The 124,229-nt window shown below is 41.7% G+C and overlaps 3 protein-coding genes, 1 long non-coding RNA gene and 1 other non-coding gene across 13 annotated transcripts; 3 read left to right on the top strand and 2 right to left on the bottom strand.

Annotated features, from left to right (window-relative positions):
• Window positions 1–3,281: 3,281 nt before the first annotated feature.
• Window positions 3,282–20,888, top strand: NDUFAF6 (NADH:ubiquinone oxidoreductase complex assembly factor 6). 6 transcript variants are annotated; one of them, XM_036406947.1, is made up of 9 exons: window positions 3,282–3,421; window positions 6,828–6,927; window positions 7,844–7,966; window positions 9,985–10,041; window positions 11,643–11,745; window positions 14,295–14,428; window positions 16,123–16,224; window positions 20,176–20,232; window positions 20,738–20,888. In XM_036406947.1, the coding sequence occupies exons 1-9, from the start codon at window positions 3,282–3,284 to the stop codon at window positions 20,864–20,866; spliced, it is 945 nt and encodes a 314-aa protein (XP_036262840.1). In that variant the 3' UTR covers window positions 20,867–20,888. The 6 variants fall into 6 exon arrangements, with proteins under 6 accessions (XP_036262840.1, XP_036262841.1, XP_036262843.1 ...); XM_036406948.1 differs by having other exon boundaries at window positions 3,319–3,421; window positions 6,828–6,931; XM_036406950.2 differs by lacking the exon at window positions 3,282–3,421 and adding an exon at window positions 3,786–3,801 and having other exon boundaries at window positions 6,828–6,931.
• Window positions 20,889–21,647: 759 nt separating this feature from the next.
• LOC129046921 (uncharacterized) lies at window positions 21,648–32,925 on the top strand. Its single transcript, XR_008508774.1, has 3 exons — window positions 21,648–21,728; window positions 29,510–29,722; window positions 32,801–32,925. It is a non-coding gene; the product is annotated as an uncharacterized LOC129046921 (long non-coding RNA).
• Window positions 32,926–36,218: 3,293 nt separating this feature from the next.
• On the top strand, window positions 36,219–56,725 carry PLEKHF2 (pleckstrin homology and FYVE domain containing 2). 4 transcript variants are annotated; one of them, XM_036378911.1, is made up of 3 exons: window positions 36,268–36,303; window positions 37,106–37,157; window positions 53,500–56,725. In XM_036378911.1, exon 3 carries the CDS (start codon window positions 53,514–53,516, stop codon window positions 54,261–54,263), a length of 750 nt encoding a protein of 249 aa, XP_036234804.1. In that variant the 5' UTR covers window positions 36,268–36,303; window positions 37,106–37,157; window positions 53,500–53,513; the 3' UTR covers window positions 54,264–56,725. The 4 variants fall into 4 exon arrangements, with proteins under 4 accessions (XP_036234803.1, XP_036234804.1, XP_036234806.1 ...); XM_036378912.1 differs by lacking the exon at window positions 36,268–36,303 and adding an exon at window positions 36,628–36,706; XM_036378910.1 differs by lacking the exon at window positions 37,106–37,157 and having other exon boundaries at window positions 36,219–36,303.
• Window positions 56,726–83,544: 26,819 nt separating this feature from the next.
• CFAP418 (cilia and flagella associated protein 418) lies at window positions 83,545–94,962 on the bottom strand. The gene is made up of 6 exons (XM_036378847.2): window positions 94,859–94,962; window positions 92,835–92,934; window positions 90,390–90,460; window positions 89,824–89,889; window positions 88,933–89,028; window positions 83,545–87,136 (listed from the first exon to the last, which is right to left on the bottom strand). The coding sequence occupies exons 1-6, from the start codon at window positions 94,960–94,962 to the stop codon at window positions 86,977–86,979; spliced, it is 597 nt and encodes a 198-aa protein (XP_036234740.1). The 3' UTR covers window positions 83,545–86,976.
• A 208-nt stretch (window positions 94,963–95,170) lies between these two features.
• Window positions 95,171–95,252, bottom strand: TRNAS-AGA (transfer RNA serine (anticodon AGA)). The gene has a single exon. It is a non-coding gene; the product is annotated as a tRNA-Ser (tRNA).
• Between the last annotated feature and the right edge of the window lie 28,977 nt (window positions 95,253–124,229).

Below are 124,229 nucleotides of genomic sequence, written 5' to 3'. Positions count from 1 at the left end.
ATTATTCAGAAAATGAGAGAGAGGGAGAATATATCCTTGGCCATGTGAGTATGGAGAACTGTCAGATCACTTTCTGCTCTTGTTGCTAGAGATGAGGGATCCCAGTGACTGCCCCCCACATCCCAGTTAACTCCCAAGCCTCCAGTCCCTGGATATGCTGGGGGAGATCTCTCTCCTCCCTGCTCTGTTCTCCTCAGCATGGAGCCTTTTGTGTCTACATGAGTAGATGTAGACTCTCTAAACTTCAGCCTCTGTCTGGCCAATGGGACAGCTGAGGGCTCTTTTCCATTTCTCTGTTGACAAATTGAATCTGGATCTTCTTATAACAAGGATGGGCTATAACTGATCAGTATTTCCTTGACTCAGAACTTGGTTTTTTTTTCCCAGAAATGCCAGTTTAGAGTAATAACTGAACTATCTCCGCCCAAACCAGCCATTGCCATCACTAGCACTGCTGCCCAAGGATTTCAGAGTTTTGTCTGAGGAGTCAGTGGGACAAAATATTCACCAAGAAGTACACATCAGAGAGGTGGTCATCTTTCAGCTTCTGAGAAATATTGAAAAAGGTGATGGAATGTGCTTTTTAACACAGTTAGATAATGAAAAGTAAGTTTGGAGATGACTCTTACAAAGCTTCAATCCTTTGCCAAATCCTTACTCCCACTGAGCTGGTGGCACAAAAAGCTAACTTACTAGAGTCTATACAGTCTTGAGGAAGATTTTCAATAATTACACATGACACTTAAAATATTTGTTTAAAGAAAAAAGAAGTACTTTAATAAGAACAGTAAAGGTACAGAACAGTAAGAAACAAATGACCAAGAACAAGGTCAGGATTAATATTTTATATAAACATCTGGTTTATTCCTTTCTTACTATGAGTTTAAATCAGTTTAGCACCCTTTTTGTTCAGAGACTAAAAAAAGTTAGTATTTTATAAGATTTATTTATAATACCCTTGAGGTTTAGAGTATGTTTATGTAACCCTTCAGCCAGGAATTGGCAGCAGCTGAAAGAGCTGGATTCGTTTATCTAGGGGTTCTCCCTGAAAACTTAAACAACAGCAGTTTCAGCCTCCACCCAAAGCTAAATGACCTTCTTTGGGTGCCCTGACAAACAATAAATCCTGCTCAAGGCATAGCAAGGGTTTAAAACAAGGTTCAGAGTTTCAAGACAGAGAGAATTTTAGACATGAGAAAAAGGGAAGAAGAAAGGCTCAGAGTAAGCCCACAAGGGCCATTAATCAATAAAATAAATAATGTTAAAGAGTGATCCCTAACCTCCTTCTCTTCCTCGTCTCTGTGACACAGAATAAAGGCTTGCTCTGATTTCCAAATAGATCCCTTGTCCCTTGAACATCTCTGCCCACTCAAAACTCTCCCTGTATTTGCTGCATGGCTTCACTTTGCAGCTGAGCTAATGAACATATGTATTACTGCCCACAGCCCAGGAGAGCCCACCCTCTCCCCAGCCCACAGCCCCTTGCCCAGCTGACCATGCAGTGAGCTAACTGAAGGCACCAAACAGGCAGAAAAAGAACTCATGAAAAATGAAAGTGAGCAGTGGAGGCGTCTCAGCTGGTTTAATTCCCTGTGCCATAAAATGAAGATCAAAGTTGGCACCAAGGAAGAGGATGGCACGGCTGGGGATAGAAAGAAGAGCCAGACTGCTTTTGTGCCTCTTCTTGCAAGAGCTAGATTGAGCTCGTTACTGATAGGTTGGGCTGGTGTAGTTTGAAGATGAAACTGCTGTTAAGCATAGTATGACTCTGCAGTCTTATCCTAATATAGGCCAAACTTTGAGGAAGCTGTTCTGTCCATGACCACATGGCTAACAGAGCCATTCTGTCTCTAGTTAAAGTCCAGCCAGCCTGTATGGTGAGGAACCCCTCTGCCAGCTAAGAGGAGGAAATAGGGCTTGTGCTGCAAAGCTTAAGCATATTTTACCAAGGATGTGGCCCTGGGGCTAGTTTTGTTACCTGGGCAGAACTGCCTTTCTGCCTCACACAGCACACCTGTGGCTTTTCCCAGTCCCACAGCCACTCCTATGCCACACTGACCAAAACAGGGAGGTTTTACAATTCAGCTTCCTTAACTTTTTTGGGCACCAGGTTTAAAAACTTAATCACAGAATAAATTAGGTGTGAAAAACCCCTGAGATCATCGAGCCCAATCTGACCAAACACCACATCAACTAGATCAAGGCACTAAGTGCCATGTCCAGTCTTTCCTTAAATATCTCCATGGACAGTGACTCAACCACTTCTCTGGGCATCCCATTTCAATGTCTAATCATTCTTTCTGTGAAGAAATTATTCCTAATGTGCAACCTAAACGTCCTCTCTCACAGCTTATGCCAATTTCCTCTTGTTGTGTCACTTGTCGCCTGGGAGGCCAGCCCCACCTGGCTACAACCTCCTCTCAGGCACTTGCATAGAGCATTAAGGTCCCCCCGAGTTTTTTCTTCAGGCTAAACACCTTCAGTTCGCTCAGCTGCTCCTCACAGGACTTGTGCTCCAGACCCTTCACCAGCCCTGCTGCCCTTCTCTGGACATGCTCCAGCACCTCAATGTCCTTCTTGTAGTGAGGGGCCCAGAACTGGACACAGCTCTTGAGGTGCGGCCTCACCAGTGCCGAATACTCTCACTGCCCTGGTCCTGCTGGCCACACCAAGGCTGAGGGATGCCAGGATGCCATTGGCCTTCTTGGCCACCTGGACACACGCTGGCTCATGTTCAGCCAGCTGCCGATTAACACCCCGATGTCCTTTTCTGCTGGGCCTTTTGCAGCCACGGTGCTGGAGGAGCGGAGGGATTCGGCTTGGGAGGCGCTGGACGCTGAGGCGCTGCCGGCCTGTGCCGGGCGCCATTCGCAGCGCAAACAGCGCCGCGGGCCCCCTCAGCGTCCCGGCCCCCGTGCGCCCCCCGCCGGCCCCCGTGCGCCCCCCGCCGGCCCCCGTGCGCCCCCTGCCGGCCCCCGTGCGCCCCCTGCCGGCCCCCGTGCGCCCCCCGTGCGCCCCCCGCTGGCCCCCATGCGCCCCCTGTCACCGGCCCCCATGCGCCCCCCGCTGGCCCCCGTGCGCCCCCCGCCGGCCCCCGTGTGCCCCCTGCGGGCCCCTGTGCGCCCTCTGCCGGCGGCCCCCATGCGCCCCCTGCCGGCCCCCGTGCGCCCTCTGCCGGCGGCCCCCGTGCGCCCCCTGCCGGCCCCCGTGCGCCCTCTGCCGGCGGCCCGTGCGCGGCGCGGGGCGGGGCCGGGGCCATGGCGGGCAGCATGGCGGGCAGCATGGCGCGGGTAGCGCTGCGGCGTGGTGGGATCGGCCGCCGCTTTGCGCGGCCGCCGGCGCTCGGCGGGAGGGCGGCGGCGGCGGGCTGGAGCGGCCCGGCGGCCGGAGGAGCGGTGCAGTACTGCGCCGAGCTGGTGCGGTGAGTGCCCGCCGCGGGGGGCTGCAGGCGCGGGGGTGCGCGCTCCGCAGAGCGGGGCGGTGAGTCCGGCCTGGGAAGGCTCGGCAGCGCTTCCCAGCCGACGGGAACCCTGACGACTTCCCGGAAAGGATGGCTGGGATTGCCCAGGCCGCCCTCGGGCTCTCCGGGCCCCGAAAATAGCCCGTGTGGCCGGTGGCGGTGGGCAGCGGGACCGGGAGTCGGGAGCATTGAAACCCAGCGCATTTTTAGGCCGCGTGGATGATTCAGCCTGCACACAGAATCACTGATTGGTCTGTGTTGGAAGGGAGCTTCGGACATACCCAGTCCAACCCCCGCGCAGGCAGGGTCACCTAGAGCAGGTTACCCAGGAACGTGTCCAGGTGGGTGTGGAATGTGTCCAGAGAGGGACGCTCCTGGGCAGCCTCCCACGGCAATACCCTCCCCCGCTGTGGCTGCGTTTCTTCAGAAGAACGGAACGTTCTTGTTCCCTTGTATCGGTGTTTTGGAGAGCGAAATCACCGAAGTGGGTGTTTAAAAGCATTGGCAGTTTTCAAATCTTGGCTACTGAGAAATAGCCATGCTTGCTGAGCGCTCCCTGGAAAAACGGGATAAAGCAGAGGACATCTGACCGCTGGAACAGCTCAGTACCTTCTCTGTCGTAAACGCAAGAGGAGGCCTATGTTTCCAAAACATCCTTTTTTTTTTTGTCAAACCCAAAATGCTCCAAGAGGAGCAGAGTGCAGTCAGATACTTCCAGGTCAGGTCACTTTTCCTTCTTGGATTCTGGGCCGTAAACAATGTGTAGGGCCCCTTGGCTGCTTTGGAGTTGCCAGGAATTCAGTTCTTTGTAAAGTAAGATGTTAACCAAGTTTCTCAGTAAAGACCTAGGTAACTTCTCTTTGGATACTGTTTTTCCAGATGATTGACAAAAGCTGGGAGAAGGTTTCCATGTGTGTGCATAGAAAGAGTGGAACAGGATTATCTTCTCCAAACTGGTACTTGTAAAAAGACAGAAAGATGTGTGTGGTCTGCAGTAATGTTTGAGGTAGGAAAACTAAGGGAAAGAAATGGGACAATCTTAAATGTTCAGTGCAGCAGCCAGAAGCTGACCTGTACAGATGTACCAGAATGCACAGCCACATTGCATTTTTCATGATTTTCAGAACACAGCTTTCTTTTCCTAGTTATTGTACCCAGGATTCATTTCCCTGATACTCAGGAGACCAGAGGCTGTGTGTACAGCCAATATACAGGTAAAGTTAACATCTGCAGGTGAAATGTTTCCAGTAACAAGCAATTATGAACAGAATAGTTAGGTTCCAATGAGATGGTTGAATTAAAACTTTTTAATATGTATTTTTGTTAAATGATAAAAGGACTAATTAGAAAAATACACAAGCATTCAAAATAGTAAAATAAAAAGTGGTTATGCTTTTGGCATTATTTAATTGAAGCTGCTGTTCCCAGTAGTTCAACTATTGCATGGAAATAATAACTATAAAAAATAAGTGGAAGGGATTATTCAAACAGTAATAAAACACCTGGGGCTATGCAAGTGTCAGCAACTCCCTAGTTCTGAATTTGAGTCTTCAACACATGAGGAAGTACAACTGAGTTGTGCTTTAATAATGTATATTTGTTTTTGGAATATGGAAGGTGCCCTTTCTCTTTGGTCCTCCTTTTTATTTAAACAACTAAATTCACTTCAAGCTATTTGACTAAAAAAATGTTTTCCTTATAGATATGTTTTATGTCTCTTACTGTCAGGGATCTCTGGTCTCAAAGACAAGCTTGTGGATCAATAGCTTTATTAGACATTCATTATATAGCAAGTCCAGTTATGACCAATACTAATTTTTCTTGTGGCTGTGGGTTCATATATAAGCTTATACTTATTTGAAAAACCTCAACTTATTTATCAAAAAATTCAATACCTGACATAGGGTCGTTCCTTCCTTTCTACACTCCTTACGCTCATACATGAAGAAGGTTGGGGTGGAACATGATCTACAGCATTATCAATTTTATTTTACTGAGGCTTAATGGATTTGATGCACTGAATTTTTGAACTTGGAATAATTGAAAAAAAAGCAACCAAAACCCCACCATATCAACAGCATTACCAGAAGAAGACAATTTTCTCTAATGTGTTGCTCTGTACTTTGTGTAACATATTTCTTTGTTTCCTTTTTGAAAGTAGAGGCGGTTCTGTGTTGTGTGAACAACACAGACAGACTGGAACTGGGAAAATATGGCTATAAACCATGCAGCTCCATCTAGGGTGGACAATACTGTTACTTCTACAATAAGTCTTGAAAAAAATACTAGGCTTTGAGCTGATAATATTTTTCAAAAAGTGTCCTAACTGAGGGAGATTTAACGTATCTGTTCTGTAATATGGTGTCCTTTAAAGCCTACTACAGCTCAAAAATGTAAATATTTTTGGTTGATATTTCTGTATTTGCATCGAGGTCTAAAAGAGTCTGACAACAGTTGTGGAAACAAAGCATTTGCTAGTTTTCAGCTGCTGTGTATTGTAGGGTTAAGCATCTCTGTTAAACTTCACTTCCTTTTTGTTTGATGCTAAAAGTAGCAACCCTAATAATCTTGGGTTTAGTTTGGCTTTCTATTTTAAGATCATATTCAAAAGAAATATGAGTACATGCAAGAACAGCAAACTTAATGAAAATGAGCGCATGTGTTTTCCTTGACAACCTGCTTCTCCACCCTTCAGGCCAAACTTGGGAGTTCATCTTGTTCTAAGGAAGAATCAGGTTTCAGGCTTATCAGAAAGTACACAAAAATGTTGTTCAAAACAAGCAGTTTAGCTTCTCAGAGGTGGTCAGGTGTTTTTGTTAGCTGGAGTGATTTTGCAGTTCATGGTTCTGAGCACTGTGTTTTTAATTTTGTGGCACACCCACGTGGCCAAACGAAGGCACATCACTCTGGGTTGGCAAGGAGTTACCTGCAGCAAAACTGCCAACTCCCTGAGGTTTTATGCTTTGAATATAGTTGCCAGTAAACAAAAACTTAATGGTTAAGCAAGCACTCTTCTGCCAAGCTCCAAAGAACAGTCTTTTAAAGAAATGTGGTTTCGTGTTTGGAACAGAAATCTGCAAGTCGGACAATCTGGATTCTATTTGCAGTTCTGCCACAGCCTTGCTCCATGCCTTTAGCCAGATATCTTGAGATGTGGAATTCAGAGGTGCACTGTGAGTTCAAGCAGCCTGCACTCTCTCTTGGAGTTGGTCTTACTTTAAAACAAGCCTAAAAGCTGCTACTTTTGCAAAGTCAGAGTTTTGAGCTATAACTTACTGCGACTCTTTCAGGAGTTCAGTGCTAAGGAATAGCACATCAGTTGACTTAGAGCTATAAATAACAAATGTGCATTTTGATTCTTTTATAGGAAGCGTGACTATGAAGGGTTTCTGTGTTCTCTGCTGCTGCCTGTGGAATCTCGAACCTCTGCTTTTGCCTTGAGAGCCTTCAATGTGGAACTGGCTCAGGCAGGTATTAAAATACATTTGTGAAATCTGGAAATTCAAAATAAGGATTTTGATACTCTAAGTTACACTTGTAAGTACTCTTTCTGTAGTCAGTGGTGTTTTGCCAAGGTTAACTTTTATACAGTCAAGGGTCATGAATAAATAGTGCAGTACAAACCTCCAGTTTTGAATGGCCCATGGAAATTACCCAGCCTGCCCTATTACTTTGTTTATGTGTATAATTTTAGTGACCTTTTCTTTATGCATTTTAGAATCAAGTTATAGCAAACAGGCAAGGGTTCTTGATACTGTTATGTGATTGCATCTAAATCCTGGCTTCATGTGCAGTTAATGGGTAAAGTGCAGCTAAATCCTAGCTGTAAAAGGTTGCTCAAAAAATGGGATGCTAAAATCAGGACCAAGCCTTTGTTGGCAGAAGCAAGGTGATGAAAAGGCTGCAGGAGGGAAGTTTGTAGTTAGAGAGTTGTGGGAGAGGAGTGGCTGCAGTCTCTCCGATTTGCAAGGTGCCCAGAAACTGCCAGTGCAACCAGGAAGGCTGGCAGTGCTTGCCAGAAGGGAGTGATCCAGGAAATGAGCTGACCAGGCAAAATCCCTGACCAGCTTCTGTAGGCTGTGCTTCTGGCAACCCATGGTGTGCCCTCCCTTGCTGCTGTCACCACTGCATTTATTCCTTCAGGGAGGAAAGCTAAAGTGAGGGTTACCCAGCACTTAATCTCTGTGGGTTTTAAATCAGGTTGTGGTGAAGATTTCACATTTACTCTGTGCAGTGTTCCTAAGCTTTATGAGGAATAAATGTCAATTCAGAACTGAGCTCTTTCTCTGCTGAGTTTGACTGTGTCCTGTGTCTGTCTTTTCAGCATAGATAGACCAAGTGTGTTAGAGACACTGAATTTCACTCCAGATGTATCCTTTCCAGATTAAAGACTCCATAACTCAGAAGACGACAGGTTTGATGCGGATGCAGTTCTGGAGGGACGCTGTGGAGGACATATACAGCAATAACCCACCACATCAGCCCGTTGCTACAGAGCTGTGGAGGGTAAAATACACCTTTCTTATCCTAAAATCTGCTTTAATATTACTGTAGGAAGTAATGTCAGTGTTTTGTGTGTGCTGTGCAGCATCTGTTCTAACCGACAACACTGTTTCCAGCACAGATCCAGAACACAGCGCCATAAAAGTGCTGTGAAGAAAATTAACTCTATCCCAGCCAAAACCAGTACAGTATTCAGATAGAAGTTACTCTGATTCTGTGGCACCAATTGCAACCCTCTCCAGTTGCTAAGACTGCCAGACATACTCTCTTCTCACAAAACAGAAAGTTGGTTTAGAAGTGGAAGAACAATGGTCTTTGGTGAGATTTCACCTGAGGTATGATTCCTATAAAGGAAGACCAATATAATACATTCCAAACAAAACTGCTTGGAATAAGATGATGAAAATAAGAGGATGAAAAATTATTCAGAAAGTATTTTTAGGAGCTCTCATAGCTCTAAGCACTGCAGAGCCCTGGAGTGAACTAACAATTCAATGTGACTTGGTAACTTTTGCAGTCAAGACGGGATTTTATTTCCTTATTTCAGCAAATACCCCAAGAGTGACCTGTTTGAAGCCCATGACTTCACAAATATGCAAGAATGTCATTGCAATTCTTAGAAAAAAGGATTTGGAAAGACACCTGAACTCAGAAGTATTGCAGAGCTGTTAATAGAATTAACATGTCTTTGCACAGCATATTCTATGTATATTCCTTTGTTGCTGTTGAGTTTATATGAGGACAATGTGATTTTCCAGAATAAATTTAAGTTATGATGCTTAAACATGTTCCTGAAGTTTTGTATATCCCAGAATACTTGCATGTAGGTTCCAAATTTTTATACACTAGTAAAGTAGACAAGTAGCCTTTAATAGTATTTCTAGAATTATTAATAGCTCACCTCTTGCTGACTTTAATATAAACTTACACAGCAACTGTATGATGCGTGATCTTTTCTGTCTATTTTGAACATATGAAAAGTGATACTTAATTCTCTGTTCATTTCTGTGGAAGAAGCCAATTTTTCAAACTCCTGAGAAATGAGGGCCCATGTGTTTGAATGAAGTAATGGATGTAATGTACAAATTGGGTAATTGGTCCTCTAAGTCTTGATCTGTTAGTATTCCAAGGATTTCATTTACAAAATGATATGTGAGGTGAACAAGTGAGACTAAAAAACAATATTTGTAGTTATAACTTAAAATTTTCCTTTTGATATACCAAGTACTGTCTCAAGCAGAATATATAGAATCTAAAAGATCTGGTCTTGTAAAACATTGAAAAATATTTACTAATATGATGGATGTAAAGAAGTTGAAAGTGAGCAATGAGGACTAAACCATGAGAAATCTGCTCCCTAAATTTTGTTTATAGATGTTTTCACATGTGATTGTAGCCTTTCTGAAAATGTGTTCTGAAAAATTCAAAGTGTGGAATTAAGAGGATTGAAGGTAAGTTGATAGAATGAAATGGCACAGGAAGGAAGTCAAATATAAGACAAGAACAAAAAGAAGAATGTGTGAATATAGATGCTGTGCAATATTTCTTTAAACAATCCCATATTAATTGTATTGCTTTGTTAGCATTCTGTCTTTACAGTACATGTTGGTATGTTGTGCTGACACTTTCTTGAGAATTTACAGGGGAAATATTTTTATTGCTAGACTCTGGAGGAAACTCTGTTCTTTTTGGAAAGTGAACATAGTTATCTGCAAATATTTTGTGGGAACATATGACTCCAAGAATAAATTAATTTCATAAACATTTTTAAAGAAATGCCTCTAGTTTGCTGGCATGATGTCTGGTATTTCATTTTCTGTGTGCAGCAACTTGTTGTAAATGCCAGTTGAAAATTTTTGTATTTGAAGAAGATTCTCATTTTCCACTGACTTGCCACTTTGATTTAACCCAGTGAATATAATTCTTGTATTAAATGCCTAAAATGTATTTCAGCCTTCAGAATGCACTACTACCATCACTTTGTATACGTTGACTAGGAGGTTTTATTTTATAATTTTCAGGCTGTCAAGAGGCATAACTTGACTAAAATGTGGTTCATGAAGATCATAGATGAAAGAGTAAGTATTTACCCTTCAGAGACTGATTCTGGCTTTAGTCATATTTGGGTTTTCTTTTCCTTATTTTTATAGGTTTGTGTGTAAAAAAAAACTTATGTAATTTTCCAGACAGTAGTATTTCTCTTTAAAAATTATACTGCTACATTTTTTAAAATTCTCTCTTGATGCTACTCTTCATAGTTTCTGTTCTTTCTGCAAAAATGGCTAATGGAATAATTTGTTTATTTTTTGTCTTAAATTGATGTCGTTTGTGAATTTATGTGGATATAAAATCTCAAAATTTAAATGACCTATCTGAACCCTTCTGCCACACTTTCATGCTACTCCTTATGGCTGTGGAGTTTTTTCTAAGCAGTGGTGTAAACTGGAGCATTCAAATCACATGAAGTTTAAAAGAGCCACCTTTTTTCTTGGGAAAAACAAGGTTAAGAACATCACTGGTACAGTGATGTTGCTACAAACTCTGACACAAGGACAAGAATGAAAAGCCGAGTGCAGGAATCTCCTAAGCTAATTTTGCTGCTAAAGTAAGTGTCTCATGAAGCTATAAATTGAGCAAGTTGATGGTCAGTTACTTGCAGAGGGTCATTGCTATGAAGGACTTCAGACTTTCTTAATGTTAAGACTTTTTTAGTCTTTAGAGTGGTATATTTTAAGCATAGAAACCGCTAGGACAGGAGGAATGCTGGAGGATGTTACAGTTTTGGGTGTATTTTATTATTTTGGATGTATTATTTGTTAGCACCACTAAGTTGTTCAGAGGGCTGGAACACTTCTCCTGTGTCTAGGCTGAGAGATTGGGGGCTGTTGATTCTGGGGAAGAGAAGGTTCTAGGGAGACCTTAAAGTGCCTTCCAGTACCTGGAAGGGGCTTACAAGAGCTGGAGAGGGACTTTTGATAAGGGAGTGTAGTGATAGGACAAGAGAGAATGGCCTTGAGATGAAGAAGGGTAGGTTTAGATTAGATCTGAGAAAGAGGTTGTTTACTGTGGGGATGGTGAGACACTGGAACAGGTTGCCCAAAGAGGTTGTGGGCTCTTTATGAGGTGTTCAGGGGTTGGGTGGACCTCTGAGCAACCTGGTCTGGTAGAAGGTTTCCATGTCCATGGCAGAGAACTTTGAGCTACATGATATTTGAAGTCCCTTCCAACCCAAACCACTCTATGATTCTATGAATCTATGGGTTTTTACATGACTTTAACACTTCTATGCATTTCATAGATTTATTTTATGTTTTTAAAAAATACAGTCCTGTTATCTAAATTTCTCTCTGCTTCAGATGCAAATTAAATATTGACAACCCTATAATGTAAGAATACCATATGATGTTTTGGTTTTGCTGTTTCCTATTTTATGGAGAATTCTGATTTCATATTGCAGAAAGTTGTATTTGCTCCTTGACTGCAGTTGAGCATAGTTATTTGTTAGGCTTGCTATAAGCTTTAATGAATGCTCCTATCTGACTTTATACTCTCTCTCAGTCTCTCAATTTTGTCCTTTTTTGTTTTTGGTGGTGCATTGGATTGACATGGCTGTAGTAATAAGCCTGTACAAACAGCAGTTATGTTTGCATTCTACTGAAGCTCCGTGTTTATGTTCCAGGAAAAGAATTTGGATGATCGGCCATACCGTAACATCCAGGAGCTGGAAACATACGCTGAGAACACTCAGAGTGCTCTCTTGTACCTCACCTTGGAAACACTGGGTAGGTGTTTTCCCCTTTCTAGGTTTTGCTGACAACTCATTAGTTCAAGTACAATATTTACTGATATTTCAAAAAGCCTTTTCTTTTCCTACTGGAGTTTAATTTCAGTAAAAGCTGTCCTAGGTAGAATTTCAGATATCTTTTGAATGCTGAACTATAAATGTGGAATTGTACTGCAGCTGTCCTAGAACTCTACTTTCCTTGGAAGCTGCTCGGTGCAGAGCTCATTGAAGTGCAGTTTCCTACTGTTCTTTGTTGCTTGGTTTTCTCTGTTCTTGCTCCTCCTACAGCATGTGGAAAATTCAGCTCTTCACTGTGTTTTAACTATCCTACTTGTCAGAATACAAAGTGCTGTAGGTACCCTGCAGCTGTTCTATATTGCAGTGATGGACACTGATTGTCTTGAAACAGCCAACTTCCCAACCTATAAACTTCCTTTGGTGATGTTGTAAATTTGGGTCTGAATCCTCCCCTCTTCCTAGAAGTAGGTTAACTATCAATAATTGAAGAGCTAGAAAAAAATGCAACAAAATGATCCCTGTGATCAAGAGCTACTGTCTGTGTCATGTCTAATGTAAGAACCACAGATTGGGAAAGAACTATTCATTTTTAGTGAAGAAAAGGGTAATTTTCATTTAGGTATCTCTTGCATTATGGAAGTATCTGCAATATGAGCTTGGATGTAAAAAAAAAGGTGAAAAAACCCCAAATTATTATTAATATTATTAATATTGTTATTATTATTATTTAGTGTTTAGTATTGTAGTAGCAATATTTTCCTCTTGCTTGTCAGACTAATCTGATGAAAGGCAAATACTGATGATAAAAGTTAAAAAAAAACAAGTAGAAAAAGGAGAAGTAAAAAGAGAGAGATGGTGAGTACATTCTTCTTTGAAAGAATTGAGGAACTTATTTCTTAACATCTGATGTTTGCTTCCTCAGTAGGAAGTCAGTGAAATGTTGTGAATATCTTTCTGAATCTTTTATTGAAGAAATGTAGGACCATGAGAAATGCCAGTGTCTTCCATTCTGAGAAATCCTGAATAAGTTCAGTTATGCTTGGATCACTCACTCCTTGTACAAATCAGATATAACTGTTTTTGAAAATCTGTATGGAGAGTCTGGATATTTTAAGTCTTCTATTGTCATATTTAACTTCTCTTAGATATACAAATGTAACAAAATACCTCAGCAAAAGTCTCCTCCATTGCATATTAAACAGTTAACTTTTGTTAATTTTCCCCACAAACTGAGAAACTAATCAAATATAACCCCTTTCTTGGTTGCCCATCAGCAGTGTTTTCTAGACTAGGTGGACCTGGTTTCATTCAGGTCATGTTTGCTAAATTTCTTGTGCTTTTTAGACTCCTTATTCCTGACCAGTCTCCTGTTGTATCTCTCCCAGTGTGTACTCTCCCAGTACTAGTGCTGTTATATTCTTGCTGATTTCAGGTTATTTCTTTTGTCAAGCTCATTTTGGCTGGTAATCCTGTCATCAGAAGTCCTGGTACTTCCTCTCAACTCCTGTAATTTAAAAATACTAATATTTGTGCTTTCTAACTAATTACTTAAGTAGTTAGTAAATAATATCCATTGATTTCTCCAAGCCACACTTTGCTTTCTGCTGCCATTGCTAAAATCAGTCCCTGTAGTGTGGGTATAGTCACTCTTTCACAGAGGATTCTGAGACCCACTGAAGACCCAGACAGGCTTCTGCAGTGAATCTGGTACCCCCAGTGTTATTTCCAGATGTCAGTTAGGCTCATTGATCTGTAATTGCTGTATCCTCATTGCTTTCTTTGTAGAATGCTGCTTCTGTTAAGAGTTTTTATAAATTTTAATTCAAATTTTCATTTTATCCCAGCTCAGTTTTATAATCAGTCTAAGCCAAGCTTGTATGATCTTGCCATGAAGAGCAATGGTGCTGCTCTGCCCCACTCACCTTCCTGTTTCAGTTCTCACAGTTTATGTGACTGTGCAGTAACTAACATTAGTTTTCTGTTTTGTTGATCTGATTCAGTTTGCCTCATTGCTCCTGACAGCACAAGGGAAGGGGCAGAGATACGGGTTTGGGGGGTGAAGCATAGGATCATTGCTCTTTGACTTCACTACACTGATGAATCAGCTGCAGCTAATCATGAAACCACACTGAAAGCATTAATGCTTGTCAGAAATCTCACACTTGAATAACTTTTTCTGGCAGGAAAAGCAGTTCTTGGAATACTGTTATCCTGGGAGAGGATATGCCAATGAAAGTGAGTTTGTGTACCAGTGTGTTATATCTGAATAGGTGCTGCTCTGCTAAGTACACCCTTTGCAGAAACTGCAACAAGAGGCATCTTGCTCCTGAATGTGGAAATGAATGAATTTTCCTGCTGTTTTGCACCTCTGAGTTGAGATCTCAAGGCAGTTTATGCACATGAACAGTTCTATCATGGACCAATGAATGTAGCTTTCCTAAAGTGTGACTGTGATACACATCAGAGAAGACCATACCCCTCAACAGGCCTGACTGCATGTTTCTAAACATATTGTTTCTGCAATTTTAGGTGTGAGGGACATCCATGCTGACCATGCAGCCAGTCACATTGGGAAAGCACAAGGCATAGTTACCTGTTTAAGAGCAACTCCTTATCACTGTACAAGACAAAAGGTCTTTCTTCCCATGGACATTTGTATGTTGGTAAGAGAAGCAAATAGTCTGGAATTGAACAGTGTAGTTTTTCTATCTCTGTTTCTCAAGGCTAGGTATGAGATCATAATTTATTATGCCAGAAAGAAATGGTATGTTTTTTCTTTATTTTTACTCATTCTGCTGTGTCCTGCTAATTGTCACAGCTTTATATCTTTTGGGAAGTGAGAGGAGTGATCTTCAAGAAACTTCAAGAAATTCTAGATTTCCCTTAGGGGTTTGTTTGTTATTATTAAATGTATTAATATTTTAGGTTAAAGGATTTTTTTTCCAATAATGTATAAAAATGCATGTACAGAATGGGTCCTGGGAGTTTGTGTTTTGGAGTTGGGTATGGGTTTTTTCCTGTTCCACATTTTACAGTTATGGGCCTATATTCCATACATTTCTAGGAGATGGTATAGCCCTCCAATTTAAACTGTACATCAGATTTGCACTGAAATTTAGCAGATCTTTCAGTTTAGGTAAAATGAGATTAAAGCTCAGAATTTTTCATTAATGTTCCATGGTTTAATCTGTAGGCATCTCAGCTATTAGTCCTTCATTTGCAGTCTTTATTTTTAAATGCTAATGCTGTTCTTTTTCAACTTAACCAAAATTTACGCAATTCTGGTGATGCCTAAGGTGGTTGTGTTAGTATTTTCTGAAATATAATTTTAATACAGTTAAAAATTTGGATTGGAAGTCTAGTAATGTAGGTAGCTGCAAAAAATGATGAAATGATTTTAAGGTACTAATATAGGTCAGATACTAAAGATACTAATATAGGTCAGGGTTATAAGACCACAGAAAGGAATTGCCCTCTCCTTTCAGCCCTTTTGGGACTGCATGTTATGGGCGGTCTTCCAAGTTTTCAGCTTTTCAAACATAGCCTGAAAATTCAGTCATTCCTTGCCATGGAAGGTATTCTGCAGTAAAAAACTGTAAAAACAGCTTGTATCCCTTCTATGCAGACAATCTTGTAAGCATTTCAGCTGCTGGCAATAACTGTGGAGTTCTCCTGAGTCTGTACCTCCTGGGAATCCTTTCTGCCCACTTTCATGCAGCTCTCACATGCCTCAGTGTGGTTGAGAGGAGTGGGCAACTGGTGCAATTCTGCATATGCCATATCCTGTCTTAACATTGGTCACTATAGTCGGATAATATGTTTGGAGTTGGCTTTTTGGCTCTTTTCTGGTGGTTCTGGGGTTGGTTGGTTTTTGGAGATGCTTTGTTTGATGTTTTGTTGGTTGGTTTCTTGGTTGTTGGTTTTTGTGAGCCTGGGATGTTCACACCAATCCCAAGACTGAAAAGCTGGCATGGCTTCTGTGGTAGCTGTTACTGGCTTTCTTCTGCTGAATACTGATTCTTGGATTATGGTTATAAAAATTTGGTATCTAAACTGATCTAAATCCTCCAAACTTTGAAATCTGACTTTGTTATCTTACTGACCACAAAATTTTAGGAAACAAACTTGTGCAGAGTCTGTACCAACTGTTCTCTTTGTTTTCTTGATTTTTTTTCAAGTGACTGACCAAAAGAAAGGGAATTAAAAAATGAGAGAGCAGTGATAGAACACTTAGGCTGTTTTGGTCTTTAGTCTTTAGCTTCATTGCTGGGACAGGTTTTTGAGAAGCAAAAATGGAAACTTGATATTTTTAGAGGGTTTTTTCTTTTTTGATTTTGGTTTTCCTTCCTATGTCTAGCATGGAGTTTCACAAGAGGATTTCATAAGAGGCAAGCAAGAGAAAAATGTGAGAGATGTAATTTATGACATCGCCAGCCAGGCCCATATTCATCTAGAACATGTGAGATTCCTTTCCTTTTATTTATCTAAATAAACATAACTGATGCTAGTCTTCACAAAGCATTTGTTGTTAGAAGACTTATAGCTGCATACTTAATTTCAAATATTTTGCCCTTTTTTATTTTGAGAGTTTACATTAAAAAAATCCTACCACATTAAAGATTCAAACATTACAACTACTTCTGTATGAATATTATCTTTATGTACAGGAGACAGTTTACTCACAGCCAGGTCCAATTTCATATATATAAATGCTGCCTAAAAGAATTATTACTGGAAGAGAAACTAAGCTGACTTTTATAAATGCAGCTATATGCCAGCATGGGATGAGCACCATAGAAAGAACATCTGCATATGGATTTCACTGTGGAATGGCTGCCAGGAAAACAGAGCATGTTGTTTTTAACTGCTGGTTCGTGTGTGTGTGTGGGAGGGGGGATTCATTCCCTGACACGACCAGCCATGCCCAAAGCTATGTTGAGAAAGGTGCTTTCTGTTTATTTCTTTTCTGGCATGCAGCCAAGGCAATTATGAAGTCTGTTTGGTTGGAACAGTGGATGATGGGCCCTGAAGAACTGCAGAGTCGTACTCTATTTCTTCTTTCATGCTTTTATTCTAGCTGTATTATGAGATGCTTGCCTAATGCACAGTACAAAAGCAGAATAATGTTTTATTGGCAATGCTTTGTCTTCCTCTAGCTGGAAACCAAAGCCCTACAAAGACTTTCTTATGTCTACAAGTACATGTACACTTTGAGTATTGCACCCAGTGGTTCCAGTCAAGGTAGTCTGGAAAGATAGCACTTCAGAGTAAAGAAATGCCAGATTTATCTCTGCATTTGCACCATTAATATAATCCTCAATTACAGCATTACCTGTGATCACAGTATCTTATGTAATTGAAATAGGAGAGCCCTTCATCTTTTTTCTGAAAGTCAAATTTGGCATCCCTGGTTTGTTCAGTCAGTGCCTACTGAGCTGATAAATGTTTTTGTTTTATGTTAATAATGTGTATATGTTATAACAGCCCTCCAGTACCTAAAGGGAGCCTACAAGAAAGCCAGAGAGGGACTTTTTACAAGGGCATTAAGGACAAGGGGAGATAGCTTTAAACTGAATGACAGCAGATTTAGATTAGATGCTAGAAGAAATTCTTTACTGTGGGGTTGATGGGACACTGGCACAGATTGCCCAGAGAAACTGTGGATGCTCCATCCCTGGAAGTGTCCAAGCGCAGTTTGGATGGAGATTTGAGCAGCCTGGTCTAGTGGGAAGTGTCCCTCCCCATGGCAGGAGGGTTGGAACCAGATAGATGATCCCTTCCAACCCAAAGCATTCTATGATTCTTTGTACCCTTTGGCTTTATTTTTCATTGACTAATTATAATTCACATTTCAGGCATTCCTGTTCATGTTGTTTAACCTGATGTCTCTGTTTTTGTGGTCACATGTCCAAGAAAACTCTTTATTTCATTTAGAAGCAGGGAACAGAGACAAGGTGCTACATCAAAACTGTCAATTATCTTTGTTCAAGCTGAAATATTTTGATTTTTTTTTTTGTTCTCCACCCTTCAACTCATAATGTATAATGCATAAAACCTGTTGCCTTTTGGCTAAGAAAAATGCCAAATGCATGGCCTGAAATGCCTTATATCAAGGATGGAAGGCATGGAAAATAAGTAACGTGTATTTATGGTCCACATATTTAAATTTGGTTGCTGGTATTGTATGAAAACTTTGGGATAGAAGCAGAAAAAGAATTTGGTTCTTCAGAACCTTTCAGGTAATTTGATAATTCATAGTGCATTGGCTCCCTAGTTCCCAACACGAGCCTACCAACTTCTGAAGAGAACAGGCCTCCTTTCTTCCCACTTCATTCCTAGAGCCCTGCCCATGTTATGCACTGGGAGGGTCCTGTGGAAAGTATGCAGTGTGATCATGTAATAGGAGACTAAAGAGAAAAGTACAAATACAAAGAAACTAGATTAGGGCAGCATTAGCATTTTATTCAACTGAATGTTGATCCTGGCACTCCTCCCATTTTCTTTCCCCTTTGTATGTTTTTTAATGGGTGAATTATATCACCTTAATTAAATTTTTTAAAAAATTCCTCTCTGAATATTTTTTTCTAGTCTTCCATCCTCATTGAATTGTTGACAGTGCAGGAACTGTAGAGTGTTCAAACCACTTGAACTGGCCATAGCTGGCAGCAGTTACAGAATATTGGCCTCCTTCATAATCACATGGTCTCTGTTAATGCAAGGACAAGGATACTTTCTGCCTAATGGATGAAATGGGCTTTTGCTAGCAGCATTTGCTGGATATTTCAGGACCTTAGGTAAATGTAATGGGTTCGTGCCTTTAAATGCATCTGTTCTGCTGTATAAAATCACCATTTTGTTTTGCCTGAGGGTCTTCACAGCCACTTATCCTTAGTTTTAGTTGGGATTACAGGGTATGGTAATGTTCAAACCTGCAGAGAGGTTTCAGCTATCTCAGCATTTGTTACACAAACCATGTATTTTAGAGGATGAGAGTAGCAATTACCACCCCTGTTTCACAGCCAGAAGACACCTAAATCTGAAATGCTGAATGGAGTCTCAGCCATGTTACATGAAGCATATTGTAGTAGTGTGGCCCTTAATCTTGAGAAAAAAGTTTCTGGAGTATGTTCAGGTCTTCCTGACACTGCAGCTGCAGACCAGCAGGTGGCAAAATATGATAATGAAGATTGCAGTTTTCCTTAGGAATTGTGTGTTTTATCAGCATAAAAGCATATAAGGAAATGCTCTGTCAGTCCCCCAAAGTGTTCCCCTTGAAAGCCTACAAATACATTTACACATTCTTCTCCCTCTTTCTCTTCAGCACCCCTTCCCCAATTCCTCTGGTGAAAAAGGGTCTCCTTTTTGGCTTTCTGCATTTGTCTCTGTTGTCCTACATCATTATGGGACTCAGTTTATCACGGGAGATAAGATGCTTTCTGAATTACATGTGACCCATTCTGGTGAGAAGGTCAAACAAGACTACTTTATTTTTTCATCTTGCAATTAATAATAGAAGGGCAGAGCATTAGATCAGGGAAAAACATTTTTCTATTTTAGAAATACATATACACACACACAGGTGTTATTATAGCTCAAAATTTTAAAATAATTTGTCTTCTGAAAAGATTGATAATTTTTTCCTCCTAAAGTTTCAGGCTCATTTTCTCAGTTGTCTGGAAAGGTCCATGAAAAACTAAACTTTACAAACTCACACGTTCTTATCAGTATTTATAGAGAGTAGTTTGTTTTAACCTGTAAGAAAAGGCAAAACAAGAAGGGATTTTGTTTTTATAGACAGGCATTACAGCAAGACTTGTTCAGCTCTGTTAGATGTACTTGAATATGAGTTTAAACTGCAGATTTGATACAGCCATGCTTCAGATTTTTATATGTGGATACTGAGGAACTGAGATCATTTCAATGTCTCAGAAACATAACCAAAGCATTTACAGATGGACTCCTGGGACTGATGGCAACATTGAACCAAAAAGATGCACTCAGAAAAACGCATTTCTGTTCTTCCATCATATCTGTCTATTGGGGAAAAAAAAAGTTAAACTGTATTTACTAAACTAGATGCATCTTGGGACTTTGTTGGAACAAGGCATGCTAATTTACCTTGGTTTATAGTATGCAGTCTTGAGGTCTGTCAAATCATGTAAGGATTTTTGCAAGCCTCTGCCAGTATTACATACTTTCGTTTAACTACTTTTGTACACAGCTTTCATGGAATGAAATGTTACAGTTTCAGGATGTCAAAATAAAAAAGGGGTAACGCTGGTTATACAGTGTGTTGCCTCTAAGCATTATATATAGTACTTGATGTTTAATCAGAAATGTTAAATTCTTCTGATAAGTACTTTTTTTTGTGTTTTGTTTTTCCCTTCCACCTTACCCCATTTACTTTTAGGCTAGATCTTTCAGTAAGAAAGTTCCTGTGAAGGCGTATCCTGCTTTTTTCTGTACGGTGGGTGTGATATATGCACTCTTTGAGTGATGGACTTATAACTGTGCTGATGCATTTGTGAAGAGTATTCAAATTAAGCATGGGGAACTGCCACTTCACCTATCTTATTTTGGGAGGATGTAATACCTAAAACTCATAGAAATCATAATGTGTCCCTGACTGTAGAACCTTACAGTTTTGATCAACACTTCTAACCCTTCTCTTTTAACTACATCATTCCACCCAAGATGTCTTAACTTGTAGACTGCTGTTCTAATGCAAAAGCCCCAAATCCTGTCTATTTTCATAATTTGGTGTTTGGTCTACTAAAAGATAATGCTTCTCTTCACAAAACTTGACTTTTTTATATGCTTGGAATGTGATGATTACACTACCATTTATTAGCAAAGGCAAACTGTCGAGCCTTTTTTGCAGTTTCTCATTCGGTTTCTCGTATTGCTTTTTAAACTTAATGCCTAATTACTTGTGTGCACCATGTGTATTAAGCCTTTTTCTTCTTTTCTAGGTTGCTTTAGATGATTATTTATATAACTTGCGGAAAGTGGACTTCAATATATTTCATCCAAGCTTACAAAAGAAGAGTACATTATTACCATTGTATTTGTATATTAGATCTTGGAAAAAAAAATATTAAAGTTTGGTTATTTTAATATGGATTCAGAGTGCTGAGTTTTTTTCTTTAATGTCTTAACTTGCTAGAATTGCAAAGTGTCTGACTTCACACTTCTGCAAAATGCTGTTCCAGGGAAACAGCAGATGCACATGAACTGTAGTTCTCAGCTTGCTGGCAGTAGCTAAGTTTCTTCTTGGAATATTAGGCTAATATCTCTTTTTCACTTGTCTGCCAAGTCATATGTCCTTGTCTGAGATTGCTTTTCTTGTCTTTCCTGTAATAACAGCAGTATGACAGAATTCTTGGAGAAATACTGTGCTAATGGATACTTCTGACAGTTCTGATTCTTTGCTGAGGAAAGGAAATAGAAAAAAAGACTGCTGTGTTTGTTCCCAAAAGCAGTTACAGTAAATGCCCTATAAATCAGCTAAGTAGTTCTATTTAGTGCAAGGAGCAGGCTTCCTGCAAGCAGTGGTGATGCTTCAAAGTTGGAAGAATGAGCATGTATATTTGAATGCAAGAAAACTGTCAGGAAAAGCTTTAGCAGAAATAATTTAACTGTGTGTTGAGATGGAGCATTGAAGTGACTGTAGGTAGTGGGAGGATAGCTTTGCATCCAAGGAAGAGAGCCCATACATTAATATGTATGGATCAGCATGGATAAAACAAAATACATCTTTTATCTCTGGTGTTTTCAATCTGCTCTTGGTTTGGCTGTATCTTCCTCCTGGCCTCGTGTCTGTTGTTGCCCACAGCTGTCATTGCAATGTGGGTTTGACTTCCCCTTTGTTCAGGATTCAGCACATCTCTCAGGACATACTCCTGTGTGGCTTCCCTGAATTCCTTTTCTTTGGTATTGTGGAAACATTCCTGAATGTTTCAGGTAATTTTCGTCCTCTCTCTCTCTCAAGATACTGGTCTGAGCTTTTTTGTGGGAAATTACTAGTAGCTTTGTACTCAGCATCTCTTAGGATCAAGGTAAGTAAGTACTTCTGTTTGATTTGTTTTATGGTAAAATAATGCTTCCTAACATTCAGACTGATCGAATTGCACAAATCCGGTCATTTGTTCTGCCTTCATCCTAGTTCTAGTAAATAGCTGCTTTTCCTAGAGATTTTATTTCTTAAATCAGGGCAAATCACCCCAGATGCTTGGCTGTGTAACAACATCCTGTATTTTTGTGTAAAATGTTACATAATGAATTTCTGAGAACAAGATTTGTGGCTTTTTCTATCACAAACTGTCAGCATGGTAGAAATCTTAGGAACCTGACATTAAGTTCTGCATTTGGGGATTTTGCTTTACATGTTTTAAGTTTGCTTGTGATACAATCTTGGTTAATCTGCAGTTTTTTATTCCTGAGTAAGACATTTCTCTTTGAATTTGTTCAGCTCAGGATCCTGCTTTCTGTATTACTAGAGGTGGAATAATCAAGGTGATATAAAGCAAAAAGAATCAGTATGTAATGGATTGGGAGCATACTGGCTGTTTTCTTAATGCAAAATCTTTACAGGTTCTGTCCACTTTTCAGATCAGCTGCAGTATATCACTGGTGTTTCTGAATGTGGCAAAGAGGTCTGGTGAAAAGAAAATGTTTAATTCCTATGCAGGCACTGTGACTCTTTGTGCCAAATGAAGAGCAAAGGCTTAGGCTCTGTTGCTGCTACCAGGCCAGCTGCACATTCCCTCTGTTTATTCTGTAATCTGGAGCAAGCATTACAAATGCCTCTTTCTGCACTTGGTCATGTTTTGTTCCAAATGTGCTGAGTCAGGCCAGTTGAGGCAGACCTGTCTGTCCTCTCAAAAGGAATCACTCTCCTGTAAAGTCTTCTCCCAGGCAACTATTGACAAGATAAGAGGGCACAGCCTCAAGCTGTGCCAGGGCAGGTTTAGGCTGGACATCAGGAGGAATTTCTTTGTGGAAAGGGTTGTTGAACATTGGAACAGGCTGCCCAGGGAAGTGGAGGTGTCACCATCCCTGGAAGCGTTCAAGAAATGACTGGATGTGGTACTTAGTGCTGTGGTTTAGTTTACAAGGTGGAGATCGGTCAAAGGTTTGGCTCAATCTCAGAGGTCTTTTCCAACCTAAATGATTCTGTGATTCTGTAATATTTCCTTTCTCATCATGGCAGGTAAACAGCAGCCTCCTCTGCCTTGACCATCTTCCAGCTCTTCAACGTAGCAATTTCCCAGTATTTTTCCTCATAGCAATATCCTCTGAAGGCAGGTCTTCTCCAACCTTCCCCAATATATCCAAAGCTGTAGCTAGGCCTGTTCTTGACCTTTTCCCCAGCTGTAGCCTAGGGTGGCAGCTTCTTTCCTACAGGGGACTGGGGTAACCTTGTAACACTGCAACTCTATGTATGCACAATTCTAACACTGGATTTTCAAAGAAATTGAGAAAAGTAAGTATTAGTATTTTGTCCAGGATGAAATTCTGGTCACTAAACTTCGGGCTTGAAGTCATCACTGCTGAAATCAGTCCTTTTCTGGTTCCTATACATAAAAACATGGATACAGCAAACCAAAACAGCCCCACCCCACTCCATCAAAAAAACTGCTAAGACATTAATAGCCAACATTACTAGGAGGCTATTTTAAAATGTAAAAAGCCCTTTTACATTAAAAATTAGGAAGAGAAAGCAGTCTCCTAAAATGTAGATCACTAAAAGCAAGAGGAACAGTCCACACCAACTGTGGAAACAAGTCAGTCCGTTACAGGCTGAATTATTTCACAAGCTAAATATCCCTCTCATAATTGTTTGAATTGGCATCAGTTAACAACCAACTGAATTTGCAACTGTACAAGTATCAAAAAATGTCCCACTTTATTATTAACAAAATTGAAATCAGACTTACTCTGAGCTCAGGGTAATCCATAAATGCTCCCCATGTGTAAATTTTGTTTTCCCATCACATATTTGTGATTCTCCTTCCACCTGAGAATATTTTGCATGAGCCATAGGGTGTACCTGCAAATCTGCAGTGATACAAATGTCTTAAGTCAGGATTTCTCTTTGTTTGGAATACAGTATCAGTGAAGTATCCCATACCTGGAATAGGTATGTCTCTGCAAAAACAGAGAGAACTGTTACCATATTTTCACTAGGAAATACTTGACTTTTACTTTCTGGCAAAAGTCATAGCTCCATAAAAATGAGAAACTTGGATACAAAAAAAAAATGCACTAAGGAAAAATGCTATGTTGCCATTACAGCACTGTACAGTAGAACTCCAAGTAATTTAGGTTAGGAAAAAAATCTTCAATTGCAAACTTTAGGACATAATTGTTCTATTTCACATGTGACTCTGGGTCCACACTGCTTGAAGTACAGCTTTTTTACCTTACATTGTTCATTACTGGGAAGTTATTCATAGGAAATGAAAGCCAAGAGATTATTTTTCAATTAGGTACTGTTTGAAAACCAAACTGCAGAATCAAAAAAGCAGCAGCTGCTGAAAAACATTAGTTTGGCCAGTATAACTAGAGGGGCAGCAGGATTATGCAAGAAACTGCTGATTTGGGAGAGTAACAATGGATTAAAGAAAGCCAAAACCTAATAAATACTGTAACTGCCCTTGGGAAGAAAAAGGAGGTAAAGATCCAATTTGACTTTCACTTGCTATTTGAACCTGCATCTTCAGAAGTTTGAGGTCTTTGACAATCTGACATTTCCCTCTCCTTGCTTAGGTGTGACTGTTTAGGAGATGTGATACTCTTGTTTCTGGAAGGAGACTTAACCACAAAGATCATTTTCTTTCCATTTTGACCCATTTTTCAGTTGTCTTTGACATTTTAATATTCTTTCACATGAATATTCTGGGGGAATGCAAACTGAACTTTCCTGGGAAAAGAAGGAAGAACACAGTTACCTAAGCCACTGAAATTAAGCTAAGAAGGAAATTCTGACTCATTGAGGCAAGTTTACTCTGTAATTCTCCTGACTCAGCTAACAGCAGGTAACGAACCATTTCTACACCAAGAAGTAGCTCTCAGGAAAAAAAAACCAAAACCACAACAAACCAGCTTTCACAGCTAAAGCTCCCTTCCCAAACTCTTTTCTTGTGAACAGTTTGGGCTCAATAGCCATTGAAAATTATTGTGGCAAATCATAAAGACTTAGTGTTTCATGAAAAAAACCAAAAAAATTGAATTAATTTCAAAACTAGTTCAGTGACCAGCCTCCAAAAGCCCATCTATAGCATGTGATGAGGAAAAAGCAGAGGTACTTAATGCCACAGTCTTTAACAGTAAGACCAGTAGCCCTCAGGGTACCCAGCCTACTGAGCTGGGAGAAGGGAACTATGTTCTTCCTTCTTTTCCAAGGAATTTTCCCCCTGGCAACATACAGTGTTTCACTGGATGCTGTCTAAGATTGATGAGAAAAAAAGATTGAGTGTTTATTACAGGTACTATAAGATAGTTTAATTTATCCTGATAGTGGTGATACCTCACACAGGCGTTTTAGGAATCTGTCGAGCACCATCACCCTGTCACTTCCCTTCATGCCTGAGGGCCCCAGGTTGGATTTGACACCTGAGGTGCAGAGAAACTTGCAGGAAATGTGTATGCAGGAAATGGAGGGGTTGGTGACTAAATTGTATGTACATGCATTTGAGCATGCACTGCAGTCAGCTTCTTTTTCTCACAGGCAGTTGCCATCCATTTGCGTTCATAATATGCTGCAGTACTGCCTGTTGCTGCAGAAAATAGTCTTCTAGAATTTCTTCATGGATGATTCCATCATGGGAGTGTGTACCTAACGTGGGTATAGGCAAGGTAAGGTATATCTAAGGGGAAAAAATGTAATAATACCATTAAGTTGTGAATGTGACTGTTATCTGGCTTTCAGATGAGAACTAAACTTGGTCATACTTACACAAGAATTTGCTGGAGTTATGCCCTTCTGATTTTCCTGGGATAGAAACCTCATTAAACTGTACGAAATAATAGGAAAATCTTTGAAAGCAATTCTTCTGTTCTTTCTCATGCCACCCACATCAAAGCACAGATATATCTTCTGCCTTTTTTCCTCCTTCATTTATTTACTTTCTTTTCCTTGGCCTCTGACTGGCATCTCGCCTTTGTCCTGTGAAGACTCATTCAGGGCCAGTGTTAACCTGCAGTCTTTCAGTTTAAATCTGCATTTCTAGCAGAAACAGTAACATAAAATATTTGTACTGGTTCACTCTAGAGTAAAGCACGTCGATCCTCTACCTTCCTTTTTGCCCCATGGTGATTTTGCTCATGTTTTCCAGGTGCTTCTTTTCAATGAATTCACCAACTGCCCCATGTCAGACACTCATCTCCTCCTATACCATAATGATCTTCTTACTAAGTCCTAAATGCCTTTGAGGAAATTTGGCACCCCAACAAAAATGGTGTTGATGTCTGACAAGATCTGACAGCTGAGTCAGGGTCTTGGCACACGTCTGGCTCTCTGCTATCAGCAGACTATGTAAAATCATGGTGAAGGATGGGACAAAGTAATAATGATAAAATCCACATTGTTTGATTACACATAATGCTTTGATGGATTATTTTTCTGCACTTGGCTGTGGCATAATGGAAACACAGTGACAGTTCTGTTCAATTGAAGTTCAGAATCTCCCCTTTAGACATACATCCTAGAAATAAAGTAATTGGAAACAATTGGCCTCAGACATGCAGAACAGTGTATCTTTTTGGACTTGTTAAACAGGAATTTTAGGGTTTTTTGGTGGTTTGCCTTTGCAAACAGACTACCTCGACTTGTTCCTGAAAGCAATTTTGGCCTCTGATCATAAACTGAATTGATATCATTTCTTGCATTAATAGCAAACAAATCAAACCCTTATATTAGAAAGCCAATGCAATTCAAGGGAAAACAAAACATCAGAAAAATAAAACGAAAAACCAAAACAAGTGCACCTTCAAGTCACAAGCCCTTGCTCTTGGCATGCTGTGTGCTGTGGTCTTTTCAAAGTTTTCAAATAGCTGCATCCAAAGAAAGGTTTGAGTTATTTATGCTTTCTTTCCTCACCTGAACTGCTAACTTTGTCCTTTATTTCACAAGCTCAAATAGCTGCTTTTTGATTACTTAGAAACACAGAAGCCTCTCTGTTTGGTTTTTGTGTTTAGTTTTAGCTCATTCTGTATGCTTTGTTTTACCTTGTAGGGTCTACCTACTAGGCAAAAATCACAAGAGTAGCAGAAGTCCCATGTTTGTTTCACATTATTTCCTTCATGGAAATATTCTTTTAGATGCTCTTTGCTTTTTAATTATTATTATTTTTTACTAAAAGCTAGTTGTTTAATGACTAGAGCTGGTGCCCTTACGTGAAACTAGACTGTATAAATGGTGATAATTAGAGAATAATGCATGTGCTGTGATGTCTTGAGAACCTTGCATGCTTCAAGAATTGTGGTGTTCAATGTGTTTGTGACAGTGCACACATACAGCCAGAAAAATGGGTCAGTGCTTGTCTCTGGGACACCTTTATATGACTGCAGTTGTCTGGAGGAATGGACACATCCCTGTGTCCATTGAGCTGCATGAAGCATTAAACACCAATTGAAGAGATTTCCTCTCAAAAATACATATTTTTCTCACTTTCTCCTAAATCAGGGAAAAGGAATTTAGCAGTATTTACTTAGAAGTTACTTACAGATTGGATATATGATCATTTAAACATTATTAATTTATTTCATATAAGGATAGGACTTATTTGTGTACTCAGTTTCATTGTCTGGTAACTGATTAACTGAGAAAAGAAGACTGAATGTTTCTGTTGGCTGAAATAATAATGTTATTAGAGTTCTACCATGTGCTTTCTGCTTGGAGTGATGGTCTTTATTCTCAGTCTTTAGCTGTATCAAATACATTAGCTGAGAAGTTGCTTTACATTTTCTGCTTAGGTCAGATCCAGGCCCCTTCACTTGCTGGTCTGTGCTGAGCCTACTGAGTCGGACTTGCAGTTACCAACACAGAAAAAGGACTTTTTATTTTCATGGTTCTGGGTTCTGATGGGTTTTTTCCCCCCAAAATATGTCAATGGCTGAATAAATGGTCCTAACATCATTGAGAGAGATGGTGAATTCCTAGAGCCTTTGAGGCATAGGAGCCAGCCCTACCTGTGACCTCTATGACAATGACACTTTTCCAGGACTGTAAACTTAATGCAAGTAAAATGAATGATAAATTAATTTTTAAATCCCTGCAGTTTTAGCAAGTAATAAATACATCCCATCTTCCATCTTCTCACAGTAGTCTCCTCTTGATGAACCATTATATACCATTTTCTGGCCTGAATTCCTGACTTCTCTCCTAGCCAGTAATTTCACCCAGAGAGAAGTTAGTGGCAGAGGTAATGTGATAGAAAATATTTACCCATTGGACTTGCACCATTTCTTTAAGCAAAGGTGTTCTGAAGACAGGCAGGGAAGGGTTAGAAATCCAAAAAGCCTCCATTTAAGTGGCAGTAGATGAGAAGGTGTTTGAGCTGCAGAGGTGAGGCAGAGATGCCACTGTCAGTTGTCTCTGTATGATTTTCCAAGGATCCCCAAACAACCTGGTGAGGTGTTGTGAGCACACAATATTGTCCTGCAATTGCACCTGCAGGTTCAGGCCAACAACAGTAACAGCAAGGAAAATTATTTTCTAGCTGTCAAAAAGTTATTTTTTCTAGTCTGACCTACTTTGTTAGTTCATCTAGTGACCATCTGCAGAAGGAAAATCGTTGCCTCCTCCTTCTTCTGGTGGTGTGGCTACAGAGAGAGATTTGGCCTTCAAAAATATCAGTGTTTAGTTTAATTTGGAGTGCTTTGAAATGTGGTTTATTCATTAATCACCAATCTCTAGTCACCTAGAGATTGGTGACTCTTCACTGTTCTAGAAAGTGGAAAAGAGACTGGTTGAAACATTAAATCCAGCCAAAATTCAAAGATTACACCAGTGAAATCCCCAAACCAGACAGTATTGCTGTGTAGCAGAAACTTCTGGTACTATTGAACTTCATGCTCTCAATTCCAGATCATATTCACCCATTAATTATAGATGGGCATTTATAGTGGATTGTAACCCCCAAAACCTCCTTAGTTTGGATAAACACTAATTCATCAACAATGATTCTAATTATTGACAGGTATTGGAACAGTGTTTCCTCCAAGCTGAGGAACATCTCTCTCTGCTGAAAAGACAAAGGGACCTTTTCAGTGAGAAATATTGGGGATATAAAGGAGACACAAATGCTGAAGTCTTCCTCTTGAGCTTCTATAACATTTCTATTGTCATAATTCTGATCAGTCAGAGTCCTCCTCAGTAACACACAGTGCAGTAGTCAGTGAGCACACAGATTTGGACAATAAACATTAAAAATGGGTGTCAGGTACCAGTAGAGGCCAGTATACACCAGTTGAAATCCATCAGTAGGTCTGGTAGACCATAGGCTAGAAGGTGTGGAAGCAGACTGACCCTTCTGGTGTGTTCTACACTCACAAAGCAGCAGCTGTCCTGCCTTCAAGCAGAACCTTTCACGTGTTGTCAGGTGTTATGTCAGCAGCTGAAAGGAATTTGGTGTAAGCATATGCAGAAGCAAAAAAAGAACCCAGACCAAACTGGGGAGGAAAAAACCCAGGGAAATGGTGACTGTTTGAAATTAATGTAATTTATTTTGTGTGAGCAGATAAATGTAGCCTCAGCCTTTGGAGAGTTGAGCTGGAAAGCAGAGTAGCAGTGTCAGCTCTGGAGAGTCAAGGCAGCAAGAAAAAGAGAAAGAAAAAAGAGCAGCAGCAGCACAGGAAGCAACACATTGGAAATGGAAGAGAACTGGAAAAGAGCCAAAACCACAAACATGGGAGAAAAACAAAAGAAGAGCAAAGAAAAAGATGATCAACAGGTGAAATCTCATCACTACTCCCCTTTATAGAATGACAGAGGATAAAAGAATTACTTAATTTCTCATTCATCAGTTCTTCCATCCCTGGGGAGGCGTGCTACTTTTAGACATGCAGATCCATAGGACACACAAACCCATCAAGGCATGGGTATGTTCCAACTGGACTTGACACCATTGGGACACATAGCCAGTGCATGGGGACACCCAGGAACCACACATCCCTCTGGCATCAGTCCAGCATTTAGTGATTAAGGCAGGGACACAGTGGTGGAACAGTGCTGGTTGAGTGGGGGGGTCTCAGGAATGCTGGCTCAGCAGGCACAGGGTGCTGGGATGAGCTTGCCAGGGTATGGTCCCCAAAGGGGTGTGTATGTGGGGGGGATGGCAGGAGGTTGGGATGTAGCATGGGATTACAGGGTCCCTAGGTTGGAATCAACATCCTTGGAGAAGCTCTTATGTCACCTTGTCTCCCTGGTTGCCTTCAGTCTCTCCCAGTCACTCTAGGACCATTCCATAGTGGCTTTTTAACACTGTCTCTCTTTGTGGACAGGGAGAACAGGAATTGCCCCTGTCCAGGGACAGCTGGGACTGGAGCACCTTGATCTAATTTCCAGCTTCTAGTGCTAGTTTCAGTCTAGTGTCCTCTCATGTGCTGCCTGAACATGACAGGATGTGACTGGAACCACGAGGAGGCTGCAGGGACACCCCCTGACTCAGACCACCCTTGCTACTCCAGGCTTGCCCCCTGGAGCAGGCGCTGAGTCCCAAGAGACACGGAGTGCTGGTGTGGGAAAGCTGGGTTGAGGGCAGATCTTTATGGAAGTGCACTTTTACTGGCCTTCGATCCAAGAAGCCTTGTATCTTTTTTTTTCTAAAAAGTGCTAAAAAGTATGAGTGATAGCCAGAGAAAAACCACAAAACCAGGGCTCCAATTTTACACACTGTCCCCCACACACCACCCCCATCTCAAAACTTTTTGGTTGCTACATACCCATTTTCTTGCTTAGCTGTTGCTAATGAGCTAGAAGGTTCCCAAGCCTTGCAGTGTGCTTTACATCTTAGTCCAAGTCTCTGTTAATAAGTACAAGAACATCAGATCCCAACACATTTAATTTGCTCCAGCACCAGCCTTGATCAAAGCTTTTGTTCCCAAAAAGAAATTCTTGTGTGCACCCCATTTATTTTGCCTTCAAGATGCTACAGCCATACTTTATAATGAATTCATGAACTCATTCTTTTTTAAACATTTTGGTGTCTGGCAGCATCCTATTTCCATCACAGGTCAAAGTGAAACCAAAAATTATCCGAGCAATAACTACCTGTTGGAATCATCTTACTCACACATATCCAGTACCAGGTTTGGCCTCCACAGCAAATGCAGTCTCCAGACAGCTCTTTGGTGTTCAACTGGACACTGCTGATGGAGACTTACACTGCCCTGTGATGCTACCTTTGTTACAGGGGTTTGTTATAAAGATGGATTTTGCCTCATAAGCACTAAGGCTGAGTTGAAGTTCTGACCTCTTTGTTTGGCAAGTTGAAGTGGAATTCTCACACAAAGTGTCCAGGTCTTCGTAAAGCAGGATCTACAGATTCCAGTCTGCTGATAGCTCTGATTGCCAGAACCTTTCCACTGTCAAAGCCACCCATTAGTGCCAGAAGTGTTCCAACAACTGACCTAACAGAAAAATATGATTTTCATTCACTGGTTTCATAAATTTTCTTCAGTTCCACATAACTATTTCCACTGATCCCTCAAAAAGGACAACGATTCAATGATGAGATGCTGATTTGCAAAAGAGTCATTTTAAGACACTAAATACAGATAACACAGACCTTGAGCTGATTTCAAGCTTAGTGAATTGTTTTCAATTCTCATTTAAAAATCATCTGAAATTCACTAGCACTGAATTACTACTTTTCAGGTTCAATGAAGGTGTCCCATCAAGTTAAATAGGTTGTGGTCTTCTTTTCACAAAGATCAAGCACCTTCTATACAGATACAAGACATGTCCCACCTACGAACATGGTCTTGTTTGCTGGACCATACAGGAGCAAGAGCATCGATCTCATCCAGGAAAACAATTGAAGGTCACATCTGGCAGGCCTACAAGGAAAACACAGGAACACTGACATCAGGAAAACAGCACTGTATGAAAGGGAAAATACATGAAAAACATTATGGTTACAACAGCACTAGAACTGGTTAGTTTGGGGTTTTTTTGAGGGGTATGGTGGTGCTTTGCAAAATTTTCTTGTTTGCGTTATTAATATTTCCCAATACATCCCAAGATTTCCAGCCCCACAAAACTCCACTGGAAAAGGAAACACTGACAGTCCCATTTCTGTGGAAGGACCTGACAAAACATGAAAAAACTTCTTCTTGAGCACAGAAAATTAGTTACAACTCAGACAGAACATGTGACACATTTCAATCCTACCTGCTCAAATAATAAACAAAACTGTCATTTATATTCTCCTACCCATTCACTCAGGCAGTTGACATATTTCTCATAAAAAAAGACTACTCCCCCTTCACCCTGGCTACATTCATTAGCAACTGTCTGGTGCCAGTGTCTTTCCAGTCCCTGGTGTACCATAGAATAGGAAATCTCTGCAATTAAAAAAAAAAAAATCACATAAGAAAAAATCATAATGGAAAAGTGTCTATTATAACCCCCATCCCTAAAACACACAGCTCAGCTCTCCTCAGCAAAATACTTCATGGATAACACAGCAGTAAAAGTGTGAGAAACATCAGAAAGGGTTCCTACACAATTCAGCAAGGCAGCAAATGAAATTCCTAAAGAGGATAATGTATATGTACAAAACACTGAGAAAAGATAGTAACATTCCAGAAGGACACATCCAAAAGCTCTGACATACCAGCAGGGGTATGTCACACACAACACAGTGGAGCCAAACAAACTTCCAGTGCAGAAGCTGAGACCAGGATAACTTAGAAATCACCAGTTCTGCATATTCATTCTCATTTTCACAAATGGCAAGATTTGAGAGTAAAGCATTTAATTGCCCCTTAAATAGCATTAAATTTCTGGGTTTGGTCTCCCTTTGCAGGTGATAAAGAAGAAGTAATCTAAAGCTGGGAAGGTATTCTGCATTTCTGCATTTCCATCAGCTAGAAAAGCCAAGATGCTGCTGCTTCAAAATGAATTTCATTTAATAAAGAAGCAAAAGACAAAGATCTTCTTTTCATTGTTTGTAATACTTTTTAATTAGCATTTAAAATCCCATTTCAATATAGCATGACTGAATTTTGCTGACCAAGAATATATCATGTTAATAATTAAATCTCTAATGATTTCATTTTGTAACACAACTCAGGTGCTACTCACCTGTAAGAAGGATGGATTCTTATTCTAGCCCAAGCACAACAAACACTGCAAGGTTCTAGTTGCAAGTTCTATCTGCAAAACTAATGCTTGAGCGTTTGAAAAAAAACCCAGAGCTTGTGGGAGAGACAAATGGACTTCCATGAAGCAAACTGCAGTTGACTACCAGTAGGTAATTCATTGTACATGGAACTCTAAGGGAAAAAAATCTCCAACTCCAGCTTTTAAAGGCAAGACACCTTTAAAGGATTTACACAGTAAATCTCTGAACCTACATCTATGTTGGTTTCTATAAATTTTTTAAATATTACTTTTTCACTTCCTTAAAACTACTTTTTTTTTAAAAAAAAAAAAAAACCTCATTCAACAGTGCTGAAAATTTTGGAGCATTTTTATATGTTAAAGAAAGCTGCGACCTCAAAGAGGTTCCATCAGAACTTTGATGTCAACACAAAGGAAATGTTCACAGCAATTTTCAAATTGCTGGAGAGAAACCTGTAAGCCAAGGGAGTTGTAGACAGCCCATTACTGGAGGCTTTCATTAATAGTGTAAATGTCTCACTGACATGATGAAGTAAAAATCCTTACTGAAAAAAATATTTGCATTGGCTCAAGCCCAGACAGATTTGCTTCAATTTTCATGTGATCCCTGTGAAGATTTGAAGTGAAAACATAAGCCCTGATACAGCTGTGTGCAAACAGTGTCCATTCAAAAATCATAAGGCAGCACAGTGTAAGACATGTACTGCAGCATATCACTGCTATTTCATATTTTCTGAAGAAGATATTTCCTCCACCCTTAAAGCACAGCTCTGGCAAACTGACAGTAAGATTATAAATAGAGAGCAAAAATAAATGTCACTTTAGATTACACTATGTTTTGGAAGAAGTTTTTTTCAGCTAAATTAAAATTACAAATAAATAATTGCTCTATGTGAAATAGTAAAGTAAATTAGTGTCTACTTCTTCCAGTAGAACACCCCATGACCTCCCATCCTTTGCCTTCTATGCATCTTCTCTGTACAGCCAGTTTTTTGCAAGAGTGCTTCTGCAGTACTAACAAAGCTGACATATAAGAGCAAAGATAGATAAATACAAAAACACCATTGAAACCAACACGCATGATCTGTATGACATTTCCATATAGTGAATACAAAGCAAGAATTACTGGCATTTAGCCAAGTTTTTGAAAACTATTTAAAAATTAGGTCAAATGTTTACTTTTTTATAGATACTTAGGAAGAAGTGTTTGAGGATTTGCAAACAGACCATTTTCAGATTTATTTTCCCCTTTTGCTAAATAGAGTAAAAAAAATCCCATTCAGTAGGAAAAAAAGAATTCTGAAAATATAGGAAGATAACAGAAAAAATTATGGCAGGCTTTCACAGCACTGAAGTTGCTTTGCATGATAACATTAAGTCACTTTTAGTTCCTAGCCTTCCTCAGACAACCTGTTACTTATGTTACTTATTACTTAGGTTACTTATTCTTCTCTTAACCCGAGTTAAGGTCTTGTGCTGATTTTCCATGACTACATATGGTAGAAAAAGCATCTCACTGCTGTTAGTTACACTTTGCAAGCCTTTCAGAAAACAATGTCAGTTTGCACTTCATGGTGAGACTTAAAACACAGACATGCAGGCGAAAACACTAGGACTGCTTCACTTTGCCTGTATCCAGCTTTCTCCTGCATCTTAACTCGGCTGGGTGTTACAAAATTATTTGTAAGCATGAAAGAAAATTTAATTAACCATGAAGCTGCTTCTGAGGCCAAGAAAATTGATTTAGAGGACAAGTTAAATCTACAGAAATTTACAACACAAAGAGATCTTTTTGGTTCACAAGAACCATCCCAGCCCATACATAAAAGATCCTCTGGTGTGAAGATCTCTCTGCAACTGGAAGTCGCAAAATGAAGACACTTGTGGCCAATTTAAATATTGGCTGTGCCTGAATTCTTTACACATGGAGCACCTGCCAAATATACCCTGCTGCACACAATCTGAGATTTGTGGCTTAAGCCACAAGCACCCGTTTCCAAAAAACTCATGTTAAACAGCTTGGACCACGCCTTATATAAATCAGTGCATTAAGAGTAATTACATGACAGCTCAGGCTGACACACTGGATGGATTTGAGGGGGAAGTGGAAGACCAGATTGTCATACTGGAGGGTGCTCAGACCTCCATGTCTTGCTCCCTTTCCTGTGTGCCTCTGCCACAGGAGGAGAAACAGCTCAGTGATGTGGGTCTTGCCTATCTGTGTCCCTGTTTGAGCTGGGATAGAAAAGTCAGCTGGAAGTCACAGAAAGTTCAGCAGTTTCATGATTACTACTGGAAAGCCCCACTACCTATTTTTAATCCCCAGAAAAGCCAACCACATTATTGCTCAATAATGTGAAATTTGAAAAATGAAACTGCCATATTACATATAAGTGAAATTTTGAGGGAAAAAAAAAAAAAAGCCCATTGGGCCATTTTCCAGAGCAGACTTTGGATTAGAGCAACATCATCGAAGTGAATGGTGCTGTACCCTCTTACCTCTCTTTGCTCCAAAACTCTTCAGAACCTTCCCCCCTCCCCCTTCCCCCCTGAATGCATCCATCAATGGCTGGAAACCCTGGAGGATCAGCTGAGCTGCCGAGCAGCCGGCTAGATTTGGGAAATACTGCTCTGGGTGACTCGATGTGTACACACAAAAAATTCTGACACAGAAGATGGAAGGGGCTCCTTGTGCTTACAGTGTTTCTGGTGGGAGCCCTTCTGCCATAGTTTCTCCAGGCTGACCAGCAACTCTTCAGACTGAGACACGTTACTAATTCCCTTCCATCTGCTGCGTAGAGAGAGGTGGTCAAAAACGTGCCCATCCTAAATTACCTCTGGGCGAGTACACTTAGAGCCACAGGCACAAACACAAACCCGCGATCGTCCACAAGGAACATCTCTTTAAAAAAACCTCACGAGGCAGCTGTCCTGCCTGGAGCATCCCTCTTCCACGAGGTGCCACTCATGGGTCGTGATCGGCCGAGCCGCCCCCGGCCCGCCCTCCCCGCTCAGGGCGGCTCTGAGGGCAGGCGGCTCGCGGCTGAGGCGCTACTCCTTCCCGCCCAAGATGGCGGCGGCCCCGCCCCGCCGGGCGGTGTCCCGGAGCCCGTCCCCCGGCGCGGGGTGTATGACCGCGGCCGTGCGGCGAATAGGGCAGGCGGTGGCCGGAGCGGGCTGTACCGGGTGAGTAGTGCTGTCCGGCCGTGTTCCGGGCGGCTGGGGATGGGCTTGGGTCGGGGCCGGCTGGGGAGCGAGAGAGAAACTTTCCTTGTGGAGCCCTGCTCCGCCGGGACTCCGGCCGCTCTCCCGCGGCCATGTTGGGAACCGGGGGCTGCCCGGGGGGGGAAGGAGCTCCCGGTGGGAGGCGGCGCTGGGCTCCGCTGTCCTGCCGCGGGGCTGGGCCAGTGCCGCGTCCCGCCGGCAGGGAGGGAGGGAGGCGGCGGGGAGGGCAGGACCTGGGGAAGGAAGCGACGGCGGCGGGCGCTGGCTTGTCCCAGGGCACTGAGGGAGTCGAGGGTCTCGGAAACGACTTCGTCTTCGGGAAAGGGGAGAAACAACAACAACGGCGGCGGCCCCGCGGCGTTACGTAAGTGCCCGAAACTCCTCGACTCGTGACTCCGCCGAGACGCCTTGAGGCGGCGGGACAGGCGGGCGGGCGGCGAGGGCGCTTCCTGCCCCGGCGGGCTGGCGGGGCCGCGCTGCCCCCGACCCTTCGCTTGCCCGGTGAAACTCCGTGTCGCTCTCGGAGCGAGTCGCCCGAAAAGTGTTGGTACTGTTGTGAAAAAAACAGCGGAACCGCGAGTCGTGCGGCTGCGAGCATAAGGTGCTTTTTTTTTTTTTCTCTATGAAATTCGCCTGTTTTGAGGGGACTGTAACTAGTCTGCCAGAGATACGTATGGCTCATAGGCTGTTTTCTGAAAGTAGCTCGAGAAAAGACAGCTGCATGTTTTTCCTCTCGCCTCATTTGAAATACTTATGTTCGTAGGCACCGATGTTTATAAATGGCAAAACTGCTCATCACGGCAAGAAAGCGATGGGTGAGTCTGCTGAGCAGCACGTCCTGGCATCGGCTTTGTCCTTACTAAGGGAAATAGTTGTAACTCGAGTTTTGACGTGAAGCATCAGTACAATGGCTTTTGATAACCAAAAGGACATTTTATATCCTTAACCAGAGATCAAGGATTGTCTTTTGGCTCAATTGATGCAAATGCTTCCAGAAGCATCATTAAGTTCTAATTCAAGCTGTCCTCAGGCTGTGCTAAGAGTTACTGAAAGGGTTGATGCTTATTTGAGAAACACTGTAGCTGAAGCTTCAATGTGTCTAACAGCTTAAGGTCAGATGAGGTTAATACAGTAGGCAAAGTGACTCTAAAACCTGACCCACAACACAGGAATCTGTTTCAGAACTGAGACTGCAAATTCCTCTTTCTCTCCTGAAATAAGGAGAACTTAAATATTCAGATCTTAAATTCTGATACTTGTATATTGAATTATTTTAGGGATGCCTGTCTGAAGGAACTATTTAAAGACAGCAGTATAATCAGCACTGAGATCCTGCAGATTAATTGCTTTGTGTGCAGTCATCAGCATGCAGAATGGAATCGGTTCTTTAGCTCGGAAGGCAGTGCTCTTGCTTTTAGCCTCTAATCTAAATACTGTTGACTAATTCCAGTGGGTAATAGGAATCCCAGTGTTGTTAAATGTCTTTTATATCAGCTCACTTTCTTAAATAATACTTTCCCAAGAGTTTTAGTGCCACCAATTTTGTTGAAAACAACAGTGAAAGTGAAGTGTTGTGTGCCCTGAGTCCCAAATTCTTCCTTCTGAATGCAAATCAGCTGTGTGCCGTTTGGTATGTCAGAGTTTTGCTCTGCATAGAAGCCCGCATAGAGGAAGTCCCTTAAATGCTAAATGAGAGCTGGTGTGTAGAAATTTTTAGCTGGAGAAGCTGGTTCAGTTTTCTTGTTGTATTCTGTAGAAAGAGAGTAGCATCTTTTTACCTGAAAAGCAAGTTTTCATTAGATGCAGTGATGAAATAATTTTTCAGCTAGAGTTTTGTCCTGTCTCACTTAAATCAAGGGCTGGGCTTTAACTGTAGTAATTAGACATGTCCCCAGAGTGACAGAAGGATCTATCCATAGTGTCCTAAAGCCCTTTAGTTTACAAGAATTACCATTGGCAAACTGTTTGCTATATTCAAAAGGTACAGTAGGTTCTAAGTTTTGCTGTTGTGGTTAGTGGATGCAGGGTAGTTTCAGAGCAGTAAAGAGGTGGAACTGCAATTTCAGGTGAGGCACGATATGACAGAGCATTGCCAAAAGCCCCATGAGAGCAATTATGGCAGAGTACAAACACTGGTTTCATACACTTACAGCATTTTTAGTGGCTTGTCTTCACCAAAGAGGGCTAGAGATGTTTAAGTGAAAGCTTTGCATCAAGGCATGGCCCATAGATAAGGTGCAGTTGAATTTTTTAGTATTTGCAGACCTGATTTTCTGAAAATGTATGTTGGAAGTGGTGTCCTAGCAAACAAAATGGCATGCCAGTTTTTGTTCCTAAAGTGCACCTATTAATGGGAGATGTCAAGTAAGGAAATCCCAGTATCAAAAACTAATACAATTCTTAGATCATGATAGGTAAGAAGTACGAAGTCTTGATTTTGTACTAGGAGATGAAGTTTTATTCTGTACAGCTTCAAATTGTAAAGGTATGTTTGTGACTTATTTCAAGCTGTATTAATATTCAAGCTTACTTTTTCCATTTAATTTTTGGATTTTTTTAAAAGTTATAGATCGTGCTTATATTTGTATATTTTAGTACTTTCATGAATTAATTCAGTATTTGGATGAAAGTATAATATTCCAAAAGAGAATACATACAGGCAAATATGGATTTCTGAAATAGAAACACTTATTTAAAACTTTCTCCCTAATGCTGCAAGTGCCAAGTTTGCTATTGTAGGATAACTTTTGTCTTCATGATTCATTGGAGGACTTGTTTTTATAGTTGAGAGGGGTGAAATACTACTCTATGGTAGAATATGTTTACTAAAGATTATTTTATTGTTGTCGTGAACTGTAGGATTATGTCAGCAAGTAGAGTCCTGCAAATTCAGGGTTGCAGGAGTAGTCCAGTTGAAATAAATGAGTCTGTACACATGAGAAGTGGCTTGATTGAGACTTGTAGGACAAAGATTCTCCTTTTATGAAAATAAATACTATTGTGCAGAAGTGTTAGAAGAGGAATGTACTGCCTGTTTTTCAGCCTGCCACTTCAATGCTACACAGTCAAAAATGCACACATTTTGACTTCAGTTGCATACATTGGTAAGAGTACTGCTTCTTTGGACAAAAACATATTTTGATTTTTTTTTTGTTCATTTGGTTGGGATTTTTTTAGCTTATTAGTGACCATAAATAATTTAAGGATGTTAAAAATGTAATGGAAGGGAGTGACTTTCTATTTTTTCCTCTTTGCATCATTTTTTCTACAGTAAAAAACAGTGTTAAGTGTATTGTGTATGTAATGTGGCAGGATTTTGGCATTTGTCATTCTGTGCCAAAATCCTGCTGCACATGCCAAAAGAAGAAAAAAAACAGTTGAAAGTTAAGGATTTTCAATACAGGAATGTTGTTGCTGCATCAGCCTGCCCTCCAATCCCCAATGTAATGGAGGTTTTAAGAATGTGGATGAATGTAATGACGTGCAAGCAGTTATTTACTGTGTTGAGAGGCAGTCTCTTGAGAAATTTTACTGATTCAAGCAGACGCAGGGGCTGCTAAGTAGTGATAAATAGGATCTTTGTATCAGCAGCTTTAGCTTTTTTTAAGTGCTTCTTGTGCCTCCAGCATATAATCTAGAGGTAACTGTTTTGCTTTTAAGTGCTTAATATGCCTTCTGAAAAAGGAAAAGTTACAGCATGTTCTTTAACATCTGCATTTCTAAAGTGTACACATAATTTGCTAACCAAATTAACAGTGTACCATACACACAGCTGTTCAGGTTGCCAGCATCTTCCTTGTGTGGGTTAACTTCAGTGCAAACTTCTGTGCAGTTTTCCAATTGTCCTCTGTATAGTCTGTACTCCAGTTGCTTTCCATATAACTAATAAATCAAACACATCTGCCAAGCAGTGAAAGGGAAAAGGGCCAGTGAGTGCATTTCCCAGGAAGTCCATCACCTACAGTAAGCTGCTGTGATTAAACGGTTCTTTCAGGAAATAACTCCTTGTTTTTACTCTTCTCCTTCTGCTTTAAATTTCTCCTGCCTTAGCTGTCAATACTTGGTAATGTAAAACTTCTGAGAGTGATTTTCAGTGTACTTCTGTGCTGAAAGCTGTGTGTGACAGTGATTAGTTCCCCTTCCACCCCTCTCTCTGATCTAGGTTAACAGCATCGAGGCAAGTGAACTGCCCTTTTAACACACAGGTTATGTTTGAAAAGCTAGTTGCATTGAAGAGTGACAAATTTTATTTATGGTATCATTGCTATAGCTTTCCTTTTGGCTTTTATTAATAGCTGTCAGATGTCAGTTTTCTAGACCTTAATCACTCATCCATGTGTCACCAGGTAGCAGGATTTGATGTAAGAAAGGTCTTATGTCCCTTGCTCAGAAAGAGAATTCAACCCTTGCCATATTGGCTTATGTGTTTTTAAATAATGCTGGATAAAGATATTTTAAATACTGCTAGGGATCAGCAGTGACAGGTCTGTGATTGCAGCACTTCAGTGTTGTCAAGCTTTCTGAAAATCGCATGTAGTTTGATTCCAAGCCCTAAGCTGTGTTTTGGCTGCCTGCATCTCTGGGATCTCCTGATGCCAGCCCTGCACATGGTTACTGGGGTATGAGCCATTTTTGGTACAAATTTGGGCAACTTGTTTCAGTGGTTTTAAATAGTAGGGAAAGGATTCCCTGCAACCAGTCATACTTGTCCTTAGTCCATTCTTGCTGATGAACTAGTGGTAGAAGTTACTTGGATCTTTTTTTAATTAAGGAGTGAAGAATTTGAAAGAGTTCAGTATGTCTATATATTCTGTTTTTCTTACTATAATATTGAAAATGTGCTCCAGCAGTGTTATGTCTGATCCTGTTAGGTCAGCAATCAGCTGCCTGGCCTCCTGAAAGTATTTCTGCAGTATGATATATTATTAGGGTTACCCCTCAAAGTAGAAATTTCTTAGCTTAGGTGGGTCAGGAGCAGGAGAAATTTGAGGTGGTTGCATCTGCTTAGAGAGGAGAAGGTTGAGTTTTGTTACTTGGCTTGTCTTGTTTAGTTTTGTGGAAATGCTTAAAATTACTGAGCTGATAAAAGAAACCTCTTTGTTGCATAGCTTCTTTTCCTATAACAGGATTCAAAGAACACATGCAGGTGAAAAAAACTGATATAATAAAAATGAAATAGCAATTATGTTATGCTGCTGTGTTTGTAAATTGTGAGACTCCATGGGAAAACTTTGCTCTCTTTTAAAACATGGCTTGCTAAAAGTGAAAGTCCTTTTGTGTTGTAGTACTTTGTAGAAAATTAATGGCTCTCATCAGGCTCTGACTACTTGGTAGTTCTCTCTAGTTTGGTCATGCTGTGAATTATTACCTGTCCTCTAGTCCTTGTTAGTGAAGTTAGTTACTGTTAGTGAAGTCAGTAACTTCTCTCATAATGGTAATAAAAATGAAATGAAGAAAACTTAAAACAGAACGCTTTTTTTTTTAACACTGTCTTAAGTACCTGTGCATAATAAAAATACATGAGCCACTGAACAGGCTGCATTTGTGGGAAAATGCAGGTTTGCATTTGTGGGGAAAAAAAAAAAAGGAAAAGTAAATTCTGTGTACTTGATGAAGGTCTTTGGAACATGTAGCTGGTCTGGTAGCTCTCAGGTGCTGAAACAAGCAGGTGCCCTGAGATCCAGGAGGTGCTATTTTTAATGTATACTTGTGTCTTACAGATGCATAGAGATCTTTCTGTGAATGTTCTACACTTGTCAGTTAAAGTTGCTGCAAGAAGCATGCTGAAAAATGCAATTTATTTCAGTCACTGGAAACCAAATCCTCTTTTTCACATTGACTGAGAGGTCTGGGTAGCCATTAACAAGTTATCTCCGTGTGTGCTGTAATAATCCACAACAACAACAACAAACCACACAGCCAATCTGGTTTTGCAAAATTGCTTGCAAGATGGATTTGGCAGTAGTTCTTGTAGAACAGCTGCATCTGTGTTTTTCTATACTAATGATGCTGTGTCCCCTCCTCAAAAGCATTTAAATAGGTCTTTTCTAAAACTTAAAATGTTGATGCAGTGGGTTCTCTTTGTTACGCTGGGTTGACAAAGCTGAAGCAGGCTCTAGCTTGCTCAGAAATTGGTCAGGTCCTTTTGGCTGGGGTTTTTTTTTTTAATGCCTCTCACCCAATGTCCATTTAATGTTAAGTGTGTATGTCTGTCAAGTCATTTGCTCGTCCAGGAGTGTGGCCCGGTGCTGTCGAAGGGGGCTCTCACAGTTCAGCTGTTCCTTGCAAAGCCGTGTATCGGATGGGAGGGGCACACCCGGCGCCTGTCCAGGCAGCCTGCAAGGGAGGGGCGAGTCCCTGTCCCTGCTGCCAAACTGGAGAGTAACATTTTGTGGGAGAGGCTCTCCAAACAGCTAAACAGTTGGAGTAGGGAAACGTTTAATTGTAAACAGAAAAATACATCCCAGTGTTTGGTATCGCTGCCTGGTCAAGTGATCTCTTAGGCACCGACTCAGCAGATGGGGTTTGTGTCTCCTGGAGCTTCTTGAGGTGGAGCAGGATCCCAGGCTGCTCTCCTCTGCACAGGCACATTTAAAGTGTTGATCTGTTGGCTATGTTTCCTCTGATGTCTTTTATCTACTTAGAACTGTGGAAAACTTCAGCTTTTTTAAACTTCAGGTCTGTGGAAATTGGTTTTGAAACTGTACTCTGGTGTATGTCCCCAGTGCTTTGGTTAAAATGAAAGATGCAGTTTGCTAGCACCAGAAGTTAAACTAAACCACTGATAGTGCTCTTAAATACCTGCAGATGGCAAGTCAAAATACTGAGGGGTTTTCCCATGACAACAAAAACTTGATCTGAATACTGGACGTTTTTAGTCAGTTGTTTGTAAATTAGTTTTAAAGGGCATGCTTGTGTTATGTAGTTTATTAATACATAATTTTTAGATATACAAAATATCAACCTTTTTACTTATCCCTGTTTTAGTATGCTGACAGCTGCAAGTATTTGCTGTGCCTGTAGTTGCCTAGATCTAGCTTTTTGTGCTTTGAGAGACAAGTTTGTCAAAGTTGAGCACTGTTCATGGTGGATCAGGCCTGCCTGTTCATCTCTGCAGAATTCAAGCTTTCAGGGTTTTTGGCTGTGTGCTGTGTTTTTTTGTTGTTGTTTTTGTTTGTTTGTGTTGTTTGTGGGGTTTTTTGTGTATATTTTTGGTTGGTTGCTTTTTAAATAATTCCTTTAATTCCAGCTATTTCACATGCTCATGCTGGCAACCTTCTCTTTCACATCTTGAACAGTGTTAAGAATTTTCTCATCTAAATGTGGCAGCACCTCAGCTCCCAAAGTGCTGCTCAAAGCCATACAAGCCTGTGTAGGTGCTTGGGAAATGCTCAGCTTATCAAGAGATGGGTAAGGACACAGAAGTTAGTTTAGATAGCTGCTCTGTTTGCTCCAACCCCTGACTGCCAGGTGGGGGATGAAGAATTAAATGTTTCTTCCCAGCAGCAGCTCTGTCTCTATCACACCAGAAGACAAAAACAGTACCAGCTACCATGGTTTATTGTAAATAGAAGCCTGACAGTGGTAATAAGCAGCTGACTTCATTAAAAAGTTGGGCCACTTACAAGAATTTTCCTCCTGGACTTCTGCAATGAGGTATCTTCTCTCCTAAGAGGCATTCAGGGATGACTTCTGGTGCTGCAGGGGGACAGGAGGGAAATACAACCCCTTCCAATTGGTCTAGGAGTGCACTGAAGCCTCCTGATCATGTACTTCCCTGTGGCACAAACCCTTTAGTACTGCTTGCATTTCCATCTTTCATGTTTTCCCCGAGCAGAAGATAGTGGGAGCAGCTTTGAACTTGCTAATTCTGGATTTCTCTGTTTCTTTCATGGGTGCCACATGTTTCTTGCTTGGAGCAGGGCTGCTGCTATTCCTGCACGTGGCCTTATGGCCAAGGTGGTTCCTCTGATCCTTCATGCAGGGCAGGTTTAAAACAGGCCAGACGTGTCTGGTGGGACGGCCCTCTTCCGCATGCCTTTCTTTTCTTTGTGTCTCCTCTATGATTACTTAGAATTATAACCCTTCTGGATGTGGGAGTTGGACTTTCTGTTTACAAGCAGGTTAAGTCGGTGTTCTATTTCCAGCTGAGGTTTATGGTGTTAAATACCAAACCTTGTGAGGAGCTGAGGTGCAGAACTTGGATGGTTTTGCCTGTATACAGCAGCTCAAGGAGTGTGGTGATTGTTCAGCAGAGTAGCCTGCATAGTAAAACAGCTCTGCTCTTACTGTGCTAATACATATGCTGCTTGGCAAAATAAATAGTCTTCTGCTAAGGATAGCTTTCTGTACCCAATTGAGCTTCTGAGTGGGTTAGGGGATATAAGGTCATACATCTTGAAAGATCTCCCTAGAAATGATCTCTGTCCTGAAGATAGAATTGGCCTTTCTAGGCAATCTTAACTCGGGACTTCCTAACTCCTTTGGATAATGCAAACTTGAAAAGCAATGCACCTGCTGTGCAGGTTTGATAATAAAGTGAGGTTTTAGTTGTTATACATTTAGAATTATTTACATTATATGAGCAATTATTACACAACTGCTGAATTAAAGGGAAAGAACAGTCTTGCTTGTAAGATGGAAATTAGAATATACAAAAATTAACTGTAATTTGTAGAAAGAATTACTAAACTATAAGATGTCAGCCAGTTAAAACAAGAATATCTACACTGTGCTTTCAAGAAGAATTTTAGAAGGATTTGGTTTGTGACAGTCACGTGCAGAAGTTAAAAACAAAACAGTTAATTATAGTTTGTATGAACTGTCATATGGTTCATTATAGTAATTATAGGTTTATAATGACATCTAACCAGACAAATGCATGGATTTGCTTTTATGACTTCCATGATGTAGTTGGACATGACTATATGCTGGACTCAGAAATAATCTGAAGGTTTTTAAAGTTTTGTCAAGGCAGAGTGTTCGCAGGCTGCACATTACAGTATGAAGTGATGTGGTTGCTGTTAACATATTTCCGGCCTGGTTTCTGTGGTTGATGCCACAGCACTGGCCAGCAGGTTGAGACAAATGAAGGGTTAAGATTGCTGGGTCATACTGGATATACCAGTAAGGGGGTGAGTTAGCTAATCTGTGTTTCCCCACACTGCAGCCATTGCTCCACAGGCTTGCACAATGCAGGAAGATGTGTCTTCATGGGGGGAAGAAAAAATGCATTCATATAGAAAATCCTAAAAATCATGAGAATCATAAAATGGGACTTGGGAGAGATCCACAGTAACACCCTCTTTCCTGCCAGTGTGCTACTGATTGCTGCTTACACTTTCTTTATAGTGTTCAGAATAAAATGTTGCAAGCATCTCTGCATCTGGAATCTGAAGCAGCCTTGGTGTTGCCATCATCTTTTCTAGTGTTTTATCTTGCAGCTTTTTTGCCTTTATTAAATACCATTATTTACTAAGGGTGTGGGAAATGGTTTGAAGATTCAATGCTTACATTGCTGTAAGGAAAAGGGTTTTTTTGGTCTGTAAATCAAGTCAAAGTTTCTGTCCCACTATCAGTAGCTTTCTGAACACTGCAGTATTAACCAGGTCAGTCAAAAGTGATTATCTGGATAAAGACTATGCTGAAGTTCAGAGGGATCTTATTGCCTCATTTCCTGCTATCATCTGCACCTTGATAAAGTCTCTTTAGTATCTCTGGTTTTCTTTCTTTTCAGTAGTGGGATGAAGCTTTTTGTTGCACTTGATACATCTTTGATATATTATTGGGGCTGTCCTCTATATCCTTACCAGCTGGTTATGGTAATGATAGCAAGACTGTTTGTTAAATACAGCAGTTTGGGGAACACTTTTTGAAGAGAATCATTAAGAGAACTGCTTGTTACAAGGCTGTATTTCTCTTGAAGTGAGAGTTGTTGTCTTATGTTTTAAATAACATCCACCTAGCTCCAGCACAGGACAGGCATTTAGTTGTTGCTGTCGTGTCAGTTTTTAGCAGTGATAAGACCTTTAGAAAACATTTGTCATACCCATATCTCCTATCAACATAATATTTTTGTGGGTGAATTTTTTTTATTTCACTTAACTTTATGCTCAAATTGGTCTTTTTACTATTTAATAAAAAGCAAGTGGTGAATAATGCAAATATATAATTAACACTAAAATAGCCATCAGTTAATTGTTACAAATGTATTTAAATAACTGTAGATAATTGAATGAAATACTAAGAAATTAAAAAATAGGTTGATGGATACTTAACACTTAATTTCCTCAGTATTTTATTTTACATGCTAAATTATAGAAATAAAGTTTAATTAAATGTCTTTTTCTATATTATGTTTAATCCAGCTGTTGTTATTGGCCCTACCTGTCAAGGACTGTAAAGGTGGCTTGTGCCACCTTTGAATGCTTGGATCCTGATTACAGCTGATGAGATCTAAGTCCATAGAAAATGTAATTTTGCCAGCCAGGACAAGAGTCAATATCAGCCTTCTCTGGAAGTACTGAAGGATGCAGGGTAGGAGGTGTAACTAGTGAGGCTGAAGTAAGATTTCAAACATGTTGATTTGTCTTCTTACTTGTATCAGATCTGCTGTATGTGTTTCTAGTTCAGCGATTTTCCACACTAAAGCTATTTTCAGCATGTTAAGCATGGACAAGTTTCCTTAAACAGGTTGTACTTCAGAAATTTACACTTGTGTTTTACTTGGCAGTAGTGCAAAATGTCAAATGTTGCTCTTAAGAGCAATATATATAATATTGATGGAGGTCACCATACTGTATAACAGTACTGAGATGCCTGTATAGTTGGAAGTTTGTCCACAAAATCTAGTGATACTACTGTGTCAGACAGAGCTTTAAGTGAGGGATGTATGAGGGTTCTGGGTAACTTAATTTTTGGTGTTTATGCAGCTGTAACTCAAATTAGTCTGTCTTCCTTGCGTAGGTAAAGTGCAAGAGGAAAATTGTAGGAGTTTGATGTTTTAATATATAATAATTACTTTAAACTTGTTACTAAAATACTTCCATAAAACTGAATGACTGATTCTGCCTGATGAACTCTTTTTAGGAAGAGTGATGTTTTCCTCTGTGAATCTATTTTCCAAATAATGAGTCCTCTTACAAACCAGTCATTTAATGCACATTAGATACCTGGTCTGCAGATAGTTCTTGTCTGTCTTTGGTATACAATTTACTTGTTTCTGTCTTGCAAAAAAAATTACCCTCTTCTGTACCTTTCATATATATTTCATTTGTGTGATTTAAGTATAATGAAGTACAATGAATTTCTGTTTGAAATTTGTTTTATTCAGAACCTTCAAGTTGTGGAGTCAAGCATGATAAAACCTGTAACTTTTGCCTGCTATTAAAAGACTTAGAAACTTTAATGAAGCATGTATGTTACCTTTAGGTAAGAAGGATGGTTAATTTGAATGTATGTGGTGTAGCAGAGTTCCTGGTGTTGTTTGTGCAGGTGTGGGAAGAAGGCTCTCTATGACAACTGGATAATTATTTACATGTTATTGCGTGGCAAGGTATGACGTGCTTTGATTTAGATCTGCTGTTTCTGCCTTTTTTTTTTTTTTTTGTTCTCCTCCATTTCTGACTCTTTTCTATTCCCTAGATTTGCTTCAGTGCACCCATATCTAGATCTCACTTGGCCATTCTGATGGTGTGGTTAGTGACACTTTTTTATTGGACTTGTGTTACTGAATCTGGCTTTGAACCATCCAGGATCCTGCTGCAGCTTTAGGACTGGATGGACCACTTTGTGATCAGTTCTGAACTCTTGTGCTTTTTGCAGCAGCTTAAATAAGCTGTTTTTCTTTAAAGCTGTCACCTTAACTATGAGTATTCATAGGAATGGATAAACTGCCTGTGTCCTGATACCATACTCTGAGAAATACAGACTGCCTGGTTTGTATTAATGCAATGTGATAAATGTAGTTGTTAGCAGCCTAATAGCTAATTGCAAAGATGATGATAGATTAACTGACAATTATGACAAGGTCAGTAATATTTTTCTCCCTTGAAGGAGTGTTGAAGAAAAATAATACTAAAAATTAGATGCTTATTAATTAACAATTGTTAGCAGGGACTGTACACTGGACTTGATTTGTTCTTGCTCAAGCCAGAAGTAATGGAACACTGCCAGTTCTGCTGTCTTGCTGAAGAAACTTGGGATTTGGGTTGTGTCTCTCTCCTGTGCACCCTCTGTGCCTGTCCTACAGCCTGAAGGGAGTGCTGCTGATGGTAGTATGCACTGAGCTGGGATGAGGAAATGTTTTGTGCTGAGCTGCATGCAGCCTGCCTCACTGTGCCATAACAGCTTTTTCATCTCATTTCTCCCCTCCAGCACCTTTGTTACTTGTGGTTCTGCTTATGGTGCTAATGCTAACTGCTACAGTGCTAATGTACTGGTAGTGAATTGGGTGTAACTATGTCAGCCAGGATCGCATTCTTTTTGGTTGACTCCTTATGTCTGTCCTCAGCTGCAGCAATTCTGTGCAGTTTAGCCCGGTCACTGCCACAAGCAGAGCTAGCATATGAAATAAACATTCTATTTTAAATAAGACCTGTAGAAGCATTGAGTCCTGGGAGAGCATTGGTTTGGTCTCCAGGATACAGTGGCAGAAAGAAAAAATTATGTAGAAAGTGACTTTTCAGTGCACAGCAGCCCTAATAGAATTATTTTCCTGATGCAGTAGTTTGGAGTGTTAATAACTGTAGTAAGTGTGTGACTTCCTCAGCATGGATTGTGTTTTAGGTAAGGGGATAACTTGTTAGTTCTTCAAAAATTTCAGTGATGTCTGTTGTTTGATCACATTGAAGGTGGTTGTTATCACCAACAGGATACAAGTGTAAAATTAGACTGAAATGGAGGAGCAAGAGCTTGATATCAGAATTGTTCTTTCTCTAGAAGCTTCTTTTAAATAAAGTGGATATAATTTAAATGTCAAAACCAATTCTTTATGTTGTAGAAGAGTTGGGGCTTTCTGTGTCATGAGTATTTTGTCACCTTTATATAGCATATTATGCCATGGAAATGAAAGCCTTTGCCCAGCATTTTCATCGTGAAGGGTACTAAGAGTGTGTGTGTGAGAGGGACAAACTGAAGGTATCGCAGCATTTTGTGAGTTAAGATTTTTTTATTTGAAATGGCTGCTAAACCCTGCTTAGGAAGTAGCTCTTCGTAGCTAGTTTTCTTACAAAGTGATCTGTTTGTGTTCTTTTGGTTTGTTTGGGGGCAGGTTTTTAAATGTTTTGACTAGCAGCTAGTATTGTGCTGCCATCTGAACACAGCACATGAATCTGATGGCTGTGAGGACCAGCAGTCCGTCACAAATGGAGTCCACCTTGCATGAGGGCCTCAGGACTTTTAGGAGTTTGTGTGCCAGAAGTGTGAAATCAGTCACATATGATAGAAGTGTGAATGAATTTCACAGCATCCATAAACTGAGACTATATAAGTGTCTTACTAAACTGTAAGACACTCTCCCCTTAAGTGGAGCTGTCTGACCTTTTATTTCAAAGCCTGTAGTTCTGGTTTATTCCTCATTTGCTTGAGGAAGGATTTGGGTACGTTTTCAGCAATTTGCCATTAATCAGGAATCGCTTTGTTTGATCAGGTCTTGACATCCTGCATCTTCAGGGTAGTATTGCAGTATCTGTTTCTCATGGTGGCCAACAGTAGAAACTTCAGAATAAAGTTTAACTGGAAGAGAGAAGGATATTGCCACCCAGTTCCAGGGCATGATGATCTGCTATCTCTTACAATAGATCTGAATATTCTTTAGGATAAGATTGAAATTTTTAAAGACTGGTAATTGATAACTTTGTTTTTGGACTGTGACATCTTGGGGTTAAAACTTCCTTTGTGTGTCCAAACAGTATTTAATTTAAATCTCTTGGTCAGTGTGCTCATGAGAGCAAGAGGTGCACTTCTTGTAACTTTAGCTCTTGTTAGTTAGGGATATCTTCTCTTGTATTTCTATTTTTGTCAAATTTCATGATTATTTGTAATCAGGATGTATTTTGGATAGTTTCCCCTCCATTTCTGAACTTACTTCCTTTCTTAGAAAAGGCTAGTGAAGGAGTATGAGCATTAGTGTGCATAGGATTTCAGATGGTTTTTTAATTTTTAGTTCTTTAAAAAACTCAAGAGAAAAATATCTGAATGCTTATTCTAAAAGGTCCAATCTGTTAGTGTGGGAAAATACAATTATTGCCTTGGAAAGGTGGAATTGGCAGTAGCAGTCTCTGGCATTTACAGGCTTGAGGCTGGCAGGTGGGAATGTTTATCCATCACAGAAAAAAGTTTCAATCTAGAAGAGATGCAGTTTATCTTGTCTTTCATAATAGTCTTTAACTTTCCCAGGATTGTTGTTTAAGGTCCAGTTAGTGATTATTTTCACAACAAGCTCAGAATAGTCTTAGGCAGACGTTCTGGAGTCGTGTCTCTTGATTTCAAGCCATGATGATTATTAGACGTTCCTGGTTGGAGTTGTTTTCTCTTAAATTGTCCTAGGGAACAGTTAATTAAAACCTTTAGTTTTTTCTTCCTTGTTTCTTCTCCCAGTGACTTGTATTTTGAAAGATTTGCAGTGGCCTTGAACTGAGTTTGCAGTTTATTGGCGGGGAGTGCAGTGGCTGAGGTGGAGCTGTGGAGCAGCAACTGCTTCCTACAGGTGGCTGTGACTTCACACCGAGAGCTTGCTTCACTGAAACCCTTCAATATGGTTGTGTTTGTGGGGGTGGGCTGGCAGTAGTGTTCCCCCCTGCAGACTACCAAAAGCATGTAACTTGCTGTAACTTGCAGATAATTTGTATAAAAGTGTAAGTTCATAAGTGATGCATGTTGATTTGTACCTGCAGAAAAATGTATTTTCTGGGCTGTCTGCTTTGCATTCTGATGACTGATATCCTTTTCCACTTCATGGAGAGCATGGGATTACTAAATAACCTTAGACTGACCCTGTGACTGAGGCCATGCTTTTTAAGTTTGAAGGGCTGTTGGTTCAGTTTTGGTGTTTGCAAAGGCTGTTGATTTCTCTTACATGGTTAAATGGGAATGGTTGTTTGGCAGTTAATGGAAATTAACTGTTGTTCCAGATTCTGGACTTCAGCATTCAGGCACCTGAATTTGATTTTTGGAACTTAGGACAGCAGCAAGTACACATAAAAAAGCTCCTAGTTTCTTTTCCATTCCCTTCTTACTACTTTTTACTTGGCAGTTTGTATTTTGTCTTCACCTTCTGCAGTTTAAAATTGTTTTGTATTTGGTGGCTTTATCCTAACCATAAAACCAGTTAACACAATACTCATGTATTGTGCTAATGCTATGAGGCATGTAAAGAAAATTCAAAAACAGTGCTGAGAAATAACTTTTAGAGGTTCTTCTGTCTTGAATGTCAGACTTCGATACAAGATAATGTGTGCAGAGCTTAAAAAAGGTAGTTATATCTGTGCAAGCTCACTTGTCAAACTACTTCAGTGTGAAACTAATTACACTTTCAGAGCAGTAACTTAAAATGTGTGTGATCACAGGTAACATATTTATTTAGATGAGGCCTGGTGAGATGTTTCATCCCTATTTTGTAAGGAAGTATCTGTGCTTTGATTCCTAGGAGGAAGATTGCCAGCATCAGGTTGTAGCAGAGCGATGGAGTCTGAGCTGAGCTGTGTCTCAGCGCAGTTTCCTCTCAGTTGTAGGCTGATGCTGTATTGATGGCAGGCAGTGCAGATTAACGAAAAAGTAGGTGATGTAGAGCACTTCCCAACCTGGGATCATGTTGTGAAGCACAGGTAGAAGGCACTGGAGTGTTTGCTGCTCTGCTCTTTTCACCGTCCAAAGCTGTGGCTGTAGTAAGGGGTGTTGTGAGCATCAGCCCTGTGCGAGGCATGGGGTAGCATCTTCTGTGTGCTGAGAAAGTCTGTCCATAGCACTTGCCTCTGCCAGATGTCTCACTGCTCCATCAAGCACAACAGTTCAGGTTCATGGCTGTGCTCACAAGGGGTTTGAAGGGAGCAGATCTGGATCAGGTTGGCAGGATTTGCCTTTGCCGGACTTCTGCCTGGGAAATTCTAGAGCAAAAGAGGCTAAAGAGTGGTTTGCCAAGGTATGAATCACTGTAGTGACTTCTTAATTTTAGTTCCCTGTTGGATGCCTTAGCTATCTCACACAAGAAAAAAAATCTTACTTGCTGCTTGGGGAACAACAAGGTGGGGCTTTAATCTGTAATGGGACCATACAGTTCATTAGGACTTCCTAAAATTATAAGTAATCTTTTTTAAACTTTGAGCTGGTGCAGGTCACTTAGTCTTTCTCAGGAGCAATTGTGAGCTGTGTGGCTTATCCTCTGGGTTGCCTGAATGTGATGGATGCAGATGTGGCTCATGTAGGTGAGGAGACTGTGGGACTCCTGCAAAATGAAGGCAGCAGAAAGCAGGTGATGAGCCACCAGCCGTGACTCACACCCTGTTCCTGGCTCAAGAGTTTGCCATGAAAGCAGAGGTAGTGGGGGGTGCAAGCTATGGCCTGTACAAAATGTTTCCAGCAGGTAGATTCATGGTTTTGGCTCATGATTTAAGGTTTGCATACTGGAAAAAATTAGCAGTAGTGAGCTAGTTTGGGGAGTGTGGTTTCCTATGTGAACAGCAATTATATAATTTGTTTGTTGTGTTAAAACTAATGTGGGTCTCCAGGCTGCTCAGTTAACTTGATGTTTTTGTAGCATTAGAATTTGAAATGATGGATGAAACTTCCTGTTGCCATCTGGAGAAGGTGCAGGAGGATATAAAGAGAAATATGAGCATTAAACCAGGGTGCAGTAGCCTTACTAAAGAGGAACTGGTTTGTTGCTGGAGGCTTCCAAATGCAGTGCTGTAGGTGCTGTCTGTGTGATAAAGATAGCTGTCATCTGCATAGAACATTTTTGCTTTTGGAAAAAAGACTAATCGGTTGCTAAAAATTCTTAGGTGTTAATACTTATTTAAATCTAACCCAAGTCAATGCCTCTCAGCCAGCAGGTCCTGTTAGATATTTTAAGAAATGCGGGGTTGGTACCTTCCTTGGGGAAGGCTGCTTGCTGTTGAATTCGGTCCTCTTGTAATAACAAACTTTTTTTTCTGATTTTAGGATACTTGTGAAAGATGGTGGATCGTTTGGCAAACAGCGAGGCAAATACTAGAAGAATAAGTATCGTGGAAAACTGCTTTGGAGCAGCTGGTCAACCCCTGACTATTCCTGGCCGTGTTCTGATTGGAGAGGGAGTCCTAACAAAACTCTGTAGGAAGAAGCCCAAAGCAAGGCAGTTTTTCCTGTTCAACGACATTCTTGTTTATGGTAACATTGTCATCCAGAAGAAGAAATACAACAAACAGCACATAATCCCACTGGAGAACGTCACTATTGATTCCATCCAGGATGAGGGAGACTTACGGAATGGGTGGCTTATCAAGACACCAACCAAGTCTTTTGCGGTTTATGCAGCCACTGCTACAGAGAAGTCGGAGTGGATGAACCACATAAATAAATGTGTTTCCGATTTGCTTTCCAAAAGCGGGAAGACCCCCAGCAATGAACACGCGGCCGTGTGGGTGCCGGACTCGGAAGCCACGGTGTGCATGCGCTGCCAGAAAGCCAAGTTCACGCCCGTCAACCGCCGGCACCACTGCCGCAAGTGCGGCTTCGTCGTGTGCGGGCCCTGCTCGGAAAAGAGGTTCCTGCTCCCCAGCCAGTCTTCCAAGCCAGTGAGAATCTGCGACTTCTGCTACGATCTTCTGTCTACAGGGGAGATGACTGCTTGTCAGTCCACTAGGTCAGACTCCTACAGCCAGTCACCTAAGTCATCTTTAAATGATGTATCTGATGATGATGATGATGAAGACAGTAGCGATTAAGGACCAAATGTTTTTCCATGTGTTGCAAGTTGTGTTTCAAACCATACGGAGCTGCTTTTGGGGAAGTCTGTAGTGAGGTTCCTCAGAGAAATCCTGTTCTAGCCATGAAATATGCCTGAATATCTTCAACTGCAATGTGCCTCAATCTATGAATTCTCTAGACAAAAGTTGTTTTTTTTCTCTCTGCAGGGATAGACTGATGCAAATGTTATTAGAATATTTTCCAACTTCGTTTACTTGAGTTGTGTCTGGGTTAGACTTTTGTGGAAGATTGGAGAATGAAATGTGCTTTCTTAATTTAACCACCCATACTTTCTAATGTTTCACATTGATATGTTATGTGGGATTTTTTTTTCAGAACTAGGGAGGAAAACTAAGCATGCACGGGATGGTGATGTTTTTGTTAATCCTGTAGACTGTCTTATTTTTCTAGCCATGGTATATAATTAATTACAAAGTCATCCAGTGCACAAACCTAAATGTCACAAAACTTGGGAACTATTTTTTTGCTGTTACTTATGACTTCCTATGCCAAGCAGTGCCTTGTACCAATTGTGCTGATCTAGGAAGAAACAAACCTATTTTATGTCTGTATTTGCCTAAATGCTGGTATCTGAGAGATTGTTGGTGCTATTGAAAATAACTGCTGTGTTCAAAGTGGAGCTTTGACAAGGTCATAACTGTACCCCATGTTGGATGATGGACACCCAAATGTTATGTCCTCACCTGTGCAGGCAGGCCTGAAGACTCTGCAGATTCCCACAGGACTCAGCAGCTTTCTCCTTGCAGAAGTTCTGTTGTAGGTTGGGATCTTGAGATGAGAAACTTAGGGAGATTCTTCATGGGGATTTATATACTTGGTTTCAGAACAGTTTCTAAGTTTCAAATTTGGCAAATGCATACTGAAATTTTAGTTGGGTGATACAGCATTTGGGTGTGCTAGCCTACATATTTTTGGAAGTAATTCCCAAAGATGTCACAAGTTTTTTTCTTAAAACACTGGTGAGAGTACTGGGTTTTTTCTTTCCCCCAGGAGTTTTATTGGCTTGTTTAAAAATAACCTCATATTTTGAACAAGAAGCCTGCAAGTATCCTTGTAAAACTGGCTTTCCTTTTTACACAGCTGACCTCAGGATAAATGTGAGATGCAAGTTCATTTTAAATGTATACCCAGGACCAAGAGAGATGTATTTAAGGACTATCATGAAATTGTCAGTGCAGAAAATGTCTCTATCATAGTGTTCACTTTAATTTCTTGAATACAGAAGTGTCGTGTTCCCATATAAATGCAGAATTTACACTTGCAAAGACATGTTAAACCCCCAAATATATGTTTCTGTATTTTTATAATGATAACCTCAATTTTGAAGCAGAAAAACCTCTTTGAAATAGTTGTATGGATATAGTAGTGGCTGACTTTATACAAAAAAAATGTTAAAGCTTTGTATCTGTACATGACAATTTCTGCACTGTTTGCCTTGGTTGGCAATAATTGGGTTAAGTATTTATTGAATAAACAGTCAATGCTGCATGTTGCACTAGTCTCCCATTCTGTATGCTGAAAGTGTCAGTCATATTTTTTTATAAAATTTAGCAGAGTACTTCAGAGCCATATCCCTCCATGAGATTTCTGTTAGCTAAAGGTGCACTTAGCATCTATAGAGAGGCACTCTACACTCATACTTTGCAAGACATTGCTTCAGGTGAAAATTGCATCAGTATTTTTAGCTTAGACAATTTCTCAAAATAAGGCTTTCTTTAGAAGCACTGAGGAGTATTTGTTCTACTTGGAAATAAATACACAAAGGGAAATACACTTTGATACAGACTTGGGACCAGGAAGATTCTGTAAAATTGCCAGGTTGTATATATTGAAAGGCTGGTGGAAATAAAGAGTTGCATATACTTTTTCCTTGAAAGATGAGAGAGTGGGGACCCTGCAGCAGGGAAAATGGGCTGTTCTGAGAAGGCACTTTGTGTTAATAGTGCTTACGTTTTGTATCTTTTGGTATTTCTATTTTAGGAGTGGAGACTTGCTAGCTTCAGTTTTTCTATGGAATCAAAGTCCAAACATCCCTCGTACATACCTTCCAATGACTAACAATTGTTTTCTTCCTTATCCAATTGTTTCCTCTTTCTTAAGCTGTCAAATATTAACTTGTCTTATTAAAGAGTCCCATCTCCTTGTGTACTTTCCCCTTGGTTTCCATATGTTTTACTTTTCAGCACCCTTTGGTGGTGGGAAAAGGGTTTCTCAGAGTTAGATCACATCCTGTATTTTGAGAATGTACCTGTACCTACTTCATATATCTTTTTATCTGTGAATGAAATTTGCACTGTGCTGCACTGACCCCTGAAGCTGTAACCAAACCAATGCGTGTGTGTGGAATTTTTCACCTGAAATTGTTGTATATGGTCCAAGCTTTTTAAAAAAGCATTAAAAAAGGTGTTTTATGGAAATATTCCTATTCCTCAGTGATATTTGTTTAAAACTTTACAAAATGGACTGAACATTGACTTCTCTTGTAGTTAAAACATTCTGAAAGGGCTCATTTCATACTTTGTAATCTTGTTCTGTCAAGTTATTTTATTTACAAATACATGGTATAGCTTCAAGTCTGTGTTTAATTTTCCTTAACTGTTGACCTTCAAAGGTGAGAGAAAATAGGGCAGCTGGTTTTTATATTGACATGTAGTTTAGCAGCAGGTGTTTTCACTGTCAGGAGATACTAATACACTGGGAGCATAAACCTGCAGGAGTTTTAGGACTAATTTTGAAATAAGTGTGGTTTTGGATTTAGATGCCAGTTATGCACTTAAGGAATGATTTAAAAGAAGTATGACCAAGCACATTGCAAAGGTTAGGCTTTGTTGGACTGGTGTTGGTTGCTGGAACTGACAGTTCCAGTCACTGGAAGAGGCTGGGGGCCCTGCATTTGGAGTGGCACAGCTCCAATGTTACAGGTCTCTGTTCTTGGTCCTGTCAGACCACCCCTGGGGACAAGACTTCTTGGGGTATCGAACAGGAGAGGAACTTGGTACTTTTCCCAAAACTGCTGCACTCTCCAGATCTTAAAATAGGGATTATGTACGGGCAGTCATTGTATTTTGGGCACTTTTTGGTTGTGGTAGATTTAACCTCATTTTTTTTTCCCCAAATTCAATGAAATAAAAGCAACAGTGTGCATGTCTCCTGCAAGGCTCTGCAGTCAGTTTCTGCTTTGTTGAAGATTCTGTATTGGAAAAATAAGTATGTGTTTGCTTTAGCTGAGTTCACATTTTGAACTGTTTACCAGTACTTCATGGGTAATTTGCTGGAAATATTAAAGGAAAGGGAAAAGTCTTTCTTTTGAAGATTTTAATTGAACACTACTAATTTTAGCTTTTGCACCTAAACTGCCATTAAGATAAATTCAGCTGTTCTCCCTTCAGATTTGATGCAGCTGAATTTGCTGTAGCTGTAATCTGAGGGTCAAGCACTGCTACTCAGTTGAAACAAAGTTTAACAAAATGGGGGAGTGGATTAATGAGTGCTGAGTGTGCAATGGGGCTTTTAAGGTCCTGTCTGTAACAGGCAGATTATGAAAATCACATTCAGAAACCTTGTATTTATGTGAGGCTTTCCCCCCAGGGGACACGCTTTAGCTAATCTCTTAATGCAAATGCAACGGTGGTTGTAGTTGCTGGTTAATGTTTGTGTGGAAGCAGATTATGGATTGTATTGTGATTTTTGTATTTTCCTGTAAGCCCTGAACTGAGAGAAACATGCCTGGTTCTGTTAGCAGATACAGACAGGAAAGAGTTATAGTATTGATGTCCCCCCTTTCCCCTCCAACAGCAAATTATTGTAGTAAATATTGGAAAGTCTTTTGGCTCTCTATTGCATTTCATTTGGTGAAATCTGAGCTACTTGTTTGTGCCTGCAGCCGGTCTCTTGCCAGAGCTGGCTCCCGTGACTCATCGGGTCTCTGCCGGCGCTGGGAAGAATCTCTGCTCTGTTCCCTTGCCGGGATGGAGTTGGGATGGAGCTGCTTGGGAGCGCAGCACTGGGTCTGCTGGACTGCACCGACCTGAGCATTCTCTGAAACTCACTCACCAGGAAGAAATTTGAACCTCAGTCTTTGGAATAGAGACTAGTTGTTATGTAAATTTTTCATTGTCTGTGAAATACTACATGTGCCCAGACTAAAAACCAAAATGTTTCAACTGTACTTGGACACATTTAGGATAAAAACTAACAGTGAATCAGTTGAGTTGACAGTGAAATAATACGCTAAGGAGCAGAAGGCTCCTTAGTCACTTAGTGCATCTAACAGGTCCTATCTAGGTAAATGAATCTGTCCCTTGGGATGAAGTTTTGCATTTATGAAACTCACAGTTACTTGTACCTAGTATTTTTAAAAGCTCCATCTCAGCCTTCTACGCTTGCAGAAATTAACCTAACACATAACAGCAGCAGCAGCAAAGGCCAAGGTGATGCCAAGAGGTCTGATTGCACTCACAGCCTCCCCCCCTGCCCTGTTCAGGGTCATTCTCAGTTACACAGAAGGTAACTGGATTAAATGGTAAGAACTTCTTTAAAAGGAGCCTCCTTTACAAATCCTGTTAGACAAGATGATACCCCCAGTCTAGATAATTGTTCAGACAGAAACCAAGAGATGATTTTATTCAGATATTCTGAGGCATAATGCTAATGAGTTCAAGGGCTTAAATCTTTCAACAGTCAGATCTTCAAGAGCATTTGTTGACCTTTCTTAGGTAGTCTTTTTTGCTGATGAAAAGTACATGTGGTCCGCTCTATTAGAGGTGTGAGTGTCTTACTGCTGATTCATTTTGGCATCTGGCTGCTAGACTTACTATTTAGATTTTTGTCTCCAAAAGCTGTTGCCTTTATGCAAATTTAATCATAGGCTGTGTTGTAATAAGAGTTAAGGCTTGCTGGCTATTTTATTTATAGAGCCTGGTGCTGCTGTTGAGCACTTCTCACCTCTGGGCTTGTATCAGATTTGCATAACATCAGCAGTCTCTGAGAAATGTGTCCAGCAGCAAAGGAAGGGGATGTGCTTTGTCTGGTGGAAATAGCAGTCAAGTCCTTCTGGTACCTGTTTGCCCCACTCCAGGCTTGTGCTCTCTCCAGATTGACAACTCCAAAATTAGTTGGGATATCTGCTTCCATCTGTGTAAATATATAGGTAATTTCCTTCCTTCCCCACCTGGCTTGCTGCATACTTGCTTTAGCAGGGTATTGCCCTCGAAGATAAATGACTGAGGGCTGAGTCTGCCTCTCCAGTGGGACCAGGACAACTGAGTGCTCCTGTGGTGTTATGGCAGGTTGTGGGATGTGTAGGCTGTGTAGGGAATGAGGAAGACAACAGAGCTGAGTGCTTCACTGAGAAAACAAACACTGTCTGTAAGGAAGACCTGGCCTCTCAGTCTACTGACAGCATGTAAAACGCTGTAGTGCTTAGTGCCAGATGCAGAAGGAAGGGCAACCAGCTTCAGTGGGAATGGGCATTGGAGGGTCTGCAGTCTGGAAGCTGAAGTTACTATTAAAAGAAAAAAAGCCTGTAATAGGTCTGTGAAAGTATTACTTGTGTGCTTCTGACTTGAAAGTTACTTATAATAACTTGACTTTATGAATAGATGGGCTTTAACTTTCGAAAGATCAACCTGGCTTTTAAATAAGAGTGTTGTGTAATGTTATAACAGTGCTGAAACAAGAGCATGAGAGGAGGAGCACATGAAAAAGTCTAGTTTGAATATTGCTCTCTTTGGCTTTTAGTGATGCATATAGTTTGTCTCACAGGAGATAATTGGAAGCAGAGGAAATTTACCTTCTGTTGAGGTACTTCCTAGTTCACATGTTACTTCCCTCGATGGAAATTAAATGTGGTAAATCCAAGAAAATCTCATCTTTCTGTGAATAAGCTAATCCTATCTGACTTGTTACAGGGAATATTTAATGCAAATCAATGAACACAGTGCAGTTCTGCTCATTCCTAAAACAAAGTCTTGATGTGCTGCATACTGGTGGGCTTCATGGTAACAGGTGCTGACAGCAGGTATTGAGCAGCACATGAATACAGTGTTAACAAGGACCCTCCTTGACACCCTTTTCCAAGGGAGAGGAACAATTTAGAAAGAAAAAAGTTATATTGCTGGTGCTGGTCAACATGTAGAGATTAATGCTGGCAAGTTCAGTGTGTGATTCTTAGTGGCTGCAAATGCCTGAGGATCCTTTGATGTAGTTTTGGAGACAAGTACCTTCCTGCCATGCTGTCCCAAAACCACACATGGGGAAGGAACGTGCCTCATCTGAAGTGCCCTGTGCCTGCCTGCCCTGGAAGAGGGTGCCCAGCACTGTTGGGTGCTCTACAGCAGCTCTGCAAAAACGCAGTGAACCCTTGCTCCCCAGCTGTGCCCCTGCAGTCCTCAGCTGAGCGGGCTGGGTAACTCAGAGCTGGTTGGGGGTGCAGAGAGGATCACCCCAGGATGCAGGTGGGCTTGAAGTTTGCAGTTGGTAATACAGCAAGTGCAGAGAGCACAATCTGCTTAGAGCACAAGTTTCAGCATGTCTTGTGCCTGTCACTTGGCTCTGCTGGGTAGGTGTGGCTCAGCAATGAATACCTGGCACTGAAGCTGCTGGCTGAGAAGCTTTATCTGCAGTTTCTGTCTTGGATCTGGTGTTCTTTGTTGGTACCCATGTTAAGAGGCTGCTTTGGTTGTCAGAAGAGCATCAGGCAGTTGTGCTGCTTGTGCAAGCGTCAGTGCTGGTGTACAGGTGACTAATGCTTGGTGCCAGCTTCTGCCCTGCCGTGTTTCTGGCTGCTGCTGTTCACCACAGCACACAGTGGCAACCTGAGTGGGGTTAAAGCTTGTTGGTCCACAGAATAAATACAACACAACTGCTGGCAGGAGCAAGTGACCAGCGGTGCCACACAAGGTCCCTTCTGCTCCTCTGTCCTGTGTGCTGTCAGACAAGTGATGTGAGGCTGGGACTGACCCAATTCCTTGGCTGAAGAAAAATCTGTGAACTATTCTCTTGGTCTTCTTGTACCTGTGTAAACTGGGAGGAGAAGGAAAATGGTGTCTGTCTGCTGCTTCCTGTGGGAAGTCATGGGACAGCTGGGGCTGGTAGAACTTCTGGAGATTGTCTAAACTAACCCCCTGCTCAAGCAGAGCCACCTGGAGCTGGTTGCCCAGGAATGTGTCCTGGTGACTTTTTAATATCCCCAAGGATGGAGACTACACTATCTCTCTAGGCAATGTATTCCAGTGCTCAGTTGCCCTCACAGTGAAAAAATGTTTCCTGACATTCAGAGAGAACCTCCTGTGTTTCAGGGTGTGCCCACTGCCTCTGATCCTGTCACTGGGCATCACTGGAAAGAGCCTGGCTCCCTCATTGTACCCTCCCTTCAGGTATTTATATACATTGATAAGGTTCTCCTTGAACCTACTCTTCTCCAGGCTGAACTTTTCCAGCTCACTCAGCCTTTCTTCATAGGAGAGATCCTCCAGTCCCTTTAAGATCCTTGTGGCCCTTTACTGGATTCTGACATGTTCATATCTCTTTTCTGCTAGAGAGACCACAGCTGGAGTGGATTCAGGTGTGGCCTCACTAGTGCCAAGTAGAGGGGAGGAATCACCTCTCTCTGTTTGCTGGCATTTTTTCCTCATGCATACTGTTTGCTGCCTTTGCTGCAAGGGCATATTTCACCTCATATAAACTGGATCATGAAATGCTGGGCGCATCTATAAACTTCTGCTAACTTGATTTTTTTATTTCAGGTTTGCTGGTCCCCACCTGTGTAGTTGTGTTCCTTCTCCCCTCTGCCAAAAAAACCCAAACAACCAAGTTGTATTTTTATGTGTTTTGAAAGAGGAAGGAGGAGGTTTTAAGAGTTGCTGGTATTTTCTTTATTTGTACCCAGATTTTTCACACAAGGATGTTTACCCTGTTGCCACCTCTTTGTTCTGCCATACATTCTCACCCATGTTTCTAGGTGGGAGAAGTCTACCCAACCTCTTAAATATTTCTCTGTTTTCTAGCAGAAGAGCTGACACTTCTTTGATTTGGCCTTCCCAACATAGTGTGAGAATTTGGTTTGCTCCAGCCGGGAATTCCCATGCCAAAAATCTTAGCTGTGTTTAGGACGGTTCCATCCCAGATGACGCGTGGCCGCTGCTGCACCTGTGGGCCTGCCTGTGACTAAAATAGCACATCTGTGGGTGTGGGTTCCATGGCAGCCTGGGGCAGCAGGGCAGGACTTCCCTCACCTCAGTGTGTTCGTCCTCAATGCCCAAAGCAGCTTCGTACAGGCAGAGGTGTGGTAGCTGCTGCACTTCCAGCCATGCAGAGGCTGGGGAGAGGATGTGGCTCAGAGCGTGAAAGCACCGAGAGAAGTGGGATGGGCACTGGCATCGGGCACCGGCCTTGGCATTAAACACTCGTGTGCCCTGGGGAAGGAGCATCTGCTGGTGCAGGCGTCACCCGGCTTGGAGCAGGGAGGCGAAGAGCAGGGACAGGGAGGTGAGGAGCAGGGCCAGGGAGGGGAGGAGCAGGGCCAGGGAGGGGAGGAGCAGGGACAGGGAGGTGAGGAGCAGGGCCAGGGAGGGAAGGAGCAGGAACAGGGAGGTGAGGAGCAGGGCCAGGGAGGTGAGGAGCAGGGCCAGGGGGATGAGGAGCAGGGCCAGGGGGATGAGGAGCAGGGCCAGGGAGGTGAGGAGCAGGAACAGGGGGATGAGGAGCAGGGCCAGGGGGATGAGGAGCAGGGCCAGGGAGGTGAGGAGCAGGGCCAGGGGGATGAGGAGCAGGGAGAGGGAGGTGAGGAGCAGGGACAGGGAGGTGAGGAGCAGGGCCAGGGGGATGAGGAGCAGGAACAGGGAGGTGAGGAGCAGGGACAGGGAGGGGAGGAGCAGGGACAGGGAGGTGAGGAGCAGGGACAGGGAGGGGAGGAGCAGGGAGTGGTGCTTCTCCGCCTCCGTGAGACAGCACCCCACCCCGGCTATTACAGAAACAGCCCTGCATCCCTGCTGAGATAAGGGCTTCTTTGTTGCTTCACTTCATAAGAATGCCGAAACCTGCCTCTCTAATAAGTTTGGAAGAAAAAAGGGCAGATAAAGGAGAAGAGGAATATGAGTCACAGAGAAACAAGTGGTTAAGGGCAATTTGAGAGAAGCTCAGGGCAGGGTTTGGAGACTGCTGTGCTGTTTTCCTCTTGACTCACTTTCTCTGCTGTGTGCAGTTTTTTCTCCTCTTCGATCAGAGGTTTGGTAATCAAGCCTGACCCCACATTTCCCACAGAAACAGCACTCTCAGCTCTCTCAAGGGAGGGAGGACAGTGCTGGGGGTCTGGGTGGAAATCCGTCTCACCCATAGCATGCTTGTGCACTGGGAGCACCCTCAACACTGATGTGGCTCCAGGAAGGTTGCACCAGTCTCCTCCTTGCCCCAGTCCTTCACTGTACATAGTGCATGACCGATACAATGGTGCTATCTGGATGTTAAGAGCTGTATTTTGTAGATATTGGGATGTGGGGAGCAGGCAGTGGGTACCTGCTAGTGACCAAGCAACCAGGGGTGTCTTTATGCATGGGAAAGTCAAAATAGAACTACAGGCAAATTTTTCATGTAAGGACAGGAGGGGACCTGGACCAAGGTTAAATAATAAAGAAATGCTGCAGGTTGGATTTTCTTTTACAGTTTGTGTAACTGCTTGTGCTGGGAGTTGCAAAGGCCGTGGTGGGAAGGAGAGAGTTTCCCATGCTGTGCCTGCCTTGCAGCTAGTGGCTGCCAGGGCTGTTGTAGCAGGTGGATGTAAGGGTGCAGCTTATGCTCTGCAAAGCTCTAACTGGGCTAAATCCCTCCTGCGTCAGAGCCTGCCTGGCTGCAGACAGCATCTGCCCGGCTCCGCCGCCTGCGCGGCAGTGGCCGTGTCACCGGGTCGGGCATGGCCACTGCCAGGGATGTCACTGGCGTTCAGTGGAGCCTAGTTCATAGTGCAGTATGTGATGCGGCCTTCCAGGAAGATGTGCAGGGTCTTCAGAGAGCTTCCCCAAATATGTGAGTCCCCTGCTCTGCTCAGATTCATTCCTCTGTCAAAGACGCCATTGATCTCCCTTTCCCCTCGCTGCAGTTCCCTGTGCCTTTGCTCGGCACTGTCAATAACTTGAGCTGTGCTTGGTCGATTTCCAGTGCAGCTTGATTTAAGAGCGAGATGGGGTAACAGGTGCTGCAGGAGCTGCTCTGGCCAGCCCCTGTGAAGGGGGGAGCTCCCTGGCAATGGCACCACAGCCACTTTCTGTCCTTTCCTGTGCCAAGGCGGGGGCTGTGCAGAGCTGCTTCGATGCGCTCCACTGAGGAGAAGGTATGAACCTTCTCGTAACTGTGACGGAGGGCAATTCTTCCAGCCCAGGGAACAACCACAGATAAGGGAACACTTGAATCTGATACAAAGATGGACGCTTCTTCCCAAGGGGTTCACAGTGGAGCACCTGTGAAAGAAAATTGGCTGCTCTTTTCTCTCTCCCTAGCATGCTGTGGTGGAAACCAGGAAAGGTATGGAGGGGAAAGGAAAGGCAGCCAGTTTCTGCTGTTTGCCTATAAACAAAGAGGAAAACCTCAGTTTTTAGGTGCTGCCAATTATTTTTGCAACAAAATTCTTAGATCAAGTAACAATCAAGGCCCTTTTAAGGAACCATTATCCTTGTGGGTCCAACAGCAAACTAATGTGAATATGAATGCACAATTCACTGGGAATCTTAGAGGTCTTTTACAACCTTAATAATTCTATGAAACTCTGGAATATGAGCTCCCCCCTGATAAAATGCTTGGGGTAAGTGACTGTCAGTTGTTATCTGTCCCATGGGGAAGCTGTTTGGTGAGCTGGTGTTACCAGGGGATGCCAAGCTGTCAGTGACACCTGGCTCTGGGCTGTGTTTCTCCACCAGTCACTGTGGTCACTAATACTCAGTGGGGAGCCAGGCCTGTGCTTAAGCAGCATGTGGTTACTTTTTGGGTTTTGTGTCTCAAGTTTCAGCTCTTCACAGACAAGAAGCTTTAAGATGTCATTAGTGTTTTGGGTTTGCTGCTTGCAACAAGGGACTGCTCCAAACAGAGCAGCACTGCTCAGCCCCAAACATGTGCCATTCACAGGTCTGGGTTTCTCACTCTTATAAGTAAAAGTTTGCATACCTGGAGAAAAGTCAAGTAACTTTCCAGCAGTCCCAAAGCACTTTGCAGAGTGTGCTGGGTATTGTTTCCCTCGGGATGGGGACATCAATGAAGTTATGACTTGTTGAATGTCAGACTGAGGGCTGGACACAAACCTTTTCTGCTGTTTTGCATGCAAATGTTTTACATGAGGGACTGTGTCCCTCCTTCAGTGAAATGATGCCAGCAGTGAGGGAAGAAGAGTTTGCCTCCTCTTACCAAGAGCCACTGCCTTGCCCTGCAGAAGGGGCTCCCAAACCCATGGTGGTATGCAGAAACAATTGGACATTGGCTTTTGCTTGGTCCTCAGGTGACATCCTACCCTGGGGCTGGCACTCACTTTTGCAGAATCCACAACCTTTGCAGGATCCCCAACCAGGAAAGAGGATGTATCCCATATTCCTTCTTTCCTCTCTCTGTTTTAAGCCTGGGGTTTTCAGCCATGGTCTCTCTAGAGATTTTCTTTAGTCTGAGTCTTTATGAATGTGGCCCTTCCACTTGGTGAGGAGGGACAGGAGATGGCATCTGCCTCCTCTCCTGGCCAGAGACAGCTCAGGCAGCTAATGCTGCCATGCCATTGAACTGGGTTGCAGGGCAGAACTAAAGAGCAAGAGCAGAAGAGGAGCCAGACCTCAGCAGGCATCTGGCTCTTTCCCAGCACATTACCATGGTATGCAGTGGTGCAGCTGCCTCGCCTGTTTTTTGTAAAGTACAGAACTGGTAGCTGCTTATTTATCTCATGAGCTGAGGGAAGTGCTAAGAGAGCAATCTTTTCCCCTGCAGGCTGCATGTGTGGGAGAGAAGAAAGATTTAAAGATATTTGATCTGCACTCTAGCTCTGGGTTGGTTGAATATTTATTTTGTTGTACATGCAGTTAGTTATTGAAAGTCTTATCGTGAAAGCAAATCAGACAGGAGGCTCATGGCTGAAACCCAGGAGGCACCCAGACATGGAGAGCGCCACAAGGAGACCGTGCCACACAACGAGCAGAGAAACCTGCTGGTTGCCATAAGCTCACCTACATCAGGCTTTCTGTGGAGCAAAGGGCAGCTCATGGTGCAGAGCCACCGTGTGCCCTGGGCCCTTTCTGCACGGAGCCCTCCAGCCTGTGGGCACCGAGAGCAGCCCTGTGGTGCCAGAGCCCCTGTGTCCTGTGGGAAGCTGCTGCCACAAGAGAAATGCTGCATGTGTTTCTGAAATGCTGTAACTGCCCAAAGCAGGAGTTTTACAGAAGCCCTGTAGATGGGCAGCTGTGTGAGCCAGCAGAGATAGGGTTCTGCTGTGGGATCCCCTGATGCCTGCTGCAAGCTGGCTTCCTTTCTCAGCCTATTCTGCCATGGGGGTGATGGCAAGATTTTTATTTACTGTTTCTATCTTCACAAGACTTTGCAGGCTTCAAGGCTTCTAATTTTCCTTTTTCCCCCTCATTATGTTAAAATATGGTGGGCAGATTCAAAACCTGTTTAAGTATGTTAAACAGGAGGGAAAGACTGCTTTCCTCAGATGACCTGGCTAAAATCATAGTTCTGAGTCTTGCAGCACAAACTGGGTAAGAAACCAAGAATGAGCAGAGCTCTTGGAGAAGGCAAGAATTTGGTTGGAAGCTATACATGGGGAGACCCCCAACAGCAGTGTGAATTAATTTTTGGGTACAATACAGTGCTGCTTACCTGACAGAGAGCAAGGCTGGATGCCTGTCTGCAGGTGGGCAGGAAGATGCTGTATTCACCCAGGGTGAGAGCAGTGTGCTGCTTCAGCAATGCCCCCCAAAAAGCAGTGGGGAGTGAATGACATGGTTGGTTAATAACTTTCTTCTCAACTAGATTCTGCCCTTCTCATGTTTTACTGTCATTTTTTTGGGGGTTGGTAAGACTACACAGCATTCCTCTTCAGCAGAGAAGTCAGGATGGTTAATTTGCTCTGGAAATTAACCACCAGAAGAGGAACCCACAGAAGAGGAACCCTTTTGCTGGCTATTAGAATGGCAGCTGGCTGCAGAGTGCCATGAAAAAGGTGCTGCTGGCTCTTGATGTACTTGTTTTATTAAAGCTCTACCTTCCCAGAGTAATTTGAAGTACATCAAAATGTCAGGTTTCATTAAGCAGTTAGTGGTTTGGGAGGAAAACTGAAACACAACCCTAAAGGCTCCCAATCTGAAGGAGAAGCCAAGTGCATTGTATGTAAATTCTTGCTTTTTAAGCATTGAATTCTGACCTTTACATTCTTGAGAGCTGGCAGCTCTGTGCAAAGTGGTATGCTGCTCCTGCTTTTTATCATTGTTTGGCAGCTTTGGTGTGTTTCCTGGTTAAGCCACGGTGTAGCTGAATGGCTTAGGGGCTTTGATGTGCTTTCCAAAGCCTGATGCTGCTGCCTTGGGTGCAGCTCCACTCTCTACCCCTTGGTTCTCCCTGCATCAATTCCTCACCCTTGGCCTCCTACAGCAAATAGTACAATGGTCTAAAAGTACAAACCCTTCAAGCAAGGTAGCCCCCTCTTCTTACTAATTTAGGAAGACCTTTCCTGGCCGAAGCTCTGTCAGTGAAGACCTAGGGCTAGCCTGGGCAAACCCAGCCTCTCCATTCCAGGTGTGATTGCTGCTGGAGGCACTGCCTGGGCTCCTGCCAAGGTCCAGAAAAGTGTCAACTACTGTCTGCTTGGATGGAAACAGGGAAGAGCCAGGAGCCTGCAATACAGCACGTAAACTTGCAAGACAAGAGTTACAGGAGGGCTCACAAGGCTGTCATCTGCACTGCTGACTACTGGCAGCCACGTCGAGGGGTGATGGTTTACCCTGCAATACTGCAAGAAGGGAGGGGAAGACAGCTGGGGAAGGGGCTGCAAAGAAAAAGCAGGGAGAGAAAGGCCTGGAAGTGAGATAAGATAGAAGAGAGAAAGATCAGAAAACAAGTAAAATGGATTAGAAAAAGAAGAACCAGGATTTGATATGGGATAAGGCTGGTCTAAGACGATTCTAGTCCTTCTGGACATTTCTGTTGATGGGGTACGTGCCAGTGTCTGGCCTGCCTCAACCAGGAGCTGCTGCTCAGACCAAGCCCTTTGCTGATGAAGTGATGACAGAGTGGGGGGTAGTTTGGGATGGGTCTGGAATGGACATGGAATTACTGATGGGCACAGCCGAGTCCCTGGGGATGAAAGGTGCAGGAGAGGGGAGAAAGCACTGCCCACCCCTTGGAGAGGCCAAGATTGTCTTCATGCCACCATCTGTGAGATACAGTGCCAATGAGTCCTCTGGCCAAACAAGTCCTTTGCCACCTCTGCTGCAAAAACTTTGGCTCGCAGAAGAGGTTGCAGGGGTTAGCTCTCTCCAGAGTTTACAACAGAATAGCAGGATAATGTAGTAGAAATTACTTAAAGGTTTTGGGTTTTGTAGTCTTTCACACTACAAAATCATCTATTTCACCCCTCAGCATAGGGCTAGCCCTAGTCTTGCACTGCCAGCAGAGAAAATTGGGCTTTAGATGACATTTGCACCTGGGAAAGGGGGGAGATGCCCAAGAATAATGAATGTGAAATTAGCTGCATCTTGGACAAAGAATCTGAGTCTGCATTAGTGTGTGATGGACCATCCCCCTCCCCATTACCAGTTGTGTTTGTAGTTTGCTTTTGAGGTTTTTTTTAAACATGAAGACATGGTTGCTGGTGGTGTGGCAGAGTGTAGGGAACCAAAATGTAATTTTTAACATCTTTACCTGACTTAGCCTCATTCTTAGGTGTCTGATCACTAATGAAGGGCAAGCTGGTGCATGGCTAAACACCCAATAACCTTTCAGCACCCCTGAGTGTCTACAGCCTGTTTTGCACAGCTTGTGCAAAAAGTGTTGAGTAGGGAGGTAAGAAGCAAAATAACTGCTTGAGGCCATGGAGCAACTGACCTTTAACAAGGCAAAGCTAGATGTGTGTTATCATGCCCTAGCAGTCTCTACCTGTTTGCAATCTTCTTGAAGTTACAAGGAGTATTGAGTGTGTAAACCCAGGGAAATGGCTCCAGAAATTGTCATCTTTCATGGCACATCTTCCAAAATGCTGGAAAGCAGAGGACTGCTGCAAACAGCAGCTCCTTGGGGACAGTCCCCACATGCTGCCTCTGGGTAGTGGTGACATGGGGAGGGTCAGGGTCTCTGCTGTGGCCATGCAGCTGTGAGGCTTTTTAAATTTTGCATCCGTGGCTGGACCCCAAGTTGTACCATTGCTATACAAATACATCTCAGCAGTGAGCAAAAGCAGATGGAGCAGAACTTGCTTCTCTCTTAGGACAGCCAGAAGCACTTGACCATGATGAGACTGTCCCAGTGGGGAAGGAGAGCCAGACCCAACCCAAGGACCCTGCAATGCCTCCTGCTCCTGGCTGAGCTCGTTTGTCCCAGCCTGGTGACTCGATGTTGAGGGATGAAGTGCAGCTGGCTGCTGAGAGGAGGGGTGGGACAGGGATGCTCCAGCACCTAGCAGAGTAGGGACAGTGCTGCCCTGAGTGACACAGGCATGTGACGCTACTAGCAACTCCACGATATTGCTGGCTTGGGGGCCACCGTGGGTCAGGCCTTCACATGGCCTTGACTGGGACCCCAAAACCCAAATCTTTTTCTTTCCTTCTCAGCTATTAGCTATTATTAACTGATGGGTTTAGCAGAAGCTTAGCATCTTTAGCATAAGGAAGTACTTGGTGAGCTCTTTTGCATCCCCTACGGGGAAGTGCCCTCTGTCCTCGACCTCACTGGATAAACACTTTCAAATTAGAGGGACTCTGACAAATTCCCTCCCTGTTCCTGTCAGGAGTTTCCACGTGGTCACTGGATTAGTGGGTTGCCTTACAGCATTTGGGTGTGCTGGTAAAAGTGGGATGGAAATCTCAGCCCTAGCTTGCTCTCCCAGCCTTGCCATTTCTCTGGCTAACAAGGTAAGCCCCCTGCTCTGACATCCTGGAGTGAGTCAGCAGAGCCCACACAGCCTTCATAAGCCAGGTTTTAACTTATTTCCTGCCTTGCTGAGGGGGAATAAGCACAGAGCTCAACTGACAGTGCTCTCTTACCTGGGGATCCTGCCAATCTCTTGCAGGCCTTTTCCTCAGCTTCCCACTTTGAAATCAGCTCCTGGATCTGGGTCAGAGTCCTTGGTGCTGCTGTGCCAGTCCCTGCTGCAGGTCTGGCCTCATGGGAACCCCAGAATGAGCTGGATCAGCTGTAAGAATGATGCATAAGCAAGGTCATGGTGTAATCTGGTTTCCTGAGCCTGCACTGTGTTTAAGGGCAAGGCCTATGAACACATCCCTGGGCTTCAGGTGCTGTATAATGCACCTGAGCTGCACAGTGTTTAGTAGATGTTTGCTCCATCTGGTTTTCCTTTGATGAAACAAAAGGACTGTTTCTGGTGATTAGGGCTGAGTCATAACCAGCCTGGCCTATTTGTAAAGTGTCATGTCTCTAACCAGAAGCCTGTGCCAAGGGAAGCAGATGCTCATGGCTGCTGTGCTGGGAAGGTGACTGGAGCTCCAGGACAGCTGGTAGGGCAGCAATAAACCACCTTTTATTAGCTGCTGTGAAAACAGGTTCTCCCATCTGAATCCTGGCCAGATTACAAGCAACATGATGAATTAGTACCAGTTAATGTGCTCATCATAACTACTTCAAGGGAAATTACTAGGAATTACAAAGGCACTCTTCATTTAGATATTATTCATTTATTTTAACTTGCCGAAAGTGGGCAGGTGGGAAGGAATGCAGGGAGTAAACAGTGATTAGCTCTAATTGGCAAGGCTCCATGGCTTCATGCAGGGGGTGCCCCTGGATGCCAGGGCATGTCCTGTGCTCTCAGCATGAAGGAAGTGGTAATTTTAAATATCACAACCATCAGGCCAGGCACGTGTGACACGGGGGCTGAGAGCTGGAGCTGCCTGGGCAGCTGCATGGTGCCAGAGGGCCAGCTCACACCACCCTTCTCTAAGCACTTTGGGGTGAGAGATCCCCTTTAAAATGAGGGAAATAAGGTCCCCTATCTTGGTCTGTATGCATGCTCAGGCCTCTCTGGGCTGAATTAATTTTGGACAAATTTTAATTTTATCTTCGTTTCCAACCATGCAGACTTTCCTCCCGAGTGTTAGCCCCTCCAAGTCACATTAACACAACAAAAATCAGTTCTGTAGCTCTCAGAGGGCAGCTCACCCATGGCAGCACCACTCTACAGATGCTTTGCAGAATTTCTGAGCATGCCAAAGTGGCTCTTTTAATATTTACACTGACAATGCCCTATACCAGCAAAGGCACAAGCCTTATAAAAGTGCTGGGGCAGTGGCTCAGTGGTGAGTGGCCACTGGTGGGGATGAAGGGCAGGTCCTGCAAGCTCAGAGGAATGTCCCTTGTTCACCAGGTCTTTACTTACCCAGCAAATGGGAATCTAAATCCAGCAGCTTGCATTCCTCTTGTACCCAGCTCCACCCAGCCACGTGCCTGTGGCTCAAGCAAAACACTGCAGAAGCTGAGGCCATAAGAGAGGGCCTCAGACAGGTTTGAGGCTGAAGCCACAGAAATGGTGCTTTTTGAAAGTCTTCCTGAGAGAAGAAAGCCAAATAAATACTATTTTTTTCTTTTTCTACAGCCATTTCCCTGATGAATAAAAGCAGTTCTTGTGTCTCTGAGCAGAGCAGCCAAAATGTCAAGGACTGGCACAGTCAGTACCTGGGGGCTAAACCTGCTTCAAAACCACTCTGAAGCATGTAGATTTGGGTTACAGATGTGGGTCCTCCTTCTGTGGGCTGCACAGGGGGAAGCTGCCAAGCTGGAGGCATCCACAGAGGCACAGGAATGACATCTGGAGCCCTGGGATATGAAAATAGGCTGGGAATGTGGGGATGTTTGCTCAGGTGTCTCCTGCTAAGCTCGCTACTCTGAAAGAGGCATTGATGATCAGCCCCAGCCACAAGGGGGGTCTGATCCAGCCCAGCAGGTGGTTTTCCCCAGTTCCATGACACCTCATCCACGGTGGATTTTGGTCTGGCAAGGCAGGCAGCATCTACCAGAGCAGGGACTTCAGGCCCCACAGTGTCACTTTACACCCACCTGCCTGGTTGTGAGCACTCTGTGGGACTTCAGGGTGTTTTTTCAGCAGGCTGATATCAGAACAGAGCTTCGATTTTGAATAAATTAAAAAAAAAAGGCAAAAAAAAAGGTTTTTCACCCACAGAATGGTTGGTCACTGGAATAGGCTCCCCAGAGAAGCGGTCGCAGCACCAGCCTGATAGAGTTCAAGAAGTGTTTGGACAATGCTCTCAGCCACATGGTGTGACTCTTGGGGTATCCTGTGCACAGCCAGGAGTTGGACTCAGTGATCCTTGTGGGTTCCTTCCAGCTCAGGATATTCTATGATTCTATGAGTCTATGATCCATAGCTTCTCAGGGTTTTTGGCTTTTCTCATTTCTGCAGTACCTGAGCTTTTCTTCTGCAAGCTGAGAAGATTCCTAGTGGGAATCAGAAATAGTTCAAACCTGTCCATAATTCATCTAGCATAAAGTTGCTGTTTCCAAAGTTGCTGCAGTGTCCACATCCAAGCAAGCAGTGGTGGGCAGAACATTCCATGGGCCAGGCAACCTGCTCTGCCCTAAAGAGGCTTTCAGCTTTGAGTGCCTGTTTGCTTACTGTAAAATTAGTAAGGGCCCCTCTGTACAGGCCATGTGGCTACAGGGTTCATGGAAGATTCACTGCTTGGAAAGAGCCTTTGAGCCAAAGACCAAGAGTAGGAGAGGTACATACAGGTGCTGAGGGCAACAACATCACTTCTGGGGTCACAGAGGGGAGAAAAGAACAAGGGTGGCACTTAGCTGGCACTCATCATAGGCAGCAAAAATGCATCCTCCTTACTTTCTTCACAAGGAAAGGAAACTTCCACAAATTTAAAATTTCAGTGTTTAAAATATCTTTTTTACCCTGTTTGGTGAGACAGGCAGAGCTTGTGCTTTGCCCTTCTGCAGCTCCACAAGCAAATGGAGGTAGCTGAAGCTTCTTGATGTCTGGGATATGGAAGGGAGGCACCTCTGGACTTGTGCTCTTGTACAGCATTACCCTGCATATGCTGGGGTAATGTTCTTTGCTTGCAGTGTGTTTCCAGCTGCTGGAATGAGGAAAGGGAGTGCCAAGGAGGACAGTGGAAAGAGGTTCCTTATTTTGCCTAATTTGCTTTCCTGTACCTAAGTTCTTTCAGGGAGCTGGAGAACAGCAGCTGTGCTATTAGTTGTCCATACCCCTTCCCAGTTTCTGATAGCCACTGAATAGAAATACACAGCTAATGCAGGGGGAAACAGCATGAGCCTTTGTCTCTTCCCTCCTGAGTGGGGGCTGGATAATCCTCCAGATCTTACTGCTGATGCCATGTAGCGTGGTAGTTAAGAAGTGACAGGAAGGGGAATAAGAGGCCCAAAGCCTGCCCCTACAAATGGAGAGCCCTGCCTGGGATGGGAGGAGGGCTGAGAGACCTCAGGGTGCTGAGGAGGTGCTGTGGGACAGTCAGCCCTTGCTCACCTCAAGCACTTCAGCGTTCCACAAGCCTCTCCCAAGCTGCTGCTCCTGGGAAGCATGAAGCAGCTCCTCCTCTGGCCAGTGTTGTTGGCATAGTGGTTTCTTGCAAGGGCATTAATGTCACCGTTTGCCATGCTGTGCCTGTCACTGTCCCTTGTGGGTTCCTTGGCACAAATATCTTGTCCCATCACTCCCTGTGCTTCCCCTAAAAACATGAATGGGCCCTGCACTTCCCAAACACACTTTAACCTCTTCTTCTCTGCTGTAGGCTGCCTTCTCCAGCTTCTTCACCAGTTATACTCAACCTCCCACTGAGTACTCACTGCTAGTCGTGCTCTGTGCTCCTCAGTGTCACCTTTCCTCATTGCAGCATCTCTGATTCCCCCACCAAGTGCCTGTGGTTGAAAGGGCAGTGGCAGTGACAGCACAACTCCTGACAGATTATTTCTGTGTTAAATAAGCAGTCTCTCATCTCCCTTAATGCCAGTCTGCTCTGACAGCAAGAGAAAGGTTTGTGAACTTCAGGCACTCTCACTGTCCAGAGGAAACATCTGCACACTGATATCTGCTATTGTAGAGGTGATCCTCTTCATTTTAAGTGCATGATTTTTTAAATTAATGTAAAAGAACTGCAGGAATAGTTGAGCTCCTGGCTCCAGGTTCTATCTTTTACTGGTTTGGTAAAAGGACATATACATACATAAACATTCCAAAGGTTCTCTTTCTTGATAGATTTTTCCCTCTATATTTCCCATATTCCTTAGCTACAATTGAGCACATCAGTTGATTCGGCTATAACTGAAGTATTTGGAGTGGTGGTTGTTTAACATGTTAGATCATTAATTTCAAAGCAGGTAAGGACAATGAAATTGTACTTGATGCTACTTTCTTACTTCTGCAAAAACAGTTCCTTAAAAAAAAAAACCAAATTGAAAAAGTGGTGAGTGTAAAGGAAATGAACAGACATTTCAGTGGGCAAAAGTTATCTGTAATTATAAAAATTATCTAAAAGAAATCTAGTTACATTTCAAGGTTAAACACTTTAATGAGGACAACTCTGTTGGGAATGGTTCTTCCAGCCTGGAATATGATCAGATACTGTGATTACTATAATTTAAAAATGTGGTTTAAAGGATGAAAAAGGGTGAAACCTCTGTGAGTCTTTCTCCTCCTCACCATGTGTCACTACCCCAGCATTTGCTTCTGAGGGGATCTGAAGAGCACATTTTTATACAGTAATAATAATTTTATAAAATAATCAGTGTGGATGCAGATTTTAAACCCTTTAGCCTCAATGATTTGTATTTTAGCTGTGGGAACTACTGAAATCACACAGGCAAATTTTTTCCTGAGGAGCCAGCTTGGTTCAGCTCCCACCTGCCAGCAAGGCTGAGGGTTCTTTGTAAAACCAAACCTCAGCCATGTGGGGACATCCCTATGTGTAGGACCGCTTGTGTTGACAGGGGACAGTGGGAAGGGCAGTGCCATGGATGCCTTATGTGTGCTGGGGGTTGGTCACCTAGGTTTGCAGCTGGACAGCAATGCTCTGGAAATCACAGCAGACCTGAGCACCTGGGTTTGGAGGAGGTGAGGTGGTGGTGAGAGGCTGTGATTTTTTAAAATTTATTTTTGAAGCTTGTGACATGGAGAGGATAAGTGGTGGGATGGGATCCCACTTTGCAGCCACACCCCTGCCATAGCACCTCTGCTCCATGCTGCAGGGCAGTCAGTCAGTCACTCCCAAGACATTGGTGTCTGAGGGACAGGTGGGTTTCCCCCCCAGCTTTAGCTATATGCTTATTTAGCTCACTAAAGAAGCCAGTAGTTTTTTATCTTCTAGAATTTGTCATTTGCCCAGATACTTTCCAGTGCTTATCCAAGAGAAATTCAAACCTGCTGCCAAACTGCTTCTCTCAGCTGGTTTTTGTGACATGTATGAATGTGGAGGAAGCACACACCAAAAACCACTGGAACAAACAATGGTGGAGGCAGGTATGAAAGACACTTGATAAAATGCAAGTGCACAATGTTTTGCAAAAGCTTCAATTAGGTTAATTGTTCCTGTTGAATTACTGCAATCCTACATTTAGATAAGCTCCTGAGGTATGACTCTAAACTACTTTTCTTAGGAGAGTATCAAAATCTGGCTGACTGTTCTTACTCTAATTCTAGACAGTGCTGAAAGGGATGATCATCTCAGCTGGTTTGATGGAACCACCACAGTCTTGAGCAAGCAAAGGCACTGTCAGCTTGTTCCCCAGCACATGTTAAACCAGTCTTAGTGGGAAGCTGTCCTAGAGCCAGCTTGCCTTGCCTAGTTATAGCATGTTCTAGTGCTCAGACACATCATCAGTTTAGGGGAACACACCAGCCAAACATCTTCACGTTGCCTTTAATCAGTAGCAAAGGAAGACTTTTTCTGGTGTACAATTTGAAGGTTAAGGTTGTCCTGTGTGCCATATACAAGGCAGCTCTGCAAGGGCAGAGTGAATTACAGACCCTGTGCAAGCAGCAGCATCTTAAAATCCGTTCTCAGGTTGTGAAGCACACAGAGAGGTATGTTCCTTTGAGGTATCTCTCAGCTGAAACAAAACCAGTGGATTTAGTTCAAACAAACGGCATTTGTGTATGTGCTATTACCAAAATCCAGACTCAAGATTCCCAAGGAAAATCTGGAATAATCCCATTGAAGGGTGTATTTGAGCCTCCTGCAGGGTGTGTGGCCTTGCCTGTGCTCTCAGAGGAAGGAATGCCTCCTGTGGGATGAACCATCTATGACAGGTGTCGCTGGTTCACACAGCCTTGAACATCAGGCTCTACGTGACTTGGGAACACACCACAGTTCTTTCCATGGCACAGCAGCAACTGCTGTGCGCTGTATTTTGAGGAGTGAGTTGAAAGGATCGCTGTCAACAAGCAGCATTGCGTGGGGCGGGAGGATTTAGGTACGTAACTCCTGACGCAGCATAGACACAATAAACTGCTTTTACATCAGTCCCTAATACTTTATCCATCTGCCTTCCCTGGAAAGCAATGGAAAGCTCAGTGGAGAGCCACTGCAACCTCTGGCATGAGCAGGGGCAGTCTGGAGCTGTGCCCTCCAAGCACTGGGTGTGGATCCGGTGGAGAGTGGATGCTGAACCCCTTCTTGAATGCCTTCCTCCACAGCCACTGCTGCCCTGAGAGCCAGTTTGGTCCTTTTAAGAAAACTGCTGCACTCCTCAGTGGGAATTTCTGTATCTAAAAGAAATTGCAACTTCTCTAATCCTTCTGTCAGGGCCTCAGCAGTGACCAGGGGTGTGCTTGATCCCTGCCCAGCCACCGAGTAGTTTCATCCTTTAATTCAGGTTAATGCTCCAAAGAAGTACTGTACTTATCCCCATTACACAACCACAGTCTGGAGGCATTTCAGGGCTGGCATACCTTATTTTAGCATCAACTCCTCTTAAAACTATTAAGTTCCTGATGCTGTTTGCATCATGTTGATTTATTTTATGAATCAAAGGAAGATAATTTCTCAAGGCTGTAAAGTATAAAAACCTGTGTCAAAAGACTGTAGCTGTAGCTTATTCCCTCTTTTTTTTTGCTTTTCTTAAGAGGTGAAGGTTTGTTTTTTTTTTAATGACTAGCAGTTCATGGAGAGATTTTAAAAAATATTCTATGCATGTGAGCACTCATTGTCTGAACTCCCCAAACGTCTAAAAAAGTGCAGCCTGCCTCCTCCATCTCATCTTCCTCTGCTTTCTGTCTGCTGACAAGCCCTCCTCAAGCACAGTGCACTTGTGGCTTCACAGATGCCTTCTTCTTTCATGGTAGAGCCCCAATTCCCTACTAGCAGTGTGGGATTTAGGAGAGGAGGAGGTGTGGAAGGGCCTTCATTTCAGAGGAAGCATCCTCCATCTCCTTCCCCTTTCAAACTCACTGCTACTCTTTTTGGCAGCAACCACTGAGGAGCTCCTGCTAGGAGCCCCTTCCTTTGTATTTAAGGTGCATGGAAGAAGATGGAGCCCCTTGGTTGGCAGGATGGGTTGGTGTCATATATTAAAACTTCCTAGAGTATAATTAGCAGAGTGAGGGGAGCTCCTCAGGTGTGCCTTTCCAATGAGCAGGCTCCTAAGTGCTCACTCACACCTACCTGGATGGCAGCAACTTACATGATGATGTTTGTACACAAATATGTTAATGGTCTATAGTTTAAACACAAGTGCTGAATCAGAATATGCTACAGTGGAAAGATTTTCCTGAAAACATCTTTGCATTTCAAGAAGAATTTGGCTCTGTATTTTGAAAAACACAACAGCTGTGGCTGTCCCACTTGTGGCCACACTCTCAGACCTTTCTTTAAATCTGCAAACCCACACTTTTTATTTTTTCCCCAGTAGTACAGTTTCCAGCACAGAAAATTTAAGGCTGCTGACAACAGAATTGCTTTTCTTAGCTACCCTTCTTGGACCTATTTGATGTGGCCTGTGACCTCCTGGGGCCCAAGGCCCAAGCACCCACAACTCTAGACTGCACGCCCCAGAGAATAACTCAGTCTCCTTCAAAATTTAGAAGGATGGCTGTCAAACACAACAGTTGAATTGGCTAGATTTATTGAGAAACTAAATTTACTTCCTCAAAGTTTGCTTTGCAAGCATGCCCTAAGCTTTTCCTAGGGCATTCAGACAGAGATAAGGATTTTTTCTGGAGTATGAATAAGCATAGTTTTAAGTCCGTAAAGAAAACAACAGCAAACTGGAGCAAAAAAAAAGTGTGGGAAGCAATGTTTTACTTTAAAATGTTTGAACAGTGAATGTGCTCAGTTAAAGCAAGACTGTCAAAAATACCACCAAGTGCCTAAGCCCACTGTGATGTTAGCTTATTGCAGTTCTCCCGGGCTCTCCCACGTGTTTCTCTTCTTGGCTAAGACACAGCCCAACCCATCAGTCTGCAGGGAGAGAAGGGTGATCCTTCCCTTCCTCCTGGGACCCACTGGGCAGCTGGCATGGAACACGTGGGTGTCACTTTCTTTGATGTACCCTGTAGCCAGCTCCTCTGCAAATGGGAGGGGCATTTCTGGTGGCAACCTGCACCTGGGTTTATCCTGAGCTTCCCGAAGGGGTAGTCTTGTCTCAAGGCAGAAGGTGATGCCTTCCAGCCCTATGTTACTATCATGCATTTGAACATGGCTGTAGAAAAAGAAAAATATTTAATTCCAGACAGTTAATGAACTCTCGTTTTCAGCCCTTAGTCCTTTAAATAGCAGGACAGGAAATTCAAGTAACCTGCAACATCTGACAGAAAAGGAAAGTAGCTGCTTCATTCTTTTATGGCCTGTTACTCTATTGAACAATGACGTGAGAATGGGTTGGGACAAACCTGAGGAGGTGCTCTCTGCCTCGAGGTGCCCATTAGGCTGTTTGTTTTTCCCCCACTTAAAGGTGTCATTTGCCTTATGATGGATCCTGAAAACATCCAAGGTAACCACATGCCCAGCACTGGTTGAGAACCTGGAGTAGGGACCTGTTATTGCAAAGTCTGCCAACTGATTTGACATCTGGAAATTATCCAGTTTACAAACATATATTTTATAAAGAAGTAATATTCTCCAGGTTTGAGGAAGGATTTGCAGCATACCACAGAGATAAAACTCTTTGCAAAACTAGAATGATTAAAGATTTTAGCTTACCCTAGCAACCCTGGTGTGGAGCACCTGGCTGGATACTCTGGTGCTAAGACTGCTGACAGCTGTGTCACCACGTCCTCCTATGCTCAGGAGATGTGTGGTACCCACATTCAGTGAGCAGAGCAGATAGACCCCCAATATCCTCTTGACTTGAATTATTTTAGCCATTCAGATCCAGAATGTCATCTTTGCAATGACCCAGGACAGATTGCTTTGTTGCTGTTCAAGGACATGGGTAGACTCTTTTATACCACTCTCCTTTTTCATATTTTGTTTCTAGCCTTCCTCACTAGAATAGAAATAAATATAAATCTAGCAAGGAGGATGGGGAAAGGGAAAGATATTTCAGACACGTGTGTGAAGATGCAACTAAAAGACTGCTTTAAACTGCCCCAAGGTCTCAATCTTAGCCAAAATAACTTCTCAGTATACTTGGGGGAAGACATGAGAAATGAGTCATCATTCATAGAAAAACCACTGTGGAGGAGCCTAGATTTTGTGTCACTTCAGCTACTGAGGAGCACATATTGATGGAATGGTGCTTTGCTGTGCTGTAGACCCAGAGCAGATGGATTTCCCAAAATATACACACACATAAATCAAAAGGAAAAATTACATCGTATGTTAACAAGCAACTAATTGCACTGCAAATAGTGTTTTGAAGCCATGTATCTGCCACTTGTAAACAAGACTGCTCACTGATCCAAAGCACTTAAGACAATGCAGCAACAGCTTTTATCTCTGAAGAGGTGGGACCAGAGCTGTGCCCGCACTGATATAAAATTTGTAATCTAGAAATTAAACCAGATATTGCAGTGCATGTTCAGATTCAGGAAAGGCTTATATTCCTTTATGGCTAGTAAGACTAATAATAACTCTTACTATGGCAAAGTTTTTATTTTTAAAGACACACATCCTCCTACTTCAGCGTGCAGATCTCTTCCTTCAAGTGCAAGTAAGCCAGACTGAGTGAGACTGCAGTACACAAAGCATTATTTTGGACAAGTGGCCCCCAGATATAATCCCTTCCTAGACCCATCTGCAGGTGTAAGATTGTACTCTGATTACACTGATGAGAATGGTCCTCCCAGGAAGGGCCAGGCAGCTATCACAGGCTGCTGGAGCAATTTATACACTTTTTCTTATCAGCATCCTGAGCAGCCCGCTCTGCCTAGATAAGGAGTTTGATGCTAAATTCAGCCTTCCTGTCTCTGGTAACTGCTTCCCCCTTCCTGTGAATGCTGTTTACATCACGGCAGTCAGGACACGGAATTCCAAGCACACTCAGACTGCTGACTATCCCAAAGCTCCTAGCTGGAAGGTGTGTGCTCACTATCACATCTACTGCAATGTTTTAGAGTGAGGCAATATGGCTCGCCTTTAAACAGAGATTCAAAAATTCTGTGGATACATCATAAATATCCAATCACCATTCAAGAGTGAACATTTTTTCCCCTTTGCAGGCAATCATATTTTCTAAGCAGAGGAATTTACAGTACTAAGGAGCTAGAATATTATGTGCTGGTTTGACAGCTGTGAAAATGCCTTTCCTCCTCTTTGCCTCTCAGTTCTTTAGCAAAAAGTTCTGAAGTTGCAAGGGTTTCAGTTTCACTAAACTCTCTTAAAAAACTTCAATATCTTTTGCTTATATTTGAATAACAGCTATTAACCACTGTCTAAGAGGGTTTTACAAACCCTGAATATCTTAGCTCTTATATCTAAACATAATATCTATGTTAGCTATTATCTCTAAAGTTTAACAACAGGAAACAGGTTTCAAAATGCTACAGGAAACCCTGAAAAAGGGAATTGGTGGGGGGGGGTGGATTCACCCCCATCTTCAGGGCCAGCCTGTGGAATTGCAATCATAAAAGATTCCTAGAAACCTCCCTTATGAAGTTTTGTCCTTGCTTTTGGCAAATGGACAAAACTGAACTTCTCCCTGCAGCATGGTATTTTTATTTCTTTCACTTACGTGTGTCTTTAGTTTAGAATCAAACAAAAACCAATGGCTTATTTCTTATCTGAAAAAATGTTTTATCAAAATATATATGAAACCTCTCACAGTGTGCTACTCAGCCTTGCTTGTTCCTTTCTGCTCTATTAAACTTTTAATTCAATTGTTTCTCCTATTAGAAGAGACCCACTAAGTAAAGAATGAAGTGTCACAGAGGTCACTCACCTATGGTGTAACTAGGCTAAATTTAGATCATACTGCCTATTTTAAGAGTAAAATAATTAAACTTTAGTTTCATGGTTTAGGTATGTTTGTGCTTCTAGTTAAAAGCACCTTGTCACTTCTGCAGAACCAGACACAACTTCACTGCTCATTGGAAATAATGTTTACTTCCATGCACTTTAAATCTGCTTTGTACACTTACTTTCTGGACTCCCAAAGAACCAGAAGAGAGTTCAGAGTGAGACTTCACTAACCTCAGCAGTGGCTCATGGATGATGGACTGCATGATGCAGGTCTTTGGATGATTCTCATGCTGTATCTCAGACTGCTCTGCAGCATTTCTGGTTTACGTTGCTTTCCTACATAGAGAGAACCAACTTTTTTTTTCTTTTGCATTTCTAAATTTTGGACTTTTACTATTTCCTTTTAAAGAGCTATCACCTTGGGTGATGTGTTATATCAATTTTATATTGAATATTAGAAGATCCTAACATATGCAACCTCTACTTGCCAAAATTATTTAACATTTTCAGGGAAAATTAATTAGGGCAGGGTGAAAAAATCACGAGGGAATTCAGGTTTTCTACTGATGTTATTAGAGGATAAACATACACAAATATACCTATGTATAGACACACAGAGAGTTTTTTTATGTTTCTTTACATGCCAGTTAAAAATTTAATCTACTTCAGTATTGGTCAAGGACCACTTGAAGACCATTTGGATGAATTCATACAAAAATCAATTGGAATTTCTACAGATCTGGCTATCCCACTTACAATGACACTAGTAGGAGACAAACGCAAGCTAGTCTGTTCAATGTAAACCACTATTACAGAAAAAAATAGGAGTATAAACAAGTGAAGCAGAAGCCTGAACTGTAACTCTCAGCGGTGCTGCTCTGCCCTCTGCAGACTGGATTGAATAATCACATATTAACCCTGATCACGTACTTCTAACTCAACAGAAGAAGAAGTTATCAAAGTGAATGAAACACACATGAACATCACTATGATGCTGCAAGTCCTAAATAAGTCAGGAGTACTCCTGAGGCAGTGACTGAGTATCCTCACTGTGTCCACACTGCCAATTAAGTTAGGGAAATAATTATTACCTGAACAGCACCCATGCCTGGAATCCAAATTCAGAATGAGGTACAGGAAGTATTTATGTTTGTTACTCTAATGTAAGCCACATGGCATTTCTGGATGGTGGAGAAACAAGTTCCAACTTCCACATGCAGAGCAGCTCCTCCCTGGGACTAAGAAGGGTTTCCTACAGCAAGACCTGGGGCATGTGGACCACAGCAAATGCATGACTGATACACCAGGCTACCAGCACCCCACTCTGCAGGTTGTTTAGCTGCCACCCTGCACAGCACCTGCCTCCATCTTTTATCCTTGGTAAACATCCAAGAAATGTGGCAAATGCATTCACCTTTATGACCTTTCTATAATTTCATGTGCTCTCCTTGTGTTAGCTAGTAAAGAATGTTAAAGTTTCTTTAATTCTCCTCTATTTGCTGAACCCCCACTGATGTGAGAGAACACACACAACAGTACTTACTGCTTCTTATGAGCTGGACAATGCTTTCGAACTAAGGCCATGTCATAACACTTCTGACAAAAACCATCATTTTTATAAGGCTTCTCTTGGATAGAAACAGTACACAAGAACTCACACAACACACGATTCAGATTAGTTCCAACTTTTCATTTTATTACGTGCTGACATTTGAAAAACTTTCTCAAAGCACACAAGCCAAACCCTAGGCATCAGATGTAGCCCTCACAAATGAGCAGCACCTGATGTTCCTTTACTCCACCTGCCTGCAGTTATCAGGTGTCACACTACAGACAGAATGTCAGGTATTTTTAAAAAAGAGCCTGGCAGGAAGAAAAATTTGTGTACACAGCTCCCAACAAAGCACTTCTTGTATTGTGTGACTACCACATGTGCTGGTTACATGACCCAAAGACTCACAAGTCAGGAAACAAGAGAAGTGGCAGTCTTTCAGCAAGTGGCTGCATTTGCAGAATATCTTCAGTACAAAACTAAAATGGGTTTGGACAAAAAAAAATCTTTATTTGATATAATACAGTGCAGAGCTTGCAATATGTAATGTTATTATGCTTCTGTAAGTGAACTTTAATGGCAAGTCAATTCTTAGTAATGACTCTTCTGAGCTATATTCACCCTCTATAGTTTGCAGGTAAAACAAGTGAAAGGTAAGTCAGAGCAGCATATTAAAATTTGATGGAATCTCATTTTGTCATCCTTCATTGCTTTTGTTTTTTTGAGGGATCTGTTGCAGACTAATGGGACAGGCTAGAAAATTTCCAAGCATATCAGTAAGCAAAATAAAAGTCTTAAATTTTCATCTTGCCCATTTCACAAATAGAAATGGTATTATTATTCCAAAGCAAAATTTGGAAGAAAACAGTGGTCATGTTTATACTTAGCAACACTGTTCTCCAGTACTTCCATTTGACAACAGCTGAATTGCATTCTTAAACAGAATTCTTTACATATTCTTAAACAGAATTCTCTATATAATCCCTGCTATCTCAGATAACTGACACAGAAATATCACTTAGGGTCTGGGCTACATCTTGAGGACCTTGTACAATCTGACAATACCTTCATGAAATCTACATTCAAGCTCTAGTTTTACCTTTCTTTACATTCTTTTCATCTGAGGACTTTGGAGTGGTTTGTAACATGTAACTGAAGAAAGCAAAGGAAACAAAAACAAATCTTAATACTGCTCCTCCTTCCAATAAAATAATTGTACTTAATGATGCAGCAATTATTCTAAAATTTACAAATATGATAAATTCTGAAAACCTGCACCAGAAGTACTATTCTGTACCTGTTTACAACTTCCCTTGGACAAAAAGCTGTCTTATCCCACCACTCTGACCAAGGCCAGAAACAAGTTAATTACCCTTGAATAAACCTGATTATTTCAGGGGAATGTTCAGCATATAGGAGACACGCTCCCTTTCCTAGTCACATAAGACTTGGTCTCATGAACTGAGATGGGAATTAGCATTTCCCCCATTTTTGGCTCACAGATTGCAAGCCCAGCTTGTTTCTACACTGTGGCACAAGTTCCAGTACAATTCTAGTCAAGACACCCTGCGGAACTACTTGGTCATAAGTTTCAAATAGCCTTGGAACAGAAAAGCCAAGGCAACTCAGCACTTTCTGAAATGCATTCTTCGAAAAGAATGGAAAGCAGGTTCCTTCTTCCCCAGAGCTTGCTACCTGCCTCTGGGTTCTTCTCTTATTCTTAGCACTGATGTTCTCCAGGCATGAAAGTTGCTTAGGCTCACCTGAAGAACACCCTGGAACACTCACAGTGTACAGCCCAGACCAGGGCTACACCTTTACAAAGGACAGAAAGGCAAGCAGAGCTCTTTTAGGAGCTGACTGAGCAGTAGTCAACTGGTCTCTGGTCCTGAAACTGCAGGTTTGGACTCTAGCAGTTGAAACTTCAGCCTAAAATACTAAATTCACTGAAAACAATACGACCCTAAATATGTCTGCACCATCATGCCAAGTAGTACCTCTCCAAAGCCAAGTCACCTCTGACTCTCCAGCAAGGCTGCATGAGCACTGGAAGGAGCAGTCTGGAGCACTGAGGAAGCACTGCCAGACTTCCCAGGCACACTGCTGGGCCTCTGCAGGCTCTGAAACAAGCACCCATGGAAGGACAAGGTGAGCAGGGTGCAGAGTGCATGATGCCTCTGACCCCTACTGACATCTGCTCTTCCAGAGGGTGACAGACACAGGAATCACCTCTGTAGGACCATACAATTGTTCTGGAAAGGCTCAGAAACAGAACAAATACACAGATTAGAATCATGAGCAAAACTTCAGAGAAAGGGAAATGGCTCTGTACAGCTAGAATTGCCCAAAGTAAGTATTTCTGAATTTATCTGTACAGATACACATACTGCACAGCAAAAACACAGACAGACTTCCCATATTGAGACACTTTTTAATGTAGTAAATGACAGGACTGGTTAATCCTTCCTCCCTCTCCCCCTGCATACAACTCAAATCTATCCATCCTCTGTGTTATTTATACATAATGAAAAGGAAAAGCTCATGAACTATAGTGATAGTGGCTGATTGTAAGCAAGACAACTCACCAAGCAATGTTACTGAGGGGAGTGTGTTGAAACAGGACAGTTGCACTATCTAAATACAAATATTTTTCAAGAGAAGCTGAAGTGAAGGGTAAGTGAAACTGAAAAAAAATCTGAACTTGAACATCAGTGGGGATATATGTTTTCTCACTCTTAAAAGCTTGAGCCTTCTTCCACTGAAAAAAACTGATAAAAGATTAACATACACTTCAGAATCTCTTTAAAATTGTATATTTAAAAATTGCACATTTAATAATTGCACAATAATTTTTTCATCTCTTGTGCAGTGAGGGCTGAAGAGAAGTTCAAGAAATTCATTGTGGTAGAAGTCCTTAGTCAGCAGAAAGTGCTCTGAAGAAAGCAGTAGGAACTGGAAGAAAATATTCAGCACCTGCAGTTTTGGCTACTGGTGGGTAAAGTAAGTACAATTTTGGGGTGTGCTGAAACCTTTAAGATGAGAGCTGATCCCATAGCAATTTTTTAAGAGATAAACAACCACTTGCTCATTAACAACTATGAGCAAAGCAGAAGAGCAGGATTCACTTCTGTGCAGAAGTTCATATGCTTGTGTGTCATGGTTGTCTCCCAACCCATCATTTTGAGTCCAGGATTCTGCAGACATGGGAAAAAAGGCTCTCTGCTAGATGTGAGGAAGAGTCTCAAGATGCTTTGCCCATGCCCAGGTCTGTTATTTCTCCTTCTTTTCTTTAACACTACTGAGTATGAACTTTAACCTCATTTAGCTTCCAGAAAGCCTCCAAGTTTTGGTTATTTCTCCTAACAATCCAACTCCCCACACTGCTTGTAAGACAGTTAAATTTTTAAAAAAAGTTTTCAGATTGAAATCTGGGTATTACAATATATTTCTAGATCTAAGTATTCAATTTTCCATCTGTTCTCAGAGAACTGCATAGGAAACAAATTGATTTTAAGAGCCATTTCCACACAAGTAGGTATCCTACACAAGAAGACTTCACTCTCCATGTTTACCACAAACCCACCGAAGCTGCGGCTCTGTTTGAAGGTCAGTTAATTCATCAATGGATCTCCAGCTGCACTGACAAGCATATGCACGTGCTCCTTTCTTCTTTATCATCTTTGCTCTTAGTTTACTGAGCTCAGGCATGTTATTCCTGCCAAAGAAGTGAATTCATCTTAGGATCATGCTGTTTTGGTTTTTTTTAAAGAAAAAATATTCATGAGGCCATTTCAAATCAGAAGACATCTTGACAATTCTGAGTACTGCTGTCATGGATTAATTTAGGGATATGTTTGAATTCTGTTTTGAACACTCCTTTCCTGAGCTGTGTAGTTTCTGTGTTCTCAGATAAACTACAGACTGATGTTTTTGTAAACAATGTTATCTGTTGGGTTTAGATATTTCCAGTCAGCCTCCAGAGAAAGAACTGTGAAGAAAACCAAGCAGGGCTAATTCTTGTGTTAAAAAAATTACCAAAAATGTATTTATCTTATCAAACTTACTGCAAAAATTGCTATGCATAATGGGTGAAATGATGAAGTTAAATTTTTCATCAGGAACTACTACTCAAGGTGATTGCTACAGTGACTGAAATGAAATGGCCATAAAAGGGTAGAATGTACATCAAACCACAAATAATTCCTGTGCTCTTATGACCTCCTCCTGGACACTGGACACTGAATTGCTCAAAAACAACATTAACAAGCCAAATTAAATAAAGAAAATTCAAAACAAGTATCAAGGGAAGAATTTTTAGAAAAAGAGATCAGACACCTATTGATAGATGGAAAATGTTTAACCTTAAGCTTTGCTTTCTAAAATTCAGGTTTGTCAAAATTAACAGTTAAATCTCTTGCTACAGATTACAGATTTTAATCAATGTTACAGGTACCTGATACTCATGGGATTTTCTTCTTTTGTTTCATTTATTAATTTCAAGATCTGAGAAGCAAAATAATTTTGACTTTGGGTAAATAAAAGAATCCCACTTTTGTTTAAACCATTTCCACTACCAAACTAATCTTAGGAACACTAGTGCAGCATGGTATTTTTAAAACTGCTTTAAATAATGGGGAAAATAATGATATTCAATAAGAAATACAAATTTTGAGACTGGACAAAAAATACTGGAATAACCAAAGATGTAACACAGGAAAAATAATGGAAAAGGAGCTGGTATCTCCATTAATGTTCTTCACTGACTGTCACATCACTCTCCAAGCACATACTCTGAACACATCCACCTCTTCCATCAGTTACCAGGCTCACACAGAGGCTGTACTAAGAGGAAACCAAATCTGATATCTATTAGGAACGTGCCTACTACACTATCTTTCACTAAGTCTTGGCATAAGCTTTAGACAAACAGGAAATAAGAACTCCTTACTTTAAAGTCTTCAAAAACTATTTAAAGAATTAAAAACATCACAATACAAGCAGAAAACAAAAATCCACCTCTCCATTTAACCAAACTTTGCTTCAATAAAGAAATCTGTTAAGAAATAAAGCTATTTGATTTTCACTGAACGTGACAGCACACCTGATAGTGGAAAAAAGAACATCTGCCTTGAAACCATCACAGTCTGTATGAGTGAAGGTGAGCTGCAAAGCACATGCTGAACAGTCTGTATTCATGTTGCTGACATTGTAGATACCCTGCACTGGCTGGCAGAGTCCAACCCATCACATGGATTACCTGCTTATTTCAGCAATAAGCTGGCCTTTTCATCCATGAAACTTGAATTCTTTTTAAAAGCAGAGGGAGTGTCATAGGAGAAGAGATAGAAATGGACAAAACCAGATTTTGGGAGACGTTGCTTCCCCCTCCCCATAGACTGTCCCACCTGATCCCAAACAGGTAGCACGCAGTGCTAAGGGCTTTTCATCTTTCCTGTTCTTATTGAGCTCCCAAGCATGGTAGCACAACTCCAATACCCAGCCCAGACACACCTGAAAAAAAGATAATCACAGGACTGATCCCAGACGTAGTCATTGAAAAGTGACACGCGGAAGTCACAAGCAGTGCAGCGCAGCTGATCACACGCCCTGGACAGAGAAGAACAATCAGAGAAGCTGACTGATACAATATACATGCACCATAAATGGGTCAAAGTACAGCACTCAGAAACACTAGCAGCAATGTCACCTAATCTTAATGCCTTTACATCTCTGGCATGTTCAGAATTATGGTATGTGATTTAATTATATGTTCATGTATTATTTTTACAAGTTCCTATCGTCATTGAACACATAAAATAAACTGATATTCATTTTATATATTCTCCTTAGTCTTCCTCACTGATATAACACCTGCACAGCATACAAATATGTGTTGAGTTCACAATTACTTACTGCAAAAAATGCCACATGAAATGCAGTATTGTTCTAAAGGATGCTGTGGATAAATCATCAAAGTATCTCTTCTGCTAAATTCAGCTGCAATTGCAAAGTACTCTGACCATTTTCAGTTCAGGTTCTGGGAGATTTCAACCAGCCCAACCACTGATTTAAGTCATGTACTTGGCATCACACAGAAAGATAAAGAGAGGCAGGGAAAATAACACAGCAGCAATTTCCTTAAGTAGTTGTTACTGATTCTTGGTTTCATTTCTCATTTGCAAGCATTTTTCACCACTTCAAACAAACAAAAGGCCAGTGGTCAACAACAGAGGACTGGAAGGGACCAGCTGATTTCAAGTGCAGTTACAGGCAGCCACTTCCTTAGATGACTGTAAGGCTGTCCTGCCCAGTTCAAACGCAGAATTTTGTACCACCACAGAAACACAACTGTGAATAAAAATAATGATAAAGCAAGTAGCACATATTTTTCAGGTTTCCTACCTTTTTGAAATATTTGTTCCTATCCCAGATGGTGAAAGGCTTCCACCCAGGTACACTGGACAGCATCTATATGGATTAATTAAAAAATATTGAAGAGGTTGGAGAAAGCAGTACAATATTTCTCCTAGTTTAGCAGCATGGTATTTATAAAAAAAAATTAAATATAAGCAAAGTATCCAAATGCTTGTAAACTACAGAATTTTAAAATTTCCATTATCAAAATATTCAAAGAAAAACTCTACAAAATACACTCTCTATGTTGAATATACAAAGATCTACATTGCTGCATTTGATAAATGTATATGTCCATAAGGCAAAGGAAGATGTTGTTCAACAGCTTAAATAATTAATCAATTTATAATAAATTATTTGGACCGCATGAAAACACATTAACATAATTCTTTGAAATTACCTGCTTATCTTTGTTTTTTCTTTAAGAAGACTGTCTCTCTTCTCGGTGTCTTTCTTAAGAAATGCCAACACAGATTAAACAGCAGCAGTATTGTCAGCCTGATAAGAAGTTATAATCAAGCAATGTCCAACAAGCCAGAACATTTTTCACCTACCTTTTCCCATGTGCAGGTACAACAACACTATTTCTTTCAGGTGTGAGACTTGCAGAATTAGACTTCAATTTCTGTTTAAAAACAACCAAAGAATAAAATGCAGCATTACAGCAAAGTCACAATATTCTGTTTTACTTAATAAGCAGGAGCCAGAAAATCTCAGTCACAGAAGAAGGGGACTAAGACTTTGGGAATTTTCTTGCTCAAGTTTGTGAGGCTCTGAAGTAACAGGTAAATGAGGAACAAGGTTTCTCTTCCCACACTGAATTTCCAGCTCTGGGTGAAGGAATTCCACACCACATGATCACTAAGACTTTACAATCAAGACTTAGTATTTCATGTCCTCCTTTTACTAATTTTGCTTTTAAAACCAGTTATAATTTGGAACCCTCTTCCTAGATGTTTTTTAGCTTTTGTTTCATTCAAATACATCAAGAACTTAGATTATTCAAAAAGATACAGTCTTCTTTGAAAGGTTTCTTATTTGCTGCACACAGAAGAGTTTATTTGAATTCTAGAATATGAGAACTCTAGATCCTAAATGGGAAGTTCTAGGGATATAAAATGATAAAATTATACAAATTTACTGGCATAATTCTCTCTCCTTAAGAGGTACAAAAGTATTTTTGTTGCTTTAGATTTAGCCACTGTAAAAAATCAAAGACAAACAAAACAAAATCAGTCACTCATGAAGATTAGGGAATCTGCAGGAGGTTATGAAGTATAAGTAACACCATTTTCTACTGCTGATACCCAAATGAATATCTATTTTCAATGCCTTCTATCACTGTAACTGTCTTGAGAATGTAAATTTGCAGCTTCATCTCCATCTCCTGCTGTGAAGTGAGAAGACATTTGCAGAGGATACAAAATGGGGAGCAGTTGTTGGTGTATTAGATGACTGAGCTGCCATTAAGAGGGACCTCAAATGACTTCCAGAAATGGGCTGAGAAGAATCTCTCCAAGTTCAGCTAAGGTGAAATGCAAACTCTCACCCCAAGGGACGAATAATCCTCATGCACAGAACACCATGTGGGCTGGCCAGGCAGAAAGCAGCTTTGCAGAGAGGGCTGTGGGAAGTTCAGTCAAGATCAAGCTGACCATGAGCCAGCAACGCGCCCTTGCAGCACAGAGGGCCAACAGTATCTTGGGATGCATTAGGAGGGGTGCTGCCAGCATGTCCAGGGAGGTGATGCTTCCTCTCTACTCAGCACTGATGAGACAGAATCAAGAATCATTTCAGCTGGAAGGGGCCTTCCCCTGCTCAAAACAGGGTCAGTTTCAGCAGCTTGCCAAGGACTGTGTCCAGCTGCATTTTGAACACCTCCACAGACCGAGACTCCACAACCTCTCTGTGAAGATTGTCCGTGTTTAACCACCCTCACAGGAAGAAAAGTGTTTTCTTGTGTACTGGTGGTATTTTGTGTGTTTCAGTGTATGCTCATTGCCTCTTGTCCTGTCACTGGGCACTATGGAGGAGAGTCTGGCCCCTCCTTTGCTACACCCACAGCTATTTACACACATTGATAAGATCTCCCTGGAACCTTCTCTTCTCCAGACTGAACAGTCCCAGCTCTCTCAGCTGCTCCTCATATGACAGGCATTTCAGTCCCTTAACCATCTCCATGGGCCTTTGCTGGAGGTTCTCCAGTAGCTCCATCTCTCTCCTGTATTTGAGAGACCAGAACAGGTTACATTACTCCAGACTGGACCTCACAGACATGTCTGGAGCTCTATGCCCCATACAAAAGAGGCATGGACATAATGGAGTGGGCCCAGGAAAGGACCATGAAGGCTATTAAGGATTTAGACCATCTGACAACCAGGTATCAGCTAAGAGAGTTGGAATTGTTTAGCCTGGAGAAAACAATGGTCAGGAGAACCTTATGAAGGTGTGTCAGGGAGAAATAAAGAAGATGTAGTCAGAGTCCTCTCAGTGGGATCACTGACAGGAGAGGCAATGGATGCAAACTGAAGTACAAGAATTTCCACTCAAACATACAAAAAAATCTTTATGACTTGTGAGGGCGGTCAAACACTGGAACAGGCTACTTAGAGAGGCTGCAGTCTACATCCTCAGGGATAACTGAAAGCCATTTGGACACAGTCCTGGGCAACTGGCTCTAGGCAGTCCTGCTTAAGCAGGTGGTTGGACCAGATGATCTCCAGAGGTGTCTCTCCTAACTGTGACCATTCTGTGATTCTGAGCATTGACACTGTGCTCTATTCTGAGTTAGCATGTCTTTTAATTTCCCGTTACTGCCTAGGTAAGTACATCTCTCCTGTTCCTCACAGGATTACTGCATTTTCCTTTCTGTTTTATTTTCCAAGTTTATTCTACAGCTTGTTTTCATTCATGTTTTGCTTTAAAAGACTTAGCTTATGGTGCTTTCACTTCCATCGTTGAACCTGACTTGCTCTGAATTTCTGCAAACCCCTACTCACCGGAGGTGTTTTGGTAAAGCTGCTGTCATTACAGATTTCATCAATAATGTCATCTAGATCTTCTTCGCTGCTGCCAGCACTCATTAACACTTTAGCTGATCTGAAAAATAAATAAATCAGCCTTTATTTTTGTAGCAAGACTATAGCAATTGTAAGAACTGTGAGTTAAAAAATACAAATATTTTTTAATATAAAAATATAAATATAAAAAATACAGTTACAGCCTTTTTCCCCTAACATTTTTGTAGTATCTCAGGTAAGCCATCCAAATAATGACTAAACAGATGTAAACTGCAGGATAACACCTTTCAGTCACTGTTGAGTTGTCCCATCATAGGTCTTATTTTTGCTTGCTTCTTTTATTTGCAACCACACCCAACCGTGAATAAAACCACGACAGTATAAACCCTGCTACACTTACTGGGCAATTAACTGGACAACCCTTATTTTTCACATTTAGCTTCAGCAACAGGAATATGATAAGGTCAGAGGAAGGTCACAACTCAAGCTACACAACTGCAGGGGTCCTGAAGAGAATTCCTGCAGAACTGGATGCATTTAGAAAGATCACCTGCACTTTTGCTTTTGCTCAAGTAGCACTCAAGTCTGCTGTTTGTTAGCTCTTTGTCAAAGAAAGAGGCCTGTAGTACTGCTGCATTAATCAATCAAGAACAAATCTACTCCTGAGAAATAAGAAAATTGTGTAATTGTTTTTCCAAGATTGTAATTAGATTGACTAAAATTAAGTGCTCATCTAACCATTATGCAAACAATGTGGAACTCCAGTAATGTGGTCAAAGGTGCTGGTCACGCTGGTCTTGCATTAGTCATTGGATTCTTCAAGATCCTTTCCTGAGACTCTGAAATGTGTGTTGGGTAAGTGCTCAGCAGCCCATCTGTGGAGATATCTGCCCAAGCCTCTCTGGTCCACAGACCTTCCAAAGGGAGTCTGAGAGTCTGAGATGCCTGTGAGGGCCGGGATGTAAACCTGGTGGTCAGGATGGAAACCCAGAGGCAAGGAAAGATGCCTGTCAGGGCCAGGATGGAAATCTCAGGGCCAGGATGGAAACCTGAAGTCTGGGATGGAAGCCTGAGGGCAGGCTGGGATGTCAGACACTGAATGCTTGGCAGTACTGTAAGCAATGACCCTGCCAGGACCAAACTTGCAAAATCACCATTTTGAAAATTGTGGAATTTGAGGCAGATAGCTCAAAGTGTAGCATATACGTGCTTACTGTAGCGGATATGGTTAATAAAGTATGAACAGAAAAATTATGAACAGAAAAAACCGACCAGAGAGAAGAGGATGAAGCTGTGTCAGGGGAGGTTTAGGCTGGATATCAGGAAAAGGCTCTTCACCCAGAAGGTGTTTGGGCAGTGGAACAGGCTCCCCAGGAAAGTGGTCACAGCACCAGCCTGACAGAGCCCAGGAAGCCTTTGGACAATGCTCTCAGGCACATGGTGTGACTCTTTGGGTGTCCGGGGCAGGGCCAGGAGCTGGACGTCAATGATCCTGGTGTGTCCCTTCCATTGCAGAATATTCTATAATTTCAGTGAAATGACTGAAGTATTAAGAGAATAAAAATTTTGATAATGGTATTGCTAAAGTTCTTCCTGCTCTAAATCGTGAGATTTATGGATATTTGAAGTCAATTATATACAGAGAGGTTATATCATAAGGTCAGTAACAGAGCCAAGTAATCCCCAACCCAGAGGCAAATCAGCGCAGTTTTTAGCGCCATTTTTAATCCGAGGTTGCGGTACATGCAGGAGACAAAGACTGTCTGAAATAACTAAACTCGCTGGCACACGATCTGGGTCTTTCAAAACACGGGCTGCAGGCGACACTCGCCGACCGCCGGCTCGGTTCCGGCTCCTGAGCCCGCCTATTTTGGGTTCTTGAGAGGCCTGGCCGCACGGGGCAGCCGGGGACGAGCTGCGCTCCACCCAGGGGCGCCTCGCTCGGCGAGGTGGGTTGTGTGAGGGCGGCGGGACCGCGGTGGGACCGCGGCGGGAGCGCTAACCTGCCCTCCTTAGCCGCCGCGGGCTGTTCCTGGCCGCCGCCGCCTCGCCGGTGGCACAGCCGCCTCTCCACCTCGTCCAGCAGCCGGTCCAGATCGTCCGCCATCTTGCCGCCCCGCGGTTGCCAAGGCGGCGCCGGCAGGGGCGGGGTCTGCCCGCCCGGCCGGCCGGGTCTGGGGCGGCTCTGGGTCTCCTGCCGGGCTCGGGCCGCGGCTGCCGCCTCGCTGCGCCGCTCCCGGGATTCGGCAGTGAACAACGGGAAAGGAGGAAAAAAGAGAGGAAGAAAGGAAAATACAAAGTCGCGGGACCGCGACCGTAGTCGGCAGGATTCGAACCTGCGCGGGGAGACCCCAATGGATTTCTAGTCCATCGCCTTAACCACTCGGCCACGACTACGCATGCAACCTTGGGCCTCACCGCCTTGTGATGACTGGTTACAGAAAAGAAGCGCGGTTTGGTACTTGGGCCCGTCTTAAAATAGAGGTTAAACTTAATGCGTCTGTCATACAGTTCACTGGGCTGGATATTGGTCTCTTTAGAGCACAGCCAAACGGTTAGGCTTTGCTGAGTCCTGCGGGAGAAGTCTGTTGGTTGGTTTTTTTTTTTTTAATTTTTTGTTTTGTTTTGTTTTTGGCGTAGATTAGGAACAGTTGTGGAGAGAGCGGCCTCAGTCCCCTTAAAAGCAGGATCACTCCCCAGCTGGCATCCCCCATAGCACCCGGGAAATCGGGGCAGGCATTTTTGAGGAAAGCCCCACAAAGGTGGCTCTCGCCTATGGCCCTGATAATAAATCCAGACAAACGTGGGAGGTGTCAGTCACCAGTCTGCCAAGGCCAGCTCCCCCTTCTCTCTCGTCAGAGACACATGGGAGGTGAGATGTCCCGAGGTGGGCCCAGAGTGTCAGTCAATGCTGCATATTATTATATTTTTTTTAAATATAATGAAGCAATTGAGAGAGAGAGGTCTTGTTAAGCTAAACAGAGCATTGCCATCTCCTAGGTCAGATGAGACGGAAAGCATGGTGCTTCTATCCTTCTGTTGCCAAGATGGCTCAAAATTTCCCAGCCTGTGATGAGGTGGGGTCTGCTGTCCTTAAGAGCTCCAAGCAAAGCCTCTCGGTAACAAGGTATTTTACAATTCTCTGTGTATTTCAATTAATGAGTTGCAAGCCCTGTCTGAATTCCCTTGTACTTAAGCATTTATTTCACTGTTCCATTTTCCTCCCCACATATCTCAGGTCACTGTTAATACCCTGCCCGATCCATGGCAGTGCTGCTGGGGGAAATGTGTTGGGTAGAAGAGTTGTGAGCCTCTGCTGGGTTGATGTGATGGAAGAAACTAAATAGCATTGATGCTGCTCCAGCACTTTTAAGTGGTCCCTTGGCCAGGACTCTGTGTCATGTAGGTAAATTCAATCCAGAAGAAGTGGATTTTTGGGTGGAATTTTTGCATTCATCTCTTGCAGCTGTGGAGAGTTTAAACTAATCACAATTCTCCCCAGTATGCTATCATCTCTGTAATTTGAAAAAGGATCAGGAGCCCACAGGCTTGGAAAATCTTGAAGAAACTCTTGTACTGAAATACATCATCACATGTGGAAAAGACCACTTGCTGCATCATCTTAAAGGAGCTTAAGAATGCCGAAATCCAGTATCATTCTGGCATTCTTTCAAATGGCCTTAGAAATCTGAGTATATTCTCTTTTGACTGCACAACAGCTTCTTTCCCTTTCCATCAATCCTGTAGCTGTCAGTGTGTCTGTTGCAAGGTGCCAAAAATGTATGGAGTGTCTATGGGATAATGGTGCCAAAGTCAGGGGTGCCTCGAGGCCTTCTCTCATGAACTCATTGCAGCATTTGCTCAGTTGGAAAGCATTTGAAACCAAAAAGAAGATCAAAAAAAAAAAAAAAAAAAAAGGCACAGACCTTTAAAAATTGTTGAACTGAAAAGATTGGCTTTGTGCAGATTGCTGCCTGCTGTTTAGATCCTTGTCATTCAAAACTTCTGAAAGACCTGATGCAAACAAAGAGACTTACTGGGTCAAATTGATTCCAGACTACTCCCTGGAATCACACGGAGGTGAATCTGACATACTGGGCCTTCAGCTAAGCTGTGGCCAGAAGAAAGGAGTTGAGGTCATGCCCTGAATTTTGTCCTCTCTTAGGAAACCAGTGAAGTGGCTTGCTCAAATCATGTCTCCTACTGACTGCTTGGGTGCAAATGGAAAGGTTACTGATTGCTGAGGGCTGGAAAAGTACAGAATGACCTCTTTGATGATCATGGCTTCTTTCTCTCTCTCTTTTTTTTTTTTAATATACTGTCTCAATATATCCTTAGGAAGAGAGGACAGAAAGCTGGAAGGCTGTCCTGGGTGGAAGCCATAATGTTCTCTAATCCTCAAGTTACTGAAAGCTTTCTCAGTGATACTGATAAAACTGGATTTTGCCACAACAGTGATGAAGACCAAAAAAAAAAAAATTCTAGGGCAGGATGGGCTGAAAAAAAGAGAAAAAATTCTCTTTTCTCTGGGAACAAAAGTGAGCCTAAATTGAGGTTGACTAGAACTCTTCTCAGCCCTCTTCTCTGAATAATGAACTCTCAGGGGCTCAGGTAATGGTAAGAGGTCAGCAGAGCCAGATAATACCAAAGTAGTTTCTGAGTGCTACCCATTGCCAGACAAGAGGGAAATGATTGCAGGGAGGCACTCTGCTTCTTAATATGGTGATAGCATGTTGCAGGCCTTTCTGTCTTCCAGTCTCTTGCCCCAGAAGTTGGGATGGAGGTAATGCAGTGACTGCCTCCCCCAAGGTGTTCTGCCACCTCCAGCATATGTAGAACTGTACAACTCGTTGCTCCCAGCTGCAGGATATTACTTTAATCCTGTTCCTTGTCACAGTCCAGTATAACATCATTTTGAGTGACACTGCTTATTTCTTATTAGTAGTACAGTGCATCAACATGAGAAAATTCAGGGCTAAATCTAGATTTTTGGCCACATATTTAACCACTAGCAAGTATACTTGTGAATGAAATTTTTCTGCTGAAGATAACAGATAGGGAGACAACTTCTTGAAAGATCTCTTGGCAGCAAAACTAACAGTATGTGCAAGATTCCTTATATAACACTGGCTTGTGATGTTGAGAGACAGCCTTGGATCAAAGGACAGTTTAAGCTGGAGGCTATCCCAGTCTTGGACTTCACTGTCAATCCTTCCATTGAAGGTGCCAGCTCAGAGGGTGGATTTTCAGTTCAGTTTGCTGGCACATGAGGGGCATGAGAACTGGAAAAACTTCCAGTTGCTTCCAACCTTCCTCTCAATTAAAAATTTCAAGGTTAGAGTATGTGAGCAGCCACCACCTGTTGCCTGGGCTACGCAGTTCTCTTGTAAAGGAAACTATTTGTGAAGAACAGGTAAGTGTCCAGAACGGCAATCTTAGCTCTTGCTGTGAGGGGTCAGCTTTCTTTTGGATGTTTGTAAGCATACATGCTCATTTTCAAATAAGTGTGATGTGGTGCTTACCAAGTGAAGTAGAAAAATTTTCAGGACAGTATACAAAACAAAAAAATACTTGTCTGGGGGCCTTTTAATGAGCATGGCATAATCCTCAAAGCTTCTTATAACCATGGCATTTTGATCTCTGTGAGGGCATAGCAAACACTGGAAAGTCTTTTTTGGAAAAAAACTGTCAGCTTGTAAGGCTGTGTAACAAGGAGGTCACACTTCCAAATCAATGATAATTATGTGTAACTTTGAGTAAAAATAGTGTTGCCAGGCACTGTGCAGCTTTACTGCACCTGCATTCTCTGGCACCAAGGGTGTCAGTCCCTGTAAAGTGGAGCAGAGGGAGGCACATGGTGATAAAGCAGGTCAGTGCAGAGAACAGATCACAAGGTAAAAATGTTTCCATTTAACAGATAGAAATAATAAGTATAGTAAATATATTTGGCCTGCCAGGAAGGACCTAGGCTATGAGAACGTGAGTAGGAAGGAGAAAGCATGAAGCACAGACGACTGGGGACTACTCTGGAAAAATCCTTCCTGCCTGCTGCCCATTGCACAGCTGTGGTGAGAGACAACATCATGTAAAACCAGCCTAGCTGAGGGAGCTGAAACCAAAGCAGAGATAGTGTTCCATCACCCTTGCCAAGGCTGGAAAATATTTTTCAGGGATGAGTCTCCAGAAGAGTTGTGAGCTAGGAAAAACTATCCCCTAAGCCACAGGGGCATGGTGTGAGTGTACATGTGGGGGTGAAGGTGCTGTTTGTGTGAACTCCACACTAATATCCTGCTCCTCAGTGGGGCTGATTCAGATTTTTCTTCCTGAGGCTCCAGGATACTGCATCTCAGAGGGAGATGTGGCAGCTGGTGGGCTGGGGTTGTCACACATCAGGTTCCAGATACACTCCTTTATTTCACTGCATAGCAGTGTACTTTGTTTCACTGCATAGCTTCCTTTTCTCAGTACAAGAATCCTGGTGAGTGAAAATATATGTTAGGCAGAATCACACCTGTGTGATATGAATGCCATTTTCATGTGTGATTTTGTACAGGCTTTTACAGTTAAAAGACTTGGAAGAATGGCAAGAAGAACAAAGACTTTTTCAGGTGAAAACTTCTTCATAAAACATCCCTCTAGAGCTCAAATGCTAAAAAGAGATCTTCATGTTTGTAAGTAATGAGGTTTTCATTTGGACTAGATGAAAATGTTTTCTTTTTCCAGTGCAGTTTTCAAAAGGAAGAATGTTTAAGGGCAAAGTGAAAATTAAAAGCTAGGACCTCACTGATTTCAGCAGGGTCAGGATTTCATACAGAAGGTGAAAATCCAGTCCATCTCATTGCAAATATCTGTTCCTTGCTGGAGGACGGGAATTGGTAGCTCTTCTTCCAGCTCCAGGCTGTGTCTCCCAGCAGAGGGCATTGCAGAATGACATTACTGTTTCTCAGAAATCTGGCAGAAGGTAAACTGAACTTCAAGGGGTTGTTTGGCCAGTCTAAAATTTATTTTCATGACCTCAACTGGAAGAGTAGATCATCAGTTGTTTAAAACCAAATTATGCTGCTAGCAAACTGTAGCTGGAACATAAAAGGAATTTTCCCTTGCACTCTAAAAAAACCTAATGCCTGAAAGGGAAAGCAAATGCCAGAAAGCATTTATTCCTCAGTTTCTCTATCACACAATTTATTTTCATTTTTTAGATGACACTGTAGGCTGAATTGCAAAGACTTGTTTCAGGTTCTGATCGTCTTGACATTCTGTAAAAAATAATAAACTGTTTCCTACAAAAAATAAACGCAAAATTAAAATGATAATGATGTGAGCAACAAGAAGAGAGAAAGTTCAACATTTGCAGTAGATGGGGATAACAGGCATAATTTAAAATCATGGAGGTATGAAAGGAGATTTTTCAAAAGACTGAGGTGTGTTGTGTATCAAACCAAGGAGCTACAGGGTACCCAGAACAGTGCTTAGCCTTCAATGCAGGCTTCTCTCTTCCCTGCCATCTTCCCTGAGCCCTGCATCCCCCACCCATGGCACATCAGGAACACATTCAGGGGCAGACAGGGCAGTACCTATCCTACAGACAGGTCTTCTGACCCTGTTTCCACATTCTGGCTGGTTCTGTCACATAACAGTTGTGCCAATCCACCTTCTGGGGGCAGTGTGCATGGATTTAATGTAAACGAGCAGGTTGACTCTGTAACACAGGCATTCTGTTAAGTCTTTGTCTACAGGCAGCGTTCAGTCCAGTTTATTGTGTGGTCACCCAGCAAAGTGAGTGGGCACATACCTTGGCAGAGAAGAGTGAGGGACTGAGGGCAGGAGAGGCTGAGAAATGTGTGAAGCAACAGTACATTCTCTTGTTTAGCATTTGTTCTTTGGCAATCACAAGAGGATTCAGTGTGTTTGAAAGTAGTCATTGTAGTTTTACAGGTGGAGAAACTGAGTCACCCAGCTGATTGTAGCCTGCCCAGACTCATTAGATAAAATCAGGATAGAAGTATTAAGAGCACTGCCACCTCTTGTGTTGATAAGGTCTCAGCTTGGCTGTACACTCACTGAGCTGCACCATGTCTATATGCTATGGTGAAGAACACTTCCAAGTCAAAGAAGTCCAGGTAGGCAAGAGTTAAAGAGCAAATTCTACCACCTTGATCCTTGATAACATTCTCACTCAGGTTAGTTTACAGTGTTAAAACCAAAGGGACTTGAACAGAGCAAAGGTCCTGAATCTGAATTTCAATGAGTGATATTGAGGGAGCGATTGGGGTATTTTATACATACCCTAAAAATGGCTAATAGGCATTCAGCTCTGGAGCACTTGAAAGGATTGTAACCTTTCCTACAGTTTAACAACACATTTCTCCATAAAACTAACTTGAGAGAAATTCCCTGCATTCCCACACTGAACACTTAGCAGTCTTTTCAAACTTATGTTATTGCAGTAAATATAGCTTATAACCATAAAATTAAGGTTATGTAGACTTGTAACTTTTTATTTTATGCTAGCTCTGTGGGCCACTAGCAATTTCTACAGAGGTTGCTGTCCTGAAGTCTGCAATGAATTACATGAGTGAACTACGAAGCAACAAAACTCAGAAGAGTAAGAAGAAACAGAAAACAACCCTCACTCTTTAAGAAGACACATTGGGTATTTAAGGGTAGAAGGGCAAACAAAAGGAATGTCTCATGCTTTACCATTTCAATTTAAGATAGTTCTTTGTGCTATACAGGGAACTTGCTAGTATACATAGCTGTGATTGCACTCATGGGCTGTTTAATGGCTACAGAATTACTCAAAAAAGTGTGATAGATCTTAAAAATAACAAGTGGTATTTTCTTGGAGTGCTACCAATGAGATTCTGATGACCTGTGCCAAGTGAAGCTCCAATGAGCAAAATTTAGATGATTTTTACTGTGATGTACTAAATAAAATTTGTTTCCATCTAGCTGCATCCTTGTAATTTATGTTACAGATTGACTGTGAAGTTACAGAATCTCTGGTTTCTACAGAAAATGAGCTCTGCTTTTTTTATGTGGTTTTACAGTGCCTAGAAAACTTTTGGCTTTCCAGTAATGTAACTGTAAACTACAGTCTTAAAAAGATAGTTAGCTTTTCTTTTTCCAGTAGTGACTGTAGACTGACTGTCGAGTCAAAGTACCTCAGCTTTTGAGTTCCTGAACAGAAATTCTTTAAAGTCCGCTGCTTTTAAGGAAATAGGTGATCAGAAATTTTTGGAAATTAGCCCTCTCTATGGAAGATTTGTTACCTCCCACTACTTCTGTTGTCTTGAAAATTTTGAAGGCCAAGAACTACATAATGAACAGCCTTGTTTTTCATGATAGCTCAGTTTATTGTAAATCTGTGATTACAAGCATTTGGACAGCATGGAAATTGGATGCATCTTTAGTGGCTCAGACCCTTAGCTAAAAGAAATACAGCCACAGCAGGAGGGGGCTAAGGAAAGGAGCAATTAATTTAGTTTTCCAATAGTATTGCAACAGCATGGGCATCATAATTTAAAAGCCTTTGGAACAGTCTTCTTAATTTCCTCCTATCCCATTCCCTCAATTTCTTGTCTTGATCTGGCTTTTGTTCACTTCATGCAGCCTGCCAGACCAAGCTAAGGCTGCCTGGACCCAACCAGTTGGTCCCTGACGTAATCCCGAGTGGTGACCTGTAAGGCCGACCTCACCATTTGCCAGGCAGAAAAGGACCCACTTGGTTTTAAAGTGCTGGCTCTGTTTTGCGAAGAGCTGGCAAAGTATGTTTTTCTTTTTACTTTTACAGCTTGTTCCAAAGTCCATGGAGGATACACAGCTGGCTGGCAATACCACAGCTAATTCCATGGCTGCAGAGTCTTAAAAAGCCTCTGGTGGTGATGCTCAAAAGCAAGGCACAGAGTAGTGTGCGCTATGTAATATGTGTGCTGCCTACAGACCTTCCTGCTCTCCACAAATGCACAACATTAGTGAGGTGTTTCATTAATCTGTGATGGAACTAAAGCAGATGTTTCTCTAGATAGCAAGCTTTAAGTGCTCCTGAACTATGTCAATTCTGCTTTTACCCTCCTGGTTCTTGCTCTCTGTGTCTAATGCTACCGAAAGTGAATGACAATTCCAAACCTGTCTTACAGTTTGGAAATTGATTCTCTCTCAGGGAGAGAGAAAGCTGTTCTTTTGAAACTCTAAATATTCAGGTTCTAAATGAATCAGTATTTTTCTGTTGTTCAGTTGTTTATTGATGATAGTTCAATTTCTCTAGTGTATCTATTTTTATGGCCTTCCTTTTTCCTTCTTGATGTCTGTGGCTGTGGAAAAGTCTGTAGGACAAAAAAGAATACAAATTTACTGAAATTTCATCTAAATCACAACCCAGAAAAGCAGCAAGTAGAGAAATAAATAGTAATAACCCTTTTGGAACTAATCTCATCTCTCTCTTCTGATTAAGGGGAATTGTAAACATAATACATGTCTCTGTAGCAGCAGTCCCAAGGATAATTATATGAAACATGGCAACTAGACAGGTCTCCCAAACACTTGCTGGTAGCTACGATGAGGTACTTCGTATTTTCCTGTTGTTGAGTAAAGTCACCCACCCAGTTCTTTATACAATGGCTGCCTGTGGGCACTGATGTGAATTATCTTACTATGACCATAACACAGCTCATCGCCTTCAGTCAGCTAAATGTCAGCATGTCTTAATAACATAAAAAAATCAGGATGTCTGCAGCTGAGGCTTACACTTAGTTAGATTTATGTCTCCAAACGTGGAAGATCTACTTTATATTCTTAGAAGAGCAGGACAGTCCCAGCTCTCAGGACAAGATCTCTAAAACTTCAAAGGAATGCATCAGAGCAGTGTTTCTTTCACAGGTTGTGTTTGTCTCTTCTCTTGTGACTCCCCATTCCCAAAAAGTAGAGATTAGTGCTCTTACTGAAGGTGTGAAAAATCCATACTCAGTTCCCTCCCCTGCTCCAAAAAACAAAAAACAAACAAACAAAAAAAACCCAACCAAGAGCGATTTTTCTCACCCATTTTGGGAAAAGGATTTTTCTCCTTTTTGAAGAGGTGTTCTCAGTTCCTCTTATGGTGCAGAAAAAAGCCCCAAGACTCAGTGGCTACCATTTAATGCTTTTTAGTTGTTACATTAATGAAATTGCCTTTGCTGTGTTCTTAGGGACTTCTCCAGTGTGTTTCCAGAGTGTTTAGAGTGATTTTTAAATTTAATTTTGTTTTTTTAATTGCAGATATAATGGATAGGAAAATGTCTCCACTGGCATTAGAGCAGAGACTGGAACATGAATCCTACTTTTTCCAGGTGAGTTTCCCAGCAGGATACACAGCCACGTTTATGTGATTTTCACCTGAGAGCCTGGAGTTGTGCCTTATGGTCAGGGCAGGGAGCTTGAACCTTTCAGATAGAGAAGGGAACTGCTCAAGTGCTCTATCCAGGAAGCTTCTGCGTAAGACACTGATGGTAGAATCACTGTACTACAGCTTTTCAAACACCTAATCATCTCTAGCTTGTTCCTGAAAGGGCTTCAAGAGTTACTTTGGAGCTCTTGACCTCAAGCAAAAGTGTGTTCTCAGCACAAGGAAGGGAGCTTCAGCTTGGGGTGGAAGGAGGCTGCTAACACCCTATTGTTGCCCATGTTTCATGTAGCTAGATTTATGTCCTCTTGGTGCTGAGGGTATTGGGCCCCATTCCTGGGATTTCTGATTCAAACTGCACATGTAGGGGGAGGCTGGTTTCTATTTCACCACCAATAATTCAGGCATTGTGGCTCTTGGCATTCAGTCCTTTCTTCTTGCATTATCAGAACTACACAGTTGCCTGGTGGTGTGACTCTTGGTTGCTCGAGACTAGAGTTCATCTATGCAGCTGTTCATGTCTGTCTCAATGGTTGGGATTAATTAATCTCTTTTCTTTCTACCATTTTTCTGGGGAATACACTTGGGAAGGAGATCCAGCTCCATAGTATTTTTATTTGTGGGTAATCCAAGTTTTAAATATTAATTATGTGCCAGGCATAACCAGGTACTCATTCCATGGGTACTGCCTAAGTCCACCCTTAAACAGATATCCATCTTTTTCACTCAAGGCTTCTCTCAGGATTTTCCAGTTGTCTCTGGCACAGTGTATGGTAGGAATCTTGACTGGAATAGGCAATGGGATAAATATCTGCAGTGTAGTCCATGACTGAGGTAAAGAATGGCATTAGATCATTACCTTAATCAAGTATTTTAACTGCAGCTGCTCTGTGTGGATCACATGATGGGCAGTGGTTATTTGTGGTCAGTGAGTCATTTGTTTGGTGCTTTGGCAAAAAGATGAAGGGCAGAGAAGAGGGAGGAATGAGGAGGCCAACAGATACCTCAGTGAGGGGGAACACGTTCATGAAGTAGTGGAGGAGGAGGAGCCTGGGCTCGGCTGGTGCTTGCTGACTTCACCACAGGCTACATTTATCCAAAAATCAAGGAGAGGGGGGAGGGGAGTTTCCTCTAACAGGAAACTTGAGATGATTTGCTTTTTGTTGGAGACCAATGTGTTAGCAGTTGTCAGTGCCTACTACCCAAGCACAAAGCTTTTGTAGGATTATAAAGAAAGGTTGTTAATACACTTCTAAGTTTGCTTCTTTTACTTATTTTTACAAATGTCCATGGTATGTCCATCATGGGAAAACCAAGACTAGCCAATGAAAGCTGAGCTGCAAAAGCAAAGTCTTCCTATGAATGTAAAATGGAGTTTTATAAAATTATGTGTTTTATAATCTTTATGAATTGTGACTGGTTTCCAGACTGAAAAAAAAAATTACAGTATCTGCAAAACTGCACCTGCAGCAAAGCTGTATAGTGCTAGTGAAAAATGTGTATCATGGATTATTACAGTTTTGGGGTTTCTTGGTGTTTGTTTTATTTTGTTTTTTTTAAGGTCATGGTTTTTCCATTATTTATGGCAATTCCTTTAGGACAGCACTGGAGTCTTGAGTGTTAAATGTGTTCATATGCTCTGGGGTACGTGCATGCAATTTAAATGGAAAAGAAGATAAGTGTTTGAGAAGATTGAGCTCTACAGCCACTGGAAATTGGAAGGAGAGAAATTTTTACAGCTAGATGACACAGTTAAATCTTAATTACAATCATACTGGTATAAATCCAGTGTAACTCCACGGGGAGTTTAACAAGGTCCTGACCACACTGCTGCTGAATTAAACACAGCTTGTGCCTAGCATGTTGCAAACCACTCTTTGGTAGAAATAGCCTTTGGTGGATGTAGGCAGGTTCAGGCAAGTTCACAGGCAGTATCGCAATTGTCTTTTATATTACTATTTTCTGGTGCCCTGCTGGAGTTCCTGGTAATCAGAAAGCTTAATTAAAAGCTGTGGAACATCTCTAGAAAATGAAGATCTAAGAGAAAAATGTCATTTATGAAAATACTGAAGAAACGTGATACTAAGATTAAAAAATGTCATTAGTCAGGTTACCAGCTCTGTCTAAGTAGTGCTGCAATGATCCTTGAAAAAAAATTAACAGAGTATTGCTGAAGACATTGCAGGAACTAGTAAATAGAACATTTCATATGTTATGTTTTCTCCTTTGTGTGCATATAGTCAGGGAAGAATATACCACATAGGAAAATTAGTGTGCCTAACATACTTCACATCATGGCTATCCCTGCTGTGCTTTCCATAGTTACTTTAAAATTGTGTTCCATGGACTTACAGTATTTTCTTTGATTTGCTGCCAATATTTGCTTAAGCAAATTGAAGCGCTCATACTATACTAGGGTAGAAAGAGTGATAAATTGCAAAAATGCAGTAAATGTTAAAGCCACAATTTTTAACAGAAATCTGAAGAAATTGCTCTCATGGCTGATAACTTTAACAGATTGAAAGGAAAACACATGATCACAATACAGTAAGTGAAAGCTTGTGATAGAGGATACAGGTTAAAAATTTTTGCTACACCTAAAGAGAGTTCAAAGTATTTTTTACCTGGTTCCCTGAATCACAGTCATTACTGTTCAAAACAAAGGCTTTGATTCGTAGAAAAAGTTTACCAGATATTGTGTTCAAATGTGAAAACTCAGATGCTAAAATCTCCCTTTAAAAAAGTGCTTGCAGCTCCATTGTTGACTTCAGGATAGAATTATAGAATTTGGTCCATTGTAGTTCTTTTAGTCTATTTTCTTGTTAACAAATTTGTGTTGCTTTTGTTTATTTCTGCATGTGTGGAGAAAACTGTATTGCAGAAACTCTATTTTCAGAGCCATGCGGCACACAATACAGAGGGAATCTAAATCCTGGCTTGGTATACTCTAGCTTTGCTGCACTGCAAATAGAGGTTTAGATACAAGTTTTACAGTTTCTGGAAATCTCTTGAAATGCAAAAAAGGCGATGTATGATCAATTATTATGGACAGGATGTACTATTTTAGGAAGTATAACAATCAAAATAATAGAAAAGTGGCATGTATTCTGTCTCTGATTTATACTTGTCTCTGATTTATGTTTCTACATACCATGTATTTATACTAGTTAATCTGAATGTATGTATGCCACTTAGAGCACTTTAAAGTCAGGTGAATACTGTACAAAAATATTTAAAAATTCTAATTCCAACAAAAGAAGGAGCTCAGTAAGGTACAGAACTAATGAACTCTCGTATTCCATTGCCTTGTTACTTTTAGGTGGAACCTTGGAAATTTGACTGAAGCTGTCATTTCAATTAGATGTTCTCAGATCTTTTAATGATTTCCTTTAATATGGGGACACCTAATTACTTTTATTGCAAGGCTATTAATGGAAAATAGGCCTCATCACAGATACTTATTATATATTTGTACAAACTTTTGTAAGAAATACATGTTTGGAACGGACAACAGTAGAAAAGAGGGCATAATGAAATCTCTTGAGTTTGCTTCTCTCCATTAACCTTCCAGTGATGTGAGAATTAGGTAATATTGTCACCAGGTGGGGTAAAACCAAGTACAGCCACTGAAGAGTAAATAGCATATAACACATAGTGAAAGAAAGAACTAAAGGGAATAATTTGAGAACATCTAAACAGCTGAAATATGTTCACTGACACTGTTATTTGAACAGTTGTGAATAACAACCAGATTAATTGAAGTCAAAGTTTCTCCATAATAATTCAGAAAGAGAACAAAAGGCTTAGCCTGCTAAATAAAACATTTGCTATGAAAAGCTTGCCCAGCTCTAGTTCATATATCGTAAAAGGATGTTGGCTTAAGATATGCTTTATTACCAAACTCAGATAAGGATACAGGGAAATGCTGCCTGAGTACTTCATTAAAGGAGCTATGGACTAGGAGATCTAAGAGTGGTCAATAGTTGAAATGAAGGTATTTTTACAACTTTATGACTCTAGAGTAATAAGAAAAGGATGTAACCAGTGGAACTTGGGGGAGGAGGCAGACAGAGAAAAATAAATGTAAGACAGAATGCCAAAAGATAACACGTCTTTTGGCAAGCTTATTTTGACTTTTTAAATTGGAGCAATGAACTACTATGGACAGTCCCTCCTTTCCACCATTATGCAGTGACTTCCACCCCATTTTCCATTGGTGGCCCTCTGTGTCAGTAGACACAGATCAGCTCTGGGTTTTAAATGGCCCTGGCACATTATGAGTTCCCACCTGATTCAGGTCTGTGAGTTTCCTCAAAGCAAACTCCTCTTTCTGCAGAGTGCTGTGCTATTCCTCCTGCAGCAGACAAATGCATGTGGCTTTACTGTGGTAACTTCCTCAAGGTTATGTTGACCTTAACTAGTGAGTCAAGTGGATAATATCCTTGTGGGAAGGAAGGACTAAGTGAGCCTTTCCAGTTCTTTCACATGCAGCAATTTTAAGAATTACAAGGTGTAACTGGGAAGGGATCATAGGATTGTCCTGAAAATTGCAGTATTTTGAAAAAGAAGCTTTAATAATTTTTAGTCATATAAATGTCATGCACCTTTGCAAATCTTAGGCATCCTCTGTGGAGAAGTCTGTGGACAGTGCTAAGAGTCCCACATGCTTAGGTAGGTTGCTGATTTTACCTAAGGCAAGGCAGTTTCTCACATGTAACAGCTGGCAGAAATCACTATCATTAATGAGACAGGTACATCTTTATTGGATAGGAACTGTCATAAGAAGAAGGAGAAGGGTTTCTACTAAACAAGAATCTTATAGGGTTTCTTTTATAAATTTCTCCTTAGTTCTCTTTTACTTTCTTCTTTAATTAAGGGGTTCCTGAATTCCCTTTAATGCTGGATGGTGAATTCAACACACAGGGTTTCATGCTAACCAGGATATCTGAAGGACTGTAGTTAGTGGAGAAGGTTTTTTTGCTCAAAGACAGATTTGTATCTTTATTTTCACTTGATTTTTGTGGTTATCTTGAACATTAGCTTCTCCAGTTCCTCTTCATACCATCCAAATTATCCATGCTTACTTATTGTACTTTCGCAGTTACTGGTCTGCTTTCAGCCATTAAAGGTTGAAAAAGACCAAGTTGAACACAGATTCATGGAATGATGTATTCTGTCTAGTTTTGGATTCCAGATTACATCTTCTCCTTGGCCCTGCATCCAAGACTTTCACAGAAAGTGACTTCATGGTACTGAGGACCAGGCAAATTTGAGGAGAAAACAGGTTGGTCAAATGAAAGAAGAAAAAAACCCCAAACATGCGAAACCCTAAAACAGTCCTGCCAAAAATCCAAAGCAAAGAAGAAATTCAGTAACACTGGAACTGCTCTGTGACCTTTCACAGGTGGGAGTTGAGGAATTAAGGAAACCTTAGAAAACTGAGGTCATGTCTGCTCAGCCTAGACATTAAAGATCCCGTGGTGCTTTACATACTAGGAAAGGATTTACCCTCATGTTCTGACCAAAACAGAACCTTTTTCCCAGAGCAAAGGAGCATCCATACTCTGATTAGAGTCTCTCCTCCATCCTCGAAGTGTGTGCATTTTGATGATGCAGCTTGTGCCTTTGTGTGAACACACAAACAAGTGTATACAGCAAGACTTGGGTATTGAAGGGGGCTTTGCTCACACAAAAGCAAATTTCCCATGTTTGTACAACGTGTGAAAGGCTTATGGTCATGCCTTGGGAAGGTGTGTTCCCTTGGAAGTATTTGGGGATCGTTTTTTAGATAATTTTCATTATTTATTGTTAGTTTAGAGGGATGGCCAGCAGTGCAAGCAGCAACATGTAACAGCTGTTGGGCTTGATTGGGCAAACATTCTCCTTTTACTTGAGGGCAGACCTTTTGACTTCATCAGAAGGGTTAGGAGTATTGGTGACATTTGCCAATATTAAATTTAACTTGGGAAAATAATTTACGTGAGAAAAATAAATTGCAAGTATACAGGTAAACTTGCAAGAATATTTGCAGAGCATAGCTTTGATTTATAATTAGTGTTTGCCAAGTTCTGTGCTAATGGGTCAGAATTTGTCCCTCCTATTTCCTAATTTTAAGAAAAAAATCCAATGCAATTTCTGTCATCTTTTAAAGCACTTTGATTCTAGGGATCAAAATAACTCTGACTTCTGCACTAAGTTATACCAGAGAATAATTTTTGTTGTACTGTAGCGTAGACTTTGAATAGTTGCTGTTTCCATACAAAAATAAAAACCATTCGCTTAATGTGTAATTAATAGTTTGGCAATTCCCTATGGCTTTACCCAGGACCCCTTCTGTTTCTGTTTTGTATTACAGAACTCCCCTGCTAAATATTTCCAGATCATATAGATTTAGATAAGACATGTTCCAGAACTTATAACATTTTTTATTTTGACTTTTACAGTATTTATTAGTGTAATGAAAATAATACTTTGACAAGTCCCCAAATAAATGGTAATCACCCCTGGATAGCTGAGTGAAATGTTCAGTGCCATGGGTTATTTAACTGTGCTTACATTACAGACCTAAAAGATATGATAGAAATTTTAGTGCAGATCCGTTAAAAGCTTGTGACCCTCTCCTTTGACCAAGGTGTTGATCCTGTGGTTTGGGAAGCACTGGAGTACATTGGCAGACATGAGAGATGCCACAGGGCTCTCTTGGGAATACAAGGAGACTACAGGATTGGGACTTAACCTTGTAAGTGCTTTGTGGCATTCTCTGGGACCACTCTTAGCTGCTTCTATGCATAATAAAAAGGTGTATGAAAATATGTGATTTAGAAATAGAATAGCTGGGAAAATATCCAAAATTGTCAGATCTCAAAACCCCAAATATGATAAATTGATATGAACTTCTGCATTCCTAGAGATAAAGAATTTTACGCGTACTCACCAATATGTGTGAAGTTATTGAAACCACTTTTATATTTAGTACTGTATGAATGAAAACTACTTCTGACAAGCATAAAAAAGCCCTTTTCTGTGTAACAGATTGTGTGCTTAAGGCCTGCAAAACCTTAAAGGTGGCAGTTATCTTCTTTGTAAAACTTCTAACACACTTTTGGGCCTATTCAAAAATTAAGGAGCCTTTGGAATCTAGGCTGGATTTCAGGATGTGTGTGTATACAAAAAAAATGACTTTGTATAGCTCTTTGGCCCAAATGAATGCATTTTCTCCTTTATGTGGCAGATCCCAACTTATGGTTCCCCAACTGTGTCTTCATACCATAGTTCTTTTCCTGGTGGATGTGAATCAGGTGGTCTTTACCTCCCCACCATTTTGTTACCCACACAGACTTCAAGATAGTTTTTAAAAAGAGAAACATCAGTTCAAAACCAAGAACTGATGGGTCTCTGTTAGAGAATATTAAAAATGATGTTTCAACATTTATGAAAACCAGTATTCCTTTTGCTTAATGAAAAGTTTCAACATAAAAAATAGTTTTTCCGTTTTTTTAATCCCAACCATAAAATGTTTCCAAACATGAGAAAAACTCCTAAGTTTATGCTCCTTACAAAGTTCAGTTGTTCAATACATTTATTACTTGTCTAAAAATTATGTAAATGGCACCAGGTTTGCTACATGAGCAAGGCTGAGAGGCACAAAGTTGTTTCCCTGACAACAACACTTATATTAAGTAACTTGAAATTGTTTTTCTGCTCTTGGTTTTTCCAGAATAGACCACATTAAATGTTGGTTCAAATTTTCATTTCTTTGGAGCATGCCCACTTTTTCACTGACACATCCATGGAGTTGGCTGTGATGTTTTAATGTGAAGCTTCATAATTGGAAGAAATTCCTTCTTGCCAATCTTTTTCCAATACATGCTTTCATGTGTCCATAAAGGGAACTTATTTGACTGCACAAACACATGGAGAAATTTGAGATTAATTCGACATTAATTCAGAGTACACTTTACTGTTTTTTCAACATAAGGAAGAGTGATCAGTTTTTTGCTTGGTATCACTGTACACATATTGTCTGACACCATCTGGGAATGATCATAGCATCTATGACTGGAAATGCCATGTTTTACTCTTTCCTATATGAGTGTGAAATGTCATGTGCTGGTCCACGCATTACCTCAACCCTTTGCAAATAGATTATTTTTATAACAGCTCTACAGAGCTCTGTCTCTTTGCAAAAGCCATGCACCTTGCAAATTAATTGGACCTGAGTGTAATGAATCTGAAAAGAAATTAGCTAACTCTCAACTCTACTCTTCACCAGTGTGTATGCAGAACACACAAAATTTATCATCTTTTTCTTTTTCACCACAGCTACCATTATGTGATGGATCAGTGGAAATAGGTTTCTTGATGATTAAGGAGCTAAGTGTTAGTAGTATTTATGTGTATGAAAGCTAACAATATTTTTAATTGTTGAATGTCTCCTTTGAAACTAAAAGAAGATTAAATCTCTTGATTTAGCATGATATGTAAAATTAAAGTATGATTAAAAACCTAATGCATGGCCCACCAGTAGAGCTAATATGTTACTAAGTCTCCTCCCAAACACAGTTTCACCATTCTTATTGACATGATGAAAACTGCTATTGGCATCATTGTGCAGGTTATGCTTTTCTTGTTTATTCTGGTGTCTGAGTTCCTCTAGGGGATATAAGGGGAATTTGGGACTCTCCTGTGGCTAAGTGCAACAGGAAAATGATTGGCAAGGGGGTAGAAAAGTAAAGTAAGGGTAGAGTAAGAGCAGTAAGACAGGGCTGGGAGGGAAAGACATGGCAGATAGTGAATCTGTATTGAGCAAGTAAGTGAATTTCTTTCCAAGCAATCAAGCTGCCATTCTCTGTTGTTTTCCAGAACTCTTATCCTAACTGCTGTTACCTCTGCCTCATTGAAATGGGTGTCTCCCATGACTTCAGTGAGACTATGATAAACTGAGCACTAAGTGTAGATGGATATCCCACTTTTTGCATGTTTTGAAGGTTATGTATTCAATTTACACTGGTCATGTACACAAAGTTGGAGCACACTATTTTTATCTTAAAAAAGGAGAAAAAAAATTCTCAAAAAATCAATGCAATTCTTTATCTCTGAGATAGCTTTGAATTTTCAAGACCCTTTTCTGAGTTTCTAGGTCCTGCATAGTTTTGTGTCCTGGTTGGAAATACTTGTATCTGAACTAGGGTGCTGCAGGTTCTGCTTCCTTAAAGTTTTATGACTTCAGGACAAGCAGCATTTGAGTGTGTGGGCAACCAAGCTGTGCTGGTGACAAGCAAGTTCTGCCTGTTTAGATTTATCTATGTAGAAACCTCCAGATGCAGCATGCTGGTGATGCAAGCAGGACTTGGAAATTGTTCATAACTTTCCAGAGTTACACTAAAAGATGGTCTTGATTGTTCATTTTGGTGAGCGGCAGGAAGATCACAGATGGCCAAGAAAATAATCTTTTTATCTGTAAACCAAGGAAGTCATTCAGCTGAGCTCTGTGAATAGGACTGTTGCAGCGTGTGTCCGACCGCCGGTGATCTCTCTGACCTGGCTAGCGGTCGGAGACGGGCTGGCAACAACACCCTGAGGGATCTGAGGGGAGCATGGGGAAACCCTCTGGTCTCAGGAGCTCAACAATGGCACAGCAACAAGGAAGGGATGGGTACAACTGAAGTGCCAAAACAGAGATATTTATTAAATAAATAAAAGGGCACAAACAAGGGTGCAAAATAAAACACAAGAGGCTGCTTCAGAAGACCCTGAAGTGGGGCTAACACACACCTATATATAGTCTCTCATAGAATGTTCTAGAAGCCTTCTGGCCAATCATGGGCTGTTGATCTGCATAGCCATTCCCAGTTGGTCGCAGAGTCCTTGTGAGTCCTTTGCTCCTCACCATAAGCTGCCTGGATGTCATCAGTTGTGGCTTCTTATTTCTTGAGGCATGGTGCTTATTGTCTGTGGTGTGGCTGTGTGGCGAGTCTCTGGCCGGTCTGCTCCAGGGAAAGCTCCCACATAGAACAAAGGGAAAGGCGGCATGGAACAAGTCCACACTACTTAAATCTGGAAACAGCACAGCTTGAGGTAACTGTTGTCAAAGGTTAACGGAGGAAATATGACCTAGGGTTCATCCAACTGCAGATTTCCTTGGGGTCTAGACTTCTGTTTTCAACAGCCTTTTCACCAGTCTTGTCCTAAGCCCACTGACTCTTTGTTTGGAGAATAGCTGAGGATAGGGGAACATTAGAGCCATGTTAAAACTCAGGAAGTCAGGATCCTTTTTGTTTAGAATTGTAGAACCATTAGGGTTGGAAAAGACCTCTAAGATCATTGAGTCCAGCCATTAATCCAGGACTGCCATGTTCACCATTAAACCATGTCCTCAAGAGTTTCTGTCTTTTGCATTTATTCATGTTGCAGGTGTGTTCAAGGAAATGGCAACGCTTTGTGGTACACACTACAGATGAGCTGGAAAGGGTCTTTTCAAACAGGGGGCCCATGCAATGTTCAAGCAACAGCCAATTAGACATGCTCTGCAGGAATATTTCAGCACCAAAAGAACACACCTGGAGGCAGCTATAACTTAAGAACATGTGTAGAATAATACAGGTGAGCTAGTGGTCAGCATGTTTGCCTCTCTTACAGGCACTCCAGGCTTGCTTAAGGGATGCTGGCACTGCTAGGGTTTTTGAGAAGCCATCACTTGTGGAAGTGGGTTTGAGACACAACACATCACAATAAAATCTGAAAACACTTGAACAACCAGATGTATGGTTTACCCAGCCATCCTAATCTGAGGAAAAAAAAAGTGAAGTCTGAGCATGGAAAAAACCCAGCAATGTGTCAGAGAATCATGTGAAAAGCTTGAGGGGAGAAAACAGAACCTTTGCTGAATGCTTAACTACTGTTTCCCAAGCAAAAATACAATGGCTTCTATGCTGGTCACAATTATGCTGTTATAAATCTAGTGATTTCTTCTGTGCTACCTTGGATTTACAACATTGTAATCAGCCTTGCAGTCTTGTTGGGTCTGCTGCTGCCAAAGAATTGTATTTTATCACTCAGGCACACCCAGGAGACTTCTCTTTATGTTGTCACTCAGCAAGTGGTCTGTCTTCTGAAAGTAAAGCATGAAGATTCAGCATGTCCAATTCCTGCTTCTTTTAGTGATTATTCTGTATTTAGTCAGGGTTAGGAACAAAAATTTAGTTCTAACTGGCTAATCTGATAGTGATCTGATTTGCAACCTTCTATTTTGGCTTTGAAGAAGTGATTTGACAGAGAAACCCATTCGATTCAAGATGAGGCTGATCTGTATCAAGGCTCAGTCGCAAAGCTGTAGGACTGGAAGGGGTCACAAAATATCCCACCACCTGTATCACAGCAAGATTCCAGGACATGTCTGGTTTGTTCTGAACAATCTGCACTGTCTTCTCCAACAGACTGGAGCTCTGATCCACTGCTCACTCTGACATCCTAGACTGAAAAGTCTTTCCCTCCTTTCCTGCATTGCTCTGAAATCTTCTTGACTGCAAATTAATTTTTCATCCTTTTTTCCACAGCCACAGAGAACAGTTCATCATACCTGTCTCCAACAGGCTCTTTCATACTGGAAAACTGTTACCATGGGTCCCTTCAGTTTCCTCTTTTCTAGGCAAAGCAGACCCTAGTTCTTTTAGCTTTTTCCCTCATAGGTCCTGTTTTCGAAACTTCTTAACATTCTTAGTATTGGTTGGTTGGTTTGTTGTTGTTGTTGTTGTTGTTGTTGTTGTTGTTGTTGTTTTTTGGGTTTTGCTTGTTTGTTTGTTTGTTTTTGTTTTTTGGGTTATTTTGGTGTGTGAAAGATAAGACAGTTATTCTGGGAAAATTATTTCCTCAGCATTTGGCCATGGTGAGTCCCTGCTATGAGACCATTTCTTCCTTGCTAGACAGTGTGTTACCCATCTTTGAGCTAATGGTAGCCTGAAGGTCTCAGGCTAACATTATCTTGTTATCTGTTGTTGGTCTCTGTGGTCGCTGTGTTGTGTGGAACATGAAAGTAGAATGGTGCAGGGGGTATTACTGGGTGGGGGCAATATGTGCTAATGTGTGCTAATATGTGGGTAATGTATGCTAATGTGTGCTTTACAGATTTAACATACAGATAACTGATTGAGAAGTCACACATTTCATGGTTTCCAAGAAGCCCATCTTTAGAATCCCTCCTTCAAGAGGGAAATTAGTAGCTACCCTTCTTGGAAGATTCTGGAAGGTGGATGCAGCGAAGTCATAGAGCATCAGTGCTGATGATTTGAACTAAGAATTGATGTTTGTATTGCTAGCGGGGAAGTCTTCTCTGCAGTGGAGAAGAAAGATGTGTTTTCTGCCTCTGACTTTTTCTCCCTCACCCCTCATGACAATGGTATTTCTGGAGGAGGAACTGGTCAGGCTTGTCTCAAGAGTCCAGACTTGGCTCTTTTCTACCCTAAACATATAGGAATGTTATATTCTACTGACTTTTGTACCTGAAGCTTGAACTACTCTTTCTTCTGTTACTCATTTTAATAAAGTACACCAGAAAATGCAAGGATGATATGAAAAGCCTCTCAGAGTCCAGGATCAACTCTGGGATCCCTTAGTCCCATGACTAGTCAAAATAATGTGCGAGGTTATGTGAGTTTTTTCACGTTTCCTTTCCATGGGGGCAGAGGACTGAAAAATATCATCAGATATGTCCAAATCAATTTTTATGTTTATTAAGCACCATCATCACTTATTGCCCTTACTTTGATACATAAAATTTGCCATAATTTCTGTCTGGCACTGCGAGGAGCTGCAGCCTATTGATTGTGGCCTGCAGTATGTCTGTGACAAACACACAGCAGTTACTGTAATGAGTAATATTTGCCACAGTATTAAATGCTGGTGGGAATGCAAATACTAATTAATTCATCCTACAAATTTAGAGTTGCCTCTAACTTAGCTCAACTGACTTCTGCTGAAGTTAAGCTCTGCTTACACTGGCCATGACAAAGAACTTCACCTCTGCTCTAGGACAGAGTTAAGCCTACTTCCAGCTGAGATGGCTTATGAAATGTTTTCACAAATGTGTGTGGATAGCACCAGACTGTTTCAGAGTCACATTTACAAACTGCAGTCTCCTTCAGGAGCTGTAGACCCTGTTCAGAGAAGGCTGAAAGAGCCACTTGTGTCATAGTTTGCACTGTCAAGAGCACAAAGCAAGCACTAGCCAGCGGGGTGCAGCCACAAACCAGGCAAAGCTTGTTGGTGTGCTGTGTCAGCTGGGAATAAGGAAAGCAGAAGCACTGCCCTCCTGTGAGCCCCAGTGGGAGGATCTGACTAGAGGAGAAGGCTGTGGGACTGACCAGGAGGAGTTGTGAGTGAACCAATAGAGAGGTAAAGACATTTTTGCCAAAGGTAGTCTAGTAATGGATGTCCTTGACCTTGATGGGATGATGCATCTCACTGCCTTCCGTATACCTAAGGCAGGAGGGAATTTACTTAAGGTTCCAGAGATATTACAGAAATCTGCCAAAGAGAAGACCTTCTGAATCCTTCTTCAATCCAGTACCTTCTAGAAACAGCTGCAGGTTGACTGCCTGGCTGTCCATATTGATCCTGAATTGCTGGTTATCCCTTTTGCAGCCTGGAAGAAAGTTGCAAGATTTCTGGATTTTTGTTCCTTCTGAGTAATTTTTATCTTCTGTTTTCTGTGTTTGAATTATAAATGCAGTCATGCCCATGTAATATTGGCAAAAGGGTTTCCTAAAAACTGCAAAGATACTTCTAACCTTCTGCCATTATGTGAGTATTTTTTCTAGCTTCCTGGACATTCAGAAGTGTTTACTTTCCCATTTTATATATTTGCAGAGTGGAAATGCGTATCATCAGGTGGTAGTTATTTATTAATTAAATAACCCCATCCATGTTCACATAAAAGAGTGGCCAGTTCAGGAGCTGCTATCAGTTCTGCCACAAGCTGAAAGACCATGCCATTAATTTCTTTACATTAAAGTGCAGCTCACTAAAAAATAATCTTTTTTTCCATCACTGGTGGAATTGGAACTTTCCTGATGCCTAGTTTGGCAACAGAAAGGATGGCTTTATGAATGGATGTGTAAAATAAAAGAAACTGTTGCTGATGATCAGAAGGCAATTTAGCTTTCTGCCATGAAGAACAACTTCCAGAATCAAGAAAAATGTGAAGTCTGTGTTCTGTGTATTTACCATTCACCAGTGCAGGATGCTATGGTTGATCAGTTGTTAGCACAGACCTTCAACAAACCACATAACTCTTTCAACCTTTCTACTTTTCTGTGCAAATGAAAAAGTAACTGTAAATCTTGCTGACAATTACTTCTGTATCTATTGGCAGGCAGTCAACTTTGGGCTGAACAACATGGGAACAATATGTGCTGCACAGCCAATGCCCGTTAATTGTCTCTTTAGTTTCTCCTGCAACTTGTAGAACACATTTCTCCCAGGTGATCTGCTTGTTTAAACATTAGTACAAGCTTGTCTGGCACAAAATGCCAATAATTTATGAGTCAGATTCTGCTTTTCAGTAATGTTTACGGTGTGCTCTCTTGTAGAGCACATTAGATACTCTAAATACAGGTAAAAATGTAGGAAAAGTGATTTTTTTTGTTACCTTGAAGAAGCAATTAAAATTACTCTAATTTTTCAATGTACTGTTTCATCAGCTGACACAGACCCAAAGCCTGTTTGTATCTCAGTCTACATATGTATGCTCATTAGTGAATGGCACAAGGATACAGTAAAAGCAGCTTCCAGATACTTTCCTCTTTGTGCACAGAACTGCTGTTTGGATTGCCTTGTCATCTTGACTCCCTGATGAACTGCTGTACTGATTAATCACTGTTGGTTTTGTTTCTGTAGCTTCTCCAAGACTTCTCCCTGGCTTCTGAGAAGGGTGCTGTGACAGTAGGCAATAATAACTGCTTGGCTGCTATGCTATTTTTCTAGTGGGAACAGTTGACCTTTGACTTTCTACTTCTGAACTAGTCTGTCAGTGCTGAATGCTTTATAACACTTCTTTAATGAGCAATCTCTTCTCACCTCTTCCAAAGACTTAATAGCAGGAGCTGTAGTGAGATCTCCTATCATCATCTTTTTTTGTTCCAGAGACATTACTGAACATGTATTTTATGCAATGTTACAGCTAAATCCAAGTAACATACAAAAGCAAATGAGGAAGAACAAATAGTGCTCTGAGTACCACCTCTTTAAGACTTTTCATTCAATATTATTGTACAATTTAGTCACTGGAAACCATTGGAATATCTGAGAGTGTTCTAGTTAAATGTTAAATGAAGGTTCAAACTATAGTTAGGTATACTAACTATAGTGGTGTTGAATGAAGTATCCTTTAGAATTTTAAGGATCACTTGCTATCTCAGGCTCTCAGGTCTGGAGTTTGGAATCAGACATGTTTACTGTCCATTTTCCAGTCATAATGTCTGGATAATGCTGCACCAGTTACTGTATTTGGCCTATAGCTACTTCAGTTGACTCAAAGTCCTCTTCTTACCTTCAAATTTGAATCCAGCTCAAGTCTGCTTGAAGACCTAAGAACACTGCAAAGGATGGATGGCTTGCTGTTGTGTGTCACCTATTCAGCTGTAACAGGAGACCCCTGGCACCTTTTGTGGGATCAGTTAGTGCCTAAGCTCTCAGGGGGAGTGAATCAGGCTCCTGCTGGTAACCTAGCATTAGGCTTGTTCCTCTGTGTATCCATGGTAGATTTATCTCCCACTGGACTGTGCACCTTTTTCACTTGACCTGTAATAGCAAATCCAGCAGTACAGGGTGTCACAGATCCTGCTGACCCACACTGCCCTGCTCTGATGCTGCTGCCCTGCCAGAGGTGGGGCAGGCAGCCCCTGCCCTCCCTGTCCCCTCAAACAGTGCTGGATGAAGCAGGAGGGTGCACAAGGAACTGTGAAGACTCAGAAATGTTAGCTAGTGTGCTGGAGATATGTCTATAGCAGCCAGCCTGCCTAAAAGTGCTGGGTGGGAGGTGCTTTGAGCTGGCTCTGCAGGGAAGCTCTGCCTGGGCTCTGGGCCTGGGGTGTGCCAGGGCAGTGCTTGTGCTTATGCCAGTGGTAACCAGTTCTTCACCTGGACCAGTAAATGATGGGCACAGCATTTACTCTCTGGGGAACTGCATTTGTGCTACTGAAATATTTAGGCCAGAATGTGATGGTGCTTCTCAGTTTTGATTATGAGGCTGGACAGAGAAGATACAACTGGATTACAGAGACACTAACAGACCTGGGAGGATTCTCCTTTCACCTTGGCTAGTTTAGTTGAGCAGATAGAATTTTGTTGCAATGCCCAGGTTAGAAGTGCTGTTCTGGAGAGCAGCACTGACACAGTACTGCCCATCTCTGAGGATGTCTGCAGTCCTCCACAGAGGTTTCTGGGCATGTTCATTAATACAGTCTGTTTGAACTAAAAATGCTTATCTTGTCTATGGACAAATGACAGGATTCCTGAATGCCTTTATTTTTTATTTTTATTCAGTAACACTCAAGACACCAGTGTCTATTCCCGCAGAAAAATCTTTCCTGCAGAAAAATCTTTTCTGCAATATCTCAAAAAAAAACTCACTTGTAAAAAGTCCCATCTTGTCAGGTCTGGCAGAGATTTTCCAGCCCTCCTCCTTGTCCTGCCTGGGCCAAAGGTGGTGTTGGACAACCTGCATGGTTCCTCCTGGGGGATGTTAGGAGCAAGCTCTCTGCTCTGCATCCCATGAAGCAAAGGCAGGGGGAGACTTGTCTGTGGTCACAATCAAAAATTTCAGAATGAAACTGTCCTGCTCAAACTGGCACAACAAAATATGTGTTTTTTCCAAAGGTGCCTAAATTTTACAGCTCCACATGCTCTCTTGGGGAATTCTTTGTGCTGAACATCTTTGTGTGTTAAAAATGAAGCATGAGCGAGCTGAATGAATCTCTGAATGGCTGTTTACTCCTTATGGTCACATGCCTGTAACAGAGTTTATTCCTGGTGGTGGTGATGGGCATAAACCCCATTCCCATCTCTAAAACAGGGAAATACATTGTAAAAACAAATTTACAGTGCTGATATTGACTTAGAGGAAGACCAGAGCCAGTAAAAACAGTTATTGCAGCCTTCAGATGAAGTCTCTGATATGCAGTAGCTTTCCCAGATGTACAGGCACAAGGAGGATGGCTGGGTTCGCATATTTTCTCACACATATCTGCTAATGGAGAAGTCCCATGTCCCACTGTAAATGTAAATACCCAGTAATGTTACATAAAGTTATGGCTTTCTCTGGAGAATTTTTTCTTCATAAATTTTTGGCAGCTCAGGATGGATGTAATCCTGCTCCTATGTGTTAAGTGGAAACAGGGACTATTGCTGTCAGATCGCTACCCTGAAGCCTTGAGGAATAAGGGATATCTTATTAATGGACACAGAAATACACTTGCCATGAATTTTGAGGCTTAGAATTTAAAATGTGCCTGAATATCACCTTTGAATAAGGTACTGCCTCCTGCCTGTATTTTATAACACAAGACAGGATTATTGGTTCACCAGAATACATGAGAGGAATTGCTGCAGTAGTGGCATGTGAGGTTTGGATATCACAGAAATGTTTTGTCTTAGGTAGCTCATTTAAGTGATGCTGCATGACACCTTTTTCCAGTGATCTGAAACATAACAATGGTGTATTCTCTCTTACTGTCTCTGAATTTCTAGGGTTTGCCATATAGGACATTTATTTGCCACTGCACATAAAAGCTTTGAAGGATTTTGTGTTGGTGACATATTTAGTCTTTTTGTGCTGTCGGAAATTTTCTTGTATAAAATCTCTGGCACTGGTTTTGTTTATCTTTTGTTCAATTACTTTCCTAAACAAATATTTCACATGACCTCGACGTGATTTTACACAATATTTTATATAGCTTCATCTTAAAGTCTGACTCATGAATCCTTTGTATCCGTCCTCAGACATCTGTTGTCTGAAATATTCTCAAGTTGTGTACGGACCCCTGGATATATGTGTGTCAGTCTCACTTCCTAGGTTGGAGTCAGCAACAGATGTCCTGTTTTTTGGACATCTTGGTACCCTTTTTCAGGGGGACATCCAAGTCTGGGATCTTTCCAAATGGGAAAGCTCATCAGAAGCTAGATCAGCAGTTGAGATCCATGGAGCTGGCATGGAGGAACTAGATGTGGTTACTAGGTTGATTGCAGGTATGGGATCTTCAGAAACCTGTGTGAGCTATCTACATGTGAGTCTCTGTTGGCAGTAGGATTTTGTCCAGAAGTTTGAATTCCCTGGCCATCCAGAGAAGATTTTATTCAGCACGCTCTGCCCTGGCCCTATGATGTCTGTGTATGTGTATGAACACAAAGTGAGTCAGTTTGTTGGGCAGAACAGAGTGGGATTGGAGTGTCAAGGTGCAGAGTGATCCTTCTGTGCCTCTATCAAATATATCTAACAGGGATTGCTGTCTCTAGGAAAAATACCCCTTAGACATGACAAAGAGCACATGTGCACACTGCAGGTTAAAAACATGTGTCTATAATTGTGTCATTCTGTGGTACTTACAAACATTTTGGAGGACGTAGCTAAAATTTATGATACGTGAAACACAGGGTTAAGGCATTATTGAGCCACCACTGTTTTAAAAATCTGACATCCCCTTTACTCATAAGACTAAACTGTTTTAAATTTATTTACACCCCATCATTTCCTCAGGGACCTGTTTTCCATAAACTAATGAGGCACTGGTGCAAAAACTCTGCTGTTATTCCTGGCAAAGACCATTTTGACTCAGAGGCATACCTCACTGGATTTTTTTCTTCAGTAGCCTACTGCAAATAACAGATAGGAGAAAATACATCATGTTTTTGAGTATCAGAGACAAGTTGCAGGACTGTGAAAGGTTAAACAACACAATTACAAGTTGAAATCCATCTTATTGCACTTGTCCCCACAATTTTTCATGTCTTACTATTCTCATCTGTTTCAAAACTGTACATATGATTTGTTGAAGACCAGGTCAATCCACCAGCAGCCACAGAGCATGAAAGCTTGCAAAAGGAAAATAATGAGATTGACATTCCTCATTGTATCCAAAGGAGTGATACATCATTCCTTTTCCCTGGGTTAACACTGTGTCACACAAGGGATCTTTAATGTAACGTTTGAGACACCAAGAGACTGCTGTTGAGACATACAGGACTTTCTAAGCAAGTTGTAAGCTTAAGGTCAATTTTTAAAAGTAAAAGCCCAAAGCTTCAATGGATTTTCTAGGTGCTGATTTTCAGTGCTGAGTGAAAGTTCTGTAAAGGGATTGGTCACTTTTAACATCCAAGTACAAAATTGCAACAAAAGTGAACTATAGAAATCAAACCCTATCCTTACATAATGCTTCCAATATGCACTTCAATTATTCACACCTTTGCACTAAGTCCAATAAGAATGAAAAACTGATTTATTTATGAGGAAAAAGTGGTTATTATTGGTGTGATTACAATTGATTGCTAGAATATTAGCTTATTTAGAGGAAAAAATGTCAAAATAATGTCTGTGATTATTCTCAAGGTAAAAACCTCTTCCCAATTACATATGAAAACATGTTGTTCTACTTGTGGACATGGGAGGATGGGCACACTCTCCTCCTTGGACATCTAAAGCAAGGTGCCTTATATAAGGGTCTGCTGTTTCTCTGGGATGAGAGAGAGGTGAGGGTAATAAGTGGCTCTGAAGATGGGCTTCTGCTCCCAGTTTGCTTGTAAGGAGGATAGAGCATCCCTCTGATTGACTAGGGGCTGGGGACATGGACTGCTCACCTGCAGTAGGGAGGTGAATACTCATGCTCCCTGCCAAGGTCATTAACTTTCCTGGCATTTGTGAAAATCATGGTAGGTAGGAAGGACATTGTTTTAGTTTAATTCCAGCCAGCAACCAAGGCCCCCAGTCGTTCACTCACTCCCCCACCAGT

The sequence above is a fragment of the Molothrus ater genome, chromosome 1, assembly GCF_012460135.2.
Source record: "Molothrus ater isolate BHLD 08-10-18 breed brown headed cowbird chromosome 1, BPBGC_Mater_1.1, whole genome shotgun sequence".
Lineage (NCBI taxonomy): Eukaryota > Metazoa > Chordata > Aves > Passeriformes > Icteridae > Molothrus > Molothrus ater.
Note: the sequence above shows the minus strand (reverse complement) of the source record. Positions and strands in the feature narration are given on the sequence as shown.

Bases quoted from the DNA above. Each gene is read 5' to 3' on its own strand.
- NDUFAF6 (XM_036406947.1), top strand. From the start codon at position 3,282: ATGGCGCGGGTAGCGCTGCGGCGTGGTGGGATCGGCCGCCGCTTTGCG. The intron at 14,429-16,122 runs GTAAGAGAAGCA...TCCTATGTCTAG, and splicing joins CCATGGACATTTGTATGTTG to CATGGAGTTTCACAAGAGGA. The intron at 16,225-20,175 runs GTGAGATTCCTT...ATTTACTTTTAG, and splicing joins CCCATATTCATCTAGAACAT to GCTAGATCTTTCAGTAAGAA.
- PLEKHF2 (XM_036378910.1), top strand. From the start codon at position 53,514: ATGGTGGATCGTTTGGCAAACAGCGAGGCAAATACTAGAAGAATAAGT.
- CFAP418 (XM_036378847.2), bottom strand. From the start codon at position 94,962: ATGGCGGACGATCTGGACCGGCTGCTGGACGAGGTGGAGAGGCGGCTG. The intron at 89,890-90,389 runs GTAGGTGAAAAA...TAATCCATATAG, and splicing joins GTACCTGCACATGGGAAAAG to ATGCTGTCCAGTGTACCTGG. The intron at 89,029-89,823 runs GTAGGAAACCTG...TTCTCTGTCCAG, and splicing joins GGAACAAATATTTCAAAAAG to GGCGTGTGATCAGCTGCGCT.